Raw genomic sequence first — 144,179 nt, forward strand, 5'->3', positions numbered from 1 at the left:
TGCATATTTTCAGACCACAACACTCGAAACTCAAAATCAACCACAGGAAAAAAAAAATTTGGAGAGGTAACAAATACTTGGAGACTGAAGAACATCCTCCTAAAGAATGAATGGGCTAACCAAGAAGTTAAAGAGGAAATTAAAAAGTCTACAGAAGCCAATCAAAATGATAACATCACAACCCAAAAACTCTGGGATGCAGCAAAGGCAGTCATAAGAGGAAAGTATATAGCAATCCAGGCCTTGCTAAAGAAGGAGGAAAGATCTCAGATATACAACCTAACCTTACGCCTTAAGGAGCTGAAAAAGAACAGCAAATAAAACCCCAAAACCAGCAGAAGACAGGAAATAATAAAGATTAGAGCAGAAATTAATGCTATCAAAACAACAAAAAAAAGACAGTAGAAGAGATCAATGAAACTAGAAACTGGTTCTTTGAAATAATTAACAAAATTGATAAACCACTAGCCAGTTGGATGAAAAAGAAAAAGGAAAGGATGCAAATAAATAAAATGAAGAATGAAAGAGGAGAGATCACAACCAACACAGCAGAAATAAAAACAATAGTGAGAATATTATGAGCAATTATATGCCAATAAAATGGGAAATCTGGGAGAAATGGACAAATTCCCAGAAACATATATACTACCAAAACTGAAACAGGAAGAAATAGAAAATTTGAACAGACCCATAACCAGTAAGGAAATCGAAGTAGTAATAAAAACTCTCCCAAAAAACAAGAGACCAGAACCAGATGCCTTTCCAAGGAAGTTCTATCAAACATTTAAAGAAGCATTAACACCTATTCTCTTGAAGCTGTTCCAAAAAATACAAATGGAAGGAAAACTTCCAAACTCTTTCTATGAAGCCAGCATCACCTCGATTACAAAACCAGATAAAGACTCTGCTAAAAGGAGAACTATAGACCAATTTCCCTGATGAACATGGATGCAAAAATCCTCAACAAGATATTAACCAACTGGATCCAACAATACATTAAAAAAAATTATTCACCACGACCAAGTGGGATTTATACCTGGGATGCAGGGCTGGTTCAATATCCGCAAAACAATTAATGTGATTCATCACATCAATAAAAGAAAGGACAAGAACCATATGATCCTCTCAACAGCTGTAGAGAAAGCATTTGAAAAATACAACAGACTTTCTTGATAAAAACCCTCAAGAAAGTAGGGTAGGGATAGAAGAATCATACCTCGAGATCGTAAAAGCCATATATGAAAGACCCAATGCTGATATCATCCTCCATGGGGAAAAACTGAAAGCTTTCCCCCTAAGGTCAGGAACAAGACAGGGATGTCCACTCTCGCCAGTTATTCAACATAGTATCGGAAGTCGTAGCCTCAGCAATCAGACAACAGAAAGAAATTAAAGACATACAAATCAGCCAGGAGGAGGTCAAATTTTCACTCTTCACAGATGACATGTTACTCTATATGGAAAACCCAAACGATTCAACCAAAAAACTGCTAGAATTGATTCATGAATTTAGCAAAGTTGCAGGATATAAAATCAACGCACAGATATCGGTTGCATTCCTATACACCAATAAGGAAGTGACAGAAAGAGAAATCAAGGAATTGATCCCATTTACAGTTGCACCCAAAACCATAAAATACCTAGGAATACATCTAGCCAAAGAGGTGACAAATCTATAAAAACTGAAAACTACAGAAAGCTTATGAAAGAAATTGAAGAAGACAAAAAAATTGAAAAATATTCCAATCCTCTGGGTAGGAAGAACAAATACTGTTAAAATATTACTACCCAAAGCAATCTACATATTCAATGCAATCCCTATCAAAATAACACCAGCATTCTTCACAGAGTTAGAACAATCATAACATTTTTATGGAATCAGAAAAGACCCCAAATTGACAAAACCATCTTGAAAAAGAAAACCAAAGCAAGAGGCATCACAATCCCGGACTTCAAGCTGTATTACAAAGCTGTAATCATCAAGACAGTATGGTACTGGCACAAAAACAGACACTCAGATCAATGGAGCAGAATAGAGAACCCAGAAATGGACCCACAAACGTATGGTCAAGTAATCTTTGACAAAGCAGGGAAGAATATCCAATGGAATAAAGACAGTCTCTTCAGCAAGTCGTGTTGGGAAAACAGTGACATGCAGAAAAATGAACCTGGACCACTTTCTTACACCGTACACAAAAATAAACTCAAAATAGATGAAAGACATAAATGTAAGACAGGAAGCCATTAAAATCCTCGAGGAGAAAGCAGGCAAAGACCTCTTTGATCTTGCCCGCAGTAACTTCTTACTCAACACATCTCCAGAACAAGGGAAACAAGAGCAAAACTGAACTACTGGGACCTCATCAAAATAAAAACCTCCTGCATAACAAAGGAAACAATCAGCAAAACTAAAAGGAAACCGATGGAATGGGAGAAGATATTTGCAAACTACATATCAGATGAAGGGTTAGTATCCAAAATCTATAAAGAACTTATCAAACTCAACACCCAAAAAACAAATAATCCAATTGAAGAAATAGGCCAAAGACATGAATAGACACTTCTCCAAAGAAGACATCCAGATGGCCAACCGACACATGGAAAAATGCTCAACTTCACTCATCAACAGGGAAATACAAATCAAAACCACAATGAAATACCACCTCACACCTGTCAGAATTAACAACTAAGGCAACAACAGATGTTGGCGAGGATGCAGAGAAAGAGGATCTCTTTTGCACTGCTGGTGGGAATGCAAGCTGGTGTAGCCACTCTGGAAAACAGTATGGTGGTTCCTCAAAGAACTAACAATAGAACTACCCTATAATCCAGCAATTGCACTACTAGGTATTTATCCAAGGAATACAGGTGTGCTGTTTCGAAGGGACACGTACACCCCCATGTTTATAGCAGCACTATCAACAATAGCCAAAGTATGGAACGAGCCCAAATGTCCATCGACAGATGAATGGATAAAGAAGATGTGATACACACACACACACACACACACACACACACACACACACACACACTGGAGTGTTACTCAATAATCAAAAAGAATGAAATCTTGCCTTTTGCAACAATGTGGGTGGAACTGGAGGGTATTATGCTAAGTGAAATTAGTCAGAGAAAGACAAATATCATATGACTTAACTCATATGAGGACTTTAAGACCTAGAACAGATTAATATAAGGGAAGGGAAACAAAAACAATATGAAAACAGGGATGGGATAAAACATAAGAGACTCTTAAATATGGAGAATAAACAGAGGGTTACTGGAGGGGTTTGGGAGGAGGGATGGGCTAAGTGGGTTAGGGGCATTAAGGAATCTATTCCTGAAATCATTGTTGCACTATATGCTAACTAACTTGGATGTAAATTAAAAAAAAAAAAGAATATGTCACTCTTCGTTCATTACTTGTGATAAATGTACCATAAGAATATAATATGTTAATGATAGGGCAAGCTGGCTATGGAGTAAATGAGAACTCTCCATATGTGTTTACAACTCTGCTGTAAATCAAAAATTTTCTAAAATATAAAGTTTATTTATAAGAAAAATTAAAAATAAACTGGGGTTATTTGCAAGAATATGTTCTTTGCAACCAAGTAAATTGTTTCCATACCCAAACTTTGAAAAGCATTCTTCTACTCTTGTTTGAACACTTAGCAGTCTTAATTTTTTTTCTGTTATAAAAATTTTTGGTAAACATGAATACTCCTAATTAAACACACACAACTATAAATTAACATGATTCTATGTAAGTGTGGGTCTCTGGTCTCCTCACTATACAGATTTATAAATAAATGTATATCAATATGGTTAAGTTTCTTAATAAATATTGCCAAAATTCTCATCAAAGAACAATATGACCCATTTACTCAATAAATTATTATTATTTTTTGTTGTTATGTCTCTTTTAACAAGTATGAGTCATGATTCTTGAGTCTGATTTCTGGATCACCAACAAGATCAAGTTTTTACACCTGAAAGATTAAGTTGCATCTGAGTTTCTGTAAATCGCCAACATAAAAGTCTCCTTGTATGTCTTCCTGACAGCCAGCCAGTCTCCACACATTTCTGGGAACTTAAAACTGTCACAAATCACCATCAGCCTGGATTGAAAAAGGACATACATAAATGTTTGTACCAACTTGGCAAAAGACTTGTTGCAAGGCCTTAAGATTGTCCAAATATGATTACTCCAATCATGACTCAGTCTCCCATTTATGAATGGAAAACAAAACAAATTTCAGTAGCAGTCAATTGTCTTAAGCACAGCATCTGGATTAGACTTACCTTTTTACAATAAGAAAGATCACCATAAATAACTAGTATGTGATTGAATCTGTGGTCTGAGTAAACTTGTGAAAAATTAACATATTTGTGTGTGTATATGTGTGTGTGTGTGTGTGTGTGTGTGTGTGTGTGTGAGAGAGAGAGAGAGAGAGAGAGAGAGAGAAAAGAGAGAGATGGAGAGAGAGAGTTTTGCTACATTCCTTATCTATCACAATCAGATATTGGTAAGATTAATGAGAAGTCATCCATAAACTATTCCAAGTTGCATGGGGGGAGTTAAGGTGAAAAATATCAATTAAAAATGTCTTTTGCATTTCACTAGTCATTTTGTTTTGTTTTGTTTTGTTTTGTTTTGTTTTGTTTTGTTCCTGATCAGACTGGCCACGACTTGAACAGCCAAGTACAGGAAACAGAAGTTCATAATACTGAAAACTCCTATATCAGGTCCCATTTATACAATTCCTCAAGTTTATTCTAACAGCAAGTTAAAATAACCTGGGAAGTTAGCATTACCACGTTCTTTTTACGGATGAGGAAGCTGGGACACAAATAGGTTAATTTACTTTTCCGGGATCACACAGCTTTACAGTGATGATATGACATTCAAATCCAAGTCTGCTGAACTGTAAAGTCCACATTCTTTTCATTAAACAAGTTTGCAAATAATATAAGAGAATCCAAAATGCAGTATAAAATATACAGAACTGTTTCTCTTATACAAGCTCCTAGGATAAGATCAAGAATTAGGTTGAAATAAATGTTATTTCTAAATTCTATTTGAATATTTTTTATTTTGATTCCTGAGTGGAAAACATTACCCATTCCATTGTATAATTTCCAGTCTAGATAATTTAGGGTTATATTAAATGCTCTATTGAGTAAAAGACTATTTCATACATAAAGTTTATTTTCTCTACAACTCAGTTGTAATTGGTCACAATAATTTATATTTAATTCATGTATTTCTCTTTAGTGTTTAGTCAATTATTATGCTGCCTTTGGATTAATCATATTTTTAGGAAAATTTCTCCAATCTAGCATTTGGCAGTGCAATGGATTAAATAGCATGCCCCAAAAGATATGTCCAAGCCCTCACCCCAATACCTGTGAATATGACTTTATTTGGAAATAATGTGTTTGCAAATGTTATTAAATTAAGCATCTTGAACTGAGATCATCCTAGATTTACAGTCAGCCCTAAATCTAATGACTTGTATCCTTATTAAGGAAAGAAGAGGTAGATTGGTTACAGAAAGAAGATGATAGGAAGATTGAGACAAGGAGTGGAGTGAGCCTCTATAAGCCAAGAAAAGCTATGGCTTGCTAACTCTTACCAGCGGCAAGAAGAGAAGCATGGAACAGATTCAAAGAGCCTCTGGAAGAAATCAACTCTGGTGATGTCTTGCTTTGAGTCTTCTGGCCTCCCAAACTGTGAGAAAATACATTTCTGACGTAAGTCACCGAGTTTGTGGTTATTTGGCACAGCAGCCCTAGGGAATGAATACAGGCAGTTTAGCATTTTCCTTTTAAAACAGAAAAATACATTTATCTGAGCTATCTGCCCCAGTTTATTTCAAAGATGGATCTACAATGGCTTCTTTCTATTCAGATTGGTATTTCAAATCAGTATAAGTTTCATAAGTGACTCTCCTGTTGAAAAAAGTAAATTTCAGCCAAACATAATAAATCTTATGACATAATTATAGGATCTTATGGATCTGAAACCAGAAACTTTCAACAACAAGATCAGTGAAAATGCAAGACAATTATAAATACATTTATAATAAATTCAGGATCTGTAAGTAAATTTCAGAGAAAATTCCAAACATTTGTAATGGTAACATAGGAATATTTATAATGCTTGAAGTTCTTTGCATTTACTGTCTCATTCAGTCCTTACAAGGACCTCGTACAATAGCACTCTAATTATCTCTGACATTTTGATGAATAAATTGAAGAAGACAGGTTAATAAATTAGTGCAAAGCTATACAACTGAGATATGATTAATCAAAAAATTCAAACCTAGGTAGTCTGTTCTTAACCTTAGTTATTTTATTCATTTCACACATCTGCAATACCTGATTTTTCAAAAAGTGGAAAGTGCAAACACCAGTTACTCAGAAAAATTTCTTACAACTTTTTTTCAGTGTCTATTTATTTTTGAGAGAGATTGCAAGTGGGGGAGGGGCAGAGAGAAAGAGAGACAGAGAATCCAAAGCAGGCTCCACACTGTCAGCACAAAGCCTGATGTGGGGCTCGAACCCATGAACTGTGAGATCATGACCTGAGCCAAAGTTGGACGCTCAACTGATTGAGCCACCCAGAGGCCCCATTTACCCAGAAAAATTTCTAAAAAGAATAATTCAAAGATGGAACTTATTAAATAAAATAATGCCCAAAACATAAAATGCCACATGCATTTTACAGCTATTTGAACTGAAATAGGGACTCGATGGATCTTCTGAGTAGACTCGAACTAGGTATATGACTTAAAACATTATTTCTTGAGGCGCCTAGGTAGCTCAGTCATTTGAGCAACCAACTCTTAATTTCGATTTAGGTCATGGTCTCATGATTCATGGGATTGAATTCTGAATTGGGTTCTGCCCTGACTGTGCAAAGCCTGCTTGGGATTCTTTCTCCCTCTCTCTCTGCCCCTCCCCCATTCTCTCTCTCTCTGTCTCTCAAAATAAACAAACATTAAACAAATTTAAAAAAAGATTTCTTAAATGGTTTATTTATCTTTTTAATGCCATGTTAAATTCTACTCCTACTGTGTAAAAGGCTGGCATTCCATGGCAATCATGAAGACTTTATACCAACCCCCTGAATTGGTGGTGACTGGCATTGAGCCTACCTCTAAATGTATCCTTGATATATGATCACTAAAGATGATGGAGGTATCAGAACAAACTTTAATCTGAAACTGGCTACGGATGCTGAAACTATCACTGGTCACTGAGGTTAATCAGAATGTTCCCTAATATATATTAGGTAGTATTTTACAAAATAGTATGGGGGAGAGAGGGAGGGATAATGGCAATCAGAGTTATGAGACTCTAAATTATTGCATGACGGTGTTAAATTTAAGAGCATATGAATTATCTGGCCTGATCTTCTGCCACCTTCTTAACTCCTTTGTCTCTTTATAAATAATAAACCCATGAAAAGTTTGAACTCATGAAATAATGGCGAAGTGTTGGGTAACTTGAATGCCTTTATAAAGTGTAGGCATTACATATAGATTTTAGCAACTTTTTTTAATTTGAGTATAGTTTACACATGATGTCAGTTTCAGATATTCAACAACTCTATATGTATGCTAGGCTCACCACAAATTAGCTACCATCTATCACCATGCAATGCTATTGACCATACTCCCTGTGCTGTGCCTTTCATCCCCATGACTTACTCATTCCATAACTGGAAGTCTATATCTCCTACTCTTCTTCACTCATTTTTGCCCATCCACACCAACCCCTTCCCTCCAGCAACCATCAGTTTGTTCTTTGTATTTATGGGTCTGTTTCTGATTTTTGTTTATTCATTTGCTTTATTTTTTAAATTCTACAGATAAGTGCAATCATATAGTATTTGTCTTTCTCTATGTGATTTATTTCACTTCGCATAATACCGTGTGGGTCCATCCATGTTACTGTAACTGATCTTGTACTCTCCTTTCTCTGTAATCTACCATATTTCTATAAAGCTAAATTTTCTAAAATTCAGATCTAATAAAAACACTGACATTTTAAAATCATTCAGATTTTCCTATTTATGAATATCACTTTGAAACTCTTTAGAGTAGTTAAGTGTGTAAAGTATGAAATCAAAGACCGTGAGTGGGAATCACAACTCTGCATTTACCAATTGAGCAGCCTTGTACAAATTATTCAATCTCTCTAAACCTCAGTATCTTCATCTGAAAAATGGGGGATCCTAATAGTACCTACTACAGAGGGCTGTAGTTATAATCAATAGAGAAAACATATGCTAACTGCTTATCCTAAGTGCTTGCATAATCAGTTCTCAGTTAGTAGTAGTAGTTTTTAGTGGTTGTTATTACTATTATACATCATTCACAATCTGGGCTTATCATACCTTTACTAAACTTACTACTCACATTCATCTCCTTTTTCAAAATAAACCATCTAGTTTCACACTTCTTTGTAGTGTTACCTTTGTCTAAAATTTTCTTCCTCATGACTTTCACAGTATTCCTGATGTGTTAAACTTCTGGTGCATTTTTCAAGATCCAATCCAAACATTGCTTCCTCGGGGAAAACTTGACTAGGTAGAATTCCTGGCTCCCTGAATTGTGCTAGCATAGCACTTGGAAATATTTCTCTCTTAGCATTTCTCATGCTGGATCACAGATAATTGAGGGAGTCTGTCCTTCCTAATGTCAGAGAGTCTAGCCTTCCTACTAGACTAAAGCTAGGGCTTGGTCATATTCATCCTTTCCAATACCTGAAACATTTGCTAGCACATTGGGTAGTAAGTAAACATTTAGTCAATGAAAGTAAATTAACCTGTTTGCACTATTCCAAAGCCCATTTTGGTACTAGTTTTTGCTCCAGTAATGGAGAAGTGGTTTATATCAGACTAATCCCCCCACTAAGAACAACTATAAACCCTGAAGGAAACATTTGCAAAACCCCAACTATTGAAGGCATGAGGGAATGTCCAAAGGCAAGCTAGAAGTGGAAGTGATACAATCTAGAAAGAAGAGAATTACATTTAAGGAAAATCTATGTTTATATGTTTTTCTCCCCTGGGGCATTTTGCTTCTCTGTGACTGGAGCAGTCTGAACTCAAACACAGAACCAAAGTCTCATTTGTTTGAAATCTCAGGAGATAGCTTTTAGGACTGCTGGTAGAGCTAGAAATGGAAAGGAAAAGTCCAGAAATGAGGTAGGCACAGAGGGGAAATCCCTGAAATTTTAAACACTGACTCAACCTTTAAATTGAACACCCATAGAACAGACTCCAAAAACACAGCATCAGGGAATATGGGTAAAACTGAAAAAAATTAGCAGGTATTTTAGCTGCTAGCCACAACAAAGGAGACAGAGCTTGAAGTTTTAATCTTGTTCTGTTAGAAGAGCTTCATAAGCAGTTTGGGCATTCCATTAAAGCCTCAGGATAGGTAAGCCTTAAGAGAAAAGTTACCAGCCCAGGACTAAGAATACCCTTAAGACTAAGAGCAAAATCAAAACAAGCCATCTTCCACATAAAACCATCCAGATGAAACTAATCTTTACCCATATAAAACCAATCTTTCATATGTGCAGGATGATCTACTTTTAATTGCCTGCTAGAGCAAAATCAACACTCTTCAAAGGAAGATAATAGAACATACAGTATCTACAGCATATTATCCACAATGCCCAATATACAATTAACTATCACTAAACATACAAGGAAATGGGAAAATGTGGCCCATAAGTCCCGAGAAAAATAAATCAATAAAATAGACCAACAAATGAAAGCAAGCTGCTATGGATTACCTATAGGTAAATTTTTCTTTTGTGTATTTTTAAGGAATATTACCAGAAATAAAGAGGGGCATTTTCTAATAATAAAATGGTCAATCTTATCAGGATGACATAACAATCTGAAATTGATATGCACCTAATCAAAGAGCTTTGAAATACCTGTACCAAAATCTGGTAGGACTAAAGGGATAAATAAACATACCTACAATCTAGGTATGAGGTATTTTAACACTGTTTCTTATTAACTGAATAAAATTACTATTCAAAAATATTAGTAAAAATACAGACTTAAATAATATCATCAACTATCTTAATCTAATTGACATTTAAAAAATATTGTACCCAATGTCTGTGGAACATATATTCTTTTCATGTGTAGATGGAACATCTATCAAAATAGAATACATGCTAAACTATATGTCCTAATACAGCTCAAAAGAATAAACTTTTCAGCACATGTGATCTGATAGTAAGGAAATTAAATCAGAAGTCAATAATCATAAGTTACCTGAAAGGGCTCCAAATATTTAGAAATTAAACAAATACTTCTGAATAACCATAGGTTAAAAAAGAAATCCTAAGATAAATTGGAAAGTATTTTGAATAACATAAAATAGAACATATGAAATATGCAGGATGTAATTAAATCAGTAGAGAGATACAAAATTATAGTTTTAAATGCTAATATTATAAAGGAAGAAAAGTTTAATTTTTTTAGTGTTTACTTATTTTTGAGAGAGAGAGAGAGTACCAATGTGTGCAGAAGTGCGAGCAGGGGAGAAGCAGAGAGAGAGGGAGACACTATCTGAAGCAGGCTCCATGCTGTCAGCACAAAACCTTACATGGGGCTTGAACCCATGAACCATGAGATGATGACCTGAGCTGAGGCTGAAGTCAGATGCACAACTGACTGAGCCATCCAGGCACCCCTAGAAAGGAAGAAAGCTTAAATCAAAGTATTTTACTAAAACCACTATCTTATAACAATGTTCAACAAACTTTTCTTTGTTTTAATAATACCTCCAGGATAAATCCTATCTCTAACTGAATCCAGAGTCCTAAGATTCCTAGCTTCTTCATGGAGAAATCTGTTCTAAGCATAACACTCAGTAGCAGCCATAGTCAAACAATCCTAGATAAGTGAAGCCACACAGCAACTTTATTTTGTTATTACTTATATTTCAGAGCACAGAAATTAATTAAAGAGGTTATGGAACACTTATTTGCACCCCCCTTCCACCATAACACCCGTAAATAATCTTACATATGTGCATATACACACACAAATATATCTTACAAAGTCACAGAATAAAGCCATCTTTCCCGTTGTGGTTAATAATCAAAATCCTTATCATGGTTGATATTTCTTACATTAGAATGTTTCTGTATCACTTGAAATTTGAAAGTTCTGCTTTCTTCTACTTCTTGTACCAATTGGTACAGGGAAATAAATTTTACTATGTGGATCTCCTTTTAGTTAGGCATTCTGTTATTACTTTCTTATAAAAAATGTACCAGCTAATAAAAATATAATCACATATTTAGTCTCGGTTTTTAGGCATATCTTAGACTTTCATGTATTCACAAATGCAGACTGAATTCACTAAATTCACAAAAGCATAGCAAAGAGTTTATAACTCAATTACCTATTTGCCTGGAATCTCAGAGAGAATAAATGAAAATACTCACTTATTACAGACGTTTCCTTTCGTGAGTAGAATCAATATTTTTATTATTTTTATATTTTAAAAAATGGATTGGTTATCTATAAAAACAATTATATCCTTAAAACAAAAAGAAGACTTCTAATTCATCCACATCTAGGAAGTCATGATATGTTCTCTAAATTGATAAAAAAAAAAGCTTTCAAGTGCTTAAGGACAAAATATTCTTAAGAATTTAGAGCTTTATAAACATATTTTTCCTTTGTCACTCTAAAGTTGTGCTATAAGATAATCTGTAAAATCATGTTTCAGAATGATTTACTTTATCATCACAGAATGATAAAAATCTAGTCTGTAAACCTACCAGGTTTGTTTGTTTCATTAAGGATATGTGTTTTCTTGATCTGTTAGCATCTTGGGCTGGAGATAGTATTAAAATGTATACAGGACTGCATATTGTTTTATTGTCTTCTATATGCATCTTTGGGCTTGGGGTTCAGATAGACACCACTGTTCTTGTGTAATGAATTAACTAATTTGTTGTTGTTGTTGTTGTTGTTTCATTCTAATTTCCATTCTCTAAGTACTACTATCTATTTTTCCAGGTCCTTAGTGCTTGTCAGCCAACTTCAATTTCATCAATATCTGCAAACTATTGGCCCAACTGTTCCTGCTTTCTTACCCCCTCAATGCCCTCACTCCCGTACTCAGGTGCAGCTCAGTGATCCATCATGATCATCATACTTTTAGATTTCTCTCTCTCTCTCTCTCTCTCTCTCTGTCTCTTTCTCTAACACACACACACACACACACACACACACACACACACACACACCCTCCAGTTTTTTTCTATCTCCTCGGAATATACCCAAAAAAGCACTACTCAAGTTACACCCAAAATTTAATAAGTCTTATGTCTGGACCCCAACACATGAGTACAGATGGAAGAAACAGAATCTTCTTGCTTGGACCCACTTTAAATCCTTGAGCCCAGATTTCAAGTGGGCACTTAACATTACATAGCCATGATTGTACATTTCACTAGTAAATTTGTTTTCCCATCTTCAATATAATAATTTAATGTCAAACCTCCTAATTTTTTTCCTTTCTTTTTCAGTCTATGATCTCAATTTTTATTCATTGAGGAAACACAATAAGTATTACCTCATTTTTCCTCTACCAAATATACAAATCTTTTTCTATATTTAGATGCTATTTTCTCTTTTATTTTAATTAAGAGTTGTCCCTGATCCTATATAATATTAACATCTCTACTTGGATACTAGATCCTATAGCTTCTCATTTGCTTAAGGACTTCATCTATTTTCTCTTCTGTCTCATCAGTGTACTCTTTCTTAAACTTATATCCTCCTTCATCTATCATTCCAACATGTTTATCTTTGTATCAAAGCCCTTTTTTGAAAATAGTTTCTGTACACTAAGTAGTAAATCTATTTCTACCATTTCAAACTATTCTGATGTGTCTTTCTTCTTCCTTCTTCACTGAAATTACCTTAATGATTACTACTTCCTTATTGTCCTTATTGTCCATTGTTTCCAATGGAAACATATCTGTTCTCATTCAAATTTCTGTCCCAGGCAACATGGTTGCCTTCTCTTTAAGCTTTAAGACTTCATATCCTTGTCATTTTTCTTTGTGACCCTTAGCTTTTTATTGCACAAAATACCTTTACGCAAAATATTGTAGTGCCCCGGGATTGGTTTTGAACCCTGTTCTTTTTGTCTATTTTCTTCCGGAATAATTATATATCCATGGACTTAAATAGCATTATATACTCTGACTCCAAAATTTCTATCTCTGTTTTGTTCCCCTCAGCATTACACTCATACATTCATTTGTCTACTTGACCTTTCCACTGTGATTTATAATAGGCATTGTTGGCTTTTGCTTATCTTCAAGATTCACTGTAAATGTTAACTTCTAAGAAAAGTCATTCTATCTAAAATTCTTTCTACCCCATTACACTACTTTATTTACTAAAAGATGCTTATCATGTTTTGAAATAAGCTTATTTATTTATTCTGTCCTTTATTTGCTTACTTTCCTGTTCCATTAAAATACAGTCTCTTTGATGGCAAGGTTTTCCTCAATCATGTTTTTCTCTGTATCCTTAGCACCTAGAAGAGTACTTAATACACAGAAGGAACTCAAAATATTTGTTCAAGGACACTTAGAAAACACATTTGTGAGTTGAATTCTAGTATTCATCAATACTAGTATTCATCAATTCTAGTGAGAGTTCTATTGATTCATTAAACTGGCAATGTTATAGATTTTAAATAACTTAAGGTTACAACTTACCTGTAAGCATAACACTGCAGCATTTATTAGCACATGCCATTGGCTTCAAACTCCCGTCTCTCTGCATCTGATGTGGTAGCACAGGTTACTTTTAGGCATAGGTATAAATTGCCTTCACACTGTTTCTTGATATTTTTAAATTTAGGCTACATTGTTTTGATAAGTAATTATATTTTATAAGTTTTTAGACCCTATTATCACAGTAAAGTCATTCTTTTTCATTTATATGCTTCAAACCAAGAGTTTGGATGGGACTGGATTTGATATCCACCAGTCAAGGTGGCTGAAGTGAAAATCAGCTTCTGCGAAGACTTTTAAAAAGACCATGTATGAAAACTGCATAACTAATAAATTAATCAGAATTTGATGGCAACTTCATTTCTATTTGAATACATATGATGGCAGAGATTATGAACTGCACAAGTGTTACCAAACATATACTCATGAAAAAATAGGACTTGCAGTATGCAGAAGTATAGTTTTCTGTTTAAGGTACCTGGCTTTATGTCACAAATTTAAGATGATACAATGCCATCAAAATCCTAAAACACAGTTTACTGTTAAAATGTTAGGTACTTTGGTGTTCTATTTAACTTTATAAACTATATGTTCTGGTTACAATTGATGACTTTGGTATTATTGAAGATTCTGAACAAAATTAAGCACAATCTAAGCAAATGTACTAAATAATAAATAACAATTAATCCTTCTGTGTGGACCAGAGAGTAGAATTTGAGTTTTGGGTTTTTTTAGGGTTTTCCTTTTGTTTTGTTTTGTTTTTGTTTTTGTTTTTGATTTTTCATTTGTTAGCAGCCTGTTTAGCATCTTACCTACAAAATATCTGGTGAATAATTACAACCTAAAATTTGTGGGGTTAATACTTCCCAGAAGAAGATGAAGGAATATCTGAAAATACGAGATTCAGAAACTATCAGTTTTTTGTTGTTTATTTCAAATTCCATATTTTTCATCTCTTTCAATTCTGATTGCATGAATAGAGCCTTTAACATTCTTTAAAATTAACCCCACATTTCCAAATTTGTATTAGCCCATGGAAATCTTTGTAGGCAGTTAACCTTGAAACATTCAAAAATCACTGAACACTTATACTAAGGAGATGGTCTTGAGACCTGAAAGAAGAAAGTTCAAGACATAAATGGAATAGAATATAATCCAGCTTCATTTTTTTTATTTGTATCTATATAGAAACAATAAAATCTTTCTTTAGTTCTTTGATGTCAAAGTGAGCAGAAAATGCAATACCTTGTACCAAATTCCATCCTATGATTTCCATTACTCATACGGATAATGAGGAATTAAGTGTGGTTTCTGTGTATAATAGAATGGTTTCTAAAATGGATCCATCAAGTAAAATATTGAGAAAATACAGATTTACCACAGATATTACCTTGTAATCAACCTCTGCTCATCTTTTTAGTATTATTTTTGCCTTTCTCTGCTCTTCCACTCAATGCCTTGCCTTTACTGAAATAATTTTTATACCTCAACAATATTCTCTATACATTTTCTTCCATTTTATAGCCTATTACCTCTGCCTGACCCACCCCACTCTCAACACACCCCAAATGTTCCCCATAACCCACCTCTTTTCCTGGCTTAGCTACTACTGCTTTTCAGCTCAGGTGTTGCTTCCCTCTCTGTCTTATTCCCTGCCCAGTCGGGGTCAGATATCCCTTAAGATAACACCTGGACATATCTCTTTCATGGCACAAAGCACATATTATTTTAATCTTATAGTTCTTGTTTCTCTGGATCTGAAGGCAGAGACTGTGTCTCATACATTTTTATTCTGAGCTCCAAACTGTTATGTAACTGTTCAGTGCATGATGATAATTAACTAACAAGTGATTACTTAATGAATGAGCTCAAATGCATAGGTGATAACACAAGCAGTGACTAGACAAAGGACAGAAGCAGTCAATTCACCCAAGAGGAAATAAAATTAATTAAACATACCTTGTTTACCATGCAAACTAAAGAAGTGAAAATTAAAACAAATTTTGTGTTCAGGCACTTATTCAAAGATAAACTATATTGATGACATTATTCAATGATAGTAATTATGAGATAAAATGAGATCGTCAAATATTACTAGTAGAAATATAAATGAGAAAAAAATTTAAAATTATAGTAATGAATGCTGAGAACCATAAAAATGTTAAAGACCATTTGACCCACTTTGGGAATTTATCTTCGACAAAGGAACCAAAGGAAGGAAAATCTCCAACTCACGTCCATAAATTCCAGACACATCTACTCAGCTGTCAATTAAACATCTCTACTAGGGCATTTGGCAGGCATTCAAACTCAACATGTTTGAATTAAACCCATTCCTGCCTGGAAACTTGGCTCCCAGTTATAAGCTAGGGAATATTCTTTTTTAGTTAACAGAACCACCACTCACCGAATTGCTGACATGAGAAATTTGGGAAATATCTTTTAATCCCTCCTCTCTACTTCACTTGGCTCATCCGATAAAACATAAAGCCTGGTCCACTTTGCCAACTCCATTTCTTCTTTCCATCATCTCATCTATACCTTACTCCAGGGGTCTAGGCTCTCTAACTTGAATTGCTTCTCTTGCACCCACTCTTAACCAATCAGTTTTGCATAGTACAGATTCTTCTTCTTTTTTAAAAATTTTTTAACATTTATTTATTTATTGAGTTATTGATCTATTTCTGTGTATGTGGGGGAGGGACAGAGTGTATGCAGGGGAGGGACACAGAGAGAAGGAGACACAGAATATGAAGCAGGTTCCAGGCTATGAGCTGTCAGCACAGAGCCTGACACAGGGCTTGAACCCATAAACCATGAGATCATGACCTGAGCTGATATTGGAGGTATAACCACTGAGCCACCCAGGCACTCCAAGATTCTTCTAAAATACAAATCTTGTAATATCACTATCCTGCATAAATCTTTCCAGTGCTTTTACGCTAAGTGAAGTAAGTCAGGCAGAGAAAGACAGATACCATATGTTTTCACTCATATGTGGATCCTGAGAAACTCAACAGAAGACCGGGGGGGGGGGGGGAGGAGAAGGGGCAGGGAGGTTACAGAGAGGGAAGGAGGCAAACCACAAGAGACTCTTAAATACTGAGAATAAACTGAGGGTTGATGGGGGGGGAGGGGAAAGTGGGTGATGGGCATTGAGGAGGGCACCTGTTGGGATGAGCATTGGGTGTTGTATGGAAACCAATTTGACAATAAATTTCATATTTAAAAAAAAGAAGAAAAGAAAAATCTTTCCAGTGTTTTCTAGTGTTTAATGTTCATTGCTCCTTAACTTGGCTTAAGAGGCCAGCTGTTATATAATACAGGGCTCTCCTTTACTTCTCTTGCTATGCACCACCCAGGTTCTCTAGTTCCTCTGAGACCTTGTGCTCAATTTACCTCGTCTGTTTGGAAGGGTCTTCTCATCCCATTTCTCCTTCACCTACTCATCCGTTAGGTTTGGACTTAGTTGTTATTTCCTTCAGGAAACCTTAGCAGACAATATTGCTTATCGCCATATATTTTTCTTCTGACATGTGTGGCAATAAATTTGTTAATTAATAATAAACTAACTTCCTGGCCTATTGGCATTCAGGAAGGCTGACATTATTTCTTTCTTGCCGGCCACCATATCCTTAACACCTAGTGCACTAAGACACATGAAATATTTATATATTAAATTAATAATGCAATCACCAAAAAAATTGTTTAAAAAGAGAGAGAGATCAGACAAACAACAATAAAAGCAATCACACTCAATGCTGTAAATGATACAGATAAATGGGTAATCATATATGTTTGGTAGAAATGTGAACTGCTACAAAGTTTTAGATTAACTAAACTAGCAACATGTACTAAATTAAAAAAAAAACATTTGTTTTTCCAAGTTTTTATTTAAATTCCAGGTAGTTAACATACACTGTAATACTGGTTTTGGGTACAGAATTTAGTGACTCAACACTCACATTCAATACCTGGTGTTTATCACAACTAGCGCTCTCCTTAATCCCAACATATTTAACCCATAGCTCCTCCTCCCACCCATCACCCTTCTGGTAACCATTAGTTTGTTCTCTACAGTTAAAAATCTGTTTTTTGGTTTTCCTCTCTCTCTCTCTCTCTCTCTCTCTCTCTGTCTCTCTCTCTCTTTGGAATCTTGCCATTTGCAATGATGTGGATGGAGCTAGAGTATTATGCTAAGTAAAATATGTTAGTCAGAGAAAGACAAATACCATATGATTTCACTCATCTGTGAAATTTAAGAAATAAAACAAATAAACATGGGGTGTACTAATTTTTTTTTAAAAACTCTTCCTGGGGCACCTGGGTGGCTTGGTCGGTTAAGCATCCAACTTCGGCTCAGGTCATGATCTCACGGTCCATGAGTTCGAGCCCCACGTCGGGCTCTGTGCTGACAGCTCAGAGCCTGGAGCCTGTTTCAGATTCTGTGTCTCCCTCTCTCTCTGCTCCTCCCCTGTTCATGCTCTGTCTCTCTCTGTCTCAAAAATAAATAAACATTAAAAAAATTAAAAAAAACTCTTCCTGTTCCTTGGAGTAGTACTCTCAGTTTTGGAAATCTATCTGCAAATATAAAAGCTTCAGTATAAAAGGACCTATATACAAAGGATTTTTTAAAACATTGTATAGCTACCAAAACTAAAACTAAAACTAATAACAGATGAAAATATTAACTTTTGAAACATATGTATGTTTATCATTAAGAGAAACATAGAATTGATATTATACAAATAAAGTATTATTATACAGTTATCACAAACAAGAAGATAGATGTACATTATTGACTTGTAAGGATATTCCAAGATATACTGTCAAGTGAATAAAGCAAGTTTACTTAAAAAAATCAACAACATAAAAAATATGGATAAGTACACATACATATATGCATAAAAATGTATAGAAAAATACACAAACAGCATTAGTTAACATAAAGGGTAGGATTTGAGAGTACTAGGGAAAGAATATTAAATTTCCCCTTATAAATTTCTATCATTTGATCTAATACAATAATATAATGGAAGAGGGAAATGCCCAATTTGAGTAAGATGAAAGGAACTAAGAAAATAACTGGTGATTATTCAATTTTTTACAAGTATCTTGAAATGTTTTACATTTTTACAATATGTATTTTGAAAGTTGGAAACAAAAGAATGATGTCTTTTCTCTATCAGTCAAAACTGGATCTCTATATCTCTTTGGTCATTTGTTTATAAAAGAATTCATTTCTGTATTATTCCATACCTCTTTTTATCTAACCCAAATCTCAGTCTTCCTAAATCCTTCTCCTGACTCTCTAAAATTCCCCTACTTTGGCTTGACTACTTGGTTCTTGAGCACACTTCCCTCCCTGAAGTCTCTCTTCATTATAGGCATTTATTCTTCCACATGCTCCATACTTCATACCAGACAGGGTGGGCCCCTGGTTTTCCCCACTCCTGCTTGTACAGTTTACTTCTTAATGTTGTAAAAGAAGTAACCAAAAGAGGAAAGAAAAGAAAGAAAGAAAGAAAGAAAGAAAGAAAGAAAGAAAGAAAGAAAGAAAGAGAAGAAAGGAAGGAAAGAAAAAATAGAGAAAAGAAATAAAGAAAAGAAAATGCTTGATATTCTAATAACTCAGACCCAACCACACTTTCACTCCAAACATGAATATTCAGTTACTTACCATTGTATCACTCATCTAAATCTTTGATATATTCCAAACTACAATATTGGTCTCTCACCTCAACTTCCTTTTACTCCAGTCTCCTTCTATGAGTAAATGGCACTTCCATCTACCCAGTTGTTTATACCAAAAATGTGGAAATCATCATTTATAACTCCCTCTCTCATCCTTCGTATCTAATTAGAAACTACTTCCAAAATACATCACACATTCAATTCATGATAATAATCTCTTAGATTATATTCTTCACTCAATATCTGTTACAGAATTATACATATATACTTTCTTTGCAACATGATTCTGTACCTCTCACTAGAGTAGCTAGACTAAATTTGCCCACCCAATGTTTTGGTTGGCCATGTGATTTGCTTTAGCTAAAGGAATGCAAACAGATATAATATATGCCCCATCTGACAGGGGCTTTTGGCTTAGACTTTTGCACTTCTTCCTGTCAGCCATGAAAAGAACATTTCCAGGGAAGCTGGTGGTCCCAGGAAAGAGATTAGAGACACATAGAGCAAGTCAATATCCAATGCTCAGGGAAAACCATTGAGTCCTCAGTCTACCTGCAGACTCATGAGTGATAAAAAATGTTGGTGATCTCTGAGGTTGTTGTTGCACATCACTGCAGCAAGATATTCATCTAATACTCTATTTTTTTTTATTTTTTATTTTTTAATTTTTTTTCAATGTTTTTATTTATTTTTGGGACAGAGAGAGACAGAGCATGAACGGGGGAGGGGCAGAGAGAGAGGGAGACACAGAATCGGAAACAGGCTCCAGGCTCTGAGCCGTCAGCCCAGAGCCCGACGCGGGGCTCGAACTCGCGGACCGTGAGATCGTGACCTGGCTGAAGTCGGACGCTTAACCGACTGCGCCACCCAGGCGCCCCTAATACTCTATCTTAGTCCAATACTCTGTCTCTTATCTGGACTGATAAAAATGCAATAGTCATTTATCTGGTATTCAAATAGTCCTCTGCACTGATTCCCCACAGAATAGCCAGAGTAGGTGTTTTAGAAATACAAATTCAATCATAGCACAATCCTTAGAATCACTTAGTATTTTTTTTTTTTTATTGCACTAGAATATAATCGAACTGTATAAAGTCCTGATGATCAATTAATAGAAATACACTTCAGATTGCATGTGGAATTGCTAGTTAATTTTAGGGGAAAAAACATTTTTTTTTTCACGCACTAAATTTCAACCATAGGAAAAATGTTCATGTTTGTTTGGTTCCTTAATTATGTGGAGCTTTTTCCATGTTAGGTCTCCAGTGAAATCTGAAGCTCTGCCTGGATCTCTGTCTCCTGTCCTGCATGGTCTGGCTTATGCTTAATTATTTACCAGAATTTAGCTCCAATTCTATCTCAGATATTAAATTTACCCCATCAGTTTCATATCACTTCATATCACTTGCCAATATTTGCAATTACATATGTATATTTATTCATAAAATGTTTGATTTGTTTTTCTTCGAAAAGATTGGAAGCTTCACTAGGATAGAACTTTTCTTTTGTTCATCCATGTACCTGGCAAATTAATTTGTGTCCAAGTTCTTGAAAGTATATTGTTTTTGTCACATTCTTGATAATATTTTGTTCTTGCTGAGTTTCTGTAATTGTATCCAATACTGATTAAGGATGGTATTCATTTAAATAATACCAGAAAGATAAACTTGAATGACTTTTTATTTCTCTGGTGGTTAGACCAAGGAATGGGAATGGCTGACTAAATATCTAAAGGGGAGAAAAAAACCATCAAGTGATTTTAACACATATCTTGAAAATACAAAGGTAATAATGATCATTTACTATATTCAAGAAAAGGAGCAAGCCTTGAGTATAAGAATCTGCATTATATAATTCTATGATTGCCCCTTCTTGAAGTGATGATCTTAAGTCACACACACCTTGGGGAAGTTAGCAATGTAAATGCACCCATAATGATTTATTTGAAAGTTTATCTGGAAATCCTTCCTGATTGAAGAACATCAACAGAGGAAATATTCAGACTTTATTAGGTGCTTGATAGTTCTTATGGTTGGTAAACATTATTAATCTACTCATGTACATGTTGGTTCAAACCTAGCCTATCCTATCTAAAAACTATTACTCTCTCACTGTTATCTGTTCACAGCACACATGGACACTACTCAATTTATTTCTAGACCGCAGGTAACTACATTGCAATCTTCTCTCTCAAGAAAAGAAAGTATTGCAGAATTTATGACCATTAGGATATTACCAACGTTCTATACTTTCACATAGATCCCAAAATATAATGGAAAACACTGAATTAGGACTAGAAGAAATTTGATTCTCTTATCTCCTCTTTCCTCTGCCATTTCCAAATTAGGAAGAAAGTTCTTTTATTTTTCTAAGACTCAGATTTCTTTTTAAAAAAAAGAAAAAAAAGGAAAGGAAAGGAAAGAAAAAAGAAAAGAGAAAAGGAAAAGAAATATTAAGAAAAGGAAAAGGAAAAGAAGAGAGGAAAGGAAAGAAAAAAAAGAAAAAAGGAAAGAAAAGAAAAAAGGAAAGGAAAGGAAAAGGAAAAGAAAAAGAAAAAAGGAAAGGAAAGGGAAAAGGAAAAGGAAAAGGAAAGGAAAGGGAAAAGGAAAGGAAAAGGAAAAGAAAAAAAAAGAAAGAAAAGAAAAGGAAGGAAAGAAAAGAAAAGGCGGGAAGGAAATCTACTTTCTTTACTTATTCTTTTTTCTTTATTCAAAAAGCCAAATAAATAAATCAGATAACACATGTAAAAGTACTTTGCAAAATTTTAAGACAAGTGTTATAATAGAGTGCATTTTTATATGATTAATTACTCATTACTCTATCTGTCTTGGCCAGGTTTCTGGTCAGACATTTTAACCGAATTGAAATAATTAAAAATATATGTACTTTAGGAATCGATATTTTCTGAAGTTGCATGACTCTAACATGGTAGACTGAAATTTGGCCCATTTTATTAAGAGATTTCTATGTCAATTATTACTGTTGTGTGTACACTTTTAAAATTAATACATTCCCATTAAAAAAAAACTATATAAAAGGGTTCATTTTTAAGAAGCTTGTTTGTGCCTCAGGGGAGCATCTGTCCTGTTTCCCTTTACCATCTTCCCCTGTAGGTAACCTCTTTAATTAGTTTCTGTTATAAATACCCAGGCTTTCTTTATGTAAACACAAATAGGAATATACATATTCCTGTGTGTTCTACAAAAGTTAGCAATATCCACTAAACTTACTTTTTTTTTAAAGGTTTAATTAGACTTTATTTTTAGAAAAGTTTTAGATTTCTGGAAAAATTGTGAAAATAATAGAGAATCTCATATACTCCTGTTATTAACATCTTATATTAGTACATTTGTTACAGTTAGTGAGCCAATAATGATACATTATGACTAACTGAAGTCCATATATTTTTAAGATTGTCTTAGTTTTTTGAAGGAATTCCCTCATTTTGAGTTTGTCTAAAATGTTTCTAATGGTTAGACTGGAGTTGCCAGTCTTGGGAAAGAAATCCACAAAGGGCAGCTGCCATTTTTATCACATCATACCAAGGATATGTGCCGTCAGTATGACTTACCACTGGTGATGGTAAGCTTTCTCCCATAGCTATGGTTTGCTTGCTGGGTTTCTACATTGTGAAGTTACTCTTTTTTCTCCCCCTTCCATATCATATGTAATTTTTGCTACATGAAATATACTGCGAAGGTATTTGTACACACATATTCTGAAGTATTACATCCTGGATCTAATTAGATTTTTAGATCTTGTACCTTTGCATTACAATACTTTTGGCCTACATTCTACACTGTCTGAGAGCAAGAGCACTACCTGTGATTTTCTTAATTTGCATTTGCCTGAATTACCTAATCCATTTTTTATATTTAACCATTCTGAATCTATTTATTTTAGATATATCATTTTTCTATAGTAAAGCATTGTAACTTACCTTAAAAATATTTTTTTTTTTAGTTTATTTATTTGTTTTTTAGAGAAAGTGAGAGAGAGCATGTAAGGGAGGGGCAGAAAGACAGGGAGAGAGAGAATCCCAAGCAGGCTCAACACTGTCAGTGTGGAGCCTGGTGTGGGGCTTGAACTCATAAACCTGTGAAATCAAGACCTGAGCCAAAATCAAGTCGGACGCTTACCCGACTGAGCCTCCTAGGTGCCATCCATGCTAAAAATCTTTTGCTTGTAATACTTAAGCCCATTTATGTTTACTAAAAAACACATATGGCAGTATTTCAGATTTTGTCTCATACTATATAACAGGTACTATTCAAAACAACATATAATACATTAGATATGAACATTATATAATTTATGTACATGTGAATACATATATAAACATGTCTAAATTACACATGTATATATGTGTGTGTTTGTATGATTTTTTGCCTTTTTTTATAGTTCTGAAATTTTGGAAGTCTTGTATTTTTGTTCTAGTAGTAAACTTTACACTTATACTTTAATACAACACCCTTAGACCCTGCTCTTTAAGATTATTATCTACTTGCTATCTCTTATGAATTGTTAATAATTATGTTACTTACTGAATTAATACTTTTTCTCTTATTTGTGCTAAAGTCTCACTACTTGAATAGTAACTTAAATGATATTCTTTGACCCCCATCCTCACACATGAAGACTCACTGGGCTTATTCTGGTTCCAATACTGCTCCCCCTTTCTCTCAATTTTTATTATTCTTTATATCATTTCTATGCTTGAGAGCATTTAAAATTTACACTCCTTTTTTTATTCTTATCATCACTATTTTTTTTTTGCATTAGATCTGAAATTAAATATATTCAATGCTTACTGCCAGTTCTTTTGCTAAAATATCCTCGGTTGGCTGGACCGCTAGTATTTTTTTCAAGGAGAGCTTAGAAAAACAATATTCCCAGCATTCTTGCATAAAAATTCTGCATTTGTAGCTTTTATGTTTGAAGAACGACTTGCTTAGATAGAAAATCCCTAGCTCACATGTTCTGAGAATCCTACAGTGTACCCTCTTTATGGGAAAAGAGATGATGGAGTTGAATACTTACTAAAAATAAATTTCACAAGCATGATTTTAGTTCCTATTATGTCAGGTGGTTAGTTAGGTACCAAGGTTATTTAAACTAAAAAGCAAAAAGCAAAACCATAACTGCCTTTACAGACCATATAGTCTAAGAGAGGAGTATGTCAAAAAATAATTACAATATAATCCAAGAGAAACTTATAATAGCCAAAAACATGAAATGTTGAGTTAGCACATTTAAAGCATCTAAAGAACACATAAAGCATCTAAAGCACAGATAAAAGTACAAATATTTGTACAAATAAAGATAATATGTATTCTATTTAATAGTGAAAGTGAATAAATGAATTTTAAACATCAAATTAATACCAATGTGCAGTGTTCTCATTATAAATAGTTATTTAATATATATGTATCCATTAAGTTAAAAGTGTTTTTTTTTTAATTTTTTTTCAATGTTTTTTATTTATTTTTGGGACAGAGAAAGACAGAGCATGAACGGGGGAGGGGCAGAGAGAGAGGGAGACACAGAATCGGAAACAGGCTCCAGGCTCCGAGCCATCAGCCCAGAGCCTGATGCGGGGCTCGAACTCAGGGACCGCGAGATCATGACCTGGCTGAAGTCGGACGCTTAACCAACTGCGCCACCCAGGCGCCCCAGAGTGTTATTTAAAAGATGTAGCAATAGGGGTGCATGTCTGGATGGGTAGAGCAAACGACTCTTGATTTCAGGGTTGTGAGTTCAAGCCCCATGTTGGGTGTGGAGCCTACTTAAAAAAAATAAAACTAGGAGAACCTGGGTGGCTCAGTTGGTTAAGCATCCGACTTCAGCTTAGGTCATGATCTCACCATTGGTGGGTTTGAGCCCCACATCAGGGTCTGTGCTGACAGCTCAGAGCCTGGAGCCTGCTTTGGATTCTGTATCTCCCTCTCTCTCTGCTCCTCCCCTGCTGGTGCTCTGTTTCTGTCTCTCTCAAAAATAAATAAACATTTAAAAAAATTTTAAGTAAATAATAAATAAATAAATAAATAAATAGATAAATAAATAAATAAATAAAAGATGTAGCAATAAACAGCTTTATCCCCCACCCCCACCCCACTCCTCACTTAGTGCCCTTTCAGACCATCTCTGGGGCATGTGTCCTTCCTTTCCTCTCCATGAGCTCTCTGACAGGTCCCATGATTGTTCCAATCACTCTCATTAATTAATTTATTTAAATATCTCCTGAGCATCTCTCACTTGCCAGGTGTGGGTGATACAGCAAGAAACAAAACATAAAGCATAAACAATGTTTAAAGCTTTATAATATAGTGGTAACAAGTGATCTAGAGAAATGGGAATAAAGATTAGCTTGAATGTGGGGGTGATTTTATGTGGGCTGTCTGGGAAGGTACCTCTGAAAGGTGAGATCTGAGACTGGAAGAAGTCAGTAAGCCAGGAGAATATGGGTGTGGATGAAAAGTATTCCAGATGTACCTTCAAATGCAAATCTCTATGGAAGGAGCAGACTCTGGGTGTTCTTGGAGCCTGTAACTGACAGAGTAGATGAAAATGACATCAAAGAGGTATCAGGGCCAGATCATGTAGGGCCTTACATGTCAGGTTAAAAAGTTTGGATCTTTCTATGAGAGAAAAGGGAAGTAGTTGAACAGTGCTGAGTAGAGGGATGACAAGATCTGACTTTTATTTTGACAGGATCACCCTCAGCTATTACATTGAAAAATGGACAGTAGGGGGCAAGAATTGAAACAAGAGGACTATCATTAAGAGGCTTTTAAACGAGTGCAGGTGAGAAATGATGGCAACCTGGGGGAGTGTGCCAATGATGAGTTCACTGGGAAGTAGTCAGATTCCCGATATCATTTGCAGATGGAGCCAACGTGATTTCCTAATGAATTGGATAAAAGATGTTTGAGAGAACTCAAGAATGACTTTAGAATTTTCTGACCTGAACACCCTGTAGATGCTGTATACTGAGAGAGAAGAAGACCAATATAGAAACGGGTCTAGTGGACAGACTGAGACCAAGAGTTAAGTTTTGGCCATGAGTGGGAGAGAGCCAAAGCATAAGAGACTCTTAAAAATCTGAGAGCAAACTGAGGGTTGATGGGGGGTGGGAGGGAGGGGAGGGTGGGTGATGGGTATTGAGGAGGGCACCTTTTGGGATGAGCACTGGGTGTTATATGGAAACCAATTTGACAATAAATTTCATATATTGAAAAAAAATAAGTTTTGGCCATGAGAAGACAGTGAACATTCAAGGGAACAAGTTGAATCTATAATAAAGTATATGTGGTGCTCAGGTGATTGATTTAGGATAGTATAGGAGTCAGTTGCAGTTATAAATGTTATTTAAAGTCTTGGGACTAGATAAATTCTCCTAAGAAGTGAGTATAATTGGGAAGGTAAGTGCAAGGATCAAACCCCAGAGCACTTCAGAATTTAGAGGTAATTTGGGAAAGCTACATAGACTAAAAAGAAATTTGCCAATGTTTGGAAGTCATCTGTGATCTTAATAAGAGCAGTTTGTGTGGAATAATGTGGATGAAAGTTTGGCTGAGGTGAGATCCAAAAGAGAATGAGCTGGCAGATAGTGACAGCCCTTCTGTGTTTTGCTGTCAAAAGAAGTAGACAAAAAGCTATCCAATTGGTGTAGTTGTAAAAAGAGAACGTTTCAGTCATTAGACTTTCATTCTATGTATGATGAAAAACTCCCAGTTCTGACCCATGTTAGCCTTGGAAAGGCTTTGGTGGAACAAGAGGGTATGGTTGATGTCACTCTTCTGTCTATCTCTACTACTCCACTCCATTAAATAAGCTACTTCTAGGCCCAGGGGGTGAAAAAAGAAGTAAGGAGAAGGAAGGAATTGTAAGGGAAAGAAGAGATGATACTTGACCAGCAATAATGGACTCTGACTTTGGTCTTTATAGAGCATGGAAGGTACTTATATTTGAACTGCAGGCTTGAAAAACGTTCAAACTTAGTCCCCATCCCTTCACCCCCCACCCCCACCCCTGCCCTGGGATAAGTCTGGTTTCCTAAATTCAGATAATGTCTCTTCCAGCTTGTCTTTTACAAATATTCTCTCTGTACCTCGGTTTTGAGCAGTTTACTACAGACAAGTTCTTTTGAGCCAACTTCCCACCAAGTGATTTTCTTTGAACTAAGTTCCTTTAAGACCACAGGATGACCAAGATCTGTGCAGCTTTGCTCTTAAATATCTTGAGGAAAGCAGACTTTTCCTAACTCCAGCTTTCTCCATGTTCAATCATCAGAACAGCTAAGCAGCCAGGCAGTCTTAACCTTCTAGACTTTTCTAGGCTGAGGTGTAAAGCCAAGGTTACCTTCTGATAACCTGGCCATTTTCTTTGCTATATAATGTTCCAAGGGTAAATTGAAAAGTTCTACTTTGGAAGATGAACTAAATACTGATAACTTATTTATAGTGCATACTATGACAAATACTGTTCTATAATTTTTATTCGTATTAAAAAATATATTGCTCAGAGCAACCCTTTGAGGTAGGAACCCATTTTACGCACAGGGAGACAAAAGGAATAGATAGATAGATAGATAGATAGATAGATAGATAGATAGATAGAATCTCCACTTTTAAAGTCAGAAGAAATTCTCAATGTTTGGTTGATTTTCTAGACTTTTACTTATATTTCAGGCAAATTCCTATCTAATATTGAGATGCAAGTGTAAGCAAGATGTACATTACTTAAATGAATTCTTACTTTGTAATTCTATTAAGTAAATATATTTTACAAATTTAAGAAAAAGCATATATTAGATAATGGAAAAGTATAATGAAATATAGCACTTTTATTTGCAGTCTAAATTCAAGGTATCAAAATATCATGTGAGTCATCTCAGAGGCTAGTATTATGCTAATACCCTATACACTTTAGCAAGTAGATGTTCTGGCTTCAAACTGTTTATCTTTTTAGGCTTATCTCCTGAGGAACACTGAGAAACTTCCATAGTAAATGCTGCCAACACTACTAATGGCCTATCATAAAAAATAAGCAAGGAGAAATAAATAAAGTCAATTCAGCCATCTTCCTCCAAACCTTCAAAGCTTATATCAAAAATTCACAACCAGATATAATTTTTAAAGCAGAAAAACACGAAGTGTCCAGGAGCAGACAACAAGCATAGCGTAACACTTTACCTTTCCCTGTAGAAAATCCCTCTAGATCAATGTCAGTGTCAGAGTCACCTCAACAGATTATTTTAAATGTGGAAGGTCATTACCCATTTCTGGAAAGTTGGAGTCTTGAGGCCCAGGGTGGGGTCAAGCTGGTCCCTAGGTGATTCTAATTTTGACATGTACTGAAGCTGTCTAGCAACTAGAATAATTGTTCTCAAGTCTTCAATGTTCTCTGTACCATCTACATGAATACCATTTGGAGGTTTAATAACATTATTACTTTATATTAAAAATAATCTTTTCATTATTATATACTTTTTAATTATATATATATATATATTATATAAATTGATAATAGATAAGATAGACCTGTACATACCCAGCCTACAACTGATGGAACATTTCGTTAGCCATTTCATGGTTTTGTATGCACACATTCACAGTTTTGGACTGCAAACTAAAACACCATTAAAATTCAGCATATGCTTCTCCCATAAAGTACGGCAGTATAAATGATTTACATTTAACAATTCAAAAAATAATGTTTCAGAGTATCTATATTTCCAATGAGGTGTTATAAAAGAGCATGCTGTTAACTACAAGAATACTGAATAGTAAAGAAGTATTAGTATCACTGTACAAAATAGAAATGGTTTTCCTTATATAAAACCATAAGAAGACATGGAGAACATGAAAAATAAGATACCAACCTGGTATTTGAAATCTACACTGAGTCTTGAACAATGAAAGTTGATTTGGAAATCTGGAGATCTGATCAGGATGTTGAAGAGGGAAAGAGAAAAATAAAACAACTTAGCAGAAGACAAGTGTAAAGTTGAAATGTTATTTTAGCACGTGAACTTCTGCAGAAACTCACATTAGCTAAAACTCAATTATGTAATCTAATTGTTTCTTGTGACACTTAGCTTTAAAATATTGATCAGTCATTAACAACTTAATTTGTAAGTACTTGGAACGCAGTAGGTAAAGACCCACACTGCAGGGGTACAAACTATAAAATATGTGTGGCTGATCCATTTAGCCATCATCCTTCATGATTATCAAGAAAATGTGTTCAAGTTCATTTGTGACTAATTGGCAAACCCTCATTACAAAACAAAAACTATCCTTCCATTTTGAAAAATTTCCTTAACTGATTTTTCACTGGAACCAATTGCTTCTCTATCCTAAAATCTTTTTTTTTTTTTTTTTTTTTTTTTTTTTTGGTCAAAGGGAAGCTTGCTTCGCTGCCTTTTTTTTTTTTTTTTTTTTTTTTTTTTTTTTTTCCTTTCTGTGCTTAGGAACAAAAGCAACAAAAAATGATCAATATGGCAATCAAGATAATTCAATAAAACACTTTTTCATTTGTCTGCCACCAGTGAATGCCACAGTGACCACCACAACAGGAAAGAAAAAGGGGGAAACTCTAAGGCAGTGTTTGAGTTAATTTGCCAGTTTTAACATTTCTTTAGAAAAATTTGGTCCTTTGGTTCAGATACACAGTTCATAGTTCCATCAACTGAAGCTGTGCACAGATATACAGGGAGAAAATGTCTCGTTTCAGGTTAACTTGGTTTTAAACTCACAATGTGAATTCTCTATTTGAAATGTAGCTAGTTTTGTCTAGTCTAAATTGGGGATATGTATCATTGTCTCCTTTTGCCTCAGGCCAGGACTGGAAATGAGATGTTTCATTTCAGTGCATTTTTTTTCCAGCTGAAATTGTGTAAATAAATAGATTGGGAAAGATTTAATGAAATCATCAATAGCCTGGAGTCATCTATTGGCCGCATGCTAAGCATTTGGCATAATCAACTGTCTAAGAGATTGAAAGTCTTACGTACTGGGATTTAAGGTTATCATGAGCTCAGAGAAGGGGGAATCTAGGAAAGGTTTGGCACTAGTATCTTCATATACATGAGTTAGGTCAGATGAAGTGATAAGTGATCCAGGGCACTTTAACCAATAAAAAGAAATCATATGGATAATTCAAATATTAAAATTCAAATTTTAACAGTAAAGAAAAGCTACATAAGAATTCAAGAGAACTTACTTTTCTTCTGATTTTGTTAACAACTGGTTACCTTTAGATAAGCCACATGATTTCTCTACGCTTCAGTTTCCTAGCAGGAAAAAATGTTGTTAAAAAAGGACTTTTACCCTGAACATTAAGGATTGCAGACACAACAAAGAAAGTAATAAAAAATGGATCTGAGCAGTTCATCCTTGCATCAGCTGGAACAGTATTGCATTTTTCTACTGCATCTTACATTTGCATTGGAAGGAGTCCAGTTGCTATAAAATGTTTGAAAAATTAGTAGTCTGGAAATTTTTTTTTAAAAAAATTTTTTTACACTTATTTATTTTTGAGAGACAGAGTGAGACAAAGTGAGAGTGGGGGAGGGGCAGAGAGAGGGAGACACAGAATCTGAAGCAGGCTCTAGGCTCTGAGCTGTCAGCACAGAGCCCGATGCAGGGCTCGAACCCACAAACCACGAGATCATAACCTGAGCCGAAGTCAGACACTTAACCGACTGAGCCACCCAGGCGCCCCTGGAAGGGGATTTCTAAAGTGACCTCCAGCTCTGATGATAGTATAGGTATTTTAGATAAGATACATAATTCTCAATTCTGCTATTAGTAACCTCTTTAAACAGCTTCTGTGACACAAGGATTTTCTTTGACACCAATTTAAATTGGAGAAGGACATCACTAAAAGGGAATGAAGGGAGGGAATAAAGTGGAGCTATACCATAAGGTATATCACTGTGTTAGAAGAGAAAGAGAAAATCAACATGAGCATTTGTATGCATTCAGAAACAAGCAGAAAAGAATGCCATTTGATATCATTTGACAACTACTTGGTAATTTTTTCATTTAATGGGATAGAAAAGAAACTATATATATAACAGTGAGAAAGCATTACTTCTATAGTGCTCTTAAATTATTTCTAGAGCAATCTAATAGATATACGTAAACCATGTATGTTTATAATTATCTTAAGAAACTCCCTGACTAAAGTTTTTCATCAGATGGAATGTTGCTGTATTGAATAATATTTGAAAGGTGTGAACTTTTGTCAGAAATATTTCATTGTTGTACAAAGATTTCACTGGAATAAAATTGTATATATATATTCAAAGAGAGGGGCACGTGGGTGGCTCAGTCATTTAAGCATCTGACTTCGGCTCAGGTCGTGATCTCATGATTTGTGAGTTCGAGCCCCACATTGAGCTCTGTGCTGACAGCTTGGAGCCTAGAGCCTGCTTCAGATCCTGTGTCTCCCTCTCTCTGTCCCTCCCCCTGCTCATGCCCTCTCTCTCTCTCTCTCTCTCTCTCTCTCTCTCTCTCTCAAAAATAAATAAACATTAAAAAAATAAAAAAAGAGAGAATGTAAATTTCATAAATTTACTTTTCTAAATGAATAAAGGAAAGTAAAATGTCATTCTATTGAAAAATATTGCATTTTATGACATTTTGACAAGGTAAGGAAAACTGGAATTACATGGTGCCTAATTTATTCAATTTCCAACACATTTGATGGGAAATATTTTTGAAACAACCTAACCCTTAACTGGAATCTTGAAAATAGTATTCTCCCCAAATATTCTGTTTGTGTTAGGAAATATTTTATAAAAGAAATGAGAAATTTTTTGGAAAACAATAAATCATGCCTAAAATTCCCATTCATTCTCACATATTCTTAGTAACTAAAATGATACCGAAGAGTCCTCCCTACTTGGCTACTTTGCTCTGCTTACTGATGGCAAAAGGTCATATGGTTTTATAAGGGCACCCATGTAAGCACAAATGATTGTGTTTTGCTGAAAATAATTAAAGATGGTGAAAGTATTAATTTATTTAACCAAGTCAATCAAACATTAAGATATATTACAAGACCAATCGGAAGTGAAACTTTGTTTCTAGGTGTTTGCACCCAGAAAGATTCCACATCATTTTGTGAGAAAAAGCTGATTTCCATTTAATCAATTCCCCAAGATTAATGTGGGTGGGCAGAAAAGAGGCTTTTAGAAAAATCCCTAATTAGAACAGACTCCAGTACTCTGAGAATCTTGTTTCTAATTGAGGAAACATATTAAGCCAAGTGAAACTCTTAAATATTTAAGGCTATTAAAAAGCAGATATTGTAAACTAAACATATAAAACATGATTTCAGTTAGGTATAGGAAGAAAAATAAAGTATTTACCTGACAGCAAAGAGGTACAGTCAGACCACATTACCTAATAGTATTTCCTACCTAGTTACTCAGTGCACATGGCCATTTCATAGTCAGAAAGGGCTTCATTTTGTCTTCTTAGAGTCAGAAGATTGTGACCATCCTTGGTTGTTGTTGAACATTTAGAAATGTTGTCTCCCCATAGGTCAGCAATTAGAAAGTCACCTGATGAAATAAAAGATTTAAAGTATTGTGACACACCCGTAGATTAATATAATAAACTTTTTGAATGTTTCAAAAGTTAGATTTGAACCAAGAGAGAACAGCTAGAAGTTGAAAACCAAAAACAAGTTCATATTAAATGCACGGGTGTAAATCCACCTATGGGCTTACTATTCTCTCTTCTGGATATATTTTAAACATTTTATACTTTGAGATGGCTGGAGGTTTATTTCAAAAGAGAATTCTATTACTTATTAAAACATTAAGAAATCAGTCTCACATATGACGCTGTAATATTCTTCTGACTAACCACTAAACTTGCTTTCTTTTCCTCCCACTCACCTCACCCCGCATAGGATCCACAAATTTCGAGTTAGAATCACATCTCACTGATGTACTCCCAAAGTGACAGAAAAGGATTTTCCTTCCCCTAGTTGAGTCAGTCTCTAAGGCAGATGGTTAATTCATTGCACCTGTAACCAATTAGCCATTCAAAACAACCGATTCTTCACAGCAAATTGTTGCCTTGCCAATCTGAGAAGCAGGTGCATATTCAATGGCGAAATAATCCAGATACAAAATTCTTTTAGATTAATGTGCAGAAAAATATGACCAGTTATAATAATTCCATTCTAAATTAAGAATTTAATTATTTCAGGTTTTGAATTACAGCTTTGAGGTTTTTCTTTTTCTTTTTTTTCATTCTGATATTTGGCTACCAAATTAACCAGATGTTTTTTCAATGAAAATTAACTTTCTTTTTCCAATAAGACTTTGAATTTTATTTTTCTTCTTTCTTAAAACAATGAGTTTTGATTACAATAAATGTATTGAAACATATTACAGTATATACTAATCCATCTAAATCATCTGCTTCAAAGAGTTACCTTTATATGGAAGATTTAACTCCCAGCCAGGTACCATAACTAACTCCATCGAACTGGGTACAGCATAGCCACTCTGGTGTGTTATACACACTGAGAATGTCTGGAGATTGTTCTATCGCTACAATGCCAACATTACACTTCCATAGACTTGAACCATTTTATTCTAAAAAATTATCTAAAAATTTTTCACCTTTCTCAGATATATTATTTGAATATGGGAAAGGGGTACACTGACAATTTTTCTAGGCTGCAGATGCCTAAAGTATCAAATCTAAACATCTCAACTTCTGGCTTCTCTCTTTATCAGAATCATGGTATGATAAGGAATCACTCCCAAGTGGAGTATCAGACCCCATTTAGTTAGCACCAGGATCTCACATCTTCCCATCCGGGGAATCAGCCTGCAGGGGATATATAGGAAGAGACCACGAACACGTTTCTAAAATTAGTAAGAGAGCTCCAAACACCTCAACCAGAAGTTTCATACAAGGAATAGATTTGGGGGCGCCTGGGTGGCTCACTCAGTTAAGCATCAGGTCATGATCTCACGGTTCATGGGTTCGAACCCCACGTCTGGCTATGTGCTGACAGCCCAGAGCCTGAAGCCTGCTTCGGATTCTGTGTCTCCCTCTCTCTCTGCCCCTCCCCTGCTCCACCCTGTCTCTCTCATTCTCTCAAAAATAAATAAAGATTTTTAAAAAATTTTTTAATAAAAGGAGTAGATTCTATTTGATAGGATACAGAACTCTGACTGCATAATTGTAGGACAGCATCACTATCCTACCAGACACTCAGGCTGGACATAGCTCCCTTTGCACATCCCATGAGTCTCCAGTCCTTTGGATAGTAATTTCCATGTTTCCCATGATTTTCATTCTTATTGCCACTACTCTGATTCCCTTGTTTTCCAACTGATTCATTCAAAGTATTCACACCTTTTTTCACTTAATTATCCAATAAATATCCATTAAGTATCTACTAGGGGCCAGGTACAAAAAAAAAAAAAAAGAAAATGGTAAATGGAGAATAAGGCAGATAAGATAACCTGTTTTAATGGCCTTGATGGTCTAAGGCAGATACTGACAAATCAATATTTACAATTTAGTCCTAATCCAGACCTGAGGATATTAAGGCTTCCTGGAATAAATGAATGTCTAAGTCAAAGCCTAGTGGTAGGCCCCTTCTCTAATTTAGCAAAGACGGGCAAGGGGAATAATCTGTTTCTTGTCTCTTGAATCTCAATGTCAACCTGTTTAACAATGCTTGCTTACAGATTTATGTCCTTAAAAATACTTCAGCTCTAGGGCACCTGGGTGGCTCAGTTGGTTAAGCAACTGACTTCAGCTCAGGTCATGATCTCACGGTTGGTGAGTTCGAGCCCCAAGTTGGGCTCTGTGCCGACTGCTCAGAGCCTGGAACCTGCTTTGGATTCTGTGTCTCCCCTCTCTCTACCCCTCCCCTGCTCACCCTCTGTGTCTGTCTCTCAATAATAAATAAAAGTTTAAAAATTTTTAAAAAATACTTCAGCTCATGGCCACCCTCTGTAGTTTCCCTGTAGTCTGAAGAAATTACAAACCTAAGATTAAGTTTCCAGTTTCATCTCCAACAAAGAGCATGATAGTGCAATTTCACTATATTAGTATTAGTCCTTTGCTGAAAAATAGGAACAGTTAACCTATTTTGTTGTTTGCACTATGTCCTTATACTGGAATGCCTCACACCATAATGCCTCCTCCATCACTTGAAATCCTACTTACCTTTAAATATCTGTTAAAACATCATCTTTTCTGTTAAGTTTTCTGTAGCCCCTTCATTCACAATTAGTTGTTTATTTTTTCTGAAATTCCACTGCCTGTTTGTTGCTCTTCTATCATATAATGCCTATTTTATTGTGTTTCATATGGCAGTCCTTTGTTTATGACTGAAGCTTAGGCTATCCTTTCCACATGGAAGGCCCAACCCCAACCGTTTAAAATTCCTACTTCCCATTCAAGTCTAGAAAACTTCTTCCCTGCTAGCTGCTTTACTGCCACTGTGAAAACAGAATTGCCCACAATTTCCTGTCTCTCTGCAGGTAGCAGAGGTAACTAGATACCAGACATGGTAATAGTATTTCTATCCCCCTTAGCATCTAGAATTCGACTTTGCTTATGCTTTATTTCTTCTCTCCTCCCTAGTGCTCTAAGCTTCCTGGTGTCACTTTTCCTTTCCACTCTCCAGCATTCTGGATGGACTCCCATTTAGAATTAGGGCCCTTACTGCCATAGGAGAAAGAAAACCATCCTACAAATATGACAGAGCTTTCAAAGGGATGGATTTGCCTCGAAGAAATTCTGGATTTTTAAAAATCTCCTAAAGAGATTTGCTTTTTGAAATTTAAAGCTCCTTAGATAAGAAAATCATACTAGGCTAACGCAAATATTTTCTTCTACTATTCTTCCCCTCTCCAGTCTTGTCTCTTAGATATACCCTAATATTTAGGGTTGTCACAGGGAACACTTCCTAAGGTTGGGTGGACATCCTTCATCTCAGACTTGGGTGAGGATTTTAATATTTGAAAGGAACCAACTCCTGGTCATAATATCCCCTTGAAAGTTGCCTCCCAAAACACCAGGTGCCTTTTGTAATGTGAATTCCTGGGAATCCTATGATTCTTGATGCCCTGGAGTCACTGATGTGGGCTCTGGTTGTACACATCTCCCTCTGCAACTAGATTATGCCTAATTCTATTTTGCAAGTTTCTCAACCCTATGGAAATCTTGCCTAGGATGGTGCTTTGTTCACAGTGGGTACCTAATAAATGCATGCTGAATTTAATTTTCCTAGGAACAAACATATGGCATAGATGACTAAAAAGTGAAAATCCTCTATAACATATTGCATTGCCATTTAAGGGGGGAAAATCTTGTTAATGTTCATGGTGACAAGTTTATGTCCTGAAACATGAGATCTGATTAGCTTTTTTATTTTAGCTCTCATAACTACTAGTTTTATTGCTGGTCATAAAATTATCCAGCTCATTTTGGAATTCAGCTGCAAAATAGAACACTTTGACCTCCTGTGATTATACCAGTTTCTGTGAACATATGACTTCATGGCAGGGGTTTTACTCAAACTAGGGTTTGGGAACCTCAGGAGGTTATGCTGAAGAAGTCTCACAGGGGTCTTGGGGATGAGAACACATTGGGTGCAGTTAACAGTGTAGAGGTTTTTGTTTTTGTTTTTGTTTTTGTCAAGATTTTATCTTGTTAACTGGGATCTTATAGTCCTAATGGCAAGATCATGGATTCAGTTTTTGTATATCACTTACTCAGCCTTGGACTTCACCCTTAAACTATAGTTCACAGACACCCATCATTTACTAAGAACATCACTAAAGCATGTAACACAGGATCGCCAACTTGAAAGTCCATCAATAATTTATTTCATGTATATGTTTTGAGCACCTGATAAGTGTTCTGAGTTTATTCTATAGATAAGAAACTAGCAGCAACATTCTATGATTTAAAAAAAAAAGTAATGGGGCACCTGGGTGGCGCAGTCGGTTAAGCGTCCGACTTCAGCCAGGTCACGATCTCACGGTCTGTGAGTTCGAGCCCCGCGTCGAGCTCTGGGCTGATGGCTCAGAGCCTGGAGCCTGTTTCCGATTCTGTGTCTCCCTCTCCCTCTGCCCCTCGCCCGTTCATGATCTGTCTCTCTCTCTGTCCCAAATATAAATAAACGTTGAAAAAAAAAATTAAAAAAAAAAAAAAAGTAAACACACGAGAACTTTTAAGGGTAGGGTTTGACACTCCTAAGATATTTTTAGGGTCTAGCTTGCTGCCTATCAGATCTATGGCCATTAAAAAAAATGATTGAAGTATAATTAACATATAGTGTTAGATTAGTTTTAAGTGTACATTATAATGATTCAATGATTCTTAGTGTTCATCAAAATCTTAATGCATTTGTTCACCTATCCCCCCAAATATATGACCATTTTGGAGAAAATCAAGCACTAGGAAGGATCTATACCCTGGGTTGAGGTCATCTGGCTTCATCAAGAGAAATAAAGGGCAATTGGAGTCTCTAGGCTTATTTTAGGTCAATTCACTTTACTAGGCACCAGGACTCTAGGCTCTGGTGACCATAAAGTGGAGTTTACCCTATAGTATAAAACAGATTGTGTTGGGGGCACCCGATAGCTCAGTTGGTTGACCATCTGACTCTTGATTTTGGCTCAGGTCATGATTTCCCGTTTATGAAATTGATCCCCACCCCCACTCCACCCTCCGTCAGACTATGCGCTGGGCATGGAACCTACTTTAGGTTCTCTCTTTCTCTCTCTCTGTCTCTCCCTCTGCTCCCCTCCCTGCTCTCTCTTAAATACATACATACATACATACATACATACATACATAAATACAGATTGTGTCAAGATACTTTATGAAATGTGAAGGGAATTGGCTTCCCATCCATGACTCCTGGCACAAATATTGGGAAGTGGTGGCAAACTATCCCAACAAGTAGTGAGAGCAAGCTGCCACCATACCATACTAAGAACTGCAGAGAGGTTGCCTACAAAATCAGGAAGCTTTGATTTTATAAAAGGATATATTCACAAGGCTGGGAAAATGGGTTTGGGAGGGTAAGGACAGCCAGTGCTAAAGGAATCAGGCAGAGTTCCACATTATCAAAGCTTTTTCACTGGTGAGGGAAGCTAGTAAAGAAAAACATGATTCTATTCGGTTTCTTTCTTAATACAAATAGGGACGATGGGGGATGTGTCACTGTCCTTCCTTAGAATCTGCTCAGACCTGCCCCAGAATTGACAGCCAAGCTTACTACAGGCTCCAATGAATAAAGGAAAGGTATTCTTGACAGAAAGATGTAAATGTGGCAGGATTACTGGGTTTTACACCAGAGGCCACTTTTTGTGAAAGCTTCTCTCTTTCAGCTATGTGAAAAATGATATGGACACTAAACATTTTTTCCATCTTTAAAGGTAACTACTTACATTTTTTTTTCTTTTTGTGTATCTTAATTTAGGCATCCTTCATTCCTGCACTGTGTTCTTAAGAACACAAGCAATCTCAGGGATAAATCGCCAACTCAGGATTACAGAGCAGACACGCATGCACACATTCGCGCACTCACACTCATAAACACACAAAGATCTGGTGCCTTATTATTGTAAATAGCTCTTTGTCATGCATACCTGTCTTCTACCACATTTTGCCCATTAGGATTGATTCTCTGCCACACTTAGAAATTAGAAGGGTTTAAAATTGACAAACCTCTAGCCAGGCTTCTCAAAAAGAAAAGGGAGATGACCCAAATAGATAAAATCAAGAACGAAAATGGAATTATTACAACCAATCCCTCAGAGATACAAACAATTATCAGGGAATACTATGAAAAATTATATGCCAACAAATTGGACAACCTGGAAGAAATGGACAAATTCCTAAACACCACACTCTTCCAAAACTCAATCAGGAGGAAATAGAAAGCTTGAACAGACCCATAACCAGCGAAGAAATTGAATCGGTTATCAAAAATCTCCCAACAAATAAGAGTCCAGGACCAGATGGCTTCCCAGGGGAGTTCTACCAGACATTTAAAGCAGAGATAATACCTATCCTTCTCAAGCTATTCCAAGAAACAGAAAGGGAAGGAAAACTTCCAGACTCATTCTATGAAGCCAGTATTACTTTGATTCCTAAACCAGACAGAGACCCAGTAAAAAAAGAGAACTACAGGCCAATATCCCTGATGAATATGGATGCAAAAATTCTCAATAAGATACTAGCAAATCGAATTCAACAGCATATAAAAAGAATTATTCACCATGATCAAGTGGGATTGATTTCTGGGCAGCAGGGCTGGTTCAACATTCGCAAATCAATCAACGTGATACATCACATTAATAAAAGAAAAGATAAGAACCATAGGATCCTGTCAATCGATGCAGAAAAGGCCTTTGACAAAATCCAGCACCCTTTCTTAACAAAAACCCTTGAGAAAGTCGGGATAGAAGGAACATACTTAAAGATCATAAAAGCCATTTATGAAAAGCCCACAGCTAACATCATCCTCAATGGGGAAAAACTGAGAGCTTTTTCCCTGAGATCAGGAACACGACAAGGATGCCCACTCTCACCGCTGCTGTTTAACATAGTGCTGGAAGTTCTAGCATCAGCAATCAGACAACAAAAGGAAATCAAAGGCATCAAAATTGGCAAAGATGAAGGGAAGCTTTCGCTTTTTGCAGATGACATGATATTATACGTGGAAAACCTGATAGACTCCACCAAAAGTCTGCTAGAACGGATACGTGAATTCAGCAAAGTTGCAGGATACAAAATCAATGTACAGAAATCAGTTGCATTCTTATACACTAACAATGAAGCAACAGAAAGACAAATAAAGAAACTGATCCCATTCACAATTGCACCAAGAAGCATAAAATACCTAGGAATAAATCTAACCAAAGATGTAAAAGATCTGAAAACTGTATGCTGAAAACTATAGAAAGCTTATGAAGGTAATTGATATAAGGTAATTGAAAGTAAAAGATATAAATAAATGGAAAGACATTCCCTGCTCATGGATTGGAAGAATAAATATTGTCAAAATGTCAATACTACCCAAAGCTATCTACACATTCAATGCAATCCCAATCAAAATTGCACCAGCATTCTTCTCAAAACTAGAACAAGCAATCCTAAAATTCATATGGAACCACAAAAGGCCCCGAATAGCCAAAGGAATTTTGAAGAAGAAGACCAAAGCAGGAGGCATCACAATCCCAGACTTTAGCCTCTACTACAAAGCTGTCATCATCAAGACAGCATGGTATTGGCACAAAAACAGACACATAGACCAATGGAATAGAATAGAAACCCCAGAACTAGACCCACAAACGTATGGCCAACTCATCTTTGACAAAGCAGGAAAGAACATCCAATGGAAAAATGACAGTCTCTTTAACAAATGATGCTGGGAGAACTGGACAGCAACATGCAGAAGGTTGAAACTAGACCACTTTCTCACACCATTCACAAAAATAAACTCAAAATGGATAAAGAACCTGAATGTGAGACAGGAAACCATCAAAACCTTATAGGAGAAAGCAGGAAAAGACCTCTCTGACCTCAGCTGTAGGAATCTCTTAATCGACACATCCCCAAAGGCAAGGGAATTAAAAGCAAAAATGAACTACTGGGACCTTATGAAGATAAAAAGCTTCTGCACAGCAAAGGAAACAACCAACAAAACTAAAAGGCAACCAACGGAATGGGAAAAGATATTTGCAAATGACATATTGGACAAAGGGCTAGTATCCAAAATCTATAAAGAGCTCACCAAACTCCACACCCGAAAAACAAATAACCCAGTGAAGAAATGGGCAGAAAACATGAATAGACACTTCTCTAAAGAAGACATCCGGATGGCCAACAGGCACATGAAAAGATGTTCAACGTCGCTCCTTCTCAGGGAAATACAAATCAACACCACACTCAGATATCACCTCATGCCAGTCAGAGTGGCCAAAATGAACAAATCAGGAGACTATAGATGCTGGAGAGGATGTGGAGAAACGGGAGCCCTCTTGCACTGTTGGTGGGAATGCAAATTGGTGCAGCCACTCTGGAAAGCAGTGTGGAGGTTCCTCAGAAAATTAAAAATAGACCTACCCTATGACCCAGCAATAGCACTGCTATGAATTTACCCAAGGGATACAGGAGTGCTGATGCATAGGGGCACTTGTACCCCAATGTTTATAGCAGCACTCTCAACAATAGCCAAATTATGGAAAGAGCCTAAATGTCCATCAACTGATGAATGGATAAAGAAATTGTGGCTTATATACACAATGGAGTACTACATGGCAATGAGAAAGAACGAAATATAGCCCTTTGTAGAAACGTGGATGGAACTGGAGAGTGTGATGCTAAGTGAAATAAGCCATACAGAGAAAGACAGATACCATATGGTTTCACTCTTATGTGGATCCTGAGAAACTTAACAGAAACCCATGGAGGAGGGGAAGGAAAAAAAAAAGAGGTTAGAGTGGGAGAGAGTCAAAACATAAGAGACTGTTAAAAACTGAGAACAGACTGAGGGTTGATGGGGGGTGGGAGGGAGGGGAGGGTGGGTAATGGGTATTGAGGAGGGCACCTTTTGGGATGAGCACTGGGTGTTGTGTGGAAACCAATCTGACAATAAATTTCATATATTGAAAAAAAAGAAATAGAAGGGTTTAACTAATTTTTTTCTTATGACATTACCCCTTTCACTGATAAGATCCAGAATGCAGATATTGTCAGGGGGTCCAGTGTCATGGAGGAGTCTGGGGGCTTTAAGAAGACTAAAGACCACTGTGAGTTCCTGGACCTCTAGGCATTGATCCCAAGGACACACTCTTCATTGGATTGGTCTACACCAGTTACACATAAAGTCATGTGGTAAGTTTTTCAGATTAGCTTACATTTTAAAAGAAAACATCCATACTCTTCTTAAAGACATAACATAAATCTCTAAAAAATAACTCTTCAGAATTCTGCACATTCCAGTTACTTTTCTGATGAATTCATTAGATAAGACTGAATGGGATAAGGGCCCAATTTCTTGCCTTCCTCTAGTTGCAGTAAAGTGGTAGCTAATGGGGAAAAAAATGTTTAGTTGACATCGGTGAAATCTATGCACACTGGCCAAACTGCCATTATGGTGGCACAAATGCAAGGTCATGCACTTGTCACATATCGCTGATTCTGGTTTCCTGTCTCTCCTAAATTATTTCATGTTATACTGTTATAACTTTCTAAATTTCCAAGAATTTCACAAATATTTATAATTGGTAGGTTTTGGATAGGTTAGGTAAGGTTTTTCTAAATATACCATATTGGTTTTTTGCCCCCAGATTTCCTTAGGGATTTAATTTTTTTAGACCTCTTAGATACAGAACAAAAAGTGATGGGAAGCTTGAACAGTAGGTTGTGCATCACACAAAAGATTTCTGAACTATGAACCAGGTCACAACTTCGTTCAACTTGGGAAATGGCTTTAATCTTATCTTCCTCTTCTTTTATTTGCCTATTTCCTAATTTGCAGTATGTGGGAGACCTCCTTGTTTTTTAAGTCCTTAAGGATTTCTCCTGCTAGTTGAAGAAACCCATGTCAAAATGAACATTTGTCTAACAGAAGAACTCTAGGTTGTCTATAGCAGATAAAAGATTGTAATTCTATATTTACGAATATAAAAGTATACTTTATGGAGAACCATTATTTACGTGGAGGGAGGAGAACACAGGGTAAACCAATCTATATGTTCCATAAAGTTTATTTTTTCCTGTTCGTTTTTTCCCCATTAGCTACCACTTTACTGCAACTAGAAGAAGGCAAGAAACTGGGTCCTTAGCCCACTCAGTCTTATCTAATAAATTCAGCAAAAAAAAAAAAAGTTTATTATCTCCCTTCATTTTTGTAAAGTAGAAAACTGAGCTCCTTTTGTAACAATTGGGTATTTCCTTTAAACTTCCTTTTTTCTCTCCACAGGATATACTCAGAATAATAATTGAGACAGAGAGAGAGAGAGAGAGAACTGAAATCACTTCTACTCACCTATATTTAATCAGGATAAGCTAGGTGAGAAAACAAAAAATAATCTTATGGCTTAACACAACAAAGACCAATTTCTTCTTCACAGGAAAATCTCCAAAATAACAAGTCTACCTGAAGTAAGGGGGTCTGCCATCCTCATCTGGAACACTTAGCCTTCTTGATCACAGAACAAGGAAGACAGTATGAGAGGTCTCACCCTCACAATTCAATGCTATGGCCTGCAAATGACACAGGCCACTTCTGCTAATAGTTCTTGTCAAAAACTGGCCTCATGAACCAGGTTAAATGCAGGGACAGATAAGTTTATTCTTCCTATGTGCCCGGAAAGAGGTGTAAAAGATGTATAGGTGAGCACTCCACACCCACACTACCTAACAATGTTTTCCCAAACCCCCTTTTCCTGACCATACCCAAACTTACCTTAGCTAGGAAGGAGATCAAGGAAGAGAATATGGAGATATTATTGTCAGGAGAAGATGTTTGGGGTGATGTCAAGCAATTTTTACTAGCTCAGATGTGGTATAGAATTAACAGCATCAAAAGTACTAAAACTATATTCCTGCTGCCTTTCCATTTCACTTCCCTATGCACATGAGCTTCAGACTCTTAACCTATAAGGCACCCTATTAAATATGTTTTATAGGACCACAAGATTAACAGCACTTGCATGTGGGAAATACTGTTTAATATTTGCATTTTAATTTGTAATATGTAGTCCTCAATTATTTCTTGAATAATTACTATAGTCACTACTACTCTTATTATTACTACTAAAACTATTACTATTAGTTATTATTTCTTGATAACCTACTGAGCTAAGCAATTTACATATGTATAATTTTCAAAATAAGTCTATGATATAAGTATAATTATCTCCATTTTATGGTAAATAAATTGAACAAAGAAATTACATAACTAGTTAAAAAATGAACCCGGATCTACCTGACTCCAAAGTCCATGCTATTACCCACTATGGGGAATGGAGAGAGTATTGGAGAATTTATCCTCAGGCTGTCATGTGTAATGACCTATCTTAATACCCAAGATCCTAGTGATGGGGTTTTGGTAGGGAGTCCAGAGCCAAGAAAGAATTCCTGAGATGTCTTTGGTGCAAAAAAAGTGATTTCATTGAAGCACAGGGACAGGACCAGTGGGCAGAAACAGCTGCACTGGGGTTGTGAAGAGGGACTGGTTATATACTATGGAGTTGGGGAAGGTAAAGACCAAAGGGAGGGCTCCAAGACTTTCATATGCTAAAGAGGACTCATAAGACACCGGAGGCCTGACTATTGTCAAGTTAAGGTTGTTTTCCCTCTAGTAAGGCATTATCTTTAGGATGGTAGGGGGTTCCTAGAAAAATGTGATACTCTGTATTTGCCTCAAGTATTTGTCAATGGGGTGCAGGTTATAAAGAAATTTAATTTTACCTGCCATTTCTTTTTTGCCTTTATTCCCTACATCACTGTGGAGAGGAGGGTGATGTTGGGGATCCAGGAAACTGTCTATAGGTCTCTGGAGACAAGGCTATTGATAAGATTGCCTTTTTCTTGTAATTTACTAAGATATTTGTAAACTGATGGAGACTCATGTCTTGCGTGACTGTTATCTCTATCAGTTAACCATTTGTTCTTCCCTTTTCTTTGTTCTTGGGCAGCAAGTAGTGCCTGAGAAATATTACACATATCCCACCTGCAGGCTGGGGAAGGTGTTTGCTAGCTTGTGCATGGCCTTCAGCTTGCCTTATGGTCCCTCATCACTAGGGTAGCTGTGTCAACTGATGAAAATGTCTTGCACAAATTTAACCTGTTATGAGGATTGAAATGTTTAATACTACCAACATCTAACATCTTCTTAAATAGGATGAAGATAGATCTTAAATATTGGTTTGAATTTGAATCTATTTTCTGAATCTCAAAGCAACTTACTGGAAAGATATTATCTTTCCAGTACAAATACTGTATTATCATCGTATATTGCCATAGACAACAAGCCACTTTACTAATTCAGGTATAAACTCTAATAATTCATAGAAGTTCAACGAGACCAAGCCTTATCTGTTTATGCCAAATATATATATATATATATATATTTTTTTTTTTTCATTTTGAAGACAGATCTTTTAAATTTTTTTAGTGTTTATTTATTTTTGACAGACAGAGACAGAGCATGAGCAGGGAGGGGCAGAGAGAGAGGGAGACACAGAGTCCGAAGCAGGCTCCAGGCTCTGAGCTGTCAGCACAGAGCCTCATGTGGGGGTCAAACCCATGAACGAACCATGAGATCATGACCTGAGCCGAAGCTGGATGCTTAAGTGGCTGAGTCTGACCCAGGGCTGTGCCTCTTGAAGACAGATCTTTTAAATCACATCTTACTTACAAAGTGTATGAAATTCTGCCTATGACTTCCAGGATATGCTCATGTTGCTTGTTCATTATCTCTAGAATTTAGCAAACCAATTTGTTGTTATTATTTAATATTATGCTAGATTTTTAGCAAATCTGTTATAAAATCAAATAGAATTGTAGTCATTTACTATTAAGCTAGACTTGATGGAATGCATAACTTCTTTTCCCTTTCCACTGATCTTTCTCTGAACAATCTTCTAATTGTGCTCATTTTCTTATGTTATTTGCTCAAAAGAAACATGTATAAGTATCAATAAATGATTATGAGATGTATCTCTAATGAAAAAACATTGAAGTGAAGAAGAATATAGATATTTATACCCAACTTTCTTTTTCAGAGAGATTTGAAATAATTTCAAAAACTTAACTTACTGTAATACCATAGAAATAGATCATAAGAATGAACAAGGGGGAAAATGGAAAGTTAGATTGAGGTAAAGTTTATCCAAAAATGCATACTTAATTTCTTCAAATGTTATTAATTTGGCTGTGAGCCTCCTAATAGCCAGAACAAAGTGAAAAATATTACCATTTTTAAATTAGTGAGTCTATTAGAAGATTAAATATAGTTGGTGAGCAAAAGTACAGTTGCTATATGCATAAAATTGCCAATTTCACATGTACTTATTTAAGCCACATTATCAATTAGAAAAAATATTTTTATTTGTTTTTGTAAGAGGGACTGATTTCTAAGACATATAAAATCATTTAACATCTCACTACTTTTGAATCATATATTAGTTTTACAATAAAACTATACTAAAAGATCACCCATAATACACATCACATTTGTCTTTCAGTGGCATTCAGGCATGGGTGTTTCCAACACCCAAATCCAACTTCAAAGACTGCAAATATGCCATGATATAGGATACTCAAAAGCTGAGTGACAGACTTTGAAGGCAATTTACAAAGAAGTGTTCAGAAATATTTTGAGAGATGTTGATTTCATAGGAAGAGTCATATAAGCTCTTAAGGTGAATATTTGAGGGAGATAAATGCTTGTTAAGATAGTTTTCATTTTTTATGTGGTTCAAATAATTTTATTAGGTTGTGATTATACAATATATGGCAGTCCAGGATAAGCATGATATTTGTGTAGCCTCTTACTTAGTTTGGGGGTGCAAATAGTCCTTGCCCTCAATAAATATATTCTTAGGTTTTTATATGCTTCTTTTAAAAAAAATTAAATGTTTATTTATTTTTGAGAGAGAGAGACAGAGCCTAAGTGGGGGAGGAGCAGAGTGAGAGGGAGACACAGAATCCAAAGCAGGGTCCAGTCTCTGAGCTGTCAGCACAGAGCCCAACGCAGGGCTGGAACCCCCGAACCGTGAGATCATGACCTGAGCCAAAGTCGGACACTTAACTGACTAAGCTACCCAGGCACCCCGAGGTTTTCATATGCTTCTTGTACACATGCCCTTTTTTCCCCTTTAACTGGAGAAAGAGATCCTTTAGCAAAGGAAGAATAATTGCTTTTTGCTTTTACCCTTGGCCACTAGCAAAGCTCCTGTTAGGTGCCAACACATATTGTTGGATAAATAAAGTACTCTCTGATACCCTGAAACACTAGCAAACTGCCCAGCTTTCTCGTCACATGCCATGTATTAAGTGTGGCCTTGGAACATGTTCCCAGATATCTTTTATTGAAAATTCAGAAAGTTAATAATAAGGAGATGTGAAATATATCAAATGCCTTTATAATCTCTTTCTTCTATGCCCTGGGTAAATGCTAATCTGAGATCCTGCAATCTGAGTGACTGGTACAGATGAAGGCATGCGTAATTTGCTGATAGTACTTTCTCAGGCTATTAAGCTCTGCCCAACCTTTTAAGAATATTGAATTGGAAGATCATGTTCCCACAATTTCAGGAAATTGGTAGCGTCACAGCCCAACAACTTGAGAAAATAACATTATTTTAGAGGGGAGGTAAAAAGAAGAAAAGGCAACAAAGAAACTATCCTAAGTGCCCAGACTAGAAATACCTGTCCAATGGACCCAAAATTTTGTCATTGTAAAAAAAGGAGCCAAAAAACAAAAACAAAAAAAACAAAAAAATAACTACTGTGATTTATTTAAATAATTAGCTCTCCCCTAAAGGACTCTGGCATGCCAAGTGCTAACAGTAAATGTTAACCCTTTAGTTGTTCTCCTAAATGAACAATTTCCCCTGCGTGGGGCGGGGGAGGTTGGGGGAACTGCTTTGTTCATAATGGAAAACTGCATAAGGAGAATTTAGGAAATGCTAAGTGCAGTGGCAAAAGATGAGGTCTCTTTAATGAAGACAATTTAATCAAGATCACAAAGGAATGTATTACACAAATGGTTTTTGAATATAAAGAAGTGGAAAATGCTGGAAGTGTGGTCTTTAGTCTCAGTGACCTTTCAGAGTGGGAAATATGGGAGTTAAAACTGTGCAATCTGATGGCTCTTCCTAATTAAGGGTGTGACTACAAAAGAGATGGTGAAGCGGCTTCCAAATAATACTGGTTTCCTAGCAACCATAGCTCCAGTGGTTTAACTAGATTTTAAATGCAAACAATAAACCTCAAGTATTGAGCTTGAAAGGGGTGTTAAAAACCTTGGGGCAAGCAATGTAATTCTTCAAAGGAAATGCTCTTCTGAGGTGGTAGGCAGTGTTACCAGTCTGTTTCAAAGCCTTCCCATGCACTCAGGTACCTACAATGCTGTACATGAGCACTGAGTTACATTGTGCTTAGACTACTCCCTGATGCACTGTGGGCCCTATTTGTTTCCTGGTAGGAAACAGACTTTAATAATTGGATGGCTTAATAATTGGATTGGATGTGCACCAATACAGTTTCTTTCCAACTTTGTATTTTGCAGCCTAATTTATTAGATTGTGAATATATTCTTCATAAGTTTGTTTTTCCTCCATTTTTCAATTTCATTTAGTATTATCTTTTCCATTTTCTAAAACACAGCCTCAAGAGAGTCAATCTAAGAAGATCCTATAGAATATCTTTAAATAGCACAGCTCTCAAAAGCAGCATGTACTTTAAAAGTAGGTCTCATTCATATAAACTGATCCATATGAGCAAATATTAAAAATGTGTGAATATGAACTCCTTCAGAACTTCTCAGTTAATTGCATAATATCCTTCAATACCTTATGGACATATATGGAGGCTCTCGAAGCATGACTGGAAAGCAATTGACTTATCTACAGTTAAGCCTCTTGCAGAAGAGGACCCTGACTCTCCTCAAGGGGAAACTGAAACAACAAACAAAGCCATGTAAAAGGCCCCAGAGTCTTCAGTCTGAATCCAACTATGATGAATCATGGATGGATAGCCATTTAATACAGAAGACACTTCCCAGTAAAAGAATAAACTTATTCTGTTGGGGGAGGAGAGCTAGAAATCCTATTTTAGGGGACTTTTTAAAATTAAATGTTTTATTTCAAGACAATTACAGATTGACATGCGGTTGTAAAAAAAAATAAATATGGAGAGATCCTATGTATCCCTTATCCAGTTTCCTTATGTGGAAGTACTTTTAAGCTTTGATGCAGTCAGTTTATCCAGGAACATCACTGGAGCTGTAATCAAGCAAGCCAGCCTCCACAAGAACTCTTCATTTTGACAGTTCCACGTATGAACAAAGACGGTGCTCATTAAATCATCACTAGCACTCCCAGGTGCAGTACTGTTAATTGGGAGTCCACCAGGGAGCACTACATTAAAAACAGACCAGCAGATTCAAGAGAGGAGGCCTCTGGCATCAGGAGGGAACTCTTGTCATTTCTTTGTCAGATTTGAAGCAAATTATTTTGGGGGCTTGGTAGACATTTATATCTCCCTGCTGCAGGTAGGATTCCTTGTCAATAAGATTTTGCGACTGGATATTAGGCAGGAAATTTATTAGGGAGAGCTCCTGGGATCAACACTTGGGGAAAGGAAGGGATGCGATGGAAAGGAAGGATAAGAAGCAGTACTGGATAAGGAAGAATATTAGGCTGCATAGGATTTCACCGAGGGACCTTTTGAAGTTGTTTTGCATTGTGATGAGGGTGCCAGTCCCTTTACACTCTTGCATTGACCAATTATTGGATGCTTGGATGCAAGCTGCTCATTAGAGGGAGATGTGATTTTGGACTAGGAAGCCCAGGGCAATCTACAGACAGGACCAAGAGCTGAGGTTTGTTAGCTGGTCATATCTCCAGAAAGTTATAGCAATAAAAACCTCCATTTTATTTATTTATTTATTTTTTAATTTTTTTTTTTTAACATTTATTTATTTTTGAGACAGAGAGAGACAGAGCATGAACGGGGGAGGGGCAGAGAGAGAGGGAGACACAGAATCGGAAGCAGGCTCCAGGCTCTGAGCCATCAGCCCAGAGCTCGACGCGGGGCTCGAACTCCCAGACCGCGAGATCGTGACCTGGCTGAAGTCGGACGCTTAACCGACTGCGCCACCCAGGCGCCCCAAAAACCTCCATTTTAAAGCAAGATCCAGGTCTTACAGAACAGCACCCACTGCAGTATATCCCTTGTACTGGTCATATTTACTCCTTCATAAATATTTTGACTAGAGCAGTTAGATTTGTGGTTATGATGGGTCTCTTTTACTGCATCAGACTTGTAAGAAAAAGGTTGGTGGCATGAATAAAACCCATGATATTACAGCAGTGATCTTAGGGCTAAATGATGCTTACCATCTCCCTCCTGCATATTCTACTCTAGATTCCCCTCTCTTCAGTTAGCATTTCTGCTGGCCTTGGATCTGTGGGTACTATGCCCTTCCCAGACTGCCGCTGTTGCACTTGGCCATTTATTGTTAAAAAAAGGTAAGGGAAACTAAGAAGTATACAGGTAGGTCACCGGGAAGCCAAATATAGACTTCCTTGTTCTAATTGAGTAACAGCAACTTTACATCCTCCTGATTATGTGAATCAGTTCATTGACAGGATGCTGACTGCTCTTCCTGTGTACTCGTCTTTTACCCCAGGTGAAAGCCCAGGTGACACCCAAGGTGATAGCTTATATGCAAAGGGCTTTTTATGTGTCCCCTCATACATGTAATCCCCCTTGGGTATTAGGACTTTTAAATCTATAAAGCACGGAGCCGTGCAAACAGAAAACACAAATTCCCAAGATGATCACCAGGAGTGATCGTAATGGGGCCACACTTACTTCCCTCCCTTGATCTTGAACTCACATATTCTAACTATTAAGGCCACTGATTGAGTGTAGAGGTTGGCAAACTATGGCCCTTGGGTCAAATCCATCCTGTTGCTTATTTATGTAAATAAAGTTTTATTGGAACTCAGCCACACCCACTCATTTACAAAGTATTTAAGGCTACTTTCACAATAGAGTGGCAAGAGAGACCACATGGCCTACAAAACCTAAAATATTTATTATCTGTTTCTTCCCAGAAAAAGTTGGCCAATTCATGATTTCATCTGTACACTGCATCCTGGAGGATGGTGCCCCAGCCTTCAAGGAATCTTCTAGCTGGCACTTTAGTTTGTCTTCATAAGTCCTTTTTTTGCTCTGTCAGAATGACAGCTTCTGGGTAGTATACTGCATAATGTGGGCAGTGGATCTCATGGGAATGTGTCCACTCCCCTACCTCTTTTATTATAAAATGAGGGTCTCGATATGACATGATATTAAGTAAGATCCTGACCTGGTACATCACTCTGTAAGCCCTTGGATAGTGGTGCTATATTGACATCCTGCAGTCAGGAAAGGCAGGCTCATACTCAGAAACTATTTCTGTTCTTGCTAAAATGAGTCACTGCCATTGCAGAATAAAAGGGGTCCAATATGGTCAACACACCACCAAGTGTCTTTGTTTTCTTGAGGGGTGGTGCTATATTAAGGACTCGTTGTCTCCATTGCTGACAGGTTGAAGTTCAGTAGAGGTAGTAGCAGGAACAGATTTGATGTGTATGAGTCCATGATCCTGGGTCCATGCATAGCTTCCATCCCTGAGATCATGGTTTCTATATCCATGCACCCATTGTGTAAGCATTGGAGTGGACAATGACAGAGGTTGGCTGACATCAATTGGCTAAGTCATTTTATCTACTTGACTGTTTAGTCCCTCTTCCATGATGGGTGTTGTCTGTCTGGTGGTAATAGCATGCAATGAAAAAATTTTCAGTCTGTGCCCACTCCCCTAAGCTCACCTAGTAAGCCTTTGCCCTAGAACTCCTTGTTCCCTATCTTCCATTCTTTCTCCTTCCAGACCCCTGGCCATCTAGTTAAGCCATCCACTATTGCTCATGAATCTCTATATATTCTAATTCAAAGCCACTTCTCTTTCCTCATAGAGTGGATGAATAGGTATGCCAGCTTCAGCTTGCTAATCAGGTTTTCCCTAACCACTGTCTCCATTGGCTCTCACTTCTTCCAATCCCCAGAGAGGGATTGTAGCAAAGCTATGACCATTTTTTTTTGCTCAACCAACACATTAAGCCAACATATTTATGAACCAAGCTCTGCTTTTTCCTGTTCCAAATTCCACGTGTCCACAACTGTAAGCTGACTCGGAGATTCTGCTGCTAAAGAGAATGACATGGCTCATGAGGGTTTGGGGTGGTGTGGATGGTGGTGATGGTGTATTAGAAGGTTTAGTAGTAGTGGAGTCAGAGAAGGTCTCGGACATCTGCTTAAGACACAGGCTGAACTTGTATCTTTGGGCATTGCTTATACCAGATTTCAGATGTTCTACTTCCATTTTATAATGAATTCCTGATGAACCTACTTATCTTTCTTTTTTAATTTTATTTTGTATTTTTTAAAATTTACATCCAAATTAGCATAGTGCAACAATGATTTCAGGAGTAGATTCCTTAATGCCCCTTACCCATTTAGCCCATCTCCCCTCCCACAGCCCCTCCAGTAACCCTCAGTTTGTTCTCCATATTTATGAGTCTCTTCTGTTTTGTCCCCCTCCCTGTTTTTATATTATTTTTGTTTCCCTTCCCTTATGTTCATCTGTTTTGTCTCTTAAAATCCTCATATGAGTGAAGTCATATGATTTTTGTCTTTCTTTGACTAATTTCACTTAGTATAATACCCTCCAGTTCCAGCCATGTAGTTGCAAATGGCAAGATTTCATTCTTTTTGATTGCCAAGTAATACTCCATTGTATATATATACCACACTTTCTTTATCCATTCATCCATCAATGGACATTTGGGCTCTTTCCATACGTTGACTATTGTTGATAGTGCTGCTATAAACATGGGAGTGCATGTGTCCCTTCGAAACAGCACACCTGTATCTCTTGGATAAATGCCGAGTAGTGTAATTGCTGGGTCATAGGGTAGTTCTATTTTTAGTTTTTTGAGGAACCTCCATACTGTTTTCCAGAGTGGCTGCACCAGCTTGCATTCCCACCAACAATGCAAAAGAGATCCTCTTTCTCTGCATCCTCGCCAACATCTATTGTTGCCTGAGTTATTAATGTTAGCCATTCTGACAGGTGTGAGGTGGTATCTCATTGTGGTTTTGATTTGTATTTCCCTGATGATGAGTGATGTTGAGCATTTTTTCATGGGTCGGTTGGCCATCTGGATGTCTTCTTTGGAGAAGTGTCTATTCAGGTCTTTGGCCCATTTCTTCACTGGATTATTTGTTTCTGGGGTGTTGAGTTTGATAAGTTCTTTATAGATTTTGGATACTAACCTTTTATCTGATATGTCGTTTGCAAATATCTTCTCCCATTCTGTCAGTTGCCTTTTAGTTTTGCTGATTGCTTCCTTTGCTGTGCAGAAGGTTTTTATTTTGATGAGGTCCCAGTAGTTCATTTTTGCTTTTGTTTCCCTTGCCTCCAGAGACGAGTTGAGTAAGAAGTTGCTGCGGGCAAGATCAAAGAGGTCTTTGCCTGCTTTCTCCTCAAGGATTTTGATGGCTTCCTGTCTTACAGTTAGGTCTTTCATCCATTTTGAGTTTGTTTTTGTGTATGGTGTAAGAAAGTGGTCCAGGTTCATTCTTCTGCATGTCGCTGTCCAGTTTTCCCAGCACCACTTGCTGAACAGACTGCCTTTATTCCATTGGATATTCTTTCCTGCTTTGTCAAAGATTAGTTGGCTACACGTTTGTGGGTCCATTTCTAGGTTCTCTATTCTGTTCCATTGAGTAACACCAGCATTCTTCACAGAGCTAGAACAAATAATCCTAAAATTTGTATGGAACCAGAAAAGACCCCAAATAGCCAAAGCAATCTTGAAAAAGAAAACCAAAGGTGGAGGCATCACAATCTCAGACTTCAAGCTATACTACAAGGCTGTAATCATCAAGACAGTATGGTACTGGCACAAGAATAGAACCTACTTATTATCTTAACCATAGATCTACTCATGAGGGAATCTCTGACCACACGGTCATTTGATGACCACATGGTGAGGCATTCTATCTCTACCAGTGTCCAGTGACTTAAAAGAAGAAATATTTCCCAAAAGGCATAAAATATTGTGCAGAGCCTTGCTCCAGAATAAACGATATTGTGTTTCTCCTACTAGGACTTACCAAACACTCCATGTGACATCTTTTTTTTTCCCATCTGACATTTTCCTCCCCACAGGTAACTCCAAATGCATCATAAGGCCCAAGACGCAGAGCTGTTTGTCCTGCAGCCTAAACTGACTACAGAAACCTTTTTTTATATCAACTCAAAGCTAGCAGCTTTTCATATCATACTTTATATGGGGAGAACAGTTTTTCAAGATGTGGAATATGCTGTTTCTAGAACCTGAATAGGCCTACCCAATGTTGTGTTTTCTTCTTCATGGGGAGAGATATCAGAGACAATAATTTGTCCTTTACTTTATATATATTAACATATCTCTGGCCATTGAACCCCTCAATACTGATATGACAAACCCCTGAATCTTCTCATCCTCTGGAATAGAAACACATCTAACATACTTGTTACTCTTGTTTTTCCAATCTGATTAACATGATGCCACCAATATAGGGTAGTAGTGAAAGGTTTATTATGATGTCCAGATGATTCAGGTCTCATCACACTTTATTATAACAGAAGGTGGGGACTTTCACATAGCTCTGGGGAAAGACATTAGTGTATATTCTTTTCAATTTGAAGGAAATAAATTTTCTGATAATGTTTTTTTGAGAGGAATGAAAAAGAACATATTTGCCAGACCAATGGCCACATATCATGTACCTCGGGCCAAGTTAACCTATTTTAGCAAAGGTACCACATCTGACACAGCATCTGCAAGTGAGTCTATTATTTGGTTGTATTAGTGATAGTCTATGCTATTCTTCAGGATCTAGATGGCTTTCCTAGGGGCTAGGCTGGTGAATTAAATGGAACTAAGAAAGGGCCTAATACTCTGCTAGGTGTTTTAAGTTTGCACCAGTGTCTACCATTCCTTTCATGTTGCAAAAGTGAATTTCATTGAGCATTTTGTCTGGGAGGAAGAGACAATTTCAGAGACTTCCATTTTCCCTTCCCCACTAGAAGCCCTCTTTCCCTGCAGGCCAAGAAACCAATGTGGACGTTGTGTCCACTAGCAAAACTATCCCTGTCAATTATATATCAGGGACTAGGAAAATGACAATTAGGTAGTTCCATGGACGAGTGAACACAATGTGAGCCAGACCTGCACCAGAGACTCTATTATTTTGCTTCCATATCCTTACACTCTAACAGAAAGGGTATGGAAATGCTTTGGTATCAATGTCAACTTAGACACTATGAACAAAAGTCCAAATGGTTGGGTATTCCCCTTTCCTGAGTAAATAGTTACCCCCAAAACAAATTATATACAAACACCTACAAGCAGGAAGTTTACTGGGGAGTGCTCTCATTATCAGTGTCTATGGAAAAGTAAAGGATACAGGATTGAAAAGAAGGAAAGCTTGGACTGTGATGCTGTCTCGCAAAAGATCTCAGCTGGTCTCACAGGGAGCTCTGAAGCTTTGATAACCCTTCAGAGTCATAAGTTTTAACAAGAACCATGACTTTCTATCTCTGTGTTGACTAGTCATTGTATACAAGCTCCTTAGAGTAGGAGATGAGATATTGGGTGAGGTAGGTGGGTAAGGAGGAGTCACAATGTCTACCATACCCTCGCAGTTGGTACATTATACCATAAAAAGGACACTAATAAACTGAAAAAGAAGTTCAGTGTCTCTCCATAGAAGCTCAATTTAATTAGGATCATGTTTTCCCATACTCTAGTGCACACCAAACACTAGGCATACTTCAAACTCTAAGTATATCAATAAATAATAGATGCATATGTTATTTTCAAACTCATGTAGAGTAATATATCAATAAACTGTATAGCACAAATTACAGAAATTTGAAAGCAAATACTCTCAATTCTTAAAAACTTCCATGGGAGTGCCAAAGTAATCAACACTAGGGATGTTTTTCCTTTCCCAGTATTCATGAGAAGCAACTAAAATATATTTTGAAAAGATCACTGGTCTGGGAGTGAGAATTCTAGTTTGTCTAGGGTGTCTTCTAATTATATGATGTAGGGCATGATCTGTATGTCAGTTTCTTACATGTGCATATGGGTGTGTGCATGTGTCTGTGTTATGACTTCCTCATAACATTGTGAAAATGGAAAAAATTTTAATATGTAAAAGTGTTTTCATAAGCTACAAATTAGTGTATGAACATAATATAATTTACTGATCTGTGGTAATTCAAAATTATTATACTTGAGTTATTACTATATATCTTTCTGACTTTAAATGGCATATGAAGTTTTATCCTTCACCATTTTTGTGAGATGATAAGATAGTAGATGAACATGCATACATACATAGCTCAGAGACTAAACCTCAGTAGGTACTCAGTAAATAGTCAATGAATGAATGAAACTCCCATATATCATAATAAGCATTAGTGATCAATCCACAGGCATTAAGACCTTACTATCTAAATAGAACCTACATGAGAATATACTAATCATATTGACTCCCAAAGACACTTGGCATTATAGAGATGTAATATCTTAGGGCTGTAAGGATACTCAACAATCATCCAATTTAGGTATTTTACAGGTGAGTAAATAAAGGTGCAGATACGGATAAAGACATGTTTGAAATCAGGTCCAGCTTGTTGCATCAGAATCCAAACCTCTCAGCAAGCAGGTAAGCCTTTTTTTTTTCCTTTTGCATCCTTATGTCATTCTTCTATTATTCTGGTTCTCTAAAGAAGTAAACCTTTTTGAAACAAAATGTTTTCTTTCTTTTCATTACATTTTTATTTATTTATTTTTGAGAGAAAGAGAGAGAGCTCATGCGAGGAGCAGAGGGGAGAGAGAGTGGGAGAAAGAGAATCCCAAGCAGATTCTGAGCTCTGTCAGCACACAGCCCAATGCAGGGCTCAATCTCATGAACCTTGAGGTCATGACCTGAACCAAGATCAAGAGTTGGGCTTAACTAACTGAGCCACCAAGCACCCCAGTAAAATGTCTTCTAGCATAATACATCATCTTAAAGTGATTTTTCAATGAAAGATCAAATTAAGCATATAATATTTGGAATATGGCAGAAGGAGAAAACTCAACAGTCATTTCAATATAAGAGAGTGAAGAAAACAAAAGTTTTAAAAACTAACATGACCTTTTTACAGCACTTAATTGAATTTCATGTTATTTCTACCTTCAGATACCATTCTGAGTTTCCAACCAGTACCCAAAAAACATTAATTCATTTTTCTCTTTTCTCCCCTAATTTTTCCAACCTTAGCTTTCTCATATGGAATATGAATTCAGTGTACCTCATATGAAATACAATTTATCTTTTTCAATTTCCAAATAAATGATTAACAAAAAAAATATGTTTATGGTCCAATTTGAACCTATCAGAAAACAATCACTACAATCAATTTTACATATCATAAATAAAAGTTTTCAAAATGCTACTAGACTTATATGATTTTTAAATACTTAAGCAATTTCTAAAAATTATTTTCCTAGTGATTATTTAGACAGAATGTCAAGAAACATTGGAGAAGATTTCATCAACAGATGAAAATAGTAATATATTGGCATGTCTTCCTAATGTAGTGATAAAGAAAAGAATGTGAGAAACCAGAAAACTTGAAATATATGTTTGTCACAACAGCACAAACATTATAATGAAAGTATTTCCTGTGGCTTTTGAAAGCCAACACAAACGGCAAAGTATTAAAAATGAGAGAAAAGATGATTTTATGGAAGTTCTTTTGCCAAAGAAAAATTAAGTTAATAAGGATCTTAAAATAATAAGATGGGAAAATGTGTAGAGACAGTTCTTCCCCATCAAGATTTTTTATTTAAAAATTGTTTAAGTTTATTTATCTTTGAGAGAGAGAGAGAAAGAGTGAGCACGCAAGCGGGTAGGGGCTGGCCAAAGTCAGACACTTAATCGACTGAGCCACCCAGGCGACACCCCCAAAAATTTTTGCCAGCATTTCAAATGGTAAATATATTATTTTACTTTAGACACAAAAAAATGGAATTCATTAGAATTATCCACATAATCACATCACACATCTGTCCAAAAACATATATAATATGTTTTGGCTTCTGTTCTAGAATTTTAGGGATCATTAACTTAATGTGCTTAAGTATAAGTCTTAAAAAGGAATTGGTTATTTCCTGCACTCACATTAGAGGTTGTAGAGTGATTTCTTTCTTTTTTTATTCATAAAGTAATAGAAACCCTATTTCCTATGTAATATGGATACTGTTTGACATTGATAAGTAATATATTCAGCATTAATAAGGTATTTGTGCAAGTAGAATAGGTTCATATGAATAGTCTGATTAAAATGGAGAAATTTTGCTTCTAAATGCTATTAGGAGAGCAGATCAATATTTTGGTCAGAGTGACTTTTAATTTATATTCAAAGAGATTTGGTGTTCTTACTTTTTAATAAGTTGCCTTTGTAACATAGAGACCACTTCTTTGAATTAAAGAAAGTGGAAAAAGATAGTTTATGATCATGATGTTCTATTCAGGCATTCTGAGAGGAGATTTAAAAATTTCCACCTGTGCCAAGCTACTTAAAAAAACCCACCATCCTTTATGTCCCCACACCTAATTATTAAGTGTCGATCGAACCTGACAGTAGCACAACAAAACCACACAATTATACAGAAGGATATGCCTTCACATGTCATTCTAAATTTACAAAATTGCATAGTTTTACAGTCCTCTTATGAAAATGTCAAAAAGTGCCAACCATATTCTTTTCTGTGAATGGTGAACACAACAAATTCACACTGTTAGAGCCTTCACCTTTTATTCTTAGTATGATAAAAATCCTGGAATGTAATTCCTGCCTTTTTATTTCATGAAGTAAGAATTTTTATTTCATATCTATTAGAATTCCCTTACCCCTAGGAAAAAAAGACAAAAGTTTTGATTCGGTGATAATGATTCAGTAATAATGTTGTTTAATTATGAAAATAATTTATTCTCATAATATTTACATTTTTGTTTGTTTGTTTGTTTATTTATTTATTTATTAAGGAGACAGAGAGAGAGAGCACAAGCTGGGGAGGGGAAACGAAGAGAGATAAAATCCCAAACAGGCTTTGTGCCACCACTGCAGAGCCCGATATGGGGCTCGAACTCATGAACCATGAGATCATGACCTGAGCCGAGATCAAGAGTAAGCCACTTAACCGACTGCGCACCCAGGCACCCCTAAAATATTTAAATAATATAGGAGAAATAATGTAAAAAAATAATATAGGAGAAGTTACAATAATATAGGAAATGATAGGAGAAAGATTAAAGTCTACTCCATTTCTAAGCTGATGCAGCCAAATTCCTATCTTCAAAAGTCATTTGGGGGGCACCTGGGTGGCTCCGTTGGTTGAGCATCCTACTCGATCTGGGCTCAGGTCATGATCTCACGGTTAGTGAGTTCAAGCCCCACTTCGAGTTCTGTGCTGATGGCACAGAAGCTACTTGAGATTCTGTCTGTCCTCTCTGCCCCTCACCTGCTTGTGCTGCTTGTGCTGTCAACATAAATCAATAAACTTTATAAAAAAAAAAAAGAAAAGTCATTTGGATAGTCCAATTAAAATGGAGAAATAAATTAATTTTTTGACTGATACTTTCAGATATACTCATATGAATTTATATTTAGATATTTATGGATATGTTTATTTGTAATTATTATATATTATAACTTGTTATGTAATATAGTTGTCACATAATTGTAACTATTTATATTATTGCCTGTCTCTGTGAATGCATCTATAAGATAGATTATTAGGGAATAGGATAAATTCATAAGAAAAGCTCTATATTGAAGCATGTATTTAAAACTTAAATTATTGAATATGAAATTATATCAGCTAAATGTAACATATTTCAATATATAGTCCAGGTTTAATCCATTTTAAGAGTTTAAAATTAATCAACAATGACCACAAGATAAATGATTATTTGTGAAAACAAATAAAAACAAAACTTAAACAGAACAAATGCTTTGGGAAAAGTAGTTGATGCCTACCATTAGAATTGAATTTTGAAAAGCATAACCCAGGGACAATAGCAATCACTAGTGTTTAAGATTTAAAATGAAAATAAAGCTATAACTTGAATTATATTAGGTTAAAAAGTTACAGGCATACCTGGTTTTATTGCACTTCATTGCACTTTACAGATATTCTGTTTTTTGAAGGTTTATGGCAACACCGCATCGAGCAAGTCTATCCCCACCATTTCTCCAAGAGCATCTTCTCAGTGGTGTCTCTGTGTGGCATTCTGGTAATTCTCACAATATTTTAAACGTTTGCATTATTATTATATTTTTGTGATGATCTGTGATCAGTGACTATGACTCACTGAAAGCTTAGATGATGGTTAGCATTTTTTAACAATAAAGTATTTTTAAATTATGTACATATTTTTTTAGATGTAATGCCATTACACACTTAATTGACTATAGTAGAGTGAACATAACTTTTATATGCACTGGGAAACCAAAAATTCATCTGCCTTATTGCAATATTTGCTTTATTTTGGTGGTCTGGAACCAAACATGGAATATCTCCCAAGGTATGCTTGTATTAGGAAAATGTTAATAATGGATATGGTTATTTCTTCAATTTGCAGCATCATAAAAGTAACCAAAATTATTTAATGTCAAATGAGATAACCTATATCATCAATGCAGACATAAGTAATTAGTCAAACATTTGAATGGTTTCCTGGTTAAAGCCATTAAAATCATATAATTCCCTGAAAATGTTAAATGACTATGGAACAAAGTGGTATATATATCCTAATTCCCAACTGTTTTGTTCCCACATGTTCAGTACATTTTATTTTTTCCTCTGCTTTTTTACTGGGAGGGAGGGAGACACAGATGTTTGAAAATTTATCCTCACTGTAACTATTGTTCTATTTGGATAGAGAAATTAAAAATAGTCTTTTAGTATGGACAAAGGAACATCATTCCTCACAGGTTAAACTGACTTTCCAAAGTTAAGCTGCTAGTTACAGCTAAAGCTGAGACAGAAACAGGTTTCCTGAGTCCAGTACTTTGTTTATTATACCCAGTATTATAATGCTAGTCAACTGGAAAGAAGTATTCACACTAAGCCCACTTTACAACTTTAGATTGTATTCCATTATAATAAAGTATGCCTTACTTCATCACAAAAAAAAGTCTTTTCAATTAGAAGAATTTAACATATAGAGTAAACAGTACTAGGCTCGTCACTGTATAGTAGTCTGAGTTTTTATAACCAGGGTCAACAGACTTATTAGATCTCTAATTTCTAGCAAGCAATTTGATAAATGAGAAAATATCCCAAATTGGGAAACTTTGGGCATTTGGTAGATGCAGGAAGTGCAAGTGTGTTCAACTCTTCTGAAAATGAAAAATATATATAATACATAATCTTCTAGTACTTTTTTCAACATTTTATTCTCAAACTATGTATTTTTAAAATATATTACTTGAGGCTTTCTTATTAACCTTCTTTGAGAATGTGGGTTTCATGTCAAAATGTCCTTTCATTAATCAAGTTTTAAATTTAATGTATGTTATTTTGTATATAGTATTTATTACACAGGCACATAATGAGGGAAGAAATGTTTACAGCGTTCTCTCTCTGTATCTCTTTCTCTTTCTGTCTCTCTCTCTTACATACACACACATTCGGCAAGCTTCTAACGTAATGACAGTAGTTATCCTAGAGATCACAATCGGCTTAGACTACCAGAATCTGCCTGGTGCCAAATAAAGCTATAGCAATAATACCTAAAATATTATTCATAAAAAAAGATTACCATCTCTTTAATAAAACAGCTTTTCCAGGACTTCTATCATCAATGCCCGAATGATACAGTGCCCTTGCTTTTTATTATGACACATATCTGCACTGCTTTCCAAAAAATTCACTCATCACTTCACCAAGATTAAATTTAATGTACACACTATGTAGATCATCGTATTAAGAATAATACATTGATCAAAATTTGGGTTTGATTCAGTAGCTCATATTGTGCCAAGTTCTATAGTTTATATAGAGAAATATAGTCCTGCATTTCTAAGAGCTTCCAAAGTATCTGGGAATTAATGATCAACAACAAAAAAGTCAAACGACAACAACACAGGATGCATGACAAATGAACAGAAAGGCAATAAAGTACTGTGGATTTTTAAGGCAGAAGGGTAGTCATTAATTCATAGAAGAAATTTATTTAAACCCATCCCTTGAAGATAAATGAGATTTAGACTTGCAGAGGAAAAAGAAAACTCCAATTTAGGTGTGGGTAATTGTGTGAGTATCGAAAAGGAGGTGTACTTATGTAAGGCACATTGCAGGGGATTGGCTGAAGAAGAGAGTGCAGAGGTGCCTGGGTAGCTCAGCTGGTTAAGTGTCTGGCTCTCGACTTTGGCTCAGGTCATGAGTTCAAGTCCTGCATTCGGCTCTGTGCTGACAGTGTGGAGCCTGCTTGGGATTCTCTATCTCTCCTTCTCTCTCTTCCCCTCCCCTACTCATGCTCGCTTTCTCTCTCAAATAAACTTAAAAAAAAAGAAGAAGAGGGTACATATCCATCTTGTCAGGATAGATTTTGAGAAAGTCTATAGGATATATTCATTGAAAACTAGTTGGGAGTCTAGGTTATTCTAGACCATAGGGATGTGCTGGTCATAAGAGACTTACAATACAGGTCTAAGACAAAAGCATTTTATCCTATAAGAAGAGGGAAGTTCTTGAAAAATGTTTTCTCTGAGATGGTAATGTTTTATAAAGATTAATCTAGGGGCGCCTGGGTGGGTCAGTCGGTTCAGCGTCCGACTTTGGCTCAGGTCATGATCTTGCAGTCTGAGTTCCAGCCCGGCGTCAGGCTCTGTGCTGACAGCTAGGAGCCTGGAGCCTGTTTCAGATTCTGTGTCTCCCTCTCTCTCTGCTCCTGCCCTGCTCCCACTCTGTCTCTCTTTCTCAAAAATAAATAAACATTAAAAATGAAAAAAAAATTAATCTAAGTCTGTGAAGTAACATGAATTGCTAGATGGATGGTCATACTAATACCTAAAATCTACTCAGCAATTATTGTGGAATAGGCATTGTGCTAGGTAACCAACAAAGACTGTCTCATATGAAATATGCTTAGAGACTCATGTTATAATAATCGCTTTTTATAAGGGAGAAAATAAGGTTAAGAAAGGTTCAAAAATTTCCCCAACATCTCCAAACTAGTCCATGGAGGAACCAGAATTTAAATGCAGGCAGTAAGTCTGTAACCCAGAGTTCTGGAGGCAACTAATTACAACTAACTAGTCTTTTTCAATAAGTTGCTCTGTTGTGTAGCAACAGTAAAATTTTTAAAAAAAGAATGAAAAGGTGTTTGAAAAACAATGTTAAGGAAGTCAGATCAGAGCAAACAGTGCTATGAAAGCACAATATATTTAAGGAATAAAAATTTTTGAGTAAGGACGTGTTAGTATTATATGCATTTTCTTTGCAGAAACTTGCTTCCTCTGTTCCCTGAATTATGTGGTCATGTTAATGATAGCGAGTTATCCTAAATTGGCTTGACAGAAAAATTCAAGATGAAAACAATCGGCAGATGTCTCAGAATACATTCATTTTGTCAGATTGCTCTGTGGGTGATGGTTCAGTTTGGTTTAAATAATTTTTCCCCAATATGTGTTTGGTAGAAATGATATAAACCAGATATGCAGATAGATCCTTTAAGAAAAAAAATTAGAGTAGTTCTTACCCATTTCCTAAAGGCATTCTTCCACCTAATTATTTTCCTTTAGTTTCTTTTGGAGTAGACATAAAGGTAGCATTGAAAATCTGCTCACAGTAAATTCTTGCTAAGTTTCATCTAAAACAGGTTCTTATAGAAAATACAAATAACAATGGGCTCATTGAATGCATTTACTGATTTTTGTCAGATTTTACTTATCTTCTTTAGAGACATACTTACTGAATAGCTTCACACAGATAATATCTAATTAGAAATATGACTGTCTAACAAAACAGATGAACATAAGGGAAGGGAAGCAAATATAATATAAAAACAAGGAGGGGAACAAAAACATAAGAGACTCTCAAATGTGGAGAACAAACAGAGGGTTGCTAGAGAGGTTGTGGCAGGGGGGATGGGCTAAATGGGTAAGGGGCATTAAGGAATCTACTCCTGAAATCATCGTTGCACTATATGCTAACCAACTTGGATGTAAATTAAGAAAAATAAATTAAGTAAAAAATAAGGAAGGAAGAAAGAAAGAAAGAAAGAAAGAAAGAAAGAAAGAAAGAAAGAAAGAAAGAAAGAAGGAAGGAAGGAAATGAGTATCTAAACTTTAAGTAAATGTTTGAAATAGCATTAAATATGCCATAAAAATTTTTTGCTATGAAGTTCCTACTAAGGCATATACAGTATGTTTGATAAACATTTATTATTGAATGAACAATATAACTTTAATTTGAATGGAAGTTCCACCTCTTCTTCATACGTATTTTAAAATGCAATTTACGTAAGATTATTTTGGACGCTCACATAAACATAATTTTCTCCAACAACATTTAAGTGAAAATGTGACTCATGACCATGCCACTTCTGTGCTTAAAGTCCTGAAACAGCTCCACATTCCACTCTGAGTAAGATCAAAGTCCTCACAATGATCTTGTGTGACCTGGAAACTGCTTGCTCTCCCTCTCACTCACTCTATGCCAGTCCCTTTGGTCTCTTGGCTACTCTTCAAACAAACTGGGTACCTTCCTCCATTAAGGCTAATATTGGTTATTTCTTCTGTACAGAACCTTCTTCAACATTTCAACATAATTGATTTCCTCTTATTCAAGCATTTGTTAGAAGATATTAGTAAGGCCAACTCTGATCTATTTAAATATGATCCCTCCACTGACCCACCATTCTTGTTTTCTTCCTCTTCTTCAACTTACATACTTTGCCAATAATCATCTTCTAACACAGTAGAAAACTATATGTAATGTATTTTTAAAATTTTATAACTCATTCTGATAAAGTGTTAGCTTCTGGAGAGCAGGAATGTTTGTTTTGTTCACTGTTGAATCCCAAGCATCTAGTTCAGTGTTTAAATAATTAATTGTCTAAATACTTAAGTATCTAATAATTAATATTTGTTGAATGAAAGAATGAATGAATGAATGAAAGTATCTTCACATTCTCCAGCCAAAATTGGTCTCTAAATAGCCATCTTGTGTTTCAGAGCTGCAGTGTAAAAAGTCGGTAACTTCTCTAGTTGACCATCTTTCACCAGGGAAACATAATGAATATAATTCTGCCAGGGCATATTTCTGCTAAATGTTTAGAGCAACTACTAGTTTAATACTGTGTTTTATTGTTGAAGTCTGATGAGGGTGATTTTATAAAATGTCAATTAAACAGGATGAAGTAGACATTCTTTAAGTCATATACAATCCTATTATCTTTGATAAGAGTAGATGGTAAAGAGCACATCTCTGAGACAGTAAAAATTAACACAATTATGTGTTCTTTGAAATTATATCTGTCTCATCTTTGAATAAAACCCCTCATAAGCTTGACACTTATAAACTCTGAATAAATATTTGTTGATACAAAATGCATTTCAAAAGTGTTTCTCTAGTATCTATGTAAGTGTCAAGGATTCTGGACTTTTGCTGCTGAGATATAGATCTCTGGTGGTTCCATATCCTCTTCTATCCAATGAAGAATTTTCACTAAATGACTTCAGGGCTCCCGTTCTATCAATTTTTTTCTTATTTAACATTTCTGCTTGATTAGAGAATTTCTTAGATAAAAGAACATTAGGAGAAAGATTAATGAACATTTTCCTTCAAATTGCCATGCTTCAATTATACCTCTCCTCAATCTGTGGCTTAAAGAGATATTCTCTTCACTTCAGTTGAAACTACAAGCACCATGCTGAAAGAATCTCATCTCCTTGTTTTAATATTATACCCCAAAAGGAAAAAGGTTTATACCATGAACAGATATTAATGCTTGGCTGGATTTCATCAATGACAAGAAAATAATAAATTCCACACTTTCCAGGTTTGTGGCTAGTGCACAATATTGTATATTACAGAGTGGTATTGTATCTAAAGAAAACAGTGTGAACCAAAAATGGAGTGACAGCCCTTAAATTGGATCTAGCTTTTGAGAATTTAATGGAAAAATTCTAGAATCAGAGAAAGTTAAAGAAAAATATTTAATCAAAAACATCTTCCTTTTTCCATTGTCCCTTTGTCGTGATGTTAAACTTACATATTTGATTCAAAGCTATTCCCTCAATCTCACTTAGGTAGCCATAAGGTTGTCATAAGGCAATTGAAAGTTTAAATTCTTTTAGTTCTGACTTCTCTCAAAACATTTCAATCAAAAGGATGATTTTTAAAAGGTCCTGCTATGGTCTGAATGTGTCTCCCCAAAATTCATATGTTGAAACCTAACCCCTAAGGTGACTGGCATTAGGTGGTAAGGTCATTGTAATGTGAGTAGGTGATGAGGGTGGCATACTCATGAATGGGACTAGTGCCTTGTAAAAGAAGCCCTACAGACCTCCCTAGCCCCTTATGCTATGTGAGGATACAATGAGAAATTTGCAACCCAGAAAAGGACCCTCAGACGACCATACTCTCACCCTGATACTGGGCTTGTAGCCTCTGCAACTGTAAAAACTAAATTTCTGTTGCTTAACAACCACCCAGTCTGTGGTATTTCATTATGGCAACCCGGACAGACTAAGACAGGCCCCCACTACTATCACCATTTCATGAATGCTTATCAATATTCACTAGGACTCATGAGATTTCTTTCTTAGAATACGATAATTCTTGGCTGCCTATATGGTCTCGAAAGTAGATTATAGGGGATAGCAATTGCATTAAGGCTTCTTCCACATATTCCTACATTGGCAGCCAAAATCCATCTCCCAATCATGAGGACAAAATAAATGGTATTTCTGCTTCCTAAAGACTGAGGAATAAATTAATTCAGTTAATATTTATTTCTTTTTCCAGTGCTAGGCCCCAAATCAGTGCTGTCTGGTAGAACTTTCTGCAATGAATAAACTGTTCTAAATCTTCATTATCCATTATGGTAGTCACTGACCACATGTGGCTGTTGAGGAGTTGGTGTGTGATCAGTGTGACTAAGAAACTAAATTTTAATATAACTTTAATTAATTTTAATATAACTTTACTTAGCTACATGTATGTGGCTAGTGGTTACCATATAGGACAGTGCAATTCTAGAGATATATGTCTGAGCAGGACCAACAGAAGTTGTGCCAGCAAAAGTTCATAGTCTAATGGAAAATTAAAATAGCAAAGGAGAATAAGTAGAGCAAATGCTTGATACAGCGTCATTCTCAACTGTTGCTATTTGAAATGAAGTAGAAGTCACTGGCAGCAAGAAGTATCCAAATCTTGATGACAGGGAACAATGTCTTCATTTGAATACTTCTAACAAATATGATACATATACATAAAACTCCAAGAAATATTGAAATATATCAGAAAGTGCTCCCCATAAAAAATCTGCTCCTGACCACCTTGCTATGGTCATCATCTAGTTTTTGGCAACATAACTGGCATCACCAGGGATAGGAAACAAGTCAATTTTAGGTCAATATAAAGAAGACATTTCTTTTTTTTAAGTTTCTTTTTTTATTTTGGGAGGAGGGATGTGCTGCGAGCCGGGGGTGTGCAGAGACAAAGGAAGAGAGAGAATCCCAAGGAGGCTCTGTGCCTCTCACAAACCATGAGATCATGATAGGAGCCAAAATCAAAGGTATAATGCTTAACCAACTCAGCTACCCAGGTGCTGCTAAGGAAGACATTTCTAACTAAGTTATTTAAAACAGGATGGTGATTTTCTTACCACTACAATTGGTCAAGCAGAGATTAGATGATAAATTTGAATAATAGTTTAGGATGACTCATGTATCACGAAGGAATTTGGATTAGAGATTGGATAATTTTTTTCCCCAAATCTGGTGCTTAGTTGCTTTGTATAAACGGTCCTAGGGACACTGTCCAAAGGCAGTGGACTAGATATTTCAATCTTAAGAACCATGATTATCTAACCTCCTCTGGTCAATGAATTAATATGGATTAAAGTAAAATTACTTTTTTCACTAGTGTTAATGACAGTAATATATCATAGTTGTTATAGATTAAATGAGATACTAAAACTTCATCAAAAAATGAAAATTAAAACTAAAAACTAAAGCTAAGTAGAAAACACTTAGCCATTCAATGTAATTGTTTTTTTCTATCCTTTAATAACATGAACACACTAAATAAATTTATTTGTGAAGATAATAAAAGTGATAAATATGTAAATTTGACTTCTAAATCCCTTCCACACTTTCCCTCTTTGTAGTCTCCAGATGTACATATTTATGGCTGCTTGTATTGTTGCTGTTGTTCAGGAGAGGTTTTATTTGAAACAGAGGGAGGGGAGAAAAAAGGGGGAAGGAGATTGTAAAAGCTAATCAGAAAGAAAGGAAGGAAGGAATTTGCCCATGCTGAAGTAATGATGTTTAGAGAAGATAAATGTCAAACCTGCTTTTAAGGATTATGAGAGGAAATTATTACTTTTTTTTTCAGTTTTTAAATTTAATTTTGAAAGAGAGAGCACAAGCCAGGGAGGGGCAGAGACAGACGGAGGCAGAGGATCCAAAGAAGCAGCTCAGTGCTGACAGCAGTGAGGTGCTAGCTCAACTCACTAGCCAGCCGTGAGACCGTGATGAACTCAGAAGCTCAACCCACTGAGCCACCCAGGTGCCCCGATGAAGAAATTATTTAACCAAAGACACTAACCATATTTCAAGGTATTGTTCCCTATGAAAACTCCTCTAAAAATGGAATGCTTTCAGGGGTGCCTGGGTGGCTCAGTTGGTTAAGTGTCCTACTTTGGTTCAGGTCATACTCTCCCTCAGGTCATGATCTGGAGGTTCCTGAGTTGGAGCTGTGCATGGGGCTGTCTGCTATCAGCACAGAGCCCGCTTCAGCTTCCATTCTTCTGTCCCTACCCTATGTCTGCCCCTCCCCCCACCCATGCCTGTTCCTGCTCGCTCTCGTGCTCTCTCTCTCTCTGTCTCTCAAAAATAAACTTTTAAAAAAAGAGGTTAGAGTGGGAGAGAGCCAAAGCATAAGAGACTCTTAAAAACTGAGAACAAACTGAGGGTTGATGGGGGTGGGAGGGGGGGAGGGTAGGTGATGGGCATTGAAGAGGGCATCTTTTGGGATGAGCACTGGGTGTTGTATGGAAACCAATTTGACAATAAATTTCATATATTAAAAAATAAAAATAAAGAAATAAACTTTTAAAACAAATATAAAGCTTTCGACAGACCAAAGCCAGATTTTGTGAGTAGATCAAAACACTGTGCTTGTGTTAATGACCTCATTTTACCTTACATTCTTTTCTTCAGCTATTTGCAGTGCACTGCATTTCAAAATGGAAGATCCGCTTTGTCAGGCGGAAAAGGTAACTGAGCTTATGCAAGACGCCTATTTGGCTGCAATGTGTTTCATTTCTGAGCTAACTGATGGAGAAGATGGTATGATTGTGTAGGGATGGGCTGTTCTCCAGGGAATGAAGAAAGAGAGACAGGGAGAGATGGAGGGAGAGGAAGAGGGACACTTGATAATCTAATTAGAAAAACCAAGGAGCAGAATGAGAAGGAAAATCAAAACCTGGGTGGTAATAAATAAGGAATTACCTATGTAGAATGGTCTAATGGGATATGTAATTCAAATACATTAGGGCAAAGACAGCATTAGAGGAGACAGTAAATTTGGCTTATTTGAATGATACAGGAACTCAGCAGTACACAGGGACAGTGACAAGTCAGGAGCTGAAGAATGATGTCTTAACACTTGGGAAAATTTACCCTTTTTTTCTTAAATCACACATAAATGCCTTCTTGCCTCTGCATAAGTTTCTTTGAGAGATCAGAAATAACTTCTTAACTGAATTGATCTGAATTTGGTCAATATTACTTTCTCCTTCCAGTAAAAAAAAGAAAAAGCAGTTCTGGGTGTTCTTCAAGGAATTTAAAGAAAATATTTGGTTTCTTTAAAACCTTTGGGGGTAGTTTGAGAACAAACTGAAATACTGTTAATATATTTACAGACATCTTTTCTTTGATACTCTCACTATCCCATGAAGTAAACAGAGTAAATTTCATTGTCCACATTCATTGTAAAGAGAATTAAGGAAAAACTAAAATAAATGGCTAATATAATGATTTATGTTCATGATTATTTACCAAATCAGTGACAAAAATGTCACTTTAATACTTTTATAAAGGGGAACAATGAATAGAAAGTTGTTTTTTTTACCATTCCCTTCAAACTTTCAAAGCTACCTCCTAACATGCTTTAAGAAATGGGTGTATGCTTTTTGTCAAAGAAGTCAGATATAATTTGACAATCCCTATTTATATCCCTGTATCTAACCCTATTTAAGAAATACAGAAGCAGAGAGACTAGTTGATTTCTTCCCCTGCAAGTTTTTTCTGCTTTCTTTAAATCTTTGGTTGGTTGGTTGGTTTTGTTTGTTCATTTTTTTCTCCTTAGGGTAGTTTGATGTGTGTGGGTTTTCTGTCTTCCTTTGGTTAATAAAATGAAATCCAATATTAGATTTGTATTATTGATAGTACTGCTATGTAAAAATTTACATTTTCATCAGGATATAGGAAGCTTAATAGACCATGACCCTTAATAAAATAATAAAATAAAATGATGGGGCTTTAATAATTACGTGTTCACTTTTAGAGTGGCAGCCAAGACTGTTTTCATGGTGAGGCATTACTAATGTCACTATTCATCTTTCTGTCCTAATTTTCTGTAAATTCGTATTTGAAAAGCCTCAATTATCTAATGAAATCATTTGGAAGTTATTTATTAAAATGTGTAGTTTTCTACAAAACACTCTGGTTTTCCCTTTCATACTGTCAATAGAAATCTGTTCTCCACCAAGGTTTAATGTACATCAATGAATAGCCCTGGAGATAATTCTTTGCCCTTTGGACAATTTTTCATAGCAGAGGGCAGTGCTGTTTGAATTTAAATGACGCTGCACTTGAGGCCAACAGTAATAAGCAAGTTCTCCTAGACTTTCATTACTTTTTTTTATCATCTGAATATAATCATAAGCATTTGATGCTAGCTCCCACAGCCTTCATGTGAATTATAAATATCACATTTAAGTTTCCCTTTAGAAGAGAAGCAAGATTTCTGTTGCGGATGAAGCAGTGAATACAGTGAAATAACATGATCTGTTTACCAAAAGTGCTTGCCATCGGAAGAAAGCAAATGCCTCGAAAATGGGAATTGGCTTGACAACTCATTATTTAAAAAAAAAAAAAGAAAAAGAAAAAGAAATCTTGTCTACACCATGGGATGCATTTCTGAATACAGAATTAACCTATTAGCCCACTGTCAAAATAAAGCTTCCAACTGAATGCCCAATTACCTACTCAAAAGACCCCCACAAATCACTTGGGCAAAGGCCTTTATGAACAGACCTACCTGAAGGTCAACAGTGGAAGTCTATGATGCAATATGGGGAGGCAAACACACAGAGAATTCAAAACACCCTCCTTTTTATTTCCTCAGTTCCAAACAAAAGGACCCTTTTTTATCTACAATTAATGCCACATCTATCCCAGCACAGGCACACCTCAGAGGTGTTGAGGGTTTGGTTCCAGACAACCACAGTAAAGCAATACCACAATTAAAAGAGTCAAATGAATTTTTTGGTTTCCCAACACATATAAAAGTTACATTTTATACTGTACTGTGGTCTAGTAAGTGTGCAAGAGCATTATTTCTAAAAAACAAACAAAAAAATGCAGATATCTTAATTAATAAATACTTTGACGCTAAAAAATGCTAACCATCATCTAAGCTTTCAGTGAGTCGTTATCGCCACTCACAGATTACCATAACAAATATAATAATAATGAAAAAGTTTGAAATACTGCAAGAATTTCCAAAAGATGACAGAGACACGAAGTGAGCAAATTCTGTTGGAAAAAAAATGATACTGACAGACTTGGTCAACACAGAGTTGCCACAAACCTTCAATTTGTACAAAATGCAGTATCTGCAAAGCACAGTGAAATGAAGCACAATAAAACAAGGTATGCCTGTGGACTTTTTTAGTGCATTATTTTATTTTATTTTTAAAGTTTATTTTATTTTATTTTATTTTATTTTATTTTATTTTATTTTATTTTATTTTGAGAAAGAGAGAGAGCAGGGAAGGAGCAGAGAGAGAATCTCAAGCAGGCTCCTCACTGTCAGCACAGTCTGACAGGGCTCAAACCCACAACCTGTGAGATCATGATATGAGCCAAAATCAGGAGTCAGATGCTTAACTGACTGAGCCACCCAGGTGCCCCAGTATGCCTATTAGATTTTAATTACAACAGTGGAATTGCATAAAGACTATGTCTGCCACCAGCAGAATTTATTCTCTCTAAGCCCTAAGAAATCCTACCAGACAAGTAAAATAAGTCAAGGATAAATAAATAATCCACTCTAAAGTACACTGCCCTTGATTTAGGTGATTGTCCAAGCCTTGATATCACTACTTGCTGTACGCACATGGCCTATCGTTCTCTGTTCTAGCTAGATTTTTGGTGATGCATCTAATTTAAGTAATGAAAGCCCTGATTATGCCCCCTGCTCATCTGATTTTATGTATGCTTATGCATAAACATGGCATTGTAAAAAAAAATGTATCTAAGTAAAGGTTATCAGCCTTTAAAAATTGTAATGAGGCTACCAGGTGAAAAAACAAATAAAAAGGGTTATAACTTGAATTTTATGCAAAAATAATGCAAAATTTCTCTATCTGGAGGTACCACCTTAAATCACTTCTGCTCTGTGAAGACTTTAATTCAGTGTAGCAAAAATACTCTTCAGTTTCCCCCAAAGCTTCCATTTTACCTGGATTAAACTTCAACCTGCCTGCTTTCATTTTATTTCACAGTCACTCAAACACTGAGGGAAATGTGAGAACCAATTTTAAAAGTGTACACCTCAGTGACATTAATAATGATCTACAGGAGTTCCATTTCATCTTAAATTGACCAAGACAATATTCAGGTCAGAAGATCATGAGATCATGAGATCATGAGCAAACGGGTAATTCCCCACATATATCTGACTGATCAATACTTGTGTAAGAAAATTGGTACTATCTTTGTAAAATGTTGATATAGTTAAAATATTGAGCCCAAGAATGAAATTGTCTCTGCTCAGATCTTGAGTTTGCCATTTGTTTGTTCAGTGACACTGGGAATCTAAATCTCAACTCCTCATCTGCAAAATGAGGATCACAACAGTGCCTATTTCAAATGGTAATTGAAGTTTGTGAAATAATTTCAGTTGACTAATTGTGATAGAAACCATAAGGGTCTCAGGTTCTTAGCATACTGCCTGGCAAAACAGTGAGCATGTGTTAAGTGTTAGTTAACTTCTTGTTGTTTTTTTCTGTTTTTTGTTTTTAGGAAACTGTTATATTGGTAACTAGACAAGACCCAAATATTTTAACCAATTTCTTTGTTCCATTCTTCCAGATACCACCTCCATTGTGCTCAACCTTCTAAGCTGCTTTATTTTAACTAATTAATTGATATTAGGAATAATCAAGTTTCGGTGAAGGACACAGGTATGTCTTAGGGCATTTTATGTTCTGATCTAACTCAGAAGTTACCAAATGGTTTTCTATAAATGGACAGACAGAAAATATTTCAGGCTTTGAGAGCCACAGAGTCTCTGTTTCAATCAAGTCTGCCATTATAGGGCAAGTAGCTTTAGATGATATATAGGTGATACACACACATATAGGTGTGGCTCTGTTCCATAAAACTTAATCAGTGCAAACTGAATTTGAATTTCATGATTTTCATGTGTCACAAAATATTACTCATCTTTTGAGTTTCTTTTCAACCTTTAGAAAAACAAAGCAAATATAGTCTTAGTCTACACACAGATTGGAGGGGAGCAGTATTTAGCCCTCAGGCTATAGTTTATCTAACTGTTAAAGCCACTATTTCTGCTAAGATTGTTTAAATGCTGTATCTTGCATTCAAAGAGCAATTATATATAAATTCTTTCAAAATTCTTGACTATTCAGTAGTCAAATTAATGAAAATATCATATTAATGGTCTAGTATTATATTGTAATATTAACAGTCCTAAGAGTGAACAATGTTAGTTAGATGTTATGAACACAATTTGGCACATTCCTTAATTTTATTTCCCCTGAAATGTAGAAATAAAGGGAAATCTAGACATTACTACTGAGGTTGTTCACTCTGAGAGAGACAGAGAGAATGTAAACCAGCTTACTTGATCAATTTAATGAAATGTCAATTCTGGAGTTGTCCAATGACATAGCCATTGGAAGAACTGAGGGAGGCAAGATATTTGGAAAGAAAAAAGGGTCTGTCCAGAGGAAAACTCTGATCTTGATTGAGATAGGGAAAAGGACTGGATGTGGATAATCAAATTGGACATTTCAACTTTGGTATCCAACACTGTCTGGTCAATTAATTGTGTGGCTTTGTTTGAGAATTTGGATTGTTCCAGATGGAAAAATAAATGGGACAGATCATCCAATGAATAAAGGAACTCTATTAACTATACATCTATGCTCTATGAAAAATCTCTTGAAGATTCTAGAGTATATTAAGTACCACCCGATATTTATGTTGTCTTGGGGTTCCCCAACACAGAGAACGAGAAAAGAAGAGGAAGATACTAAGAGGGGAAATGGAAGACAGATCAATGTAAATGGGACCTATACAAGTTTATATCTGGAACTTCTAGAGCCTGATTATCATTAAGATCATTCAAGAATTTCATCTTTGTTGTGTTAACTTGGAAGAGGTTCAAGTTTAGAATACAGATGAATTGCTTAGGAGAACACTCATAGTTCCCTAAAATACACACAGGCAAACTACAATCCAGGAGTTAAATCAACTCACCTCTTTTTGTTGTAAATGAGGTTTACTGGAAGACAGCCATGACTATCCATTTACGTATTAATTATGACTATTTTTGTGCTTTGATAGCAGAGTTGACCAATTTTGACAGAGATTCTATGGTCTAAAATATTTCCTACCTGGTTCTTTACAGAGAATGTTTATATCCCGCCCTAAAATCTTACTATTCCAAGTGCATTCTGTAGACCAACAGCATCTGCATCACAAGAAAAATGGCTAGAAATGCAAACTCTTAAGCACCCCCTTCAAATCTAGTGAATCAGAATCTACGTTTTAACATGATCCCCAAATGACATAATATCAATGACTGAAAAGAACTGCCCTAAAATAATTTCTTTTTGTTGACATATACATGAAATGAGATGTAGGGGGACATGATGTTTACCATTTGTGAACAGTCCCATTTCTGGCATGCATTTGTGAAGATTAGACGTTTATTGCTCTCCCAACTGGATGAAACTTTGGTATTCATAAAAGTTACATTTCATAATCCTCAATCCAAACTTCTGATATGAAGATTATTATATCAAGAGGTCAAAACAAAGGCTGAAATATATGTAGCAATAGAATATTCTAATAACTCATAAATTACCATCTATGAGTCTTGAAAAGAAGGTCTCCTTTAAATTACCAACAGGCAATGAATGTGCTACAACTAGCATGTGAGTTCACGTTCAGAAACTGTCTCATTTAAATGCTGTTCAGCTACAATAATAATATTTTTAAAACTGTTTACAGTTTTGTAGTTTAATCAATCTGAAGAGTTTTATTTTTATACTTCAGTCTCTTAATCAGATGTAAAGACAGAACTTGCATCTCATTAGTACAAGTACATGTTAAAAAGGAAAACACAGAAATGCGCTTTCTTGGCTGATGGACATGTAGCTCTATTTAATAGATACTTTATATTTAAGTATTTTATTATTAAGCTTAGTTCAGTATAAAAGCACATTTTCAATGTCATGAATACATAGCATGAATGATGTGACAAGCAATTTGCATTTATATAGCACCTTTCAAAGGTTTAGGAATGCAAAGCAAAGCATAAATGCTTGTGTAACTTTGCAATTAAGAATTCACTTCTAATTACTCCTACTTAAATGTGCAGTCTCTTTTTAATCACAACATTTTTACACCTGTGGGTAAGTGCTCTGACAGAGCCTTAGCCTTATCTCCAAAGCATGCAAACTGCATGACTGGGTTTTGTAATGAAAGCTATGTTTGCCAGGGGGGAAATGATCACAGTCATGTAGTGCCAGTAACAATATTAAAAACATAGCTATATTTAAAGGCATTATTCTTTTAGGTTATGTACTCATTCATATCAATACCCCCCACCCCCCAAAACACACAAACGCATGTCCAGCTCTGGAGCAGGCACGAGTTTTAGGCCCGGATACACTTCTGCTACCACCAGGAAGTCAAGAGATGAGATCTGAAAACCAGCTTGTAAACGTATGCTTGCCTGTAGTAAATCTTCAGCTACTGGAGCTACAATTGCTAGCATGTGTGAGATTCCTAGTTTTCTTGTATAACCAAGGGACCAGTAAATAATACGATGTTTTTAAAAAATGATATCCTGCTACTAGGGGAAAGCACAATTCAGCTGCAACATATGGTTCTGGAGGGCTACAGACTCGTAAATGGGGTTGAGGAAAGGAAAGCAATTCTGGGAAGGTGGTTGTAACTAAAGAGAAGGCCCTGGTGACAACCATCTACATAACCGACTGCAGTAAAGCATGAAGCTCCATTTTCAAAAGCTGATTAGAAAGAAGATTTATTAAGAACCTATGATGATCTGGGGACCAGTGTAACACAAATAGACAAGGCATGGATCCTGCGCCTTGAAAGGCTGCCAATAAGCAGCAGAACCGGGTGAGCCAAGAAGCAAATACTGGCAAATTCATAGTCAGTCATGAAAAATTAGAAGAAATCAGAAGTTCCTGGATTTTCAATAAAGTATTAATTGTGTGAAAAGGAACTCTAAAATTGTCCACTTTAAAAATAAATATCGAGTCCTTCCAAGATACCAGATATTGTGTTCATCTCAGATGATTAAAATGAAAACAATCACAGCAATAATAACAACAACAATAATAATAAAGATGATGATCATAAAGGGGTCTTGGGGAAATCACATAACACTTCCTGCATTCAGGAGAGTCACAGGATAGAGGGCATGGGAGAAATAACTAAACACTATAATGTATTCTTTTATAAGCTTGTGTGGAGTGCTCCGAGAGCAGAGAACAGGGAATATTTAATTCTGCTGGTCTTTGGGAAAGGCTTCAGAGAAACAAGGACATTTCAGGAGAAATGTGAAATACTAGTAGGATTCTGCCGGCCACAATGTTGGTGAGAGAGAGAGTAATATCAGGGAGTAGGAACATTCCAATATGAATATTCACACAAATTCTTTGTATGACCCTTGACTTCATACCTAAGCATTGTCGTTGTTACCACGTTAATTGGGAGTACAGGTTCAAAAGTCAAATTGTCTCTATTCAAGTCTAAATGTGTGACTTTGGACAAGTTACTTAACCTGCCTGAGTCTCAGTTTCCTCACCTGTGTAATGGGGAACAGATAGAATATACCTCTGAGGATCACTGTAAGAACTTAACAGCACTTTTTTTGACATATGACTAACATTTAGTAAATACTAGCTGTTTGTTTTGTTTTGTTTTGTTTTACTTCTGTATCTTTTCAGGTAAAGCTAGAGCCATTACCAGTATATGTGAATGAAGCATGAAAATAAGCCCCCCCTCCCCCCACCTAGTACTTTAGGAAGCCCATCTGTTGCTAGTTTCTGATGGGAAAGATGATGGTGCTGCCATTTGAAAAGTAAAACACAATACCCTTTAAGTCTGCTTCTTTTCCCACTCCCATTTCCAGTACACATATTTAGTCTTTACAATTATCATTATGAGGAAGATAGTATTATTATTATATCCACTTTACGAATGGGGACTGAGCCTAAGAAATCAAATGATTCTGCAACTTCAAGAGCCAGGAACTCGTGAAGCCATGATTAACATTTAGGTGTTCTAACTAGGGAAACCAAGTATTAACCACTTTACTGAAATGTCCTAAGATAGTTTGTTCCAAAATAATCACCCCTCAGGAACTGAAGCATCAAAGTAGCTCAGATTCCATTTCCAGCAGGGGTGGGGGTGAGGGGTGGCCTAGAAATTCTGAAAGACTCCTCTAACTAAAATCCTTAAAAATACTGGATTGAAAAACTTTTGGTGAGTTTGTCACAAATGGAAGGAATCTGCAGAAAGCAAGAATTATGTGAAAACAGGGATACTAGGGAGATAAATGATCCATGAAAAGTTTTCAACAAGAAAATTTCTATTGACTCTGGGAGATTTTAAGCTACAATTTTGACGGCCACATAGTGTAGGAGACAGAGGTAAAGACCAAAGTTCACCAAACATGAGTAGCCTAATAGATAATTTCCTTATATAACTAAGGTCCTCAGAGGAAATCAGGAAAGAAGTAACAAGAGCCCATTTGCCAGGGCTATATGACTCCATAATACACAGCACAAAGAACTGGAATCGATGAGACAATGATTAAGATACTTAGGAGCCATTTTGCTAGTTTCTTCCATGCTGACAAACCAACAGAATTGTTCATGCAGTAGCGTTCTTTTATTTGTCTTCATCCAAAATCTTACTACATGAATACCAGACTGCTATTGTATGGAAAGTTACTTGAACTTTCACTGTAGACTTATTGGCTAACCAATACTAATTTCTGACAATAACAACTACAACAACAAACATACCAGAAAGAAGAATCAGTCTCCAGCCTTATACATTTTTTTTATCTATTATCTAGAAATGCTCGCCAGACTTAGTAATTTTGTTTCAGAACTAACATTCTTAATTTAAATGAATTTTAGAAGTTAAAATTAATTCTCAATGAACTTTTGGCTTTATATTTTCTCAAATAGACAGCACCCCAAATCTCACTCCAATGATATCTCTCCATGTCATTTTTTGTTAATTACAGGTATACCTCAGACATATTGTGGGTCAAATTCCAGACCACTGCAATAAAGTGAGCATCACAATAAAGCCAATCAAATATTTTGGTTTCCAGTGCATATACGAGTTATGTTCACCTCACACTTGTCTGTTCAGTGTACAACAGCATTAATTCTAGAAAAACAATGTAGATACCTTAATTAAAAATTACTTTGTTGCTAAAAAAATGACTTTTTTTTACCATTATGTGAGCTTTCAGTGAGTCATAATCTTGTGATGGTGGAGGGTCTTACCTCAATGGTGACGGTCACTGACTGATCAGGGTGGCATTTGCCGAGGGCTGGAGTGTCTGTGGCAATTTCTGAGAAGACAACAATAAAGTTTGCTGCATTAACTGACTTTTCCTTTCACAAACAATCTCTCCATAGCATGTGGTACAGTTTGACAGCATTTTGCCCTCAGTAGAACTTCTTTCAAAATTGGAATCAATCCTCTCAAATGCTGCCACTGCTTTATCAATTAAGTTTATGAAATATTCTAAATCCTTTGTTGTCACTGCAACAATCTTCATAGCAGCTCCATAGTTTCTATCTCAAGAAACCACTTTCTTTGTTCATCTATAGGAAGCAACTCTTCAATCACTGAAGATTTATCAAGATGTTGAGGCAGTTCAGTACATCTTCAGTCTCCACTTCTAATTCTAGATCTTTTGCTCTTTCCTCCACATCTGTGTTACTTCATCCACTGAAATCTTGAACTCCTCAAAGTCATCCATGAGGGTTGGGATCAACTTCTTCCAAACTCCTGTTGATGTTGATATTTTGACCTTATTCCATAAATCATGAATGTTCTTAATTGTATATGAAATGTTGAATCCTTTCCAGAGATTTTAATTGACTTTGTCCAGATCCACCATGTGAATCACTACCTATGGCAGCTATAGCCTTATGAAATGTGTTTCTTAAATAATAAGATTTGAAAGGTGAGAGTACTCCTTGATCCATGGGCTGCAGCTTGGGTACTGGGTTAGCAGGCATGAAAACAACACTAATCTCATTGTACATCTCTATCAGAGTTCTTGTGTGACCAGGTGCATTAACAATAAGCAGTAATATTTTGAAAAGAATTTTTTTTTCTTAGCAGTAGATCTCAACAGTGGGCTGAAAGTATTCAGTAAACCATGTTGTAAACAGACACACTGTTATCCAGGCTTTGTTGTTCCACTTATAGAGCATAGGCAGAGTAGAATTAGCATAATTCTGAAAAGCCCTAGGATTTTCATAATGGTAAGTAAGCACGGGCTTCAATTTAAAGTCACCAGCTCCATTGGCCCCTCATAAAAAAGTCAGCCTGTCCTATAAAGCTTTAAGCCAGGCATTGACTTCTCCTCTCCAGCTACAAAAGTCCTAGCTGGCATCTTCTTCCAATAGAAGGCTGTTTCATCTCCATTGAAATTCTGTTGTTTAGTGTGGCCACCTTCATGATTGGTCTTAGCTAGATCTTCTGCATAACTTGCCTCAGTTTCTACATCAGCACTTGCTGCTTCACCTTACACTTTTATGTTATGGAAATGGCCTCTTTCCTTAAGCTTCATGAACCAACTTCTGTTTGCTTCAAACTTTTCTTCTGCAGCTTCTTCAGAAAAGAGTTAGGGCCTTGCTCTGGAATAGGCTTTGGCTTAAGGGAATTCTGTAGCTGGTTTAATCTTTTTTTTTTAATTATTTATTTATTTTTTAAATTTACATCCAAGTTAGTTAGCATATAGTGCAACAGTGATTTCAAGAATAGATTCCTTAATGCCCCTTAGTAATTCAGCCCATTCCCCCTCCCAAAACCCCTCTAGAAACCCTTTGTTTGTTCTCTATATTTAAAAGTCTCTTATGTTTTGTCCCCCTCCCTGTTTTTATATTATTTTTGCTTCCCTTCCCTTATGTTCACCTGTTTTGTCTCTTAAATTTCTCATATGAGTAAAGTCATATGATATTTGTCTTTCTCTGACTAATTTCATTTAGCATAATACCCTCTAGTTCCATCCACATAGTTGCAAATGGCAATATTTCATTATTTTTGATTGCCGAGTAATACTCCATTGTGTGTGTGTGTGTGTGTGTGTGTGTGTGTGTGTGTGTATCACATCTTATTCATCCATTCATCTATAGACGGACATTTGGGCTCTTTCCATACTTTGGCTATTGTTGATAGTGCTGCTGTAAACATGGGGGTGCATGTGTCCCTTTGAAACAGCATACCTGTATCCCTTGAATAAATACCTAGTAGTGTAATTGCTGGGTGGTAGGGTAGTTCTATTTTTAACTTTTTGAGGAACCTCCATACTGTTTTCCAGAGTGGCTGCACCAGCTTGCATTCCCACCAGCAGTGAAAAAGAGATCCTCTTTCTCTGCATCCTTGCCAACATCTGTTGTTGCCTGAGTTGTTAATGTTAGCCATTCTGGCAGGTGTGAGGTGGTATATCCTTGTGGTTTTGATTTGTATTTCCCTGATGATGAGTGATGTTGAGCATTTTTCATGGGTCAGTTGGCCATCTGGATGTCTTCTTTGGAAAAGTGTTTATTCATGTCTTTTGCCCATTTCTTCACTGGATTTTTTGTTTTTTCGGTGTTGAGTTTGATAAATTCGTTATAGATTTTGGATACTAACCCTTTATCTTATGTGTCATTTGCAGACATCTTCTCCCATTCTGTTGGTTGCCTTTTAGTTTTGCTGATTGCTTCCTTTGCTGTGCAGAAGTCTTTTATTTTGATGGGTCCCATTTTTGCTTTTGTTTCCCTTGCCTCTGGAGACGTGTTGAATAAGAAGTTGCTGCAGCTGAGGTCAAAGAGGTTTTTGTCTGCTTTCTCCTCAAGGATTTTGATGGATTCCTGTCTTACATTTAGATCTTTCATCCATTTTGAGTTTATTTTTGTGTATGGTGTGAAAAGTGATCCAGGTTCATTTTTTTGCATGTTACTGTCCAGTTTTCCCAGCGCCACTGGGATCTTTGTCAAAGATTAGTTGGCCATATGTTTGTAGGTCCATTTCTGGGTTCTCTATTCTGTTCCATTGATCTGGGTTTCTGTTTTTTTGCCAGTGCCATACTGTCTTGATGATTACAGCTTTGGAATACTGCTTGAAGTCCAGGATTGTGATGTCTCCTGCTTTGGTTTTCTTTTTCAAGATTGCTTTGGCTATTTCGGTTCTTTTCTGGTTCCATACATATTTTAGGATTGTTTGTTCTAGCTGTGTGAAGAATGCTGGTGTTATTTGATAGGGATTGCTGTATGTAGTTGGTTTGATATTGTGTGTAGACCACTAAAACTTTCTCCATATCAGCAATAAGGCAGCTGCACTTTCTTATCATTAGTGTGTTCACTGGAGGAGCACTTTTAATTTCCTCAAGAATTTTTCCTTTACTTTCACACTTGGCTCACTGATGCAAGAGGCCTAGCTTTTGGTCTATCTCAGCTTTGACATGCCTTCCTCACTGAGCTTTATCATTTAGCTTTTGATTTAAAGTGAGAGGAATGCTATTCTTCCTTTCTGTTCAATACTTAGAAGGCAGTATAAGCTTATTAATTGGCCTAATTTCAATATTGTTGTGTGTCAGGGAATAGGGAGGCCGGAGAACAGGGAGAGAGTCAGGGGAATAGTCAGAACACACACGACATTTATTGACTAATTTTGTCATCTTATATGGGTACTGTTCATGGCCCCCTAAAACAATTATAATAGTAACATCAAATCACAGATCATAGATCATAACAAATATAATGATAATGAAAAAGTTTGAAAATTATCAACATTACCAAAATGTGACCCAGACATGCACTGGGCAAACGCTGTCGGAAAAATGCACTGGTAGACTTTCTTACCACAGGGTTATCACAAATCTTCAATTTGTACAAAATGTAGTATCTTCAAAGTGCAATAAAGCAAAGGGCAATAAAATGCAGTATGCCTGATATGCCAGTTATATCGGAATAAATCTGAAAAAAAAATTCTTGCAAAACATAAATTAAAAACTTATACGATATGCTAGATGGCAATTATCAGATGTGCCCCAGACATCATTTGAGGACCTGCCAAGACCGTGTCAATGGTGAAGATATGCTCTTCCTCCTTGTCTTGTACAGTGGAGATCTAGTGGAAATGTAGTGGAGATCTAATGGCAGTCAGAATCACATGACAAAATATATCTATTCAATTGATTATAAAGGAAGAGTAAGGTCTATCTGAGCCCCATGCCCAGAGATGCACAAACAAACCTATAAATAGCATATGATTCCTAGAGGCATTTAAATATCACATCTACCTCAGGCGGTCACCAGAAAGATATAATACATATACTAATGAATAAACAACTGGTAGCTTTTATTCAGAGCAAACTTCTATTGCTCTATGACTATAAAGAAAGTAATTCTGAAACAAACACTGTCTTATAGCACTTTCATAGGACAAAAGAAAACAAATTGTATGTCTGAAACTAAATCCATAGAAAATCTTCCTTTCAACTATGATTTCTTTCTTTCATACATTCATGAAACATGTCATAACTGCCCAGAAATGAATGAGTTATAAAGGTCTTTTCTCCAAAGATACAATTGACCTTCATATAAGACTTCACTTATTCATTTAAAAAATTTTGTTTAAATTTAAAACTACTAAAATTATTGATGCTGGCTCTCTCAAAAGGAAGATTTCAGGGAAAAAAAACAGAAAAAAAATTAAAACCCAGTGTCTCTGAGGCTCCTACCTGATGCATAATTGAGTTGGAAACCCTTTAGGTATGCTGTTATCATTCCAGTGAATTCAGTCTACATTTGTGAGTAGAGAAGAGCCTTTGCCAGATATGGTTTCAAAAACCTCAGACCAAATATATGTAATTATTTTTTATGCACTGAACCTTTTTTTTTCTTGGAAGTAATAACCAAATGCCTGACTAAAAAAAAAAAAAAAAAAAAGACCCAAGCAAAAAAATCCATTTCACGTTCCAATTATCCAAGTTGTAGAAGAAAGTATAACTTTTAAATTATAAGCGATACAGAAATACTTCTATTATAAAAGAGAAACATCAAGTATAAGAAGGGCTTTCATTAACCAAAATTGCAAAGATGGTTTTATTCCTTGTTACTTTGAAACCATATATATAAATGAATATATATGAATACATATTGAACATATGTTAACACATAAATGCATATATGTAAACGTGCATATAAGAAAGAGTTTTGGTAGCATAAGGGGTTGGAAACAAGTGCTCCTAAAAACTCCTACATATATATGTCTATGTGGATTCAACCTTCTAGAATATATTGTAATATAATAGTAGCTACCCATTGTCAGGTCTGCATTTTGTAGAGCACTCCATGGCTTGAATTCTTTCTCCACTTACTGGGTGTAAGTTGTGAGTCACCATCTCTGTTTACAAAGTGGTGTTAAGCAAGTGTCTCATTTACAAGCACACTCTACTCATAAGCAAGCATCAGCTTTCCTCTCCGCAGTTGTAAAAAAAGTACTTATCTGAAGATGAATTTCCATTCAGCTTGAAATGCTTTGCTGTTTCTCACTTCCCTCGTTAGTGCCAAGTGATTGGCAAGTTACCCTCCAGACAGGGCACCATCTTCTATGTGTCGATTTAGAAGTAAGTGCCCAATAAAGCATAGCCAAAAGGAAATATATAAATCTGTTTTGAAATTCAATAAATTTATAAGCCATGCTACTCACCAAGGCCTGTGGGAGCATATACATCATAAAACACCGCTGTAAAGCTATAAATATTTCAAGCAGTTAGTAACGGCTGAGAGCACATCGCTGAAAGCCTGGTTAAAGCTGGGCAGTGCATGATGCCCTAGTCCGAGTTGGTACAAGGTCTTTGGAGTAGTTTGTTTTTCTAGGCAAATGAAAAGGCACAGTCCCAGCTGTTATCTAGCATTCCTTTATTTCAGGTTGCAGAGGTGCTGGAATTGCCTCAAACTCAACTCTGGTTCTGTTTATTCTCTCTCATAATCTTCTTTCCTTCTGTCACCCATTCTGTGGGGCCTGTTTCCCACCAGTTCAGATGCAAGGAAGAAATGAGCTGTGCAGGAGATGTTGTAGGAAAACTAAGGTTGGCACATGGCAGGATTGGTCTCAGCACTTTCTTGGGTTATTGTGTCTCCGCCTCAGCTTTCAATCTGGAGCGACCCCATTCTACCCACTATTTTCTTCTTGGATGCAACTGTGTTTTATTTCACTACTACTTCCTCTTTGTTTTTCTTCCTGTTGCTATATTTGGATATAGACTATATCCTAATATGGGCATTTTAGGAGTTAGCTGCTTTCTATGAGCATAGGATATTTAACAGATCAATATATTATGATCAAAAAGACCAAAGCTTACGTTATGGTCAATTCTGTAAATTTTGTCCATTTACCATCACTAATTTGGAAGTTTTATACTTTCCTGTAGTGTATTATTCTAGTATCATTCAGTTTATCAATACCTTTTTGGTGGTTATTCTAAAAATTTTGGTATACATTTAACAAAATCTAAAGTAAATTACTATCTTTACATTCTTCCTGAATAAAAATAAATCTGAGAGTATTTTAACTTCATTTAATTCCTCCCAATGTATATGCTATTTTGGTCAAATACTTCTTTGTCCCACAAATTATACATTATTGTTTTATATTATTGTTTGTTAAGATTGAACCAAATAAATATTGTGATATTTGCTCATTATTATTCATTCTTGACTCTTACACCTTCCTTCAGAGATCTTTTTGCTAAAGTGCCGCCTTTAGAAACGTCTTTCTAGTGAAGGTGTTCTGGTGATCAACTCTAACTTTGTCAAAAATGCTATAAAAATAATATAGTCTCTCTTCTTTCAGCCCTTTAAAGATACTATTTCTCATTTTTGCTGCTAATGTTGATATTAAAAAGTTAAGTGACTGTCAAACTGAAATTTCCTCTGACTCTAAATCTTGGCTTTGCTTTTGGTCATCTGCCTTTACCACATTGTCTGGTGATGGTCTTCTCTTTATTTTTTCTCCAGAGGACACAATATCTTGAATCTGACCATTGGTTTTTTCCACCAGTCTTGAACTATTCTCAGTCATTATTTTTTCTGAGATGGCTTTTCTCTCATTAGATATATGTTAGATCTTAATCTTTTCCTCTGTTTCTTCATCTCAACTTCATACATTTCATTTTTTCTTTTTGCCTTTCTGTGTTATTTTCATCTTTAGATATTTCTTCCAATGTTCTGGTGTCACATTCCCCTATGTTTTCATATGTCTTGAGACATATTTTTGTTAATACATTAGTATTTCTATTTGGTAAATACAAGGGGTGGAATTGTGGGGTCAGAGGGAAGGTAACCATTTAGCTGCGTGAGAAAGTGCCTAATTGTTAGTGCAAGTATTTGTACTATTTTATATTCCCACAAGAGATTACTTCCACCTCTTAAGACTTAATAGTATCAGTACTTCTTACTTTAGCCATTCTAGTGATCTAACATTGTATTTCACTATGATTTGAATTTATGGCTCTCCAATATCTCATAACATTAACATGTCTTGTGCACACTGCCATTGTCTTCATCTTATTTTGATAAGTGCCTGTTGAAATCATTTGCTTATTGTTATTGCTTTATTTGTCTTTTCATCACCGTATTACTTTGCTTTTATATATATTTTTTTCACCCAAAAATGGCACATCTTTTAATTTCTTTAACATTGTCTTTTGAATAGCAGAGTATTTTTTATTTTTACTTAGGCCAATTTGTCATTTTTAAAAATAGTGCATTTTGTACACTTAGAAATATTTCAGTTTTATTCTTCTTTTACAATTCTATTATGGCTAGTTGAGGTCTTTGTATTTCTTAACAACTCTTGTCATTTTATGCCAAAAAAAGCCTGCTTTAATTTTGACTTGGATGAGCATTAAATCTATAAATCAATTTACTGATGGTTAACATATTAATATTAAATCTTCTAAATCATGAACATTGCATATTTCTTCATTTATTTAAGTATTCTCAGTAGTGTGCTGGTAAATATTTAATCATCAGCTCTCCAGAATACATAGCTCTCATGTGTAGTGTTTGTTGATTTCTATGGTATAAATACTCCTAGCATAACTCATCTCTGGTTACCACTGCGATGTAACTCGAACAGGAAGTCGGGAAAGTGGGCTCGAGTATACCACCAGGGTTTCATTAGTGTGGTGTAGTGATTTTGCGAATTGTTAAATTAATTTTTCTAAAACTTTTATGTCTTTTGAGGCTAACCCAAATGGGATATAATTTCATTTTCCAAATGTTTGTTTCTAGAATAATTGGAATACTATTTATGTTTACATTGTCCTATATTCTGTTACTTTGCCTTATTCATTTGTTAATTCTAATAGGTTTTCCTGTAAATTCCTAAGGATTATTTAGGTATAAAATGATGACATCATCTATGAGTAGAGATATTTTTAAGTTATGTCATGTTCAGCTTTATGCTTTTGATTTTTCTTGCCACAATTAATACACACAATTTGTAATTTTCATCTGTCCAAGAGTAAACCCAATAAAAGCTACCCTATTATTTAAATTAAAATGTTATCCTTTTTTTGAGTGGAAAAGAGGTAGTATAAATTCTGCCCCAAATATCTGAATTAAATTTTACTATTAGGAATTCCCAAAGAAGATATGTATTTTTTTAATGTTTTAGTGATTTTTAGTATATTCATTATGCTGTTCACTCATTATTACTATCTAATTTAAGAACATTTTCATCATTCCAAAAAGAAACTCTATCCATATTAGCAATTAGTTTCAATTCCCCTTCTCCCACCATCCCCTGCAACCACTAATCAACTTTCTTTCTTGGTTGATTTGCCTATTCTGGATATTTCATATAAATGGAATCACACAATATATGGCTTTTTGTGTCTGGCTTCTTTAATTTAGCGTACTGTTTTCAAGGTTCATCTATGTTTTATCATACAATAGTACTTCATTCTTTTTTATGAGTGCATAATAACCTATTGTATAGATATACCACATATTGCTTATCCATTCATCAGCTGAACTTTTAGGTTATTTCCACTTTTGGGGTATTATGAATAATGTTCTTACAAACATACATATGCAAGTTTTTGTGGACATATGTTTTCAATTCTCTTAGGTATACAACTAGGAGTGAAATTTCTGGGTCATATGCTAACTTCCTCAACTTTTTGAGGAACTGCCAAATTGTCTTCCACAATGGCTACACCATTTTGCATTCCCACCAGCAATATAAGAGTTCAAATTTCTCCACATTATTGCTAACATTTGTTATTTTCTGCTTTGTTTTTTTCTTAGTAGCCATCCTAGTGGGTGTAAAGTAGTATCTCATTGTGATTTTGATGGAAATATTCTAAAATTAGATAGTAATAATGAGTGAACAGCATAATGAATATACTAAAAATCACTAAAACATTAAAAAAATACATATCTTCTTTGGGAATTCCTCATAGTAAACTTTAGTTCAGATATTTGGGGCAGAATTTATACTACCTCTTTTCCACTCAAAAAAAAAGGATAAAATTTTAATTTAAATAATGGGGTAGCTTTTATTGGGTTTACTCTTGGATAGATGAAAATTACAAATTGTGTGTATTAATTGTGGCAAGAAAAATCAAAAGCATAAGGCATAAAGCTGAACATGACATAACTTAAAAATATCTCTACTCATAGATGATGTCATCATTTTATACCTAAATAATCCTTAGGAATTTACAGGAAAACCTATTAGAATTAACAAATGAATAAGGCAAAGTAACAGAATATAGGACAATGTAAACATAAATAGTATTCCAATTATTCTAGAAACAAACATTTGGAAAATGAAATTATATCCCATTTGGGTTAGCCTCAAAAGACATAAAAGTTTTAGAAAAATTAATTTAACAATTTCTTCCAATCCATGAGCATGGGATTTCTTTCTTTCATCTTCACTTCTTTGATTAGGTTTATTCCTGGATGTCCTATTATTTTTGTAAATGACACTATTTTCTTAATTTCTCTTCCTGCTACTTCATTATTTATCTATAGAAATGCAACAGATATCTGTAGATTGATTTTGTATCCTAAGAATTTACTGAATTTGTTAATCAGTTCTACCATTTTTTTTGTAGTCTTTCAGGTTTTTTATATAGAAGATCATGTCATCTGCAAATGATTAAAGGTTTACCTCTTCCTTACTGATTTGGTATTTGGTATTTGGCTATTTCCTTTTGTTGTCTGATTGCTGTGGCTAGCACTTCCAGTACAATGTTGAATAAAAATTGTGAGAGTGAACATCCTTGTCTTGTTCCTGACCATAGGGGAAAGGCTGTCAGTTGTTTCCCCACTGAGTCTGATGTTAGTTGTGGATTTTTCATATATGACCTTTATTTTGTTGAGGTATGTTCCCTCTATCCATACTTTGTTGACAGTTTTTATCATGAATGGATGCTGTATTTTATCAAATGCTTTTTCTGCATCTATTGCAATGATTATGTTTCTTATTCTCTTATTGATTTGGTGTGTCACATTGATTTGCAGATAGTAAACCACCTTAACAACACAGGAATAAACCCCACTTGATTGTGGTGAATGATTTTTTTAATGTATTGTTGGATTTGGTCTTCTGGTATACGTTGAGGATTTTTGCATCTTTGTTTATCAGAGATATTGGCCTAGAGTTCTCTTTTTTTGTGATGTCTTTTATCTTATTTTGGTATTAGGGTAATTGTGGCCTCATTGAATGAATTTGGAAGTTTTCCTTCCTTTTCTAATTTTTGGAATAGTTTGAGAAGAATAGATATTAACTCTACTTCAAATATTTGGTACAATTTGCCTGTGAAGCCATCTGGTCCTGGGCTTTTGTTTGTTGAGAGTGTTTTGATTACTGATCCAATTTCTTTGTTGGTTATAAGTCTATTCAAATTTTCTATTTCTCCCTGTTTCAGTTTTGGTAATTTATGTTTCTAGGAATTTATCCATTTTATGTAGATAGTCCAATTTTGGCATATAGTTTTTCATAATATTCTTTTATCATTGTTTGTATTTTCTGTGGTGTTGAGTGTTATTTTGCCTCTCTCATTTGCGTCTTTGTTTACTTTTTCTCTTTTTCAGTCTTTTCTCTTTTTTTCTTGATGAGTCTGACTAGAGGCTTAACAATTTTATTGAGTTTTTTAAAAGAACTAACTCTGGTTTCATTGATCCATTCTACTGGTTTTGTTGTTGTTGTGTTGTTTTGTTTTAATTTCTACATCATTTATTTCTGCTCCAGTCTTTATTATTTCCTTCCTTCTTCCATTCTTACCTTTTGTTTGTTGTTCTTTTTCTAGCTCCTGCAGGTGAAAGGTTAGGTTGTTTATTTGAGATTTTTCTTGCTTCTTGAGTAAGCCTGTATTACTATAAATTTCCCTCTTAGAACCATTTTTGCTGCATTACAAAGGTTTTGGATCATTGTGTTTTCATTTTTATTTGTTTCTGTGTACTTTTTTATTTCTTGTTTTATTTCCTGATTGACTCATTCACGCTTTAGTAGCATATTATTTAACCTCCATGTATTTAGAGTCTTTCCAGATTTGTTCTTTGGTTGACATCTAGTTTCATCGTGTTGTGGTCAGAAAAGATGCATGGTATGACTTTAATCTTCTTGAATTTATTGAGCCTTGTTTTGTGGCCCAATATGTAATATATATTTTTTTAATTTTTTTTCAACGTTTATTTATTTTTTTGGGGACAGAGAGAGACAGAGCATGAACGGGGGAGGGGCAGAGAGAGAGGGAGACACAGAATCGGAAACAGGCTCCAGGCTCCGAGCCATCAGCCCAGAGCCTGACGCGGGGCTCGAACTCACGGACCGCGAGATCGTGACCTGGCTGAAGTCGGACGCTTAACCGACTGCGCCACCCAGGTGCCCCTATAATATATTCTTGAGAATGTTCTGTGTGAACTTGAAAAGAATGTGTATTCTGCTGTTTTAGGGTGGACTATTCTGAATATATCTGTTACATCCATCTATTTCAGTGTATCATTCAAAGCCAATATTTCTTTGTTGATTTTCTGTTTAGATGATCTGTCCATGATGTAAGAAGGGTATTAAAATCCCCTATTCATAGTGTATTATTATCAATTAGTTCCTTTATGTTTGTTACTAACTATATTATATATTTGGGTGCTCTATGTTGTTATGTCTTCCTATTGGATCATCCCCTTTATTATTATATAGTGTCCTTCTTTGTCTCTTGTTAGAGTCTTTGTTTCAAAGTCTATTTTGTCCAATGTAAGTATTGATGCTCCAGCTTTATTTTGACATCCATTTGCATGATAGATGTTTCTTCATCCCCTCACTTTCAATCTTCAGGTGTCTTTCAGTCTGAAATGAAAAATCCCCTGCTAGCTTTATAAGGATTCCCTATGCTACTGTCTTCTTTTGTCTTGCTGCTTTAAAATTTTGTTCTTTATCACTATATTTTGCCAACTTAATTACAATATGTCTTGGATTTTTTTTTTATTTTGTTGGGGGTTCTGTGTGTCTCCTGGATATCTGTTTATTTCCCCAGATTAGGCAAGTTTTCAACTATTATTTCTTCAAATAAATTTACTGCCCCCTTTTATCTCTCTTCTTGTGGGACTCCTATGGTACAAATGTTACTATGTTTGATGCAGTCCCTGAGTTCCCTAAATCTATTCTCATTTTGCATAATTCTTTTTTCTCTTTTGTTCAGCTTGATTACTTTCCATTACTCTGTCTTCTGGGTCATTAATTCATTCCTCTGCTTCTTTCAGCCTGCTGTTCATTCCGTCAAGTGCATTTCTCATTTTGTTTATTGAGCCCTTTATCTCTGCTATATTATTCCTTATCTCTATATTAAAAGTCTTACTCATGTCTTTTACTCTTTTCTCAAGTCTAATGAGTATCTTTATGATCACTGTTTTAAATACACCATCGGGAATGTTACTTATACCTGTTTCACTTACATTTGATTCCTGTAGGTGGTTCTGTGTTATACTGAGGGGCTGAGGAGAGAGGTGGTTGCCAGCCAGTTCCTTTGCTCCCAGAAAGGTCTCTCCATGTATGCTGCCTCTCTGGGATACACTCTGACATGAGCAAATAACTTCCCCAATGTGTACCCCAAGTGCTCCCCAGAACAGTTTCCAGGCTGTACACCTGCCTTCTCCACAAAAGCACAATGCCCTCCCAGCTCTATCCCAGCCAAGCCCAGTGACCTTTAAAACTCCAGGCTTTAAGCCCTGCTGGTTGCCAGAAGTCACAAAATTTGGCCCTTCTCACTTTCCAAGCCAATTGCTATGGGGATTCGTTTTCCTCGTGTGCTTCCCTGTGTGTTAGTCTGTCTCCTCCTCTTCTCTATGACCATGACTCCCTCCCCACCACATTGGCAATCATCTGTTTCTCTCCCAAACCACATCTCCACACTTCCTACCTTCTTCGATGCAGCCTCTTCTCTACCTGTAGTTGTGGAGTTTGCTCTGTCAATCTTCTTGTTGATTTCTGGGGTATTTAGGATGATGTGATAGTTATCTAGTTGTATTTGTGGGACCAGGCAAGCGTAGGGCCCTCCTAACTCCACCCTCATCTTCTAACTCTTGTACTTTCTGTTCTAATTGCTTGCTCTATATGCCAGTCCTTGTGCCAGCCCACCCTGTCTTGATTACTAAAGCTTTGTAGTAAGTTTGGAAATCAAGAATGTGAGTCTTCCAACTGTGTTCCTTTTCAAGCTTGTTTCAGCTATTTTGTGTTGGAAGATACATATGCTTTTAAAAATTCTTTGTTCTTCTGGATCTAAGACTAATACTGGAAAATATCACCACTAACTTTCTGCAAGTCATGATTTGTCCTAGCTAACTCAGTTGAGAGTGCCTTCTGTGGATTATCTCTGACCCCAATTGGGCCCAAGACATCTTGCCTCTTCCCTGGAATATTGCCTTTTAAAACCCAGGCCATATATTTATGAAAAATCAATAGCATACATCATACTTAATGATGAAAGAAAAAATGGTTCCACCCTCCAGTTTCTCAAGGCTGCTGTAATATATTGCTATGAACTTGGTGGCTTAAAACAACAGAGATGTATTTTCTCATAGTTCTGAAAGTCAGAAGTCTGTAATCAACATGTCACAAGGCCATGCTCTCTCTGAAGGTTCTAGGAAGAAACCTTTTTTGCCTCTTTCAGTTTCTCATAACTCTGTACATTCCTTGAGTTGTAGCAGTTTAATTCTAGTCTCTTCCTCCATCGTTACATGCGGGCTTTCTTGTGTGTATCTCCATGAGTGTTTTTCTGCTTTCTATTAGAATACAATCATTGGATTTAGGGCCCACCTTAACCCAGTATATCTCATTGAAATCCTGACTTCATTACATATGCAAAGACTTTGCTTCCAAAAAAGTTATAATCTGAGATCCCAGGTAGATACAAATTATAGAGGGACACTATTTAACTCGATAAACACCCTAAAATTAAGAACAAGGCAAGACAGATGTTCAACAAGGTAATGCAATTAGGCAAGAATAGAGGCAAACTAATTGAAAAGAAACAAAAAAATTGCATTTAGTCACATGACCTGTTGTAAATGTGAAAAATCACAAGAAATTTATAAAAAGCTTACAGTATTAATATATGAATTTAGGAAGGTCACACAATACAAGTCACTATGTTAAAAAATATACTTCTATAGTATGCAATGAAAATTTGGAAATTGAACTTAAAGTTAACATTCATAATACTGTAAAAAACGTGAAATAATTAGCACTAATTTTATAAAAATATGTATAAGGCCTATATACTGAAAACTGTGTGTCTCATATTTAGAACAAACATTGAGTTAATGCTAATTATTCAGCATTTAGGGATTAATAAATCTTGTTGATACCATTCTCAACACATTTACTAATATTCTGATTTGTTTGCTTTAATTGTTTTAGTTTTTTTCCCTCAATCTCTTAATTTTCAGCAGCTACTAATGCATTAGAGAAGTGGGTGGTATTTATTAGTTTTCACCAAAATAATATCTTGCCTTATTTTAAACTGTTTTAACGTGAATGAGGTACAAGTAAATATATTAAACAAAATACTGTATTAAAAAAGAAACATTATAATTTTAACTAAAAACATGTCACATTTAAAATTTCTTCCAGCTTTATCAAATTATAACTAACAAATAAAATTGTAAGATATCTGAAGTGTAAAACGTGATTTGATATACATATACATCGTAGAAGAACTCTTCCCATTGAGTTAATTAACACATCCATCATCACACATATTCACATTTGTTTTGGAGTGAGAACATTTAAATTATACTCTCCTAGCAAATTTCAATTATATAATACAGTGCTATCCACTACAGTCACCATGTTATACATTAGATCCTCAGGCCTTATTCATCTTATAACTGAAAGTTTGTACCCTGTACCAGTCTCTCTCTATTTTCTTCACTCCCCGACCCATGGCAATGTGTCACATTTTTATACTAAGAAATTGTATTTTTTATAGTATTTTACCAAAGAAAGAATGTAACTCTCAGAAAATCATGAATATAATATGGAGTTATTGTCTCCTATATCTGAAGCACTGAGTTAGATACTGAGCAATCAAAGGTAAACTAAAGGAGATTATGCCTGAAATATACAGAATATGAAAATAATGAACTCAAGTTCTCTTTTTGTATACTTAAGGGGCACCTGGGTGGCTCAGTCAGTTGAGTGTCCAACTCTTGATTTAGGTTCAGATCATGATCCCAGAGTAGTGAGATTGAGCCCTGTCAGGCTCCATGCTTAGCATGGAGCCTGCATAAGATTCATTCTCTCTCTCTCTCTCTCTCTCTCTCTCTCTCCCTCCCTCCCTCCCTCCCCCTCTGTCACACTCACTTGTTTCCCTCCTCTCTCTCTCTCTAAAATAAAAAAAAAGTAAAAGTAAAATAAATTTTAAAAAGAATACACTTAAAACAGGAGAGTGATTGGGAAGCCACGACAGAGGTAAAATATGTAATTCTTCCTAAGCAAGCTTACAAACAAAAGTGCTACCTTTAGTCATCTGTTTTCCCATCAGTTTGTCCGGTAAGAAGTAAGTTAAAATGCAATTCTTTTTACAAATAAATAGCTAGCATCTTACCTTGAAGTGAAATGGTTCCAGGAGAAAAGAAAACAAACAGATCCAAAAAAAACCTATTAAAATACCAAGAGAAATGGAAAAACAAATTTCAGAATGATGCTTCCTGTTAACTGAGAATTTTCATGTTACTGGACTTTCCTCGAAGGGTGTGTATAAATTGTCCATTTCATTGTTATCCCATCTCAGCAACGTCAATCTGGCCTCCAAAGCTTAGTGTGAGAACAGAAAAGACGTTTCCTGAGGCTGAGCTCTAACTTCCTACAATTCCTCCAGAATTCACCTGGCTCATAAAATATTCTTAAGATGACAAGTTTTTATTATGTCACTTTTATGAGCTTTAGAGCATCAAGTTACAGGTACATCGGTCATTTGGATGCCCTGGCCTGTCAGTCATAGATTTTAATTGCTCCTTGTGCTTAAACTATGAACTTCTCTTTGAACTAGTTAAGAAAAATCTCTTTCTTCTGCTTTTTCAGAGTCTAGTGATGAATGGCTCACTAGTGAGTCTTTGACTAAACTGGTTTTGAGTTTCATTGTAGTGTCTTGAAATATGATGTCAAGGAACACTTGTATTACCTAAAATACTGCAGAAATATTTTTCTAAATGTGTTTTTAATTTAGTTGGAATCTAGATATTAGACATAATTTGATCAAATAATCAAGATGTGCAGTTATGATACCATTTTTTGTTAGTCACTTAATGCTATCCCCAAATGTTTCTAGTCTTCACTTATACCTTTTTTCATTAGCTACTTGTGTGTGAGCAGAAGCTTGTAAAATAGCATAATTTGAATGGTTCTTGATCCTTGACTTCTTGTGTCAATTTTCAGTTTTGATAAATCTTTCCTACTTCCCCTTTTCAACCAGATTGTTAACAGCATTTTAGGATTCCTATATTTCATTTTGTACATCTGTAAATTGCTCTGTACTTTGCATTAAGTCAGATGTATAAACGTGTGAAGCACGTAAATCATTCTTAAAATTATTTTCAGGAGAGAATTCAAGCTGACTTATATTTCCACTGAGGTTGATGGGTTAAGGCTGAAATATACATTTTAAATGTGCATCCTTGTTAACTGAGGCATATATTTACTGCAAGTTGAAGTTAGAGCAGCCTTCCATACCAAAAGGTCAAAGAGAAGGGAGGCCTTATCAGCTGTTTGTCCTGACAAACCTGAATCTAAGGAAATGCAGCTATTCACTAGCACAACTACAAGCAGGAGCTGAATATGTCTAAAAATGGGAAATCTGTCATAATCACGAGACTCCTTGATTTCAGCAAATGCACAATTTCTGCCCTGAAACAATTCTACGGCAAGCTCACATGGGTTAACAAGTTATGTCAGTGACTGTCACGGACCCTTATTTCTAATACTCATTTCTGCGTGCTTCATGAAACAGAATATTAGGAAGCACACAGTAGAAGTAATGGATGCATAAGAAGACATTCTTTTTAGTCAGCACTTGCTTAGCCTTTTTCTCTTCTCCAAATGGTATTGGGCAGGATTAATATTTAAGTTTTGCAGAAAGGACTGCTTAGATTAACTGTCTGGGACATCGCTGTTTTTTTTCTGAGGCGTATCTACACTAAGCAGTTTCTAAATAAGCTTCTCTGTAAAATCTTTGCCAGCAGGAATTCTCCCCCACCGCAGTGAATTAGACAGAAATGTGAATATTGGATTGTTGGCACAGGAAGCATTAATTACAGACAGTCATTTAACTCTAGAAATGATATATAACATTATTGAAGGGAATTGCAGACACCTTTCTGTCTCCCAACAATAATATGAAAAAACAAAAACAAAAACAAGAAGAGAAAAATAAAGCTACAGAAAAATAATTTCATCAGAATAACGTTAAGACAGAAAACACCAAAACTTAAAAAAATAACTGTGAATAGAGGAAGAAAGATCAACACATCCTGGTGCATGGTCTTTCACACTTCAGACACCACCTTTGTTCTGTTTCCAGGCTTTTTGGAGAGCACAGAGAAACCACGAAAAACTGCAGGGAAGACAGAAAAAGGAAACGAGAGAAGGGAACTAATGTTGATCTAAAATTATTGCATGGAAGGGGCGCCTGGGTGGCTCTGTTGGTTAAGCGGCCGACTTCAGCTCAGGTCATGATCTCACGGTCCATGAGTTCGAGCCCCGTGTCGGGCTCTGTGCTGACAGCTCAGAGCCTGGAGCCTGTTTCAGATTCTGTGTTTCCCTCTCTCTGACCCTCCCCCATTCATGCTCTGTCTCTGTCTGTCTCAAAAAAATAAATAAACGTTAAAAAAATTTTTTTAATAAAAATAAAAAATAAAATTATTGCGTGGAAGACTAGCCACACTAAGTCTGAAAATATTGAAAAATCTTCTGATAGTTAAGAGCATGAACCACAGGGAAGGGATCACCAAATCTGCATGAACTAAAAATTCTTTGAAAGGTATTCCAGAGGAGAAACAGGAAGCCAAAAAGGAAGAGAGAAGCACTCTTTAGCATAGTGAAGGGTAGTGAAGGGAAAAAATACAAAAACGGGAAAGTAGGGCCTTATGAGAGAAAGAGGACTCACCAGCCCCTTTCCCCACTACCAAGCAAAGAAGCATAAAGTGTCCTAAGGTATCTGAATGTAGCTGAAATAGGAACCTTTTAAAGACAACCCAATACCATAAAAATCAGGAAAAGTAAAACTAACCAATTCCCACAGAGTCCCCTGGTTCCCTTAGGAGGATATGATTGGCTTGTTGGAGTAATTCTGTGGCCTGGAGAGCAACTGAAACCAGTTCCTTAGGGAGGGACAAGCAGGAACTGCACCCGCTCTTTTGACAAGGTTGTCCTGCCAGGGCACCTTATCCACGAGAACAAAGTGAGGAGGGGAACTTACAGTTAGGTTATTCGAGTCTTACAATTTTACCAGATGTCAAAGCAGCACAAAATATTGGGCTTTAATTTTAGCCAGAGCAAAGAGAGTTTGGGAAGAAATGAATTACCCTAAAAAACTTTGGAAAATGTTTTGACTCTATACTGTAAGGCAAAAGAAAAAAAAGACCCTTTATTTCAGTACTGTAAACTAGCTATTATTTTTTTTTTCTTTCAAGGGTATAGGTTATCAATTCTGAAAATACTTTGTATATAGTAGGTTCGAACAAATGAGCACGTTCACTGTAGATAATGAGACCCAGGTATCTCGTTGGTAAAGAAACATGATATAAACAAAGAAGAGAGAAGTCTCGAAAGAACTCTGATGGACTGGGATATGAGGTAGGAGTGTTAACTCAGGATAGACAGATTGATAGATACATAGATGCATAGGTAGAGTATTAAATGTTGTTGGGCATGGACATATGGGTTAGTATATATACAGAGATTTACTAGCTTTCTGTGGGGAGTGTCCACTAGGAAACCTCTGTAGTGAGGAGTGCACGTAGTGCTGATTTGATGGCTTCTAATGTTCATTCTCCAGTAATGGAGCCCAGTGCTCCTTGGAGAAATTCTAGGACTACAGCCAAAAAATTGGAGAAGCTTGGAATGTGTTGTGCAATATTCTGTGGTGCCAGAAAATAAGGGAGTGTTGAAAAAGATAAAAGATGGGGCATGCTGAAAGAAACCCTTAATTGACAAAGCTGGAATGATTTGAACAACAACAACAACAAACTAGTAATGATATTATTTATAACAAAATTATAATATACAATGTAACTTTACGGTGGGGCCATGCGGGAGAAATTACCTTAACCAAGTGATGAAGGTGAACATGACTAGTAATACAACCTCCTGATAAGATGCACTGAGAAGGGCTCATCATTTGTCTGATATTTTTGCCAATATGCATTATCTCAAACTAATCATGAAAAAGCAAATAAACACAAATTAAAAAGATAAATAACTGGCCAGTACTCTTTAAAAGTGTCAAGGTCATGAAAGTCAGGAATGACTGAGGAGTTGTCACAATGGAAAAGACTAAGGAGACAGAAGTAAATTAATGGACCAGAAAAAAGAAAAAAGACATTACTGAAAATTTGTGAAATTTGAATAAGGTCTTTATTTAATTACTAGCACTTCAACAATGTTAACTTCCTGATTTTTATCATTGTACTATAGTCATATAAAATGTTAGCTAGGGAAAGCTAAATTAAAGTATACAGTGACTCTCTGTACCATGCTTGAAATTTTTCTCTAAGCTAAAAGTATTTCAAAATAAAAAGTAAAAAAAAAGTTTTATTTCCAACTCTGTAATAATTTTTGCATAATATCTCATCATGTAGTCAATATTTTCATACATAAAAATTGGGCTTAGCTACAGCTAAATAACTATTGTCATTAAGTTTGTCACAAATATGGGAACGATTTTGCATAGAGTTCTACAGGTGTTATTTTTGTAAGTTACAACTGTGCAAGTAACAATCTTTCATCAAAACTATAATTCTCCTTCAAGCTAAGACAAAAGTCAATATGGAATGGAAAAAAAAGAACCAGCTTCAGGTCTAAAAATGGGCCCTTGAGCTGTGATAAATCCAAATACATGTTAGAATTATAGAAAGAGACTTATCACTTGCACAGAATGGTATAATAATTCTATGTCTATGGCATTGCCTCTTAGGTTATATTCTTTCCAAAATAGCATGATAGAGTTCTGTCATCTGTCTTCATGATACTCAAAAGTTGCAATTTATCAGCCTCATAAAGATACTGAATTGAGGCTAAATTTAGGAAATATACAATGTTGTCACTTTCTATATAGGGCCAGGTTACAAGGTAGTATCGGTTTTAAATTACCCATACATTCTATCTCTCTATAGAGAGAGACAGATAGATGATAGATAGATGATACATAGATAATAAAAGAGAGAAATAAAAGAGACAAGGAGACTTTGAGGGTAAGGGAGAAGGAGAGAGACATATATAGAATGTATGGGATGACAGATATATCTATATATGGAAGTAGACAGGATGCATGGAAGAGAGAGGATAAATATATAGATATACACATACACATACACATAGATATGGATGTATACAGATATGTATCTATATAAATAGTGTATGTACAGTAGAATCCTTTAACTGTTCATTAGTAAATATCTATATGAATTTCCATTAATTGTTCAATTTTTCTTCCAGGTTTTCAAGAAAGCCATTATCACCTTGCCTGCTCTCCCTAACAATGCAGTTAGCTCTTTATCATTGGTCAGGGAATCCTTAAAACTGTTGTCTCAATCTCTTAATGGGTTTCACCAGCCAGTACTGAATATTTCAGACGTATCTGTAACCACTTCTTGGGACACACTTGTGCTGATAATGAGTGAAACAGCAGGTGCAATTTCAAGAAAAGTCAAATGAGTCTCCTTCTTCCTTTTCCTTCTCCTTTATGGTTTTTTTTTTCATTTTTGATTTCATGATGCCCAAGCTATACAACCTTGATGGCACTAAGGAAGAATGCTAAGAATTACTCTTATCTTTATTAAAATGCAAAAAACAAAAAACAATCATCACCTCTGCAGAGTACCAGTCATCACAAGTTTCTGGAGCACAATTCATCAGAAATTACAGCATCAGTCATCACACCAATTCAAAGTGTACATGCCATCCTCCTATGAACCTGAGGTGGTGTTAGAATATGAAAATCTGTCAATTCCGATAGTCCCCTCCTTCCTAGAAAATGAACTGAGCCAGAATTCAGTGACTTTGGTAGAAAAAAAAAGTTGGAAAGTCTCATATATTCATTATATGCTAGGCACATAGTAAATGCTCAATGTCAACAATAATGATAAGCATCATTGCATTAAAGAGGATCACAACCCTTGTCTAAATGTCTGCAAAATTTTACAAGTAATCTCAAATTCTTTTAGGTATGTCAGGTGGCAAATATGGCAATGCAAAATTGCCCAATTTACTTTCTCAATATAGATTTCATTTGATCATTTTGTCATCTTTGCTGTGATAGTCAATAATATAGGGGATCAACTTTTTCCAGATTCATGCCCATAGTTTAATTGAGATATCATTCTATTTCTTTTTGTCTACCACATTAAGTGTCTTGTTCTATGATAATGACATCTTTAGGCCCATTCTGCTATAATGATAAATACTTAAGAATCTTATGGAACTGTCTCTGTGAAAAATCTCTCCTTTTTTGAATAATAATAAATATTGTTCCTCCATCAAGGTCATCAAAATGAAGAAGTATCCAATATTTCATAATTTAACTTCTGGTAAGTTAAAAATAATGAGAATCCAAAAGAAAATAAATTTTGTGGAATAAAATTTTGAAAAATTCATGTTTTTAAAGCAGGTCCTTGAATTCTTTTTAAATGTTTCTTCATTAGATTGATATGATCTAGACTTCTTTGCAAACAGACTTCATCACAAGCACATGTAATTCATCATGGTTGCTGCTCTCATTAATCTTACTTCTTTTCTCTGAAATAATACCTCCTGCTTCAACTCATACATTTTGAAAACAATGAAATGAAGCCTCATCGAGTTGATCTATGTGTCTCAAATGTGTTTAAGACACTTTATAGTCTTTGTCACTTATCTATCTTTTAAACACCCTTTTTTTTCTACATGGACAGGATAATATATATTCTTAGCTACTCTTTTCAAAGAATGTTGATTATATGAATCACAAAATTAAATCAGAAAAAAATGAAGGACAGAAAAAAACTGAAATTTAGCCAATTAAATAGAATAACAATGTTAAAGAAAGAAGAAAGTGAGGGAAGGAAAGATGGAAGAAAGGAAGAATGGAACAGGGAAGGATGAAACTTGAATTAAAATAAAGCATGGGGGACCTGGGTGGCTCAGTTATTTAAGCATCCAACTTTGGCTCGGGTCATTATCTTGCAGTTTGCAGGTTCAAGTCCGTGTTGGGCTCTGTGCTGACACTTCAGAGCCTGGAGCCTGCTTCAGATTCTGTGTCTCCCTTGCTCTCTGCCCCTCATCTGCTCATGCTCTGTCTCTGTCTCTCTCTGTCTCTCTCTCTCTCAAAAATAAATAAACATTAAAATTTTTTTTAAATAAAGCATTAAAATAGAACAATAATGGAAATGGAAAGTGACCTTTGTTGAATATCCTTCTGATTAAATAGTTATGATACCACTCACTAATTTTTTTCTTGGATATAATGTTAGTGTTTTCAAACTATTTTAAATATGTTACATGTGATGTTAAGAAGAAAACAATAAAATTTTTGTTCAAACCTGTGTTATAAACTTGCACAAGCATGTAATGGATAACAGGGTCCTCATATTTATAGGTAGTCAGATTGTGAATGGTCAAACTTATGTCAATGCTCATTGCATATGAAGATGATCTTCAATACAATTGAGGAAAAATATCAGGACTATGAATTACAAGCAGACATATGGAAAGCTTTATTATTTGAAGTCTAAAAAATTCAGTTCTCACATATTTATAGATAATTTAGACAAATGAGAAATATGGTCAACATACAAAAATTTCTCACAATTAAAATGGACAGAATGAGCTACTTATAAAAATGGGTGCAAATAGGTGGTTCAGAGAAAATTAATTGCAAGTGACTAAAGATCACAAGCCAGGAATTGTAGTTGCTACTTCACTCTTAAGGTAAGCAAAAACTTACCTTATAAAGAGGTAAGAAGAAGAGATAAGAAAAATATAGAGAAAAGAGAAGAGAAAAGAAAAATATATAAGGACACAGGATATGTAAAAGGATACTTATTTGAGTGATTTTTTAATGTCAAAAAATGTGGAAAAGTCTGAATCTTAATAAATAGGGAATGGTTTGCCAAACAGTATGTTCCATAATCTCTGTTTTTCTCATTTCTCTTGGGCTCTCTATCTCTGGCTCCATCTCTATCTCAGTCTCTGTCTAACTATGTATTAACCTGAAAAGAAAGCCATGACATTTTTTAGCATTTTTTAATATTTTATTTTAATTCCAGTATAGTTAACATACAGTGTTATATTAGTTTCAGGTGTACAATAGAGTGATTCAAAAATTTCCTGTATCACCCAGTGCTCATCATGCATGCACTCTTTAATCCCCATCACTTATTTACCCATCCCCCAACCACCTCCCTTTGTTTGTATCAGTTTGTTCTCTATAATTAAGTCTATTTCTTGGTTTGTCTCTCATTTTTTTCCTTTGCTCATTTGTTTTGTTTTTTAAATTTCACATGTGACTGAAATCGTATGGTATTTGTCTTTCTTTGACTGACTTATTTCACTTAGCATTATACTTTCTAGCTCCAACCATGTCATTGAAAATGGCAAGATTTCATTCTTTTTTAGGGCTGAATAATATTCCTCTGTGTATACATACCACATCTTTATCCATTCATCTATTGATGGACACATGGGCTGTTTTCATAATTTGATGGTTGTAAACAATGCTGCTATAAACCTATAAACCTTTGAATTGGTGTTTTTGTGTTTTTTGGGTAAATATCCAGTATTGCAATTACTAGATCATAGGGTAGTTTTATTTTTAACTTTTTGAGGAAACTCCATACTGTTCTCCACAGTGGCTGCACCAATTTGCATCCGTACCAACAGTGCATGAGAGTTCCTTTTTCTCTACATCTTCACCAATGCTTGCTGTTTCTTGGATTTTTGATTTTACCCATTGTTACAGGTGTGAGGTGATATCTCATTGTAGTTTTGATTTGCATTTCCCTGATGATGAGTGATGCTGAGCATCTTTTCATGTGTCTGTTGGCCATCTTGATGTCTCCTTTGGAGAAATGTCCATCCATGTATTCCGCCTATTTTTTAAACTTTGATTAAATTTCTTTTGGGGGGTATTGAGTTTTATAAGTTCTTTATGTGTTTTGAATACTAACCCTTTATTGGGTATGTCATTTGCAAATATTTTCTGCCATTTTTAGGTTGCCTTTTATTTTGTTGATTATTTCTTCACTGTACAGAAACATTTTATTTTGATATAGTCCCAATAGTTTATTTTTGCTTTTGTTTCTCTTGCCTCAGGAGATATATGTAAAAAAAAAAAAGTTGTTACCATTGATGTCAGAGACATTACTTCTGTGCTCTCTACTAGGATTTTTATGGTTTAGGTCTCATATTTAGGTCTTTAATCCATTTTGAGTTTATCTTTGGGCATGGTGCAAGAACGTGGTCCAGTTTCATTCTTTTGCATGTAGCTGACCAGTTTGTTGAATAGCAATTTGTTGAAGAGACTATCTTTTTCCCATTGGAAACTGTTTCCTGCTTTGTTGAAGATTAATTGACCACACAGCTGTGGGTTTATTTCTGGGCCTTCTATTCCATTGTATTGATTCATGTGTCTATTTTTGTGCCAGTATCATACTGTTTTGATAACTACAGCTTTATAATAGATCTTGAAATCTGGAATTGTGATACCTCCAGCTTTGCTTTGCTTTTTCAAGCTACTTTGGTGATTCTTTTGTGGTTCCAAACAAATTTTAGGATTGTTTGTTCTACATCTGTGAAAAATGCTGTTGGTATTTTCATAGGGTTGCATTAAATGTGTAGACTGTTTTGGGTAGTATAGATATTTTCACAATATTTGCTCTTCCAATCCATGAGCATAGGCCATCTTTTAATTTATTTATATCATCTTCAATTTCTTTCATCAGTGTTTTGTAGTTTTCAGACTACAAGTCTTTCACTTTTTTGGTTAGGTTTATTTCTAGGTATCTTATTATTTTTGGTTCAATTGTAAATGGGATTATTTTAATTTCTCTTTCTGCTACTTCATTATTAGTGTATAGAAATGCAACAGATTTCTGCATGTTGATTTTGTATCCTGCAACATTACTGAATTCATTCATCAGTTCTAGTAGTTTTTTGGTGGCATCTTTCTGTGTGTGTGTGTGTGTGTGTGTGTGTGTGTGTGTGTGTGAAATTAACTTCAAAGACAAAGAATAATTTAATTCTTACTGATACTTTAAGGCTGAGTATTATCACACACTTTTGGATCGAAACAGAACACTTCATTTTATAAAAGAGCAAACTTAAAGTCAAGAGGGTGACATTTGATCAATATCTTACAAGTTAATGGTTAACTGGGATGCAATTCAATTCTGGAAGTCCTGGGCCTTCTCTGAAGGAGTTGTGAGAAAGATTCTATTTGTCTGAACAGGAGGCTCAATCCAAGCCTGAAAAGGAAGAAGGGCCCTCAGGCACCCAGAGTTGTCTTCCTTGACTCTATCTTTAACCCCTCCTTCATTTGTAACAGAAACTTCAGTGAACTTTTGGCAGGGAAAATTTTACTGAGCTGAGAAGCCTCTGCTACCTTCCCTCCTGGTACTGTTGGAATTTAAGAGCCACAGGCAGTTTGACACAGACAGTGTCAAGGTGACTCAGGCATCCCGTCATCAGGATGCCTGTACCATTTCTAGTATGTGAGCTACTACTCAAGAACCAGTGATCCACCTGGAAGCTGTTCCCTCCACTTCCACCTATCCCTTTATGCATATGTACTATGGTCAGGATTTGAGTCCCATGAGAAATATATTCCCAGTGCTATGCTCTGTGCAGTTCAGAGTCATAGGACCTGGAATGATTCCAACTGTTGTAGGCAAGAGAGATAAACCTTCTGGCCAACTTGTTAGAAAGAGTACAGTATTATTTCAGGCATATATTCAGTTCAAACACCTCTTCAGTGTGGATACCAAAACACTGCAATTGATTCTTGGCAACCAGCATGCCCCTATTTAACCCCATGGGCAGAGAGAGAGCAATTTTCAGTTTATTTTCCATAGCCCTTCCCTGGCCAAGGAGGTTGGGTTGAATTAGTAATTGTTAGTAGGTGGCCAGAGTCCTGTCCCAAAGCTGGAACCAACAGAGTGAACTTGTGCATGGAACAAAAAGTCAGACTTTGAACACAGTCTCTTAAGAGGGCTGGGTCTGAGGCTGGCGGTGGACCATGTGAGGTCTACTATTGAAGGAGACAGAGGTACAGCAAAAGACAGAAGTTAGAGCATAGAGTCAAGAAAGTGTAGACATAAAGGTAGATACTGAGAAAAGGCTAAAAATGGAAGGATGGAGGGGCCCCTGGGTGGCTCAGTTGTTGAGTGTCTGACTCCTGATTTTGGTCAGGCCATGATCTCATGGTTCATGGGTTCGAGCTCCATGTCAGGCTCTCTGCTGACAGTGTGGAGCCTGCTTGGGATTCTCTTTCACTCCCTTTCTCTCTGCTCCTTCTGTGCTTGTGCCCCCCCTCAAAATAAATATAAAGAAACTTCAATAAACTTAAAAAAATGGAAGGATAGAAAGAAAGCCTAGAATAAGGCAAAAGCCAATTTAGAAATGTATGTAGGAACTGGGTAATGGGTAAATGTGTTCATTTCATGTAGAGAAACATTGATGTTGGGGTCCTCTCACCCTTTGCTTCTCACAGTGACCCTTCAAGACACTAAAGGAACTCACTCAGAGAGGCTGGGTGATTTATCCAAGATCATCCACTTAACAAACAGAAAAGAGAAAATTTAAAGGGCTAGATTTGCTGATTTCAGACAAACCTCTCAAGCTGTAATTTCCATTTTATTAAACTGTCTCTTTCTGTATTTTCTTTAATGTTTTTTAGAAATGTTTACTGTTATTTATTTTTGAGAGAGACACAGAGCATGAGTTCAGGGAGGGGGAGAGTGAGACAAACAGACAGACAGAATCCTAAGCAGGCTCCAGGCTCCAAGCTGTCAGCACAGAGCCCAACGTGGGGCTCAAACCTACGTACTGCAAGATCATGACCTGAGCTGAAGTCCAACACTTAACCAACTGAGCCACCCAGGTGCCCCCCTGTATTTTCTAAATACTATTTTTAATTTTGGGTTAAGAACTTTTTTTTGCCTTTTCTTCTGGATTTTTAGGTGAAAAGAGTAAGGAACAGACACTGAATATGCTCCAGGCCTATCACCTTCCTGAGAATGGCTGGCTGTGCAGTAAACTGGACAGTGTTATTATGAGTATCTGTGCATGTGTTGAAGAAGAAATCACTACTGGACTACTTCCAGTCACCTTAGCATAACACATTTTTGAGAATATATGAAGCAAATCTATGAAGCATTTTATTCCACTGAAGACTATGTTTGCACATTCCTTTCCTTTAAACTGTCTTGACCAGGATTTTTCCATATCTGTATCCTCATGTCTCCAGTGTTTTGATTTTAGGTCCAAACATCCATGTTCAGCCTCCTGCAATGGGACCCTGACTAGATTTGAGCCTGGAGAGTCTTACAATTCTATCAGCACAACTCTTTAAAGAACTGCAGGGAGCTCAATCCTGTGGGAACTTCCATAGGCATTGCTACACGTGTTTCCCCTATCTGACAATAATAGCTATGAATGGTCACTAATATTTATTGAACATTTTATTGATGCCAGACACCGTGCAAAGAAATGTTCATATTTTTCCTCATTTAATCCTCACAACTGTACTATGATGTGTTATTTTCTATTTACATATAAGGAAACTGAGGCTCAGAGAGGGGAGGTAACCTTCCCAAGATAAGACAGCAATTGTCCAGACAGGATTTGAATCAGGCCTGCTTAACTCTGTAGCCCACCCTCTATCATGCATAGAGAAAAGAAAGGAAAACGAAGGAGAAAGGACATTTACTATTGAAAAACCTACATAATAATACAGAAAGATACTTAAAAATTTTGAAAAATTTTTTGAAAAGCAAGACTTATTCTGTTTTTAAGACAAGAATAAAACAGAAGAACATATGCATTGCTTCCTTGGAATGTAGTGAGGTCTAATGATTTCCTCCTACATTATGTAGAGAATTAGTCTGGTCTTAGATGCAATTTTATGGTTTTTTTTTATTTGAAGTAATTTTTTTCCTCCAGGTGAACTGATCTGTAAAATAATAAAGGTCTGTGCAACATTCCAAACAGCAAGAGAATTCCCCACAGGTGTGGGAAGCTAGTGGCTATGATTGAAAATAAAATAGTGTCTGTATCAGCTGTTGATGTGTGAAATTGTAAGGAAGATCATTGGATCTGGAAATTCCAATTCATGCTTTCAGTTTTTCTTTGAATATTGAGGAAAGAAGTAAATTAATATTGACTATAAGTTTCCTGGGCCTGACACTTTGCTAGGTAATTTTCACAAAAGTTTCTAACTTTTTGTTAGAAAATCAGAAAACCTTTTGTGAAATCCCTTACTGTTCCTATTTTACCAAAGAGAAATGCAAGATCTTGAAGCTAGAATATGACAGATCCAGGAACTGAATATATGTCTTTCTGACTTCATCTGAATATGAATTAATTAGCCACATGTAAATTCTGTAGATGCATAATATGATGCTCCCTCAAGTTATTGTATCTTCAAACATGAAGTTACCATTCTGAGAATCTGAGTAACCCCAGCACAAAGAAGTTATGACACATTTCTCCACTTTCTCTAGTTACTTGGCTAAAATATTGCACATAGAAAATTACACATATGGCTATTGATTATTTTGTTTTTACATTGATAAAACCCAAAGCATACACTGATAAAATCCAATTTTAATGGTGGCTTTCCATATATTTTTGACTGCCAGTAGGATACCCAAGCACACGGTAAATATGATAGAAGTGTTGGTTAAACTGAACTATACACAAAATATCTGTGTCTCCTAACAGCCAGTAGTCTCTCTGTTTGATAAGAGAGATTTAAGAATCCATAGGTGATCTAGATTACAACTTTGACTTCCATTCTAAATTCCAGACCATCTAACAGTTTTCTGCCCCTCTGCAGTTCCTTCAGTTCCACATTCTTCATGCTACCTCTTTATTTGGTAACCTAAAAGACTATTTTTTGGGGCACCTGGGTGGCTTAGTCAGTTAAGCATTGGACTCTTAATTTCAGCTCAGGTCATGATCTCATGGTTGATGGGATGAAGCACTGCATGGGGCTCCATGCTGAGCGTGAAGTCTGCTTGGGATTCTCTCTCTCTGCCTCTCTCTGCCCCCTGCCTGCTTGTGTTCTCTCTCTCTCTCTCTCTCTCTCTCTCTCTCTCTCTCTCTCTCTCTCTCTCCAAATAAATAAAATAAACATTCAAAAGACTGTCTTTTGCCTAACATCTTATATTTAAATACTTTTTCTTAAATTTCAAAGTATTCAGTAATTTTTCCTACCATAACCAGAAAACTTGAGGAAGAAGGAGAGAAATAAACATTTGAGTGTAAATAGAAAAAAAGAGAGAGAGAAGCAGAACATTACTATTATGAGTTTTGTGGCTTTAAAACTCATGGTGTGGATCATGTGTGATGTTTTTTAACTGAATGATATGTCTGTGCCTTGTTAGTCTATAAGAAAAATGTATTGCTTTTCTCACTTACTCTTCCCCCAATTTCTCGATATCCATTCACTTACTTGGTCACTTTTGGTGGACATCCTGCCTGATCTCCTGTTCACTAGTGGAAATATCCCTGTCTACCACCAAATTTATCCTTAGATTCTTCCCCTGACCACTTTTCCAGTGTCCTTCAGTGAACACACTTGGTCTTTCTGGATCTTAAATACAGGATATAAAGAGTGGAATTTTTATAAACTCAAGTACAATATACAGACATATCTTGTTTTAAAGTGCTTTGCTTTATTTGGCTTAGCAAATATTATGTTTTTACAAATTGAAGGTTTGTGGCCTCCATGCATTGAGCAAGTCTATGAGCACCATTTTCCCAACAGCATTTGCTCACTTTGTGTCTCTGTGTCATATTTTGATAATTCTCACAATATTTCAAACTCTTTCATTATTATTATATTTGCTACAGTGATCTGTGACCAGTAATCACTGATGTTACTATTGTAATTATTTGGGGGCACCATGAACCAGACCCATGTAAGATGGCAAACTTCGTCCATAAATGTTGTGTGTTCTGACTGCTCCACCAAATCGTTGCTCTCCTCTCTCTCCCTCTCCTCGGGCCTCCCTATTCACTGAGACACAATAATATTGAAGTTAGGCCAATTAATAATTCTACAATGAGCTTTAAGTGTTCAAGCAAAAGGAAGAGTCACACATCTGTTACTTTACGTCAGAAGCTAGAGATGATTAAGCTTAGTGAGGAAGGCATGCCAAAATCCAAGATAAGCCAAAAGCTAAGCCTCTACACCAAACAGTTAGCCAAGTTGTGAATGCAAAGGAAAAGTTCTTGAAAGAAATTAAAAGTGCTACTTCAGTGAACACACAAATGCTGAAAGAGTGAAACAGTCTTATTGCTGATACAGATAAAGTTTTAGTGGTCTGGAGAGATCAAACCATCTACAACACTTCCTTAAGCCTAAGACTAATCCATAGTAATACACTAACTCTCCTCAATTCTAGGAAGGCTGAGAGAGGTTGGTTCATGAAGTTTAAGGAAAGAAGCCATCTCCATAACATAGAAATACAAGGTACAGCAGCACGTGCTGATGTAGAAGTTACAGCAAGTTATCCAGAAGATCTAGCTATCAGTAATCAAGGTGGCTACACTAAATAAATTTCAAAAGACAAAATAGCCTTCTATTGGAAGAGAATGCCATCTAGGAATTTCATAGTTAGAAAGGAAAAATCAGTACCTGACTTCAAAGCTTCAAAGGACAAGCCGACTCCCTTATTAAGGACTAATGCAGCTGGTGACTTTAAGTTGAAGCCAATGCTCATTTACCATTCTAAAAATCCTAGGACCCTTAAGTATTATGCTAAATCAGGGCACCTGGGTGGCTCAGTCAGTTAAGCTTCTGATTCTTAGTTTCGGCTCACGTCATGGTAGTGAGTTCAAGCCCCTCATCGGGCTCCACGCTGGCCTGCTTGGGATTCTCTCTTTCCCCTCTCTCTGCCCCTCACTCACTCACAGGCAGGTGCTACCTCCCTCTCTCCATCCCTCCCTCTCTCTCACAAATAAATAAACTGTAAAAAAAAGAACTGTGCTACATCTACTCTGCCCGTGTTCTATAAATGGAACAACAAAATTTGGATGACAGCATATCTGTTTAAAACATGGTTTACTGAATAATTTCAGCCCACTGTTGAGACCTAATACTAAGAAAAAGAATAGGTCTTTTCAAAAATAAACAACTGCTCATTTACAATGAGCACCTGGTCATGCAAAAGCTTTGATGGACAGGTACAATGAAATTAATGTTGTTCTCATGCCTGCTAACACAACATCTATCCCATGGATCCCACGGGGATAGCCCACAGATTAAGGACTAATTTTGACTTTCAAGTTTTATTACTTAAGAAACACATTTTGTAAGGCTATAGTTGTCATAGATAGTAATTCCTCTGATTGATCTGGGCAAAGTCAATTGAAAACCTTTTGGAAAGTATTAATCATTCTGGATGTCATTAAGAACATTCATGATTCATGGGAAAAGGTAAAAACACCAACATGAACAGAAGTTTGGAAGAAATTGATTCCATCCCTCATGTATGACTTCAAGGGGTTCAAGACTTCAGTGGAGGAAATAACTGCAGATGGGGCAAAAATAGCAAGAGAACCAGAGCTAGAAGTGGAGCCTGAAGATGTGACTGAATTACTGCAATCTCATGAGAAAACTTTGACAGATGAAGAGTTGCTTCTTATGAATGAGCAAAGAAAGTAATGTCTTGAGAAGGAATCTATTGCTGGTGAAGATGCTGTGAAGATTGCTGAAATGACAGCAAAGGATTTAGAGTATTACATAAACTTGGCTGATAAAGCAGCAGCAGGGTTTGAGAAGACTGACTCTACTTTTGAAGGAAGCTCTACTCTGGGTAAAATGCCATCAAACAGCATCACATACTGCAGAGAAATGTTCACGAAAGGAAGAGTCAACTGATGTGTCAAAATGCATTGTTGTCTTAAGAAAATGCCACAGCCACCCCAACCTTCAGCAACCACTACTCTGATGAGTCAGCAGCCATAAACATTAAGGCAAGACTCTTCACCAGCAATATATATCTATAGATCTATAGATATCTATATAGATCTATATAGATCTATATAGATCTATATAGATATCTATAGATCTATATATTTATAGATATATATCTATAGATCTATAGATAGATATAGATATAAATATAGATGATATAGATATATATAGATATAGATATAGATATAGATATAGATATAGATATAGATATAGATATAGATAGATATAGATATATACAGCTCACTGAAAGTTCAGGTGATGGTTAGCATTTTTTTAGCAATAAAGTATTTTTAATTAAAGTTTGTACATTATTTTTTAGACATATTGTCATTGTACACTTCATAGACTGGTGTAAAATATAAACATAAGTCATATGCACTGGGAAAACAAAAATTTTATTTAACTTACTTTACTGTGATATTTGCTGTATTGGGATGGTGTGGAACCAAATCCACAATGTCTGCCTATATAACATTGTGTAAGATTAAGATGTATAATATGATGATTGATATATGTACATATTGCAAAAATAATTACCACAATAAGTTTAGTTAATGCATCTGTCACCCCACATAGTTACAATTTATGTGTGTGTGTGTGTGTGTGTGTGTGTGTGTGTGTGTGTGTGTGTTGAGAACTTTTGAGATCTTCTCTCTTAGTAACTTTCAAATATAAAATACCATTATGTCAACTATAGCTACCATGGTATAGTTTTCCTCTCTAGAACTTTCCCATCTTATAATTGTAAGTTTGTACCCTTTGACCACACTCATACATTTCCCCCACCCACTATCCCTACCCTTGGCAACCACCAATCTACTCTTTGTCTACAATTTTGGTGTTTTTAGATTACACATATAAATGAGGTTGCACAGTACTTATCTTTCTCTATCTGACTTTTTTTGCTTAGCAAAATGACCTCAAGTTTCACCCATGTTGTTGCAAATTGCAGGATTTCTGTCTTTTTAAAGGCTGAATAATATTCCATTGTCTGCATATGTTTGTGTGTGCCATATTTTCCTTATCCATTAATCTAGTGATGGACACATAGGTTTCCATGTATTCATTATGATAAATGCTGCAGTGAACATTGGGGTGCAGATATCTCTTTGGGACAGTGATTTCTTTTCTTTGGGATTTATACCCAGAAGTGGGATTCCTGGATCACATCATAGTTTTAATTTTTTGAGGAACCTCCCTGCTTTTCATAGTGGCTTCACCAATTTACATTTCCACAAATGGGGCATGAGGGACCCTTTTCTCCATATCTAACCTCCAGAGTTCTGCAAGTCAGATATCCAGCATGACACAACTGAGTTCTGAGCTCAAGGAAAATGAGATTGAAATCATGGTATCAGCCAGTCTGAATCCTCATTTGGAAGCTCTGGGGGAAAGTCTGCTTCCAAGTGCATTCTTCTTGGTGGTAGAATTCAGTCCCTTGCAGTTGGGAGGACTGGGCTCCCCATTTCCTTGCTGAGTGTCAGCAGGGGCTGCTTTTAGCTCCTAGAGTCAGCTACATTCCTTGCCATATGCTTCTCTCATGTTCAGCAATTGTGTTAAATCCTCCTAATGCTTTGAATCTCTCCCTCCTGGAGAAGCCCAGTCCCTTGTAAGAACTTATCTGATTATGTCAGGCTCACCAAAGATAGATTTCCTTTTACAGAGTCAACCAGTTGGGTCCTTAATGGCATCTGCAAAATACATTCATAATAGCTCCTAAATCAGTGTTTGATTAACTACTTGGCATAAAAGAGGCCATCTTAGAATTAATAATCAGAGACAGTGAAGGCCATTTTAGAATTCTGCCTGCCACACATATATATTTGAACATTTTCTTAACAGCCACTTTATTACTTCCAGAAATCAGCTCATGATGTATTTTGAGAAACCCAAGACTACTTCTTCTCTTGACTATGAAAGCCTTGAAGGTGTTGCTTAGTTTGGCATATGAGGAACTCATACCAATACCAGCACAATAAATGATAGTTTGACAGGTACATGAAAACTCATATTTTCTACAAACATGTTACTTATTTACCTAAATGTCCATTTTTGCAGCTCAAACCCATCCGCCATTTGGATTCACAAAGAACAAGGCTAATTTCTGTCTGAAATATTTGAAATCCCTTGGGGCACCTGGGTGGCTCAATCCATTAAGCACCCAACTTTGGCTCAGTTCATGATCTTTAGGAGTCTGAGCCCTGCATCAGGCTCTGAGCTGACAGTCCAGAGCCTGGAGCCTGCTTCAGATTCTGTCTCCCTGTCTCTTTGCCCCTCCCCCGCTCATGCTCGCTCCTCTCTCTCTCTCTCTCTCTCTCTCTCTCTCTCTCAAATAAATAAACAAATAAACACAAATATTTGAAATCCCTAGGTGAATTTTCATTGTGACAAAAAATTGGCAATTAAGTTTTTTCCCTTCTCATGTATGTGTCTCTTTTTATAATCCTAAAAAATCAAATAATTGTAATGAACTTTGAATTCTTATTTCAAAATATATTAATTATTGAAGCACCATGTTTTCTTTAATTCCTATAAATTTCCAGCCAAAATATTTCATCTTCCTCTTTGCTCTAATGTTGAAATATTTAATTTATATTCCAAATGGGATAATATTTTAATTGGAGAAAATATAAATGTACTCACTTACTCTGAAAATAAGAGAAAAAAGTTATAGCACTGCAACACAGAAATCACATAAAAATGCAAATACCTCTATTCAAGAATATTCACTAACTCTCAGGTTAGTAAAACATAGAAAAGACTCTCTTTAAGAATCATTTACATCTTTCTAATGTAGATTCACAATTACTCTGTGACCCTGCATCATAATGAACCAAAATATTTTATAGGTAAACACAATCAGTATCTTGGTCTTTTATAGGACAAATAGGTTATTGGTAAGTTGGTACATTTCCCAGTTAATGGCATAGGATTAAATTAAAATACATTACATAAATGGTATTAACATACTCAGTGATTGAATCACTTAAGAAAAATGATAATGCTAATTAAAGTTATGCACTACTAGGTTCATCAGCAAGTACCCAGACTGACATAGAGAGCTTAGAAGATAATTTTTCCCTCTTTAGAAATTAGATTGGAAGTTAGTGGTAATACTCAAAAGAAAAAAAAAAAGTCTACAAGATGAGTATCTCAATAGTTTGCAAAACCACTACATCAGATAACAAGGAACATGTTTATGATAAAGGGCAAGTCTGAATACCCATAGGGCCCTAGTTTTTGCCTTCTTTTCAACGCTTAACATCTCAAAGGAGTGCTCTAAATTTCAGTCTAAGTTCTGTTTCTTCACTTAATTCATTTCTTATTCCACTCTTGCCCAGATTTTCTCTTCTGTGTATGAAAGACGTCTTGCTAAAGTCATAGATGATTTCCTACTATGAAATCAAAGAACTTTCCAGCAGCACACTGTTGAGCACACTTCTCTCCTGAGCTTCTGAAACACTCTATTCCCCAAGTTCCCTCTTTTAACTTCAGGTACTTCATTTGAGTCGCTTCTGCAGGTTTATTCTCTACTGCCTAGACACTAACGTTAGAATTTTTTAACACTTGGTCACAGGATGGTTTCTGTTCTCTCTGTTCTTTGCCTAAGCAATCTCAACTATGATTACAGCTCTATTAACACCCGGTCCTCTTTCAGTGTCTCTTATCTCATGAATGGCAACACCAATCATCCTCTCAATTTTAGCTACTCAGTATCTCCAAGAACTACCCATTCCTTTCCATTTCAGCTGTCATCACCAAAGTATAAGTCACTGAAAGATCTTACCTTTACCAATATGATTCCCATCCTAATTGGTCTCTCTGCCACCTTTTTTCCTCCAGATGAGTTCTCCACTGCTGTCAGAGTGATCTTTTTGATGAATGAATACCACTACAACCACCACCCCTCAAAATTTAGAAATGCCTTCCCATTGCTCTTATGATTAGAATAAAATTTTAACTTGCCCTTCAAGGCTGTATCTTGCTCTTACTCACTTCTCTAATCTCATCACACACCAGGACCTCACCTCAGTCTGTGTGCTTCAGCTACACTGTTTTATATCAGGTCCTTAAACACATGCTTCAACTTGCCCAAGATCTTTGCAGGGCTTCTATCCCCCCACATCACTCTTTAGGCCCAGTTAACTCCTCCTCATCCTTTAGATCTCAACTCACAGGTAACTTAACAGGAAACTACCTTCCATAACTCCTCAGATGCCCCTAGATATTATTCTTTGTGGCAAGTTGCAAACTTATTCAAAGGAATTGTAGGAAATGAAATATTTATTTTTAAGTTTATTTCTTTATTTTGAGAGAGAGAGAGAGAATGAGCAGGGAACGGGCAGAGAAAGTGTGTGTGTGTGTGTGTGTGTGTGTGTGTCTGTGTGTCTGTGTGTCTGTGTGTGTGTGTGTGTGAGAGAGAGAGAGAGAGAGAGAGAGAGAGAGAGAGAAAGAGAGAGAGAGAGAGAGAGAGAGAGAGAGAGAGAGAGAGAGAGGGAGAGAGAGAGAGAGAGGGAGAGAGAGAGAGAATCCCAAGCAGATTCCATACTATTAGCACAGAGCCTCACATGGAGCTAGATGCAACTGACTGAGCCACCTAAGCACCCTGAAATGAACCATCTAAAATAAATTCATATGCCAACTTGCCAAGTCAGCTTTATTCTACCACATCACTCATGAACTTTTTTTTTTTTCATCTTCAATATTTAGCTTCTTGGAAATCCTAGGCTTGGAGAGTCACTTAACTTCCTGAAGTATCAATTTAATTATCTCTTCAACATCAACTAAAATAGATAATGTTGAAAAGCCATCTATCTTGTGTCAAACAATGAATTTAGAAAGAAATTCTCATGGTAACCATATTTATACAAGCAGCATTTGCTGCCAGCCAAGTTTACTCCAGCCTTCTTCCTCCTATTGGTTAAGTCCATTGAGGTAGACCAAGCTGGTAACTGACCAAGCCCTAGGCAAGACTATACTTTCAGTGGGTTTTCTCATTTTTATCATAATCATGCATTGCAAACTTTAATCCCCACGATCTTGCATTATGCTTCCCAGGGCTAATATGTATTTGAGAAAAAAAATGTTAAAAAAAATAAAATCTTACAGGGTGCCTAGTTGGCTCAGTTGGATACAGCATGTGACTCTTGATCTCAGAGTCATGAGTTCAAGCCCCATGTTGGGTGTACAGATTACTAAGAAACAAACAAACAAGCAAACAAATAAATAATCTTTTAGTCCTATTGCCTGAACAATACCCATAAATTATAATCTAAGAATTTTTTATTTTATCCAAACAGAAAAGCCCTCTTTTTTTTTAACCTTATATCTCCCATGCTTAGCTGAATGCTAAGATTAGTATTAAATTTTTAAAATACTTTTTCCTTGTAATAGGTGTAGAATATTTCATGAGAATGGTGTTCTGTGGAATATACTCTAGGAAGATTGATTCAGAACATGTTAGAAAAATACAAAACATCTTGGGGCACCTGGGTGGCTCAGTTGGTTGAGCATCCAGCTTCAGCTCAGGTCATGATCTTACAGTTCGTGGGTTTGAGCCCCGCGTCGGGCTCTGTGCTGACGGCTCAGAGCGTGTAGCCTGCTTTGGATTCTGTGTCTCCCTCTCTTTCTGCCCCTCCCCCACTTGTGCTCTGTCTCTCTCTGTCTTTCAAAAATAAATAAATGTAAAAAAAAAAAAAGAAAAAAATACAAAACATCTTTAGCATACTATATTGTTCAGATTTAGTACCTACTTGATTATATTTAACAAGCATCTAAAATATAAATATGTCCATGAAAAATATAAATAGGCCCATGAAAACTAACAAAAAAATTTAACCTAAACAAACAAAAATCTCAGAATAAAATCAGAAGGAACACTATACTATGGAATATAATGAAAGTATGAGCAGAACCTGAATAATGCAGGGTATAGAAAGGTCCATAATAGTTTAAAGGTATTCATCAATTTCTTAGCTAGGAAGAAATTGGAAATTATCATAAGAGCTGTATGTATATTTGCATTAGCTTTTCTGTAATAACTTTCCAGAACTGTATCGAGAATCACAGTGTTCAATGTTCATATTCCAAAGTGTAATTTCAGTTACCATCAACTAATCATTTCATTGTCTTCCTTATGAAGTTCTAAGTTATAAAAGCTCATCCAGACATTGTTACATAAGAAATTTAGCTTAAATGGACCCTCTTTGACCGTTGCAGGAAAAATTCCAGTGCCAACTGCAGACAAAATCGGGCACCGTCATTCCATATGCTTATACATTTCTTATGCTTATCCTTTATATTCCCTTAACCTGCTCTATTTTTGTCGGGGTAGATGATTTCAGGACATTTTGGATAATTCTGTGAAGTGTTTTTAATTAAAATAGCTACATTATAGAACCTGTTATGAACCAATTCTCTATTACTGAAAATTAATAATAATTTTTTATCATTTTCTTCCTAGCCATATGTTAATAATTCACATATGATAATTTCCCTATTTTCAAGAGATATTTTAGAAGTGATTCAAGCTATTAGAAGCTTACTGTATAACCCTATAAAGTCATATTCAGGAACAGACTCGCTGTAAGCACATGCGTGCGCACACACACATACACATGCACACACATACATACACCCTGATTCACCCAGAGACATATATTTAAAAATTCACACATGACTGTTTTGATCTGTTGCAAGAGGACTACAAGAGCTCTGCTTCTACAAAATAGAAGAAAAAAGACTTCTCAATTGATTTTATGAAGTTGTTATTACCCTCATACCAAAAGCAGACAAAGACAATATAAACAAAGGAAATGAGAGCAAAATATCCCTCATGAATATAAATGTAAGTATCTTAATAAAATATTAGCATATAGAATTCAGCAATAATAAAGGAATTATACATCAGTAACAAGTAAAAATATAAACAATCCAATTAGAAAATGAGCTAAAGAAAAAAAAATCACCAAAGATGATATGTAGATGGAAAATAAGCACATGAAGCAATGTTAAATGATTTAGAAATTAGGAAAATATGATTAAAATTACAATGAGCTATTATGAATGCCTGGGTGGCTCAGTCAGTTAAGTGTCTACCTCTTGGTTTCAGCTCAGATCATGATCTTATGGTTTGTGGGTTTGAGCCCCGCATCAGGCTCTGCACTGACAATGTGGAGCCTGCTTGGGATTCTCTCTCTCCCTTTGTCTCTCTGCCCCCCTCTCTATTTCTGTCTCAAAATAAATAAATAAACATTAAAAAATTACAATGAACTATCAATATACACCTATCAAAATGGCTAAAATAAAATATTGTGGTAAAAGTAAATGCTGGCAAAAATGTGGAGAAACTGGATTCCTCACACATTGCTTGTGGGAATGCAAACCCACTCTAGAAAATAGTTTCCCAGTTTCTTAAAAACTAAACATGTAACTACTCATGACTAGTAATTGCCCTCTGTCTCATATCTCAGAGAAATGAAGACTTAATTTCATGCAAAAATCTGTACATGAATTTTATAGTAGTTTTATGCATATTTGCCAAAAACCAGAAACAACTCAGTTGATCTTTCATAGGGAAATGGTTAAAGAAACCATGGTACATTCATACCATAGGATAATACTAAGCAATAAAAATGAACTATAGATACACACAAAACTAAGATGAATTTCCAGGGAATTATGCTGAGTGAAAAAACAAACACTCCCTAAAGTGTACATACTATATGATTCCATCTAAATAATATTTTTGAAATGACAAATTACAGACGAAAACAGATTAGCAGTTACCAGGGGTCAAGGAAGAAGTGGGGACATATATAGAAACAGATTCATTACACACACACACACACACACACACACACACACACACACACATACATGCACACACACACACACACACACACACACACACACACATTCTGATTCATTCAGAACATTCTCAAATGGATGTTTTCAATTTATTGCAAGAGGACCAGGAGAAAAGTGTGTGTGAATTATACAAAGACAATGTGCCTTTAATGGTTTCAGATTTATTCTCTTCAATTTTTCTTCTCATAACAAATGGCTGGCTTCTCTCATGGGGGTCTACCTTTTAGGGACCAAAAGGACCTTTCCATATAATACTATCACACAGTCTCTTTTAAATTATTATTTGTATAGTTGAAGATGTTGTGCCTCCCAGAGATTCATTTTATTTAGTTAGTTACTTAGTTTATTTTTTATTAAAGTATAATTGGCAGATAATATTACAGAAACAGCATTATTTTAAACAGGGGCTTTAAATCTGGATAACACCAAAAACCCAAAAGAATGTGTACTGGTGGAATTGCTAGCACCAGCTGGATAAGATTATGTGGGGCATTTAGTCCAATAAGACATCTTTACAAGAATCACACTGTGGAGAGCATGCCACTCTGAAAAATGTGTGGATGCATCATCTACTGGCAAAAATGTGGGGAGGGATCAGAAAAATCCATTCCCATTGCAGATGGTCCCTGACTTAAAAACGATTGTTTATCTTACAGTTTTTCAACTTTACGATAGTGTGAAAGCGATACACATTAAGTAGACACTGTACTTTTAATTTGAATTTTGATCTTTCCCAGGCTAGTGATATATTGTATAATACCCTCTGCTGATGCTGGCAGTGGCAGCCAGTCATAGCTCCCAGTCAGCCACACGATCATGAGGGTTAAGCAACTATACATTTACAACCATTCTGTACCCATACAAGCATTCTGTTTTTCACTTTCAGTATACTATTCAGGAAATAACATGGGATTTTCGACATTTTCTTAATAAAATAGGCTTTGTGTGTGATCTTTGGCCAACTGTAGGCTAATGTGGGTGTTCTGAGCACATTTAAGGTAGGGTAGGCTAAGCTATGATGTTTAGTAGATTCGATGTATTGAGTGCATTTTTGACTTATGATATTTTCAATTTAAGATGGGTTCATCAAGATGTAACCCTATTATAAGTCAAGGAAGATCGGTATTGGGAAAATGATTCAAAGTGGTTTTTTTAATGTTTATTTATTTTGAGAGAGAGAGAGAGAGAGACAGAGCACAAGCAGGGGAGGGGCAGAGAGAGAGGAGACACAGAATCCGAAGCAGGCTCCAGGCTCTGAGCTGTCAGCACAGAGCCCCACGTGGGGCTCAAACTCACGAGCCATGAGATCATGACCTGAGCTGAAGTCGGCACTCAACCAACTGAGCCACCCAGGTGCCCCTTGGGAAAATAATTCAAATTTGTCTCAATTTGATGATGAATCAGGAGTATTATTAATGTATACAAAAGGACACACAAAAAGTAGCATTCATAAGGCAAATATAATGTTTTGTAAGGTGACCTGCTAATAAGGGGATTAAAAAGCAATCAATTCACCTGGAAAAGACTTTTTATAGAAAATGTATTTAAGAGAAAAGTAAGGCTGAGTTCATCAGTTAAGCCGATCTTACTGCCAACAAAAGACTAAAATAAGGTCCCTAGGGAATCCTAGTTAAACTCAGAACATTTTGAAAAAATCATTTATTTAAGCAGAGTCCATTTTAATTCCTACACCTGTACTGGTCCATGGTAGAGCTTTCGTTTATCAAACAAAATTAAAACTTTGTTTGATCAGCATTATGAAACCGGGCAAACTCCATATTTGAGACCATTCTAATCCACCTGGGTGAAGAAGGGATTTTACCAGGGAACACTGAGAGCTCTCTTCATTTCCTTAACTCCAATTCCAAATGGTAGCTCTGTTCTTTGTTAACTTGAGAAAATTATGAAATCAGAGTGAAAACAGCATCAGAAGAATCCTGGACATTTCCCCAGCTCCCCAGTTCCTGCACTATTCATGACACTTTTCATTGTCTGTTATAGAGACTCAGGAAGGAATTTTGTGAGTGCTTGTCCTCAGAGACTGGACATTATCTAGTATACAGGTTATTGAACTTGACCCCTGCTGAGCAGGAGGAGACAGGCCCTGAAACTGGGTAGTGGGTGATATATCATTTAAAATTCTTCAAGCCTTGGGTCTCTGGAAAAACAGAGGGAGGAAGATCATTCAACATTTTCTTAACTCAGTGACTTAGAGATGGGCAAGCACAAATAATGCTTTCTCAGCCTTCTTAAAATGCTAACCAAAGAAAACAATGTTATGCAGTGGTGCTTAAAATTTAATGCCATTTTTAAAACAAAAATCATGAATTACTAAGTAAAAATAATTATACTGCATGATAATACTATAAATGCTATACTGATAAAAGGAAGACATTGAAATGCAAGTAATCCATCCCCTAATGGACCCGCTTCATTGGTCCATTTTGTTCTATACAAAGATCTGTTTAAGATGCTTATATTGGGGCACCTGGGTGGTGCAGTCGGTTAAGCGTCCGACTTCAGCCAGGTCACGATCTCGCGGTCTGTGAGTTCGAGCCCCGTGTCGGGCTCTGGGCTGATGGCTCAGAGCCTGGAGCTTGTTTCCGATTCTGTGTTTCCCTCTTTCTCTGCCCCTCCCCTGTTCATGTTCTGTCTCTCTCTGTCCCAAAAATAAATAAATGTTGAAAAAAAAAGATGCTTATATTGCTTGCTTTCTGGAATATTCTTTAGGTAGAGTGCTTGAGCAAGAATATGCATAAAGATAAGCTATAAATTGGAATGAAGGTTAGAAAGAGGATAACACAAGGTAAATAGCATGCAGAAGAGATATTAACTTTAAGGAAAAGAAAATGAAAACATTTTCTAAATTACTTTAACACATTCTGAAACCTATAAACTACCATTCATCCATAAAATAGTAAGGCAATATACCTAGAAATTTCTGGTAAATATATATTGTATGCCCCATTTGTGATATTGGTTTAAATGTTATTTTGAATATTAAATTTAAAAATAAAACTGAAAAATCCACAACCCTACAAAAATAACCTTCCCTCTGGATACATATTATGTTTGGAAAGGCACACACAACCTTCCGTTACTATGTTACCTCAATTTTGAATTGAAAAGGCCAAATTTGTGATATGCAGCTCTTTACCCTCTCCACTTGACCTGCCTACTTTACCTTCCAAAGGAGAAACTAAAGGTAGGCACTTATTAGCACAATTTGAAAACCCTGGATAGCCATGCTTGAAGAATTGGTCTGAACCATTAAATCCACCTCTCTCTCCTAGTTCCACCATACACACACACACACACACACACACACACACACACACACACACTCTTAGAAGAAAAGATAATGTGATGGTAAACAATTTCCTACCAACTTTATTGGGGAAAAAGTAACAAAATGTTTTTTATTCACCAATACAAGGTACTGACTCTTTCTCATGAAAAAGTATTCATAATGCTGTTATTAGGATTAACATTTTTCACTGCTAAAGGAGCCTACTGTCTCTAGCTTTCTTTCAGTTCTAAGAAGAGGAGTCTCAAGCCAATAAATGACCACATTTTGATGATTTCATAAACAACATTATTATAATTTTGTTTCTTGTTCTTACAAATGACAACCATTTCCATTGGTATTAATTGCAAAAGAACTTGGAAACTGACAAAGACAGGGATTAGGGCTCCTTTAAATCAAGTAACAGTGTGTAAAAAAAATACTGTAAAAATTTGGTGTATTTTTTATAGATTTTTAAAAATAATTTACAATGTGGAGACTCTATTTTCATCTAAAGTAAGTCCCATTTGTTGAAATTCTGAATCACAAATATCAGTGCCAAAAAAGGAAAGAATTAAGATACAAATAATTATTTTTTCAGAGTATAATTTATTGAGTTGGCATCTGAGCTCAAATAATAATTTCAAACAATTTGGAAGCAGTTTTCATATAATTTCATGCTCTATGAAAAATCCATTTGGAAACTGTGTGTGACATTTGTTATAAATAGTACATTCATACATACATCCCTGTTTTTCCATTTTCCATCAACTGCCACCTACCATATTTCTAAGAGGGGCAAAGCCTGCCATCAGTCTGAAATCACTAGGATATGCGAGCTGAAATCATCATTCAGGCTTCCATACTCTTATGTTCTGCATGGGAATTTAAATAATTATTTTTAAAGAACCTATTGGAGGTTAGAAGTTGTGCTCCCCAACTGCTGAGACCTTATATAGAGCTGGGCTTCTCTGTACTCCTTTCAAAGGATATCTGTGCATGAATTAAGTGGGAAATATGCTAAATGCTAGGACTGTTACCTTCAGCTTTAATAAGGCTAATATGCGTTTTAATTGCTCTTTCATTGAGATATGATAAAGTTTGAGGGGATAAACATATATAGAGACCAACATGGAGGTTAGTTTTCCTTTAAGTAAGACCAAAGGAAAATGAGAATTTTTTTTTTCATTTCTTATTAATTGTTTAATTCTAAATATTTATTACTGCCACAACACAACTCTATAAGATTGCCCTATACCACCTATAGTGTCAAAAATTAGCATAAATATAGGAATTTATTAACACAAATATAGGCAAAAATTCCATAAATATAGTAATTAGTAAGCCAATTCATCAGTTTTTCTGGAAGGATAGCTATGACCACAGTATGAATTATTTAGTTAGTTTCCCTGATTAGTGAGTTCTGCTAACTAAGCTCCATCCAGATTATAACCTTTATAGCCCATGAGTTACACATAACAGCTTTGTTCTAGGGTTTCATAACCTACATGGGAAGCCACTAATGTATGTTGTATGTGTTAATGCACTGATGATCAAAATAGCTGAGAGTGTAGAGCTAGATGAATAAAAATCCATCACTAAGAATAGAAAAGCCAATTATAACTACTGACTGGGTCAGCAGCTTCATTTTTGCATACAGACAAAAATTATTGAAATTGACAGAAAAGAGAAAAATATGATATGCCTTTCTCTAAGAATTTAAAATCTGACATAGGATAGGAAGTGTGGGGAGGCTGATTAATCACAAAACTATATAAAAACAAAAATATCAGAAATAGAAAATGCACAGACAACACTGATTCTCTTGTACAGAGACTCTGTGAGTGGGGCAATAAAAGCCTTTATTCTCCAGACCGCTCTGACTCTCCTCTACATTCACTAGTGACTACATTTTAAAACTTTATCCATCACAAATATATGTATTATTATTACATTCATAATTTATCATGTATGAGAAGGAAATAACTTCATATATTACCACAGGACAGAAATCGCTTTTAACACATACAGATTATCCCAAGAATGTTTTATTTGTATCCCAAGAATGTTTTTCACAACATGATTGTATTTTTGCCTTTAGCTTTACAGGCTGAAGTGTGGTTTTTAGAGATTAGTATATAACAATAGGGTTAGGGAGGCGTGAGATTAATAATTACACTGATTATTACCCATTAATCCATTCACTTATCAAAGGAGGGGTTTAGAATTATTGACACTTTTTTCTCTGATATGGTATGCAAAGCACCTGGCTTCTTGCCTAGCCCACAGCAGTGTGGTATCAGTGATTTTTGCTTCCTTTTATTCTTATCATCATATGTATTTATAGGGTTGAAAAGTTTCAGCAGGCTTTGTAAAAAAATGAAGAAGTTCAGCAACATTATGAAGCCCTCATTTTTAACTCTCATTCATTCTACAAATATTTCTGGTGTTATTAAGTGCTAGGTCTTATTACATTGGTGGAGTCCCTATATCTCAGCCTAGAGGTAAAACAGAAAACTAAATAAGGCATTACAATGTGGTGCTGTGGACATTAAGAGAGATGAGAAAGGTATACTACGGCCACTTTAGAACAACTTCAGAGAAGAAGACAGTCAGGCTGGGGAGAGCAGACAATACAAATCCCCACAGGAAGGAACAGAAACCATGGATCATTCAGGGAACTGAAAGTACTCAAAGAATTTCAGGAACTAAATGAATTATGTGAAAGTAACATTTCAGAGGTACAAACTGCTAAATCACGGAAAATCTGGATTAGCCATATAAATATAATTTTCTACATGAAAAAGACGCTATGTGGTATAAACTATGTGGTTTAAACTATGTCCTCAGAGAGATCCGGCAAGATGGCGGCTTAGGAGGACACTGGGCTCACCGCACGTCCTGCTGATCACTTAGATTCCACCTACACCTGCCTAAATAACCCAGAAAACCGCCAGAGGATTAGCAGAACGGAGTCGCCGGAGCCAAACGCAGACGAGAGGCCCACGGAAGAGGGTAGGAAGGGCGGCGAGGCGGTGCGCGCTCCACGGACTGGCGGGAGGGAGCCGGGGCGGAGGGGCGGCTCGCTGGCCAAGCAGAGCCCCCGAGTCTGGCTTGCAAAAGCGGAGGGGCCTGACGGACTGTGTTCCCACAACAAGCGCGACTTAGCATCTGGGAGATCATAAGTTAACAGCTCTGCTCGGAAAGCGGGAAGGCTGGAGGACAAAGGGAGGGAGAGCTGCTGAGCCCCCTGACGACAGAGCTCAGTTTGGTGGGGAACAAAGGCGCTCGCCAGCGCCATCTCCCCCGCCCATCCCCCAGCCAAAATCCCAAAGAGAACCAGTTCCTGCCAGGGAACTTGCTCGCTCCCGCAAACACCCAACGCTGTGCTTCTGCGGAGCCAAACCTCCGGCAGCGGATCTGACTCCCTCCCTCTGCCACAGGGCCCCTTCTGAAGTGGATCACCTAAGGAGAAGCGAGCTAAGCCTGCCCCTCCTGCCCCCGTGCACCTTGCCTACCCACCCCAGCTAATACGCCAGATCCCCAGCATCACAAGCCTGGCAGTGTGCAAGTAGCCCAGATGGGCCACACCACCCCACAGTGAATCCCGCCCCTAGGAGAGGGGAAGAGAAGGCACACACCAGTCTGACTGTGGCCCCAGTGGTGGGCTGGGGGTAGACATCAGGTCTGACTGCGGCCCCGCCCACCAACTCCAGTTATACACCACAGCACAGGGGAAGTGCCCTGCAGGTCCTCACCATGCCAGGGACTATCCAAAATGACCAAGCGGAAGAATTCCCCTCAGAAGAATCTCCAGGAAATAACAACAGCTAATGAGCTGATCAAAAAGGATTTAAATAATATAACAGAAAGTGAATTTAGAATAATAGTCATAAAATTAATCGCTGGGCTTGAAAACAGTATACAGGACAGCAGAGAATCTCTTGCTACAGAGATCAAGGGTCTAAGGAACAGTCACGAGGAGCTGAAAAACGCTTTAAACGAAATGCATAACAAAATGGAAACCACCATAGCTCGGCTTGAAGAGGCAAAGGAGAGAATAGGTGAAGTAGAAGATAAAGTTATGGAAAAAGAGGAAGCTGAGAAAAAGAGAGATAAAAAAATCCAGGAGTATGAGGGGAAAATTAGAGAACTAAGTGATACACTAAAAAGAAATAATATACGCATAATTGGTATCCCAGAGGAGGAAGAGAGAGGGAAAGGTGCTGAAGGGGTACTTGAAGAAATAATAGCTGAGAACTTCCCTGAACTGGGGAAGGAAAAAGGCACTGAAATCCAAGAGGCACAGAGAACTCCCTTCAGACGTAACTTGAATCGATCTTCTGCACGACGTATCATATGAAACTGGCAAAATACAAGGATAAAGAGAAAATTCTGAAAGCAGCAAGGGGTAAACGTGCCCTCACATATAAAGGGAGACCTATAAGACTCGTGACTGATCTCTCTTTTGAAACTTGGCAGGCCAGAAAGAATTGGCACGAGATTTTCAGGGTGCTAGACAGAAAAAATATGCAGCCAAGAATCCTTTATCCAGCAAGTCTGTCATTTAGGATAGAAGGAGAGATAAAGGTCTTTCCAAACAAACAAAAACTAAAGGAATTTGTCACCACTAAACCAGCCCTACAAGAGATCCTAAGGGGGACCCTGTGAGACAAAGTCCCAGAGACATCACTACAAGCATAAAACATACAGACATCACAATGACTCTAAACCCATATCTTTCTGTAATAACACTGAATGTAAATGGATTAAATGCGCCAACCAAAAGACATAGGGTATCAGAATGGTTAAAAAAACAAGACCCATCTATTTGCTGTCTACAAGAGACTCATTTTAGACCTGAGGACACCTTTAGATTGAGAGTGAGGGGATGGAGAACTATTTATCATGCGACTGGAAGCCAAAAGAAAGCTGGAGTAGCCATACTTATATCAGACAAACTAGACTTTAAATTAAAGGCTGTAACAAGAGATGAAGAAGGACATTATATAATAGTTACAGGCTCTATCCATCAGGAAGAGCTAACAATTATAAATGTCTATGCGCCGAATACTGGAGCCCCCAAATATATAAAACAATTACTCATAAACATAAGCAACTTTATTGATAAGAATGTGGTAATTGCAGGGGACTTTAACACCCCACTTACAGAAATGGATAGATCGTCTAGACACACGGTCAATAAAGAAACAAGGGCCCTGAATGAGACATTGGATCAGATGGACTTGACAGATATATTTCGAACTCTACATCCCAAAGCAACAGAATATACTTTCTTCTTGAGTGCACATGGAACATTCTCCAAGATAGATCATATACTGGGTCACAAAACAGCCCTTCATAAGTTTACAAGAATTGAAATTATACCATGCATACTTTCAGACCACAATGCTATGAAGCTTGAAATCAACCACAGAAAAAAGTCTGGAAAACCTCCAAAAGCATGGAGGTTAAAGAACACCCTACTAACGAATGAGTGGGTCAACCAGGCAATTAGAGAAGAAATTAAAAAATATATGGAAACAAACGAAAATGAAAATACAACAATCCAAACGCTTTGGGACGCAGCGAAGGCAGTCCTGAGAGGAAAATACATTGCAATCCAGGCCTATCTCAAGAAACAAGAAAAATCCCAAATACAAAACCTAACAGCACACCTAAAGGAACTAGAAGCAGAACAGCAAAGGCAGCCTAAACCCAGCAGAAGAAGAGAAATCATAAAGATCAGAGCAGAATAAACAATATTGACTCTAAAAAAACTGTAGAGCAGATCAACAAAACCAAGAGTTGGTTTTTTGAAAAAATAAACAAAATTGACAAACCTCTAGCCAGGCTTCTCAAAAAGAAAAGGGAGATGACCCAAATAGATAAAATCATGAATGAAAATGGAACTATTACAACCAATCCCTCAGAGATACAAACAATTATCAGGGAATACTATGAAAAATTATATGCCAACAAATTGGACAACCTGGAAGAAATGGACAAATTCCTGAACACCCACACTCTTCCAAAACTCAATCAGGAGGAAATAGAAAGCTTGAACAGACCCATAACCAGCGAAGAAATTGAATCGGTTATCAAAAATCTCCCAACAAATAAGAGTCCAGGACCAGATGGCTTCCCAGGGGAGTTCTACCAGACGTTTAAAGCAGAGATAATACCTATCCTTCTCAAGCTATTCCAAGAAATAGAAAGGGAAGGAAAACTTCCAGACTCATTCTATGAAGCCAGTATTACTTTGATTCCTAAACCAGACAGAGACCCAGTAAAAAAAGAGAACTACAGGCCAATATCCCTGATGAATATGGATGCAAAAATTCTCAATAAGATACTAGCAAATCGAATTCAACGGCATATAAAAAGAATTATTCACCATGATCAAGTGGGATTCATTCCTGGGATGCAGGGCTGGTTCAACATTCGCAAATCAATCAATGTGATACATCACATTAACAAAAAAAAAGAGAAGAACCATATGATCCTGTCAATCGATGCAGAAAAGGCCTTTGACAAAATCCAGTACCCTTTCTTAATAAAAACCCTTGAGAAAGTCGGGATAGAAGGAACATACTTAAAGATCATAAAAGCCATTTATGAAAAGCCCACAGCTAACATCATCCTCAACGGGGAAAAACTGAGAGCTTTTTCCCTGAGATCAGGAACACGACAAGGATGCCCACTCTCACCGCTGCTGTTTAACATAGTGCTGGAAGTTCTAGCATCAGCAATCAGACAACAAAAGGAAATCAAAGGCATCAAAATTGGCAAAGACGAAGTCAAGCTTTTGCTTTTTGCAGATGACATGATATTATACATGGAAAATCCGATAGACTCCACCAAAAGTCTGCTAGAACTGATACAGGAATTCAGCAAAGTGGCAGGATACAAAATCAATGTACAGAAATCAGTTGCATTCTTATACACTAACAATGAAGCAACAGAAAGACAAATAAAGAAACTGATCCCATTCACAATTGCACCAAGAAGCATAAAATACGTAGGAATAAATCTAACCAAAGATGTAAAGGATCTGTATGCTGAAAACTATAGAAAGCTTATGAAGGAAATTGAAGAAGATTTAAAGAAATGGAAAGACATTCCCTGCTCATGGATTGGAAAAATAAATATTGTCAAAATGTCAATACTACCCAAAGCTATCTACACATTCAATGCAATCCCAATCAAAATTGCACCAGCATTCTTCTCAAAACTAGAACAAGCAATCCTAAAATTCATATGGAACCACAAAAGGCCCCGAATAGCCAAAGGAATTTTGAAGAAGAAGACCAAAGCAGGAGGCATCACAATCCCAGACTTTAGCCTCTACTACAAAGCTGTCATCATCAAGGCAGCATGGTATTGGCACAAAAACAGACACGTAGACCAATGGAATAGAATAGAAACCCCAGAACTAGACCCACAAACATATGGCCAACTCATCTTTGACAAAGCAGGAAAGAACATCCAATGGAAAAAAGACAGCCTCTTTACCAAATGGTGCTGGGAGAACTGGACAGCAACATGCAGAAGGTTGAAACTAGACCACTTTCTCACACCATTCACAAAAATAAACTCAAAATGGATAAAGGACCTAAATGTGAGACAGGAAACCATCAAAACCTTAGAGGAGAAAGCAGGAAAAGACCTCTCTGACCTCAGCCGTAGCAATCTCTTACTCGACACATCCCCAAAGGCAAGGGAATTAAAAGCAAAAGTGGATCACTGGGACCTTATGAAGATAAAAAGCTTCTGCACAGCAAAGGAAACAACCAACAAAACTAACAGGCAACCAACGGAATGGGAAAAGATATTCGCAAATGACATATCGGACAAAGGGCTAGTATCCAAAATCTATAAAGAGCTCACCAAACTCCACACCCGAAAAACAAATAACCCAGTGAAGAAATGGGCAGAAAACATGAATAGACACTTCTCTAAAGAAGACATCCGGATGGCCAACAGGCACATGAAAAGATGTTCAGCGTCGCTCCTTATCAGGGAAATACAAATCAAAACCACACTCAGGTATCACCTCACGCCAGTCAGAGTGGCCAAAATGAACAAATCAGGAGACTCTAGATGCTGGAGAGGATGTGGAGAAACGGGAACCCTCTTGCACTGTTGGTGGGAATGCAAATTGGTGCAGCCGCTCTGGAAAGCAGTGTGGAGGTTCCTCAGAAAATTAAAAATAGACCTACCCTATGACCCAGCAATAGCTCTGCTAGGAATTTACCCAAGGGATACAGGAGTACTGATGCATAGGGCCACTTGTACCCCAATGTTCATAGCAGCACTCTCAACAATAGCCAAATTATGGAAAGAGCCTAAATATCCATCAACTGATGAATGGATAAAGAAATTGTGGTTTATACACACAATGGAGTACTATGTGACAATGAGAAAAAATGAAATATGGCCTTTTGTAGCAACGTGGATGGAACTGGAGAGTGTGATGCTAAGTGAAATAAGCCATACAGAGAAAGACAGATACCATATGGTTTCACTCTTATGTGGATCCTGAGAAACTTAACAGGAACCCATGGGGGAGAGGAAGGAAGAAAAAAAAAAAAAGACGTCAGAGTGGGAGAGAGCCAAAGCATAAGAGACTGTTAAAAACTGAGAACCGACTGAGGGTTGATGGGGGGGTGGGAGGGAGGAGAGGGTGGGTGATGGGTATTGAGGAGGGCACCTTTTGGGATGAGCACTGGGTGTTGTATGGAAACCAATTAGTCAATAAATTTCATATATATAAAAAAATTAAAAAAATAAAATAAAAACATGTTCAGGAAAAAAAAAACAAACTATGTCCTCATTAAACATTCAGCTGTGATATAGCTAAATAAGTGGCTTTTCACTGAAATAAATCTAAAACTTCACAATAGCTTTTTAAAAATTCTTCTTATGTTGTTATAGAGGTGACAGAAACATTATTTATTATGTTTATCCTGTATTTTTTCTTAATGAAAATAAACAAATTTAATAAAATATTTCAAAGTGGTATTTTATGTTCATAATTATCATTTTATAGTATTTCTTTACTAGTACAGTTTATTCTTCACTGAAGTAGTAATGCCCTTCATATTAAATTATTGTTGGTATAATTTAGTTTGAGTCAGTCTACTGCTAAATGATGCTTGTTAGTAGCTGAAGCTGCACACTGGATACTGAATAAGCATGGAGGGATGCTTTCATTTTCTATAATGTCTATAAACAGTGAATATAGGCTAAAAACACTTATGTTTGTACACAGAAACAAAATAATCACTGTGAAAGTGTATCTGTTTACATATATGTTTAACTTGCTGATTGTTTGACCTTTATTGAAAACACTGCCATGCAGAATATCAAAAAGATATTTTTAGCATAATTTCTTTGAAATCAAAAATTTCGGGGCGCCTGGGTGGCACAGTCGGTTAAGCGTCCGACTTCAGCCAGGTCACGATCTCGCGGTCGGTGAGTTTGAGCCCCGCCTCAGGCTCTGGGCTGATGGCTCGGAGCCTGGAGCCTGCTTCCAATCCTGTGTCTCCCTCTCTCTCTGCCCCTCCCCCGTTCATGCTCTGTCTCTCTCTGTCCCAAAAATAAATAAAAACGTGAAAAAAAATTGAAATAAAAAATTTCTTTGAGCTTCTAATAATTTTTTGAAGAAGATAAAGGGAACACTAATTATCTTTCTAAAAAGAAAGAAAATACCAAGTAAAGGAATCTGTTTTCAGATTCCTTTGAAGCTTATACTTCATCCACCAAACAACACTTGAGTCATGAGAGTTTCTGAGCATGGCCAAAACAATACTCTTTCTTATCCTTTAACTTTTAGATCCTGATGGAAAATTATTAAACTTAAAATTATTTTTCTTACTGGAATTTCTCCTTAATATTATTATTTGACTTCCAGGAAATTCTAACTTCTTGCTGCTGTCTGTTGTAACAAAATTGGACAAGCAGAACAAAACAAAATCACTGTGATTTGAGAATGACTTTTCATTCAGTAAATGGATTTCACCTCCAACAAATCACAATGAAGAATGATGATTTTCTGGGACATTTAAAAGACTAAGTACCCACAGAACAAAGTTAAAACCAGCAAAGTGGAGAAAGGCTAATATAATTTATGACACATATCTTAAAACACAGAAGACTTGTGATATTAAAAGAGAGTTAAGAAATCTAAGGGAAAAAATTCTCTAACCAATAACTGACTTGACTTGCAAAGATACAAAATATGCCACAGAACAACAGAAAGCAGCTTTTTAAGATTTTTCAAGTTACTGAACTTTTAAAATCAATTTGCTCTTTAAGAATGAAATATTAATTATGTTAACCAGTAAAATTAAATGTAGCAATACAGGAGTTGCTTCAGGTTTAAAAAAAAAAAAAAAAGCAGGCCACTAGTGGCTGATGGAATTAGATGATGGAAAAATAATAAAATCTGTACTAAGCTCCAAAAACGTTTTTTCTTTCTTTCTAAGCCATGAATACATGCTGCCAAAATACCAGATTCTGCACTCCAATCTGCCAAACGTTCATCTAAAAGGAGGGTGTGCAGTGATATCCAAAGCCACCATTGGATCAGACCAACTTTATAGTTATCCAATGTATTTGTGAGTTGGAAAGGAGGGGCAGAACACAGCTAGCTCTCCCTCCATTTAAAATGTGCACACACCCAGGATTTTTATTCCCTAATGTGCTAGGCTCAAAAAACGAGTCTGTGTTCTGGAGAAGTCTACAAGTAATACGCATATAAAGGGAGAAAGTAACTATAAACGGTTTACAACCTATGTGTTTCCCTTTTTCTATAGATGTGCAAAAGAAAAAACATGATCATTTGTGAGTATGCCTTCCATACAAATTTCCACCAAAACAATTATTAATGTCAGAGCAAAAATAACTGTGACTCTTTTATGTGGACAAATATGAAAATTTTAAACTCAGACCCTGATTTGGAAGTTGAGATAACTGAAACAATTTGAGTTAGTTTAGTTTTGAAATAGTGTAAAGAGAAGTTCTGATGAACAGTGCAGTATACTAAAAATAATAGTAGAACGAATAGAAGCCCTAACTTTTAATCCTAACTCTTTACAGTTTATAGACGTGTGAATTTAAAGGAGTTATTCAAACTTTGTGCAAGAAATCAATTATCTTCACCAACTCTAGAAAACAGCATATATTAAGCCATCAGTAAATATTGGAATGAAAACTCTTTCTAAACAATACTGTTTGGCAAATGCAAACAAATTCATATTTTAAAGGTAACTATCAGCAAACTTAAAGAGATTTTTGAACACTGGTCCAGAATCAGTTTGCATTCAAATAATGGATAGCCCAATGGATAATTATGTAAATATATAAATAGAATTTCATATGACATTTCATATAAATTGCTCCCATAAGCATCTGCATGTGAGGAATAAAATTGAAATTATTTTTAAATGTTTTCTTATATACTAAGTCACTATGATTATTGAAAGCAGGTCTAGGTTGGGGAGTAACTGCAGTGACACATTTTCTTAAAACCAACATCAATATTGATATAAATCAAAATAACTTAGAAATACTATTATGTATTTCTGATGGTAACCACTGGCAAGTTCATAACAATCTGTTTAACCTGGAAGGATATATATGTAGATACTATAAAGAAATTATGTGCTAAATGAATTACAAATATTTCATTTAGTTGAATAATATTAAAATCTTGTTTATCTGAAATTGGCCTTCACTCTCCTCTAGAAGAGCTCTAGATCCAGAAACACACACATAAAAAAAATTTAAGGGGTAGAGGTAGGGGAAGACTCTTTAATAGCAGAAAACTACCTCCTAATTATGTAGCAATAGGATAGCTTGCTTTAAGCATGCTAGCCAGTGTAGTTCAACAATTTGAGAGACCAGAGTATTTATTTTATATAAAACTGTGTAAGAACACCTGACTAAGCCATAAATAAAATACAGTGTTCCTATGGTGGTATCAAAGGGTTAGGTGAATCCTAAAGGATGTGTATACAATATGGATTCCAAACTACACGTAGAGAAAAACAAAAGGCAGAATTTTTGAAATGCAGGCTGTTAAAAACTAACATATGTCTTCATTGAAAGATTGAGTACAAATAGTCATGGCTTACTACAATACTAGTTTACCAACATTGTCTGAGATCAGAATACTAAATAAGCAGAGGTTCAACAATTTTTGCAGTCTAAAAGTTAAACAGAACTCTAAATTGGTGCACCCAGAGCTATAATGATAGCTAAAATGCCTGGAGAAATTTCTACATGCCAGGTACAGTATTAAGTAGAAAACTTTTAGAGGAAGTTCTAGATAGGATTCTGTTTTCATTGATTAGAAAACTGAAGTAACTTGGCAAAACTTAGAACAGTTAGTAACTGGAACAGTTAGTAACTTGGACTCAACTCCTGGCCTTAAGTGTGATGATAGGTAACACTTGAATAATGATATGCTTTTTAACGCATATTTACAATAATAAGACAACAATGCCCCTATTTCTAATCCAATGTTAAGAAAGAAGACGTTAGTTAGCACAGGCAGTTGATAGCACTTGAGCAAATTTTTTGAGAACTCTGGAAATTCAAAATGAGATGACATTAATACTATGTATAATTTATTTTAATCAGCTGGTTACATTATTTATCATTGCCAATTTTTGCCAAATTTCACTTGATAGGTTTTAACAAATTGGCTGAATTTTTAAAAATAGGTATACATCAAGTTATTACATTTAAAATGTGATAAAAACATTTTAAGCTGCTTGACAATTTCATTGATGTAACATTTCAAAAATGTTAAGAATTTACCTGGGACTTACAAAAAGCAAGTCAATCGATAGCTGGATGGAGAAAATTTGTTTTTGTTTATAGTTCCTCCCTCTCATACATATAATGAAATACTATTTATTAATAGCTACAGGTCAAGGAGAAAGAAATACACCTATTGCTGGAGGATTTTAGGTCCTTTCCTGAGGAAGAAGATTTAGTGCTTCTGAATTATTTTTTAGTTCACATAATCATTCATTAATTACAGGTCCATATGCAGTTTTAAGAAATTAAAGATAGAGTGTTCCCATGTACATTTTGCTCACTTTCCTCATTTGGTAGCATTGTGAAAAAGCTTAGTGTAATATCAGAACCAGGATGTTGACATTCATACAAGACACCAATCTTCCTCAGGTTTCCCCAGGTGAATTGTACTCCTCTCTAGTGTGTATGTATCAAGTTCTGTACAATTTTATCATCAGCGTAGGTTCATATATCTATCATTACAGTGAAGATACTGAAGAGTACCCCAACCACCAGAAGAATCCCTTGTGTTGCCATTTTATAACCATTCCTATCTCCTTCCTGCCACCCCCATCACCAATCCCTAACATTCACTAAACTATACGCCATTTTTAAAACTTTGTCATTTCAAACATGTTATATAAATGGAATTACAACTGTAACTTTGAGACTGGCTTTATTTTTCACTCAGCAAAATTCCTTGGAGAATCATTCAGTCTGTTGCATGTATATATTAATTTTTTAATTGCTCATTAGTATACCACAGTTTGACCATTCACCCAGTGAAAGACATCTGGGCCATTTCCAGGTTTTGGTTATTACTAATAAAGCTGTTATGAACAATTATGCACAGGCTTTTATGTAAACATAAATATTAATTTCTGTGGAATAAATGCCCAGTAATGCACATGCTAAGTCACATGGTTGTTGCGTGTTTAGTTTTTAAGAAACTATCAAACTCTTTTCTGGAGTGGATGTACCATTTTACATTCCTCCTAATAATATATGAGTGACCCAATTTCTCCACATCCTCACTAGCATTTGGTGTTGTGTTATTTCATTCTAGCCCTTTTGATAGGTGTGCAGTGATACCGCTCACTCTGTGGTTTGCATTTCCCTCATGGCCAATGTCAAACGTCTCTTCATGTGGTTGTCATCTCTTTATTTGTTTCAGCGTGGTGTTTGTTCGTATCTTTTGTCCATGTTCTAATTTGGTTATTCACACTTTTTATAATGAAACTGAGATTTCTTTATAAAGTAACACACTAGTCTTTCATCAGACATATGGTTTGCAAATATTTTCTATCATTCTGAAATGTGTCTTTAATCCTCTTCACATATAAGCTTTCCAGAGCAGTTTTTAATTTTGACAAGATATAACTTATTAATTTTCTCTTTAATGGATTGTGCTTTTATAGCATGTCTAAGCATGTTTCTCTAGTCCAAGATTTTGGAGACATAATTTATAAAACCCAGGAGGAAAAATACAGTCTTATGTATGCGCCTGTGTTTCTGAACTTTCCATTGTTCCTTCTTCCATCCTTATGCACTAAGCTTCCTCTTTCTTATCATTTCCGTTCCGTAAAATAACTTCCTTTAGCCACTCTTTAAGGAAAGAGCTTCTATTGATAAACTTTTCGTTTTATTTTATCTAAAATGTTTTTGTTTCCCCTTTATTCATGAAGTACAGATGTGAGAGAAATAAAATTTGGGCTTGACAGTTCTTTCCTTAAAAAATATTGTGCCACTTCCTTCTGGCGTACATGGTTTCAGATGAGAGATCTGCTGCCCTTTCATTTAATGTCCTGTAGGTATCATGTCTTTTCTCCCAGCTTCCTTATAAGGCTTTTAATTTATCTTCAGTTTTTATAATTTAATTCTGATATTCTTGGCAGGCACTTCCCCGGGTCTACCTCTTTGGGATTCCCTCAGCTTCTCATACCTATAGGTCTAGGTCTTTCACCAAGTTTGAAGCGTTTTAGCCATTATTTATTTAAAAAAAACTCTTCTTTTTTTAATGTTTATTTATTTTTGATAGAGAGAGAGACAGAGCATGAGCGGGGAGGGGCAGAGAGAGAGGGAGACACAGAATCTGAAGCAGGCTCCAGGCTGTGAGTTGTCAGCACAGAGCCTGACACGGGGCTCGAACTCACAGACCATGAGACCATGACCTGAGCCGAAGTTGTACGCTCAACTGACTGAGCCATCCAGGTGCCCCCCAAAACTCTTCTAGCTCCACTTTTTCTCCTTTCCTTCTGGGACTGTTACATATGAATGTTGGGTCATTTGCCATCATGCCATAGGACCTTGCCTCTGTTTGTTTTCTCAAGTCTATTTTCTTTCTCTTTTTTAGATGTGATAAATTCTATTATTCTGTCTTCAAATTCACTAACTTACCCTCTGTTATCTATACTGTACTACTGAAATCCCAGTGAATTTTCAATTTCCTATCCTAATTTTCGTACAGGTTCCATTTCAGTCTTTTTTATAATTTCAACTTCTTTGATAATATTTTCTATTTTTTTGTTGCAAGATAATTTGTAATTGCCTGGTGAAACATTTTCATAATGTTACTTTACAATTCTTGTCAAATAATGCCAGCATCTCATTCATTTGGTATTGGCCACAGTTGATTGTTCATTCAAGTTGTGATATTCTTTGCTCTTGGTATGAGTAAGTATTTGTTGCACCTTGGTCATTTGTCTATCATCTAGAAGACTCTGCATCTTATTTAGATATTTTATTTTAGCAGGCAGTCACTGTTTAGTTTAGATGTGTATCCTGGCTTAATTTTATAGTCTGTGACTCTAAGGGCAGTTTAATTTTCAAGACTTTTGTGATATTATTTTGGTTTGTTCTTTTTATTTGATTTTGGGGCTCACACTGGTCCCTGCTGGTGGTGTCTGAGGGCTTCTGAGTGTCTCCCTATGGAAGAGACATATGGGGGATCCCCCTAACCTGAAGCTGACTGCTCTAACATCTTTGCTTGTGAAGACAAAGAGGTTTCTCATACCATATCACTTGCTGTGATTGAATCTCTTTTTATGGTGCCATCTACCCACCACGATGTTTCTGGGTCAGGGAGGAAAGTATCATCCCATGGAGAGAGGCATTCCAGATCAGACCATTTGCTATAGCTGGGTCTCTCTTGCTAGTTCTGCCCACCAGCTTCAATATTTTTTTGGTGGAAAAGGTAAGTCTTGGGCCTGGCAGGGAAGGGAAATGTCTCCCCTGTTTTATCTGGCAGAAGCCCTCATTGATTCTCCTTGCTGGTGGCACTGGGCTCCCTTGGTGTCATCAGAAATACTCCCCTTGGATCTGGGGACAAATGAGCCTACCCAGATTGTCTTCACTTGCTATATTGAGGGAAGGGGTCTAGAAATAGCAGGCTTGAGTAGGCTTCCTCTGTTGGGTGGGAGGATGCAAGATGCTCTGCTGCTCTGTCATTCCTCATGTCCTGGGGTCTCAAACCAACTCAGCTTCTTACCATCTTTCAGAGCTATCCTTTGGTCATCTCTTGTGCCTTATAGTTGTGCTTAAGAGGAAAGAACAGGGAAGAATGGGACTGCACAATTTGTCCCGACTGGAGTCTCAACACAACTATATTTTGAAAAATTCATCCACAGTGTGATATAAACAAAGGCTGGACATAGCTCTGAATGCTAGTAACTGTTTTCTTAGAGAGGAATGAGGACTAGCCAGTTAGCAGAATACTACCAATTAATTTGCTCTCTCCCCAATAGAAGGCTGTCTCAGAGCCCAACTTCCCCAGAGGAGTAGAGCATCAAGAACATCACTCATAGCATTTTCTCTCTACTTCCACCCCCTTTTAGAACACATGGACCATTCTAAAACCTCTGAAAAATGGAAATCTAGGCGGGTGGAAATTATTTTTAAACCATTTTTTGCTTTCCTTAATATGACATCATTGACTCAATATATGGATCAAAATACAAGTCATTATAATAAATGTTCATACAGATTGATTTATTATTTAGCCCCTTATCATAGTTTTTAACCTTATCCCCCCGCCCCCCCCAGAGACACACATTTCCTATTGTTTGTGACTGAACTTCTGCTCAAACAGGGGATAACGCAATGGATCTAATATTACATCTGATGAACGGTCAACCTTTATTTTGACTGAGGCTAATGTGTAGAATTTGCAGTAAGCTACTTCTAAGTTGTACATGTATATGTTCTTCAAATAGTGAGGGATACTTCCTTACCCTCCATCAACTATGCAAGCAAGTAAGTAAATGTGATCAGGTGAATACGCATGTCTGTGGACTTTTGGGTCACTGATTCATAAATCAGAGTCAGTGTCTAGTTGGAGGATGATGACAATACCAGAGAAAATGGTTTTCTGGGGTCCAGGAAGAAAAGTTCTATATGCATAAGGTCTCTAATTAATTGTACAGAAAGGCAGCTATGTTATTGTGTCCTAGTATGTGGTTGTATACACTTCCTTTTAGAGTCCAAGGGGAAAAAAAAGATTTCTAAGGCTTTTTCAGAAAAAAACAAGTGTCAGGGACAGACCCAACAGGGCTGAGCATCTATTTATCTCTATGCCTCATATCATCAACATTAAGTCTGTACCTGTGTCTTAGTCAGCTCTGCCCACCATAACAAAATATCATGGACTGGGTGGCTTAAACAACAGGCATTTATTTTCTCAGTTTTGGAGGTCAGAAATCTGAAATCAGGGTGCCAGCATGATTGGTTTCTGGTGAGAACTCCCTTCCTGTCTTACAGACAGCACCTCCTCACTGCATCTTGAGAGAGAGAGAGACAGAGACAGAGAGCGAGCAAGCTATGTCTCGGTTTTCTATTCTTATGAGTATTAATCCCATCATGAAGAACTCACCCTCACAACTTTACCCAAACCTGATTATCTCCCAAAGGCCTCATTTCCAAATATCATCATATGGGAGGTTAATGTTTCAATATATGAGTTTTAGATGCATACATTTCAATCCTGAGTAATCTGTAAATCTGTAGGTGTCTCTATGGGACATTATAGCAACCATCATGCCTACCAACTATCCTGAGTCATCAAAACTAGGTGAATCAGTACTACCAGTCCCATATTTAAGGAGTTAGTAAATTATATATATATATATATATATATATATATATATATATATATGTCTAATAATACATTATAGGAAAACTGTATACACTAACAAAAGTGTACATATAATATTTTCAACATAAAAAGTAACTTATATTGTTCAATAAATTTAAAGGATATGTTTTATTGTTAGTATATAATAAAGAATTTTTTCTCTCCCTTTCTACTAGTTCATTTCTCTTTGCCTGTAAGCATGTTCCAACATCTCCCTTCCAAATCAAATCCTCTCTCAACTATGCTGTCACTTTTAACTGCCAATTTCTCCATTACTAACACTTCTATCTGCAGGGATGGTCCTCTTTCCATCTTCCTCCCACATACTCCTGTAACAGGACCACCTGATTCCAAAGTTGTAAACTCATCTTTTCAGATTTTCATGTATGTGTCATTGATCTTTTCTATGTATATTTGCTGACAGATGGGAGCAAATCTAGGTTTAATCTGCCAAAGCCCTAGAAATATAAGCAGAGAACTGATGCAATTTCCTTCCTTCTTGCCCTCTAATAACCTACAGATACTCAGTTACACATCTCTAGCCCAATTCTTATTATGAATAAACATGGTCAGGTTGCTCCTAACCTGACCTGGTTGTATACACTTCCTTTTAGAGTCCAAGGGGGAAAAAAGATTTTTTTTGGACCTGGGTTGCTTATATCCATGGGAACACAAATGTTTCTAAATGGGAAGATGGATACAGAGAAGACATTCATGCAGGCATTGGATCAGAGTTGATGAATTCTGGAGTTGCAGGAACATGATTTAGAATGAATGGCCCCAGGTTCTAGGTGGAAACATATCCTTAGACCAAGAGACTAAGAGAAGGGGTACAGTCAGAGACGGGGGAAGCATGGAGACAAGTCCAGGGGCCCTATTTATCTGAGTTAGTGGTAGGACTGGCCATGGTTGACACTTTGTTATTCTACCTTCTCAAATTAATCCATTAAATGTCTCTGTACAGAATATTAACTTTGTTCTTTTTTTAATGTTTATTTATTTACTTTTGAGAGAGAGAGAGAAAGTGCACAAGCAGGGGAGGGACAGAGACAGACAGACAGACAGAATCTGAAGCAAGCTCTAGGCTCTAAGCTGTCAGTGCAGAGCCTGACCTTGGGGTCGAACTCACAAACCATGAGATCATGACCTGAGCCAAAGTCGGACACTTAACCAACTGAGATACCCAGGTGCCTCTTAACTTTTTTCTTTGATATCACTATCCTGCTTGTAATTTAGGGGCCATTTCTGTTCTTAATCTCTCTTCACTGTACTTTTCATCTCCTTTCAGCAACAGCATCCTCATTCCCTGCATGAAGTAGCAAAGAGTTTGATGTAGAAACTAAAGTGCTTCATACAATACTGGACAATGAAGTGTGAAATAAGACCTGTGATACATAATAATACATAGATATCAAGGACAATAAGAATAGGCCATATCTATTAAATAAAGTGAATTAATAATAATCTTCCAAAATAGAAAAGAATAGGCCCAGATAGATTCACTGGTAAAATCCACCAACTATTTAAGGAAGAAGTTATACTCATTCTCTACATTCTCTCTTAGAATATAGAAGCAGAGGGAATACTTCCTAACTCATCATATGAATTTAATAAATCTAAGGCCAACATCACCCTTATACCAAAGCCAGACCACATGTCTCTCATGAAAATAGAAGCAAAAATCCTCAACAAAATATTAGCAAATGAATTCAATAAGTATAAAAAGAACTATACACTACAGCTAAGTGGGATTTATCCCAGGCAACCAAGGCTGGTTCAACATGTGAAAATTAATTAATGTAATCTATCACTTCAACAGACCAAAGAAGAAAAAAATTGATCATTATCAATAGACGCATAAAAAAAACATTAACAAAATCTAACACCAATTCATGATTTAAAAAACAAAAGTAAAAACAAAAACCCTCTCAGTCAACTAGGAAAAGAGCAAAGCTTTGTTGAATTAATATAGATTATCTACAAATAACCTAAAGCTAACACCATACTTAATGATGAGAAACTTAAAGCTTTATCACTGAGGTTCAGATACAAGATAAGGTTGTCCCTTCTCACCATTCCTTTTTAACATCACAGTGGAAGTTCTAGTTAATGCAGTGAGACAAGAAAATAAAATGAAAACGATACAGACTGGAAAGACCTAAAACTGTCTTTATTTACAGATGACAAAATCATCTATAAAGAAAATACCAACAAACTGATGAAAAAAAAAAACACCTCCTCTAAGTAATAAGCAATTCTAGAAAGGTTGCAGGACACAAGGTTAATATATAAATATCAGCAATAAACACATGGAATTTCAAGTTAAAAATACATTACCATTTATATTAACATTCCCAAAATTAAATTATCAGGTATCAATCTAATAAAATATATACAAAATCTATATGAAGAAAATGACAAAACTGATGAATGAAATCAAAGAAGAACTAAATAAATTAAGAGACATTGCATGTTCATAGACAGGAATACTCAATATTGTCAAGATGTCAGTTCTTCTCAAGTTTACTTAATGCAATCCAAGACAATATCCAGCAAGTTTGTTTGTTTGTTTGTTTGTTTGTTTGATAAATACTGGCAAGCTGATTCTAAAGTTTATATGGAGAAACAAAAGACCCAGAATAGGTAACACA

General features: G+C 36.1%; 1 long non-coding RNA gene across 1 annotated transcript; it reads right to left on the bottom strand.

The window, feature by feature from the left end:
- Nucleotides 1-29,925: 29,925 nt before the first annotated feature.
- On the bottom strand, nt 29,926-81,154 carry LOC123379939. The gene is made up of 3 exons (XR_006585021.1): nt 79,749-81,154; nt 32,933-33,076; nt 29,926-30,796 (listed from the first exon to the last, which is right to left on the bottom strand). It is a non-coding gene; the product is annotated as an uncharacterized LOC123379939 (long non-coding RNA).
- Nucleotides 81,155-144,179: the final 63,025 nt, after the last annotated feature.

Source organism: Felis catus, chromosome C2 (assembly GCF_018350175.1).
Source record: "Felis catus isolate Fca126 chromosome C2, F.catus_Fca126_mat1.0, whole genome shotgun sequence".
NCBI classification, from domain to species: Eukaryota; Metazoa; Chordata; class Mammalia; order Carnivora; family Felidae; genus Felis; species Felis catus.